The sequence below is a fragment of the Dermochelys coriacea genome, chromosome 27, assembly GCF_009764565.3.
Source record: "Dermochelys coriacea isolate rDerCor1 chromosome 27, rDerCor1.pri.v4, whole genome shotgun sequence".
NCBI lineage: Eukaryota > Metazoa > Chordata > Testudines > Dermochelyidae > Dermochelys > Dermochelys coriacea.
Genome location: NC_050094.1, coordinates 14,632,131 through 14,767,533, shown reverse-complemented (window position 1 = coordinate 14,767,533; position 135,403 = coordinate 14,632,131). Strand labels below are relative to the sequence as shown.

The window sequence follows — 135,403 nt, the reverse complement described above, 5'->3', positions numbered from 1 at the left end:
ATTAATACCTGGCATGTGGGCTGCTGGCCCCTGCCCACGTCTCCTTTGTCGAGCACCGCGTTGTCTTGGCAAAGGGAGCGTTCGCGGTCCTCATAACGTGCGTACAGGGCGATTACAGTGCGATTGTTCCCTGTTCTCCAGGCAGCTGAGCAGCCTCATTGTGTTCCCGGGGCCCTTCGGGACGGGGGTGGGAAGGTGGGCACATGAAATGGCCCGGGAGCCGCTCCCCGAACACTGTGCTGGCCAAGGTTCCCAGCGGTGCCCGCAGCACGACTGCAGCCAGAACCCTTCACAGCTCTGCCCTCGTTCTCCACCCGACCGGGAGCTTGCTGAGCTGATTTCCCTGGTTCTGGGAGACGTAGCAGGGTTCTGCTGGCCCATGGTCCATCTCATGGACTTTAAAGCCAGACGGGACCCCCGTGATCATCTCGTCTGACCTCCTGCCTGTCGCAGGCCCCACCCCTCCTGCAATAGACCCCTCACCTCTGGCTGAGTCACTGACGTCCTCAGATCAGAGATTCCACCGTTGATGCCAGGGTAAACCTGCCAGGGACCCGTGCCCCTGTTAGCCTGCAGCCAAAGACTGGAGAGCAAAAATGCCCACAGAGTATCTTACTGGTGGCCCGAGAGTCTCCCCTGGAGAGGCCCTTGGGCCATAGAGGCAATGGGGGGCATATTGCTATGGGATGGTGCCCTGTCTGCAGCCAGCGATCGTCTCTGCGGCTGGGGGTGCAGGGACTGGGCGCGTCTCATCTGAGCTAGCGGCGCTGCAGGAGCTGGCTCGATCTACATGAGGGTCTTACGGACAAGAGGCAGGAATTTGCTGCCTGTGCCCCGAAGGACACGCTGAGGAGCATAACTGTCCCCTCTGGCCTTCATATAGACAAATCGAATCCCTTCTCTGAGTCCCACTGAGTGACTGGGCACCCCAGTCCCCTTACCTTGACGATCTCCTGCCGCTGTGAGTTCCACGGGTTAGTTCAACGCTGGGTTTGTCTCTACCCTGATCCCGAGTGTGCTCTCCTCTGGATGGTGGGATGGGGAAAGGAGGAGTCCGGTCACTATGTGACATGGCTCCTCGCTGCTTGCTCTGGAGGAGGGGCTGGCTGTCAGCATGGGAAGGGCAGTTCTAGGAGGGGTGGGCAGCTGGTTGGAAGAAAGGCCGAGCACTCGGACCAGGCCTGTCAGGTTCTGCCTTGGGCCAGCGCCCAGCACAGGCCTCGTGGGGCAGCAGTAAACCTCTACAGCGCTTGAGTGCCCCGGGGCAGGAACCCCCCTAGACCTGACCACCCCTCCCCGGGGGCTGTGGGGGCGGGTATCTCACAGGCTGGGCACGTGTCAGCCCCTCGCGGCGGGCAGTAGCTGGTGCTGCTGGGGAGCATGTGTGTCGCTTTCTCTTTTCTTGGCAGGAAACAAGCTCCTCTAGAAAAGCCCTGGCTGAGCCCAGCCGCCTGGAGGGGGGGCGCTGCCCACCTGGGCTTCCCGTGGCCATGGGAGGATGAGGGGCTCCTGGCTGGGGCCGAGGGGCAGCCACCTGCTTTCGAGTAACGTGCCACGGCCCCCACTGCCCTGGAGCTGAACTCAGCATAGGGCCTTGGCGTCTCTCCAGCATCCAGTGGGCCAGGGCAGCTTGGAACCTGGTTTCTGTTCCCAATTCTGCCTGTGGGTGAGGGCCCCGCCTGCCTGCTTGCATCACCTCCTCTGTGACCGTATTAGCTGAGCTTCCCGGGGTGGTTCTGGGGCCAGCTGCTGAGGGTTGGCAGACGAGCAGTGGGGTGGGGGTCTGGCCCAGGAAGAGGCAGGGCATTCGGTTACTGTAGCCGTGGGGGCCCGCTGCAGTGGCTGTTAGTGCTAAAACGTTAACCCCAAGGCTGGGATCTTGTGAATGTCCCTCTCGGACTCTTCTGCGCCGTGGGATGGCGGGGGGGGCACCTCTTGCCGTGAGCCAGGGGCCCAAGTGGTGATGAAGAAGCCTCTCTGATACCTGTGTGTCTCCCCAGCAGCATGGCCTGCAGTCTGAGCTCTGGGCTGCTGATGCAGACCTGCCCCAAGCCAGCCATGGCTTAACCTAAGCTGCTTTCAGTTCCTCTATCTCTCACGGTTACCAGCAGCCGAACCCAATGGGGTGTGAACGGGATGGGGAAGGGGGGCGGGCAGGGGAGCCGCCAGATCAGTTACTTAAGGGAATGTCCCACAAGATTCCTATGCAAGTTGCACAGAGCTTGATGCCAAATCGGCTCACGGGGATTCGGAGGCTAAACCAGCGAACCTGGCTGGAGCCTGATGTGCGGGAGGTCCCTGGCCATGGAGCTGTGGCAGGTACGGCATCAGGCATGGAGAAAGCCCGGTGTGAGTGGGGAGCTGGTGTTTTGGAAGGGGCCTGGCACTGCCCCAGTGCCTGAGGGAGACCCGGAGGGGACATCCTGGGTTGTTCTGGCCCGTGTGAGTGGCTGAGCTCGGTCCCAGAGTGAGTGGTGTCGGCTTCTGGAACTGGAGTCTCTGTCCGTGCCCTCCTGCAAAAGCCTCTGTCTTGTGCCTGGCCTTGCAGGTGTGACTGGGCTTGCCACTCGCCCTGTGCCCCAGTGCTGCATGGGGCCACGCGCCCCGTACTGCTACTGGCTGCCAGGGATTCTCTTTCCTCTGCAGCATCGACAGCTGCAGCATCCAGACCTGGCCCCTTCTCATCTTAGCAGGAGCCTGGATTCCCTGAGCCGCCTCCCAGGGCTTCCCACGGGCTGGGCTGTGCATCACTCAGGTACCGGCTGGCCTGATGTGAGGCTTCCTCTTCCTGCCCTCCTGCAAGGCTCATGAAACCGCTGGCAGGAGCGACCTCGCTCGGCCAGAATCAGGCAGCATGTGGTTAGCTCCATCCTGTACCGGGAAGCGAGTCTCTGAGCTGTCTGCAAAGCGCTTGGAGGTGCTGGGGCGGAGTGTGCCGCTGCATGTGCCGAGGGGGGGTGTCTGGCGTGGGGAGGCCGAGTCAGGCTGGCATTAATCTGGCTACCCTGAAACCCATCACCTCATGTCCCGGCATCCCCGGGCCATGCTCTGGAGCTGCTCCCCACGAAGGCAGGCAGGACTCCGGGGAAGTCTCCTCTCTGGGAGCAGCCTGTCTGCAGGACACGCAGCTCACCCGACTTCCACCTTCCTGGGTCTGACCTCGGAGCATCCAGCATCCTCTGCCCCTCCGTGCACTTCCCACACCGAGTCCGCCCAGGCGGGGTCCTGGGGGGGCCAGAGGGTCCTGCCCCCCAACTTCGCAGTCAGATGTGACTCTCAGCCAGCCAGTAAAACAGAAGGTTTATTAGACGACAGGAACATGGTCTAACACAGAGCTTGTAGGTACAGAGACCAGGACCCCTCAGCTGGGTCCATTTTGGGGGGCAGTGAGCCAGACAATCCCGTCTGCACTTCACTCCATGTCCACAGCCAGCCCCAAACTGAAACTCTCTCCAGCCCCCCCTCCTCTGGGCTTTGTCCCTTTCCGGGGCCAGGAAGTCACCTAGTTCCTTTGTTCTCTAACCCTTTAGCTCTCACCTTGCAGGGGGGAAGGTCCAGGCCATCAGTGGCCAGGAAACAGGGTGTCGGCCATTCTCTGTGTCCAGACCCCTGCCCACACCTGCCCTCTAGGGCTCTGCAATGATCATACACCCTTATCCCACCACCTAGATACTTAAGAACTGCACGGGGGGAAACTGAGGCACCCCCACAGTATTCAGAAGAAACATTAAGAACAGTCCCGCTTTGTCACACCCCACCCGCAGATTGTGCCCCAGCTAGGCAAGGGTTCCCTGCTGACTGTACTGGGAGGGCGCCCAGGCATTGTGGGGGGTGTCAGCCTGACATGTCCCCCCTGCAGTCGGGTTTCTGTCCAGTCACGTGGACTGTAGGCCTGGTTCCCTCTGGCAGGCGAGGACAGGCTTGCGGGGTCACATCTGGCTTGGAGGCTCCGGCAGCCGTTTGATCAAAGCAGTTCCCCGCCCGGTGGTTCCTTTCCGGGTAGATTTCCTGTTTTCTGTTCTGGGCCAGGGCAGGGTTGTGGGTGTGGGGCGAGCGGGGCGGTGCCTCTGGGACTGGGTGGAGGCTGGGCCGTGACCCCATGTGTGCATCCGACCCTTCTGGGAACACAGCCACCATGCCTGTGCAGGCGGGTGCGGGAGGGGAGAGAGCTCCCTGCCTTGGATGGGGCTCGGAGCTTCGCCCCTGCGCTGAGCGCCCCTTCCAGGCTGCTTGGGGTGCAGTGATGGGCGAGCTGGTCTCTGCTCTCCATGGGACCCATTCTCCCCCCGCCCACGCTCTGAGCTCCCCTGGGTGTTCTGCTCAGGAGAAGTGGGTGCAGGGCGGGCTGGGAGGGGGTTGGAGCATGGGGCCTGCTCAGGGTGAAGGGGAAGCACCCTCTGATTGCCAGCCAGCCCCCCACAAACTGGAGCCAGGATGAGTGTGGGGAACCCTCCAAACGCTTCCTGATTGTTCCCTGAGCTGTGGAGGGAGCCAGGCCACCCCCCCCCCCCCGAGCTTGCCACTCGCCCCATGGGAGCAGGGAGGTCTCCCAGGGGTTTGTCTCGGTGTCCCATAGCTGTGCCTGGCTCTGGCCCGGGGGCCGGTGGATGGCACCAGCAGAGGTGTCACCCCGGGCATAGTAACCATAGTGATGCCGCGTTCTGTACCTCCCCGACCTGACTCGTCCCTCCGAGATCACGCCGGGCTGCTGATGTCCCGCTGGGAGCCCTCCTGGCACCCTGTGGACAGGACCTATGCTGGCCAGTCTGCCACGTGGCCTATTGGCCAGCCTAGTCCAGACTCCCTGCCTCGGGGTGGGGGTGGGGCTGCAGCGCCTGGCCCAATGGGGCCCTGATCCTGGCAGGGGCCGCTAGGTGCCCCCAGAATGGTGTGCAGGCTCCCCTAGTCCTGCACCTCCTGCCCCCGGCTAGGACCTCGCGGTCCAGCTGGTGCAGGCTCGGGACTTTTGCTGCTGGCCCTGGGTGCTCTGCCCGCTTCATGGTGCCTTTAAATACTGTGGCCTCTGGCCCCCAGGCCCTGCAGCATCCGAGGCTGGAGCCTCGACAGGGGGCAGGGTCTCTGCCAGGCGGGAGCCACTGTGGGGCCCTGGTGCCCAGCCCCATAAGTAAAGCAGCTTTGGCTGGGCCAACAGCGGGTGTTTGTCTTGGGGAGGGCGCAAGGGCCCAGTGGCGGCTGGTTAGTTCTGGCCCGGTAGGAGCTGGGAGCCGGTGCCTGGCGCACAAGATGCTGCTCATGCTGGCTCCGTGGCTGAGTCCGGTGCAGCTTGGCAGTGACCAAGAGCCGTGACCTCTCCTGTGGCTGGTTGGGGGCCCCTCGTGGGTTCAGCTTTTTTCCCAGCAGGGCCAGCTCCCTCGTTAACAGCTCTGGCTCCTGGTGCGACGGGCCCCATCTCACGGGCGGACGCCGGGTGGAGTGGAGGCTGCTGTCCCTGGCGCCGGGCTGGCTCTCCAGAGCAATCTGGCAGCGAGGGGGGAACAGAAACCAGGGGATGCAAATGGATTCTGAAGCTGGTAATGGCATGTGTGGGGGGTGCCCGTGCAGTGGGCCCCAGGCCCGTCGACGTCACCACTAGCCGGTAACCGAGAGCAGAGGAGGGCACCAGCTCTCAGCTGGGGTGGCCCCGGGCTCCACCTGCTGTTTTCATGTCCCACCTTACCCTGCGTATATGCTGCTGGGCTCTGGTTTGGAGTATTCCTGGGATCTGTGCAGCCCCCTTTTGGACCCCTGTGGGCTGGGTCGGCCTGCGGGGGGCCGTGCCGCCAGCTGGGGATGCTTGGGCCCAGTGCTCTGGCATCAATAAAGGGATGATGCAGCCTAATTAAATCAACAAGGCGTCTGTGCAGCCAGCGCTAGGGCCAGGTCTGTGTCGTGCTGCCCCGGGCTGCAAGTGTCTGCACAGTGAGGGGGCCCGGCTCCTGCCAGAGTTGGGGACATTGGGGGGGGGGGGATTGTGTTCTGCGGTGTCTGTACCTTTAACATAAAATATCCGCCAGTTCCCCTCACGCCCGACCCGCACCCCTCTGACATCCCAGCCCTGGGCTCCCCCCGACCCCGCTCTGCTGGTGCCCCTCATCCCTGACCCTCTGACATCCCAGCCCTGGGCTCCCCCTGACCCCGCTCTGCCGGTGCCCCTCACCCCCGACCCTCTGACATCCCAGCCCTGTACAGCGGCTCCGTAATCGGAACAGCCCCAGTTTCTGCTGGCTCCAGGGACGACCAAAGGCGGGTTGGGTGCTGGTGCCCTCCCAGCAGGTGCTTTTACTCTTCCACCCGGGAGTGGAGTCCCGGGGCTCTGCAGGCACCTCGGGCTGGTACCCCCTGCCTAGCAGATGCCCCACCCCTTTCCCCTTCCCCCCAGAACTCAGCCCCCCAACCTGGAGATTTTGTCCTTTCCAGGGAGTTTCTATCCCTGCGAGAGCAGCATGTGAGGCTTCCAGCCCAGAGTGCCAGGGCCAATACACAGTATAGAGACTGCCCGTGTGGCCAGGCTGTTTCGGGAAGGGAGGGACCGATGCACTGACCCGGGCCAGGGAAGGGGGCAGCATGTCTGGGAGGCGCCAGCCACGGGGACAGGGCAGCTGGCTGCTTTGCCTGAGGCTTTGGTCACTGCCACTCTGGGTTGCCCCAGGCCTGGCTCCTGAGAGCAGCCCCCGGGGTGTGGGTCAAGCAGGGCCTTCTGAGGGCAGCCGGTGTGTGTTCCCTGTGGGCCTTGGCCTGGGGGTCACAGGGCAGCCCCGTTAGGGCAGCGACTCCCTGGGGTCGCTCCTGCTCCAACACAGCCCTGCCCGGGGCGGGGGCCAGGTCCCAGTGCTGGGCCCTGCTGCCGGGCCAGGCTGAGCGGCAGCCTTCAGCGGGGCCTTGGGGTGGAAGGTGGCCTGGCCTGGGGCGGCCCTGCTGTGCAATGAGCCCGAAGGACCAGCCCCCCTCCCTGTCCCCCAGGGCTGGCTTTGGGGGACACCATGGTGAATGGGCCCCATGCAGGAGGGGCAGGGGCCTCTCCGGGTAGCAAGCTGGGCAGGCCAGGGGTGTCTGCAGTTTTCTTTTCCCTTTGCGGTGCCAGTCGGATGCGGGGTACCTGGGGTCTGGCATGGTGCTGCGGGGGGTGGGGGCAGGACTGAATCATAGCACCAGGGTCGTTAGCGCTGATGGGCTAAGGGGGCTGCAGGCACATCCATCCCTGGGGGGAGACGGGGGCAGGTTCACGGTGGGGGCAGGGGCCCATGTCAGAGCTGGGGCCGAGCTGCTCTAACCCCAGGTCTGCTGGGGCAGCCGTGCTGGGCTGGGCCTCTCCGTGCAGGGCGGAAGCCCAAGTGACCAGGCCACCAGGGGAGGGCAAGCGGCCCCCGGCCTTGAAAGGAAGGAAGGAAGGAAAACGGAGCTAAAACAAGCTGGCCAGGCAGGAACCTCTCCCCACTGGACCATGTGTGGGGGGCTGGTAGAGCCGGGGGCTCCCCTGGGGTGGGGGCTGCTCAGTGCCCAGCACAGAGAGCCCTGACCCTAGTGGGCTGCAGCTGTTCGAGTGGCCGAAGCAACCTCCCGTCCCCCCAGGGCTGAGGGGACCCTCCACTGTCAGGGCATCCTCCTGGCTGAGCGAGCCACGTGCTACTGGCTCCGGGTCTCTCAGCCGCAAGAGTGGGGTGGGCAGCACACACATGGGGGTCCCTTAGCTGATTGTGACAGTGACATCTGGGTACCTAGCAGGGGGGGGGGAGTTCAGGGGGGCCCAAGCAGGAACCTTGGATCAGACCGCGCCAGCTGCTCTTGTTTGGAAAATCCTCTGGATTAAAAGGGCAGCGAGTCCTGCTGCAGGGGATGGCGGGGGGCTCAGCAGAGCCATGTAGGGGAGACACTGGCTCCACGCATTTCTGCTTGACAGAGCTAGGATGGGTCAGGGGGATCAGTGAGGACCAGGGCTGGGCTAGCAGGGGGCTGCAGGTCGGGAGTGAGGGGCACTGGCAGGGCTGGGGAGCCCAGGCTGGGCTAGCAGGGGCTGCGGGTCGGGAGTGAGGGGCACCAATGATTCCTGTCAGCTCCTTTGTGTCTTTGCAGTGTCCCGTTGCTGCTCATTAGCAAAGGCCGCGCAGGGTCCAGCCCTTGAGCTGGGAGCTGCCCTTGGGGCTGGTCCCCCCCACCACCTGCCCCACGCAGCCTCGTTGGACCAGCCTCTGCGGATGGGGCCTGTCTGTGGAACTGGCTGCTGTGTCCTTGGGCTCCCATCCGTCCCCCCCACCCCCGTTCATCGTTTATGGGCAGCAGGCCCTGAGCCTGGGCCTTGATGGGCCTCGCAAAGCCCCCCCCCGAAGGGTCTCCCCCCCCCCCCCCCCCCCCCCCCCCCCCCCCGTGCCTGGTGTGCTGAGGGGTCTGGTTTGCTGAGAACCAGCTGCTCCCTGGCCCCCGCCTCCCTTATCTCCTAGGAGCAGCCCTCGGAGGCTTCCCTTTGAAGAAACCCCAGGCAGGATCTGCTTATCCCAGCCCCAGCTGCTCTCTGCCCCCCTGGGGCCTGCCCAGCCACCAGTGTCCCAGGGGCTCCCTCGAACCCCCCCCCAAGATGAGCCAGGATCTGCCACGCCCCAGAGCCGCTTGGAAAACACCCCTCGGTTTGGCTGGAAAACTCAAAACCCGGTGGTGTTTATCCCTTGAAATCCCCCAAGCTTTCTGCCTGCCTGGGGGCATAGGTGTGTCCGGGGGCCCAGCAGCCCCCTCTCCATGGACCCAGCCAGTGCCAGTACCCCAGAAGGGCTTCCAGCCGCCCCCAGGAGCCACCCCAATGCCACCGCCTTGGCACGGCCCAACCACGTCCCTCTCATTCCTCCCCTTCAGCAGGGGCAGGAAGCATTTGTGCCCTGCCCTTGGTCCCAGGGATGGGGCAGGCTGGGGGAGCACCCCGCTTGGTGGAGCCGAGGAGGGGGTGGGGAAGCAGGCTGGGAGAGCATCCTGCTCGGTGGGGCTGTGGGGGCTGGGCGGGGGGCAGGCTGGGGGAGCACGTCCGGGAGCGTTTCAGGGTCACAGGGCTATTTTGTCTCTCCAAGGCCTGAGCCAGAGAATCACCTTGAGACAGAGCTGTATGGGGGAGGGGAGCTGGAGCCGGGATCCCCCCCTCCGCCCCCCAGCTGCTCAGTGTGGGTGGCTGATCGTCTATGGGATGGTCGGTTCCTTCTACTCCAGTTTCTGCTCGCTGGAATCTGGGTCCTGGTGCCCATTTGGGCATTCATTCTGGGCTGCAGGTCGGGAGTAAGGGGCACCAGCAGAGCTGGGGGGCAGGACTGGTTAGCCCTGGGGTGGGATAGCAGGGGCTGCGGGTCGGGAGTGAGGGGCACTGGCAGAGCTGGGGGGCTCAGGGCTGGGCTGGTAGGGGGCTGTGGGTCGGGAGTGAGGGGTGGGACTGGGGAGCCCTGGGCTGGGCTAGCAGGGGCTGCAGCTCAAAGGAGAAGCAAATCCAGCCAGATGGGGGTCCCGGGGTGCAGGGTCCGTGTGCGGTGGCATCAGGAGCACATGCCGTCCACGGGGAACCGGGAAGGGCCCTCGGGAAGGCGTCTCCTGCCCCCGGGTCCCAGAAGGAAGAGCTCAGCAGCCGGCCGGCAGCGAGAGGAAGGGGGCGGGGGTCCCTGTGTGGCGGCCATGGGAGGATGTGCCCTATATTTAGTTCAAAGGGGCTGTGCTGGCTCCGGCCTTATCAGGCTCCTGCCCCTTGCCAGGCGGAAGGAGGGACAGAGGCTTTGAGGCAGCTGTGGTCGAGCCCCCATCTGGCGGCTGGCTGGGGGGTCACTGCCGGGGCCCTGCAGTGCAGGGGTGTCGGTTCTATCTGGCCACCTCTCAGGAGATGGACCCGCTGCGCTGAACAGAGCTTTCCCTCCGGAGCAAAACCAACCGTGGCAGTAATGCAGGCAAGAAACAGCCCCCCCCCCCCCCCGAAGGCTGCACTGTCCCCTGTGCGGCTGGCAGGCTCCCTGAGGGGCGTCGAGGGTCCTGAGTTTGCCCCCCAGCCAGTTAGGTGCTGGGAGCTCAGGGTTTGCGTGGCCCCGAGGTACAAGGAGAAGGGACGTGCCCAGGGTCACTCAGCAGGGCTGTGCCGGAGCTGGGCCTTCCTCCCAGGTCCCCGGCTTGAGCCGGAATGGCACCATCCTTCCTCCCGTCTGTGCTCTGCTTCGAAGGAGCCTGCCGGCTGCTGGCAGCAGGGGCAGGAGCCCCATGCCAGGCTCTGCTTTCAGCCTGGGTCCCATGAGCAGACGGCGCTCGCCCCAATCCCAGTGTGGGGTGTCGCTCCTTGCCCCTCTGGTCTCCCTCTGTGCAGCCCGACCCATGGCCCAGCCTGTCGGTCCCTGCCCCGGGCCTGACTGCAGTGTTCTCCCCCCACAGGACGGCTCTCGCCAGAGGCTGGTTCAGAAGAAGACGGTGTCCTTCAGCACCATGCCCCACGACCGGAAGATCAACAGCACGGTGGCTTGCATCTCCTTCATGCTGGAGGGCTGCGAGATGAAGAAGGTTCGCTCCAACTCCCGCATGTACAGCCGCTTCTTCCTGCTGGCCCCTGACATGCGCGACCTGCGGTGGGAGCCCTCCAAGAAGGACTCAGAGAAGGCCAAGATCGAGATCGAGTCGGTCAAGGAGGTGCGGGTGGGGAAGAAGACGCCCGTGCTGCGGAGCAATGGCCTCTCCGACCAGTTCCCAGACGAGTGCGCCTTCTCCATCATCCACGGCGACAACTACGAGTCCCTGGACCTGGTGGCCAGCTCGCCCGACATGGTGAACGCCTGGGTGATGGGGCTGAGGTACCTGGTGTCCCACGGGAAGCACACGCCGGAGGCGCCCGAGGCCGGCCACCCCAGCCTCCGGACCTCCTGGATCTCCTCGGTCTTTGAGGTGGCGGACCTGGAGAAAATGGGCCAGATCCCCGTGGCCCGGGCCGTGCAGCTCATCAAGGCGCTCAACCCGGGCATGAAGGCCTCCACCATCGAGCTGAAGTTCAAGGAGCTGCAGAAGGCCGGCGAGCAGCCAGGGAGCGATGTGGCCTGCAACCTGTTCGTGGAGGCCTATTGCGACCTCTGCACCAGGCCCGAGATCTTCTTCCTCCTGGTCCAGTTCTCCAGCGACAAGGAGTCGTTGGGGCTGAAGGACCTGCTGACGTTCTTGGAGGTGGAGCAGGGCATGGAGGGGGTGACCGAGGAGACGTGCCTGGAGATCATTGGCAAATACGAGCCCTCCAGCGAGGGCCGGGAGAAGGGCTACCTGGCCATCGACGGCTTCACCCGCTACCTGCTCTCCCCGGACTGCTCCATCTTCGACCCGCAGCACCTCCGGGTGTGCCAGGACATGACGCAGCCCCTGTCCCACTACTACATCAGCTCAGCCCACAGCGCCTGCCTGCGGGAGGACAGCTCCTGGGGCAGCGCCGGCCTCGGCGGCTACGTTGCAGCCCTGCGTATGGGTTGCCGCAGCCTGGAGCTGGTGGTGTGGGACGGCCCGGAGGGCGAGCCCCTGGTCTCCGGGGGCCGCTCGGCTGCCTCCCGCGTGGCCTGTCGCAGCGTGGTGGGCGTGATTGACCGGTACGCCTTCGAGGCCTCCGAATACCCCCTCGTCCTGTGCCTGGCTGTGCGCTGCTCGCCCGCCCAGCAGAGGCTGTTGGCGCAGTGCCTGCGGAAGACCCTGGGCGCCAAGCTGTACCTGGACCCCCCCGACCCCGAGGAGGCCTACCTGCCCTCCCCAGAGACTCTCAAGGGCAGAGTCCTCATCACGGGCAGGAAGCTGCAGCCCAGCTGCCACGAGAGCGAGGGGGAGGTGACGGACGAGGAGGAGGGCCCGGAGATGGGGCAGTGCCCGGGCGAGGCCGACGGGCAGCCGCCCGCAGGGGGCGGGCGGCGCAGGCTACGGCTGAGCAGGGAGCTGTCGGAGCTCGTGAGCCTGTGCCAGGCGGTGCCCTTCCGGGACTTTGAGGCCTCGCGGCGCGGGCAGCGCTACTGGGAGCTCTGCTCCTTCAGCGAGGTAGAGGCCGGGCGCTTCGCCAGTGAGTGCCCCGCCGAGCTGGTGAGCTACAACAAGCGGTTCCTGTCGCGGGTCCACCCCAGCCCCCTGCGCATCGACGCCAGCAACATGAACCCGCAGGACTTCTGGAAGTGCGGCTGCCAGATGGTAGCCATGAACTTCCAGACGCCGGGGCTCATGATGGACCTGAACGCAGGCTGGTTCCGCCAGAACGGGGCCTGTGGGTACGTGCTGCGTCCCGCCGTCATGCGGGAGGAGGTCTCCTACTTCAGCGCCAATGCCAAGGACTCGCTGCCCGGCGTGCCGGCCCAGCTGCTGCACCTCCGGGTGATCAGCGGGCAGAACCTGCCCAAGCCCCGGGGCTCGGGCGCCAAGGGCGACGTGGTGGAGCCCTACGTCTGCGCCGAGATCCACGGCATCCCGGCCGACTGCGCCGAGCGGCGCACCAAGACGGCGCTGCAGAGCGGGGACAACCCGGTCTTCGAGGAGAGCCTGGAGTTCCAGGTGAACCTGCCCGAGCTGGCTCTGCTGCGCCTGGTGGTGCTGGACGACGACTACATCGGGGACGAGTTCATCGCCCAGTACACCATCCCCTTCGAGTGCCTGCAGAGCGGCTACCGCCACGTGCCCCTGCGGTCCCTGGCCGGAGAGCTGCTGCCCCACGCCACCCTCTTCCTGCACGTGGCCATCGCCGACCGGCCCGGCGGGGGCAAGGGGCAGCGGCGGGGGGCGCTCCAGGTGCAGGGGCCGGTGGCTGCGGGAGTACACCTCCGCCAAGACCACGGGCATCAAGCCCATCGACGAGGTGTTCCGCACGGCTGGCCAGCCGCTGCGTGAGGCCACCGACCTGCGGGAGAACATGCAGGTACCGCGCCGGGCCAGCAGCACAGGGGCTGGGGGCAGGACGCCTGGGTTCTCTCCCCCTTGGGGAGGGGAGTGGGGTCTAGTGGGTTAGAGTGTCTGGGGGAGGGGTGGGGGTCAGGACGCCTGGGTTCTATTTGGAAGGCCCCCCATATAAGGCCTCTGTTAGTGCCCCAGGCTAGGCTGTGCAGGGCTCCTAGCTGGGGGCTGCAGCCCTGCCCTCCCCACGCAGCGTGCCGTGGGGTGTCCGGCTCACTGTTTCTCCATCTCCAGAACGCCCTGGTCTCCTTCAAGGAGCTGTGCGGCCTGACGCCGGCGGCCACCATGAAGCAGTGCATCCTGACCGTGGCCACGTGGCTGCTGCGCAGCGAGAGCGCCCCCAGCGTGACGCTGAACCTGGGCGAGCAGTACCCCCCCCATGGAGGCCCAGGGGCCCGTCCCAGAGCTGCTCCGCAAAGTGCTCACCACCTACGAGACCGTAAGCACCCACAGCCAGCCCCAACCCTGGCTGAGCCGGCTCCCTGCTCGGGCCGTCCTGGCCTGGCCTGGCCCCAGCAGCAGCCTGCGGCACGCTCGGGGGCGCAGGTGGCCAGGCCAGATTGACCAGGAAGTGCCAGCCCCCCTCCAGGACGGGAAAGCGAGGTCCCAGCATGGCCTGGTCCCGCCATCTGCCCTGCTGGCAGCCGGCCAGACGCGAGTCGCTTCTGCAGCCGAGACCCTGCAGCCCCCTTGGGGTCCAATAGCCAGGGCAGCCCCTGGGCCCCTCGTCCTTGCGGGGTCAGACGCCATCCCGGCAGGCGTCCCCCGTTCAGAGCCGGAGCCGGAGCCGTTTCCTTCCTTTGGGCTCCCAGGAGCCCGGGGCACCTGGCCCAGGCATTGCTGGGAGCGGGGAGGCCTGTTCCGGTGGCGAGGCTGGGGGGAGCCTGCGTGGACCGGTGCAGGAAGGGGTCACCCGGGTGCCGGGCTGTCCCCCGTCCTGCTCCCTCACACCCCCGTCCTGCTCCCACAGGCGATCCAGACCAGCCGGACACTGATCGAGTCGGCCGACGCTGTGCACGGGAAACTGATGCAAGCCCAGCAGACGGGTATGTGCTGCCTGGGGAGGCTGGAGGCTGCTGGGCCCAGCTGCAGAGCGGGGTGGGTTTGGGGGCCCCGACTCCGCTCCCCCCAGGGTGCTGGGGGGCTATGGGCACCTGGGGCCACAGGCGGGTGGCCTTTGTGCTGGTCACCAGTGACACCTGCTGGCAGGACGAGGTGCGGCGCTAATGGGGCCTCAGCACCCCCGTGGCTGGAGGTTACCTGGCCCGCCCCGTCCCCCTGCCCTCCCCGGGGCTGGATGGGAGCCGGCACCCCTGGAAGGGAAAGACCCCGGGCCCCAGCCGGCCCGGCCTGGCCGATGGACCTGGTGGCTCCTGCTGGGGCGGTGACCTTGGCGCTGGCCGTGGGGGAGCCAAGGCCTCCTGCTGGGGCTGAACGCTCCACGCCCGGCCCCAAGGGAATCTGCCGGGCTCTGCACTGCCCCTGAGCCCCGCCCGGCCGTGTCTCCTGTTTCCCAGGACAGCAAGCGGAGGAGCTGTGGCTGCAGCTGTGGGCAGGGAATGGGGCTGGGGCGTGTCGGGGGCAGGTGTATTTGGCTCGACACAGGGGTGTGCGTACAGGGCACGGCTCTGTCCCCTCTCCTGGCTGCTCCCAGCTGAGACACCTGATCCGTGGAGCGAGCGCCTCGGCCCCAGAAATAGCTCCCTGCCGCCACGGGGGGGCCAGGGCAGGAGATGGAGCCCACCCTGCACCAGGAGCAGGGCCCCAGCGCCCAGCACTGAGAGGGAGCAGAGGGCCGCCGAGGGGCCGGCGCTGGGCGAGCGGAGCGCTATGGGGGAGGCTGACGAGGAAGGAGAGAGGAGTCGTTAACTGCCAAACCCTGGAATATAATTAGCATCAGAAATAACAGAGTGGGGCTGACGGCGTAAGTGGCAACGGGGTGTTATGGCATAAAAGACACGGGGCTGAACGCACACAGGCATGTGCTGCTCTCAGGCTGTGCCAGTGCATCTCCCTCCTGCCCCCCACTGGGCTCCCCCAGCTCTGCCGGTGCCCCTCACTCCTGACCCGCAGCCCCCTGCTAGCCTGGGCTCCACCCAGCTCTGCCTGTGCCCCTCACTCCCGACCCGCAGCCCTGGGCTTCCCCCCCAGCTCTGCCAGTGCCCCCCACTCCCGACCCGCAGCCCTGGACTCCCCCCCAGCTCTGCCAGTGCCCCTCAGTCGGTGCAGTGCTGGCCATGGGTCATTGCATCCAGGAGGGCCATGGCGGAGGCTATGGCCAGCAGGGCTGGGGGGCAGAGCGCCGCGCCCTGGCTGGCTGGATCCTCGGGGAGCATCAGGAGCGTGGAGCGCTGTAAATAGCCCGGGATTAACGGGGGTGAGGCAGAGCGTGGGTCCCAGGGGGCCGGCCAGCTGGGCTGGTCAATCCCTGTCCCCCCAGCCCAGTGCCCCACAACCTGCCCTGCTCCCCAGCATGAACCCTGACGCACAGTGCTGGGGGCCAAGCTCTGCCCAGATTCCCCCAGTATTAATAACCCCAGTGGGGGGGGGGATGCTTGATGGCAGATGGGCGAGCCGCAGCGTGTGGGCCCATAGCCGGCACTGGATGGTGGGGGACACACGTGCTCGGGGCGCTGTGCAGGGGGTCCGCTTAACCCCTTATGTGCTGGCCTGGAAGCAGGAGAGTCCAGCAGGGCTGGCTCAGCACAGGGGGGAGGTTACTGCGGGGGCTGCACCTCTTCACTTAGTGAAGAGTCACTGGGGGATGGGGTGTCGGTGTGGGGGTGGGGGCCGTAATGGTATCGGTGAGAGATCTCTGAGGGCCATGGTGTCAGGGTTTTTGGAGGGGGGGTAGAGTATCAGTGTGGGGTCTCTGGGGGAATGGGAGTTGTGCTATTTGTGTGGGGATGGGGGCCACGGTATAGGTGGGGGGGACAGGGTGTTGGTGTGGGCGTGGGGGCTGTGATGATGTTGGTGGGGGGTCGCTGTGGGGGATGGGGGCCGTGGTGGTATCGGTGGGAGGTGTCTGAGGGTCATGGTGTAGGGGTATTTTTGGGGGGTATGGTATCGGTGAGGGGTCTCTGGGGAGATGGAGGTTGTGCTATTTGTGTGGGGATGGGAGCCACGGTATTGGTGGGGGGGGCGTGGTGTCAGTGGGGGGTGTCTGGGGGGAGCTGCCTTTGCTGGTTAGTGCCCGTAGCTCGCTGAGCGGCTCGGCAGGTGGCATGGAAGAGGGGCCCCCATGCCCCACGGCCCCTGAGCGATCTCCATCTGCTGCCCCAGGGGCGTGAGGGGGCTACATGCCCATGCATGGTGCTGGCGGCCCCCCCGTCCCAGGACCCATTGCGCCTGGTGATCGCTGGGGCTCCCAGCCCTGCCCCATGGCCCGGGAGGCCGACACGGACGTTTCCCGTCGGTTCCCATTAGCGCCAGCAGAGATAACGAGCCGGAGCCCTGCGCTAATGAAGAGGGATCAGTGCGGGGGACAGGCAGGGCCTTGTGTGAGCTCCCACAGGGTGGGAGGGACTTTGGGGGGTTACAGGGCTCCCCTGGGGAGGGGTCGCTGCCCTCAGCCCGTGGGATCCCCTCCCCCACAGGCAGCTTCATGGCTGGTGGCGGTGCCCGGGCGGGATGCGGGGGGGCGGTTCTGCGGGTGACTCCCTGGCTCCTTGCTCAGCAGAGGTTTGTGGGGGGGGCGGCCTTGGCTGCTCCCTCCCCCGCCAGCTCTCGAGGCCGTTCCCTGGTCCCCGGCACGGAGGGCGCCAGGACGCGGCTGGAAGCTGCTGGCTCGGGCGTGGGAGGCCAGCGAGTCCATGGGAAAGGCCCCTACTGGGGGCGCTGCACCTTGTCCCCTCCCGTGCAGGGGCCCCCCAGCAGCACTGCCCAGCGAAGGGCTCGGATCGGGCATGGTGCTACCCCCCTGGGGCGACTCCTCCCTACGCAGCTCAGCCCTGGAGCCCACCTGCCTGCTCCCAGGGGCACAGACCCCCCAGCCACAGCTCGGCTGCCCCCAGCCACCATCCCACGGTGCTCCCATTGGAGTTCAAGGCACTCAGAGCCCAGGTCTCCCACATACGCCCCATCCATGCCCACAGGGCACTGCCCACCCCCACGTCGGCCCCGGGGCCCTCGCCTGAGACGGAGAACACGGGAACCTGCTGCTGCTCCCTGCAGGGGTGGTGACAGCTGCCACCTGGGCCCTGCCCTGCCGCCGGCTGGGATCACACCTGTCCCAGCCCTCGGACCCGCTGAGCCGGGCATCGGGCATCCTGCATGTCCCCTGGGCTCTGGGGCTGCTCTGACTTGCACCATGACTGCACCCAGGGGCAGCTGAGCGCCTGCATTACTGGGGACCCTCCTTTGTGACGTGGAATTCCCTTGTTTCCAGCTCCGCAGAACTGCCTGAGTGGGGTGCAGTACACAGTCCTGGATCTCTCCTGACCCCAGCCCCACCTGCCAGCGGAGGTCCCCAGCCTGGCATGGGCTGTCTGTGCCCCACTGCTCTCCCCTATCCATGGGCTCTTCTGGGGCAGCTCCGTGTCTCCTTGTGCAGCCGGGGCACCAGCGAGCAGCGCAGGGCGATCTCCGTACGGAGCCAGCTCTGGGCACCCTGACGCTGGCTTTGCTGTGTTCCTGGCTGCCTGGCTGCTGTGGCCCCTCCTGTCGGCGCCAGCAGCTCTCCCCACACAGCTCAGCGTGACGGCTCCCCTCTGCTCTGCTCCCCAGGGATGGATTTCCACAAGGAGCTGCACCGCCTCGAGGCCAAGGAGGGGCTGAAGGGCAGGAAGCTGCAAAAGGCCCTGGAGAGCTTCGCCTGGAACATCACAGTGCTGAAGGTAACACCGGTGCCTGGCCCAGGGCGCTGGCTGATGGGGGTGGGGGATTCCCTCTAGATTTTTGGCTGCGGTGGTTTTCTCTTGACTCAGTTTCCCGAGGACCAGTGGGACCGAGAGCTGGGATTGCTGGTCCCACCTCTGCCACTGGACTCCTGGAGCCCATCCCCTCCCGAGGTCTGTTTCCCCACCTGTGCCTGGGACAGGTGAGGGCTGAGACCAGCTTGATGGGGTGAAGCTCTAGGCCCTGCTCCCGGGGGTGGTGGAAAAGTGATGGCGCTGAGCCGGGACGCTGGAAGAGTGATGCCCATGCTGAGCGTTCGCATCGCCTCCCTACGTAGCAAACCCGGCCAGATTCACATGCCCCTAGGACAGGTGTTATCCCTGCTTTCACGGGGGAAACTGAGGCACAGGGGAGGGAATTCCTTAAGGCCACACTGAGAGTCAGTGGCGGATCCAGGAATGGAACCCAGGACTCCCGCTCCCCTCTTGTGGTGCCAGCACTGGCTATGGCCCTGTGCATCCTGCCGGGATGGTCCCAGCTGCCTGCAGTGGTGTGTGTCTCCCCCCTGCCCATTGATCTTGGGACCTGGGGCAGATTCTCGGCCTGTCCCGACCTTCCAGGCCACTAGCTCCCAGCCCAGCCTTGCCCTGGGCCCTGCTGGGTGCCGGGTCACGTGGCAGCGCTGAGACTCCCAGGGATTGGAGCCAGCAGGGCTGGGCATAGTCCAGGCTGCTCACAGAGGGGTGTGTTGGTGGCCGGGGCTGGTTCCCTCAGCCTGGCTGTTTTGTCCTGGTGTCTGCAGCCTGCCGGCTCCATGCCCCCAGCCCAATAGCCTCTGCTCTCTGGGAGCCCTTCCCAGCCGCTCCAGCACCCACGGGACTGTGTCACCCATTCAGCATGCGCGTGTTGGGCTGAATCCCAGTCCTGTGTGGGGAGTGGGGCTACAGCCCCCCAAGGGCTGGCCTGTGTCACCGAGTCCCGGGCGATGCTCTGGAGCTTCTCCCTACGAAGCCAGTCAGGACTCTGGGGAGTCTCCTCTCTGGGAGCAGCCTGTCTGCAGGACACACAGCTCACCCGGCTCCCCCCTTCCTGGGTCTGACCTCAGAGCATCCAGCATCCTCTGCCCCTCCGTGCGCTTCCCACAGCGAGTCCGCCCAGGCGGGGTCCTGGGGGAGCCAGAGGGTCCTGCCCCCCAACTCCGCAGTCAGACGTGACTCTCAGCCAGCCAGTAAAACAGAGGTTTATTAGACGACAGGAACATGGTCTAAACCAGAGCTTGTAGGTGCAGAGAACAGGACCCCTCAGTCAGGTCCATCTTGGGGGGCAGGGAGGCCAGAGCCCCATCTGAGCCTCCCCCCATTTCCCTAGCCAGCTCCAAACTGAAACTCTCTAACCCCTCCTCTCCTTTGTCTCTTTTCTGGGCTAGCAGGCCACCTGATCTCTTTGTCCAGGCAGCAGGAGCTCAGAGCTGGGCCTGGAGCCATGGGGCAGCGAGGCCCGGGACGTGCCTCAGGGCTCTGGGGGGCCGATGAATGCAGGGAGGGTGCGGTGCCCTGTGATGCTGGCTTGCACTGGGCTCTCCCATGTGCTCGCTCTGGCTGCCTGGGCTGGGAGTGCCGGGGTGCACACTGGTTTCCAGCAGTGGCTCTGGGCTGAGCTCCCAGCCCGCCCTGCCAAGAGACTGTCCAGCAAGGATCCCTTGAGCTGTTCTTGGGGCGTGAGGCAAACCCCGGCATCCTGGCGTCCCCCCCAGGCTTGGCTGCCACAGTTTGGCTCACATGGTCTCTGCTGGGCTGTGCAGGGGGGTCCATGGGGCACACACAGGTGAGGACAGCTTTGTGCCCCCTGGACTGGGCTCTGCCCTGCCTGGGCCCGGACTGGGGCCCCATTGTTCTGGGCGTGGGGTGGGCCCTGGGGAGGCCCGGGCCCTGCTCGCGTGGGACCGTCAAGGGCAGGGTGGATCAAGGTGCTGTACGGTGATCCCGTGCTGCCATCTAGGGGCTCTGTGGGGCACAGGCCGTCTTGGGGAGCGAGCATCCCTTGGAGTTGGGCGATGGCTAAGGGGGCCCTAAGGTGCTGAGCTGGGGAGAGTAGGGGACAGTGCCACACGGGCGTAGGGGCCAGAACTGGGGGGGCTGCTGCACCCCATGGCTCGACGTGGTTTCCATCATGTGCAGGGTTGAGTTTGGTTCAATGGCTCTCAGCCCCCCCCCCCACTGTACGAAGTGTTCCCGTGCCCCTGGCACACGGGTGGGATGCTGGAGGGGCCATGCCTGCGGCGAGTGTGGTGCCTGCAGCTGCCGGCAGAGAGGAGAACAGCCTGCTGCTGCCGCCAGCGAAGGGAGCTGCTCCCCTGGCTCGGGCGCTATGCACCCAGGGTCGCGGGTTCGGCCCCAGCTCACGGCGGGGAGTTCCCAGCACCGTGCCGACAGCTGGGCTCTGCATCCTGGCTGGTTCTCGGGGCTCCCCGTCCCTGCCCGGACAGGGGCTCTGTGAGGACAGGCGCACGCCAGGCTGTTCTGGTGCCACTGCCCGGAACCGCTTCCCACCCCTCCCCCCACGACACCCCACCGCCGCTGGGCGTGTAAACGCTGCCTCCTGCTGGCCGCTGCCTGCTCAGGGAGCCAGCTGGGGCTTGGCCACGGGGGGCGCAGAGTGGACTCCAGGTGGCACCAGAGCAGTAGCCCATAGGGGCTAGTGAGCAGCGAAGGGGGCTGGGTGTGGCTGGGGCCCTGTATATGCCAGGTTGGGCAGGGGACCCCCAGCCCCAGGCTCTGCTGGCGCCTGATAGCAGGGCCCCCCCACATGCCATGTAAATGCACCTCGACCTGGAGCGATGGGGGACGCGGGGATGGCGTCGCCTTAAGGACCATGTCAGGCCAGCCGTAGGGTGTGTCCACTCCCCTCAGGGCCCATGGGAACTGAGCTTGCAGGGCCCACAGCAGGATTGGGCCTGCATAGGTAGATCTCCGCATTTATTGTCCACTCTTGGTGCCACTTGTGGGGTGGAGCCTTGTCCCACCGGGGGGCTGGACTGAGATCCCCCTGCCCCCCGTTCACCCCACAGAGGCCACGGGTGGGTGGGATACCAGCCTGTGCTGACCCGAATGCCTGGAGCTGGCTGTGAGGCGGGTGTGAAGGGGGGGACTTGCTGTCACGTGGCTGACCCATGAGCCAAGGCGTCAGGGACTCAGCCGGGGGTGAGGGTCCGTGCAGGGGGTCAGATGAGAGGATCACACGGCTCCCTTTTGGCCCCCGAGGCCACGGACAGGGCTGGGGCAGGGGGACGCAGCTTATCTCATGTCGGGACAGGGGTTGTGCTTTAGGGGGCAGTGACTCTGCCTGGGGAGGGGAACTGGTTCGGCGGGGTTAGGGTCTCTGCGTGTCGCACGCCGGACCCCCCTCCCCACAGCCCAGGGGCCAGCACCCGCTGGCGGGGGGGAGCCCCTGCCCCTTGCTCTCCAGCCACTGCAGGAGCGATGTGCCCCTGGGTCCAGGCTGCTCCCCCAGAGCACAGAGACCTCAAAGGAGCCAGGCCCCATGCCTGTGCTGGCTCCGGCCCCGTGAGTGGGAGTGCCCATTGGGTGCTGTACTGATGGGGTCCCCCCTGCCCCATACGCCCCCTGACCTGTGGCCTTTCCCCGCTGCAGGGCCAGGCAGATCTCCTGAAGCAGGCCAAGACGGAAGCTCTGGACAACCTGTGGCAGATCCACAACGCAGGGCAGACGTGTGGCATCGGCAGGAATGGCTCTGCCTCCCCCGACCTCGCCCGGGCCCGAACCCCACTGGAGCCCATCTCCGAGGCAGAAGGAGGCAGTGACACCGGGTCCTGCTGACCGGGGGGCAGGGCATGGGGGCCGGGCATGGGGGCCAGGACTGAGCCCGCGGCTCCTCCATCGGCCGGGGCCCCCAGCGCTCCTGCCACGGACCCAGGATTGGACGGGCACCGGCCCTGCCCCAGGCTCCAAAACTCCCAGGCCTTTGACCGTGCACGTGGAAGACAGGAGCCCGGCTGTCGGCGGGGTGGGGGCTGCCCGGGCCATCCCAGGGCGATCCAGACGGGTTGATTCGGGTGGGGGCAGAGTTAGCACTCACACCAACTCCCCATGTGACGGTACCCCCCGGCTGCAGCTGGGCCGCCCTCCCCCCACCAGTGCAGCTGCAGCCGGGGGGTACCGTCATGTGGGGAGTTGGTGTTCGCCCCACGATGGAACCTCCCTTTGGATGGCATCTGCACTGCAGGGTTATGCCAGCACATTACAGAGCGTCGCTGGACCCCCCTGGGCACCCAGCTTGCGGACATGGGGGTCTCAGAGAGGGGCTCTCTGGGCACAGAGCGGGGCTCACGCCTTCTCTGTCTCACCACCGGCCTGCAAAACTCCCGCCGCCCCCGAGGGTCCTGGCTGAGGGCTGGGCTCTTTGCCTGCTCTGGGCTCAGCCTTGAGCCTCCTTCCTTGGCCCAAGGCCGCTGAGCTGCCATGGGGCTGGGAGGGGTCATGAAAGTTCCTGCTTTTCCCAGCCCCCCGCCCTCCTCTGGCCCATCTGTCCCAGAGAACGTTCCTGGATGGGGCTCAGGGGCCAGGCAGCCGACAACCGTGCCCTGGCTCATGGGCTGCCTCCCCAGCCCCACCTGGGGGTCAGGGCCCAGGGCTCAGCTGATGAGCTCAGCCTGGAGCAGGGCCTGGCCATGGGGCTGGGCAGGGAACTGCGCCAGGGGGTCAGGCGTGATTACAGGGGTTCCTGCTGGGGTGAATCGGGCGGCAGGGTGGAGTCCCCGAGCGATAGGGGGCTGCCCAGCCCAGCGGGAACCCGAGAAACCAGCACTGAGCCGGGTGGGGTTTCCAGACAGGCAGCAGAAGCTGGGAGCAGCCCCCCTCCGGGCATTCAGAGCAGGGTCAGAGTTATAAAGAGCAAACCCCAAGCTGGTGCCGTGCCTGCTGTTTCTGTCTGTGGGGCTGGGAGGCGGGGAGGGCTGCAGGCAGGGTGGGGTCAGCCATGTGTGGGTCTGGGGGAGCTCAGCTCCAATGGGTCACGGGGCAGCCAGGAGCCATGCTGGGCCCAGCATGGGGCAGGCCTGGGACCCAGGCTGTACGTGCCCCCCGCCTCCCAGGATTGCAGTGGCCCCAGCCCGAGGGGTTTTCCTGCTGCAGGGGGGACACTCGCTGCTTGCATGGTGACCGCGATGTCCTGAAGGGGCCCAGGAAGGAGGCAGCGGCTGGGTCAGGACACCTGGCCCAGGGAAGGAGCAGCCGGAGGTGCAGCCATTCGCTGCTGTGACTCTGGGCCGGCCTGGGCTCCCGGCCCCGCTCTCCGGCCAGGTCAAAGTAGCCGCAGGGCCAGGTGCCCCCTCCCCGCCCCCAGCGCCGCCCGTGGATGGGACTCCTGCCAGCTGGGCTGCTTTGCTGGCCACAAATCCTGGCCCGATGCCTTGGCGATTTGCCCAGTCGTCACCTGCCCTTGGTGCCATGGGGCTGAGACCCACAGGGGATGTCTTTGCCCCCTGCCCAATCCTCTGCAGGGCACGGTCCGTCAGGGCTCATTTCTCACCATGCCAGCCTCAAGCTAGGGCCCCTGTGTGCTGCATGGACAGCCGTGCCCCCCCACTCAGACACACCCCACCACTGCGACAGCCCCATCTTAGCCCCATCTTAGCCGGACGCCTCCAGGCACAGCCCCCTGCAGCCCCCACCTGTGCAGGCCAGCTCAGGGCTAGCGTTTCGCCCCTGAGCTGTGGCCACAGGGCCGATCTGCAAGCGGTGGGTGCAGAGGGGGCCTCATGTCAGAGGGGGCCTGTGGGGAGCCCCCACCCTGCCATGGTCTGTCTGGATGCAGCGGGGGCTCCTGGAGCGGGGGGATAGTGGGTTTGCCCTGTGCCATGGGACTGAGCAGCCTGTCCCTGGGGGCACCCCCCACTGCTCCCCAAGTGCGATCCAGTTTGTGGCAAGGTGCCCATGACTGGGCACAGATGCCGGCCTGGGGGTTGCCGCATAGTGGTTCTTGTGCTGAGCTGTGGTTGTCCAAATCCAGCTGAGGGAGTCTGATGGACCCCAGATACCCTCTCCCAAGCCACGGGGTCTGACCCACAGGCAGGGTGACGACTGACAGGGCCCCAGGGCTGAGCAGGGGCCTCCTTTGGGGCTGGAAATGGGGGGGTGGGCAGTGGTGCTGGCAATGGCGGTGCTGCCCCTGACTTGGCGAAGTAATAACCCAAATCTGGGGTTTCCATCACCAGCGCCCCCTCGACAACACATGTTCCAGTGTCCCCCCACGGTCTCTGCCTGGAGGGCCTGGCGCTCCGGGGGCTCGGAGGTGCACCGTGCCACGGACATGTGCGGCCACGCCAGCGCCTCTGACTCGTCAGGGACGGACGCGGCTCGGCTGCTGGGCGCCCTTTGTTGGGGCAAGGTAATTAGTCTAATGGGCCCCGTCCCCACCTCCCCTCCCTGCCGCTGACCTTCCGGCAGCTTTGTGCCGCGTGGGCTGGCGGATTCCTTAGGAAGTTACCGGCTCATTAGCACCGGGCTACACGACCTGTCTCCATCCAGCGTGACCACCAGCCACTCGGCTCTGGTCGCTGCATAATGGGGAGCCACAAATGAGGGAACGGGCCTCGCCCGTCTCCAAGCAACGGGGAACAATGGGCGCGTGTCTCCCAGAGCCTGGCCCGTCCTGCAGCCCCGGCCCCGCAGCTGCCAGGGGCTATTTCTGGCAACACCATTGTGCAGGGACTGGGGAGGGCAGGGAATGAGCTGTGGGGCAGCCCGGCCCTATAAAAGCCTGGGCTACCACGGAGAGCAACTCAGGGCGTCGCGGTGCCTCATCGGGTCATGCCATAGCTTCGCGAAGGCCCTCACAGACACCTCGGACCCATGGGGATGCCCAACGGCAAGGTACGGCGCCAGGGCCGGGCCCCCAGGGCTGGGCTGGGCAGAAGAGCGGCCATAGTGCGGGGAGGGCTCGCCCCAGGAAGGCCACGGTTGGGGAAGGGGCAGGTGTGCAGCACAAGGGGAGCATGGTGACCAAGGGATGGCGCGATGGGGGCCTTGAACCCAGGAGGTTCACACTTCCCTGCCACATTCGCTAGGGAAACCCTGCGAGCCGCAGCTGCAAGGGCTGGCATGTCTCCATGGCTCCCCGCCCCATGCGCCGCCTTGGTGGCAGCTCTGGGGAGGAGCCCAGCCCGTCCTGCCCTTGGGGGATGCAGGCTGGGGTGCAAATGGTATCTGCTGCATCCATTCCCAGTGTCTCTCCTGATCCCAGACGGGTCCCAGCACCCCCTGGGATGCCCCCTCCCCTGCCACACAAGTCCTGGAGCCAGCCTTCTGGGCCATGTAGGACGTTGGGGAGGCAAAGACCTGCTTGGGCAAGCTGAGGTGAAACCCCCTCCTAGGGCTACACAATGGGCCTTGGTCTGCCCTGCCTGGCACCTGTGGCCCAAGCCACCCTGGCCTTTCAACCGTGGCCTTGCGTCCGCTGTGTGAGCTGCTCCCCACTCAGCCCCACAGTGCGTTGCACGGGTGTTGCACGGGGACACTGTGACCTCGCTGAGCGCTGGGTGTTGCAGAACCGAGCCCCACTCAGCGTTAAAGGGAGACCTGGCAGCTGAGCTTAACCCCTTCCCGACCCTGCTCAGAGCCTGCAGCAGCTGGGGCCTGACCCCGGTGGCCATGCACGAAATGGGGTGAGCTTCCCACCTGCACAAGTCCCTGCCTCACCCCGGAGGGCTCCCTAGGGGAAGCTTGGTCTCCATGACGCAGTCTCTGCCAGCCAGGGGGCCAATTAGCACTAATTGCAGCCATGGCTGCTTCTCCTGCACGGAAAGGGGCGGGGGCTGCAGTGTTGCCATGGGGTGAGGGGCAGGGGACAGTGTGGGTCTGGTTCCTTTGTCTTGGATTTTGGAGTAGGTTGCTAGGGCCTGTGCAAAGGGCATGGGACAGGCAGGACTCCTGGGTTCTAGTCCTGGCTTTGGGAGGGCAGTGGGGGCTAGTGGTTAGAGGCAGGGGCTCAGGACTCCTGGGTTCTAGTCCTGCCATGGGAGGGTCGTGCAGCCCAGCTAGTGCAGCTGAGAAGCCAGGGGGATGGCTATGGGAGAGTGGGGCATGCTGGGTCTTTTAGGGGAAGCGTTTGCTGGGGGTTCCCAGTGGGGCAGGGGAGCAAGGTGGTGCCCACGTGGGGTTTGCTGGGAGAGGGGGTGGGGTGTGGACTGGGACAGCTTGTTGGGGGCCCCCCACAGGCTGGGACACGCTGGTCGCTGGGCACCAACCAACCTGTCGATAGTGGGGTCAGGGGCAGGTTTCCCAGAGCTGGGCAGCCCGGCACTGCAGGGCGTCTTGCTGGGGCTGTCAGAGCCAGGATGCCAGGTTAGATGGGCCCCTGGGCTGAGCCCACCTAGTGGCTCCTTTTTGGGGGGAACCAACTTCTTTGCAGCTTTGGCTCTGAGATCTGCAGCCTGGGGCAGAGGGGTGCTGGGGTGTCTCTGGGTTTAACCCCATCAATGCCAGCCTGTCCCTGCACTAATGCCTGCCTCTTGTACCTGCAGCTCCACAGGGCCTCCTGCCGCCTGCTCCTGGCACTGCTCTGCTCGCTGGCTGCGGCCCGGCAGAGCGAGCCCCTGTGCTGCCACCAGAAGACCTGCCCATGCCGTGTCTACGACCTGCTGCACGGTCCGGGCAAGCACGCTGCCGGCATCCTCACCATGGGCAAGAGGAAGAGCGGCTCGCGGGCCTTCCAGAGCCAGCTCTACGACCTGCTGCACGGCCCGAGCAAGCACGCTGCAGGCATCCTCACCATGGGCAAGAGGAAGAGCGGCTCGCGGGCCTTCCAGAGCCAGCTCTACGACCTGCTGCACGGCCCGGGCAAGCACGCTGCAGGCATCCTCACCATGGGCAAGAGGAAGAGTGGCTCGCGGGCCTTCCAGAGCCAGCTCTACGACCTGCTGCACGGCCCGGGCAAGCACGCTGCAGGCATCCTCACCATGGGCAAGAGGAAGAGCGGCTCGCGGGCCTTCCAGAGCCAGCTCTACGACCTGCTGCACGGCCCGGGCAAGCACGCTGCCGGCATCCTCACCATGGGCAAGAGGAAGAGCGGCTCGCGGGCCTTCCAGAGCCAGCTCTACGACCTGCTGCACGGCCCGAGCAAGCACGCTGCAGGCATCCTCACCATGGGCAAGAGGAAGAGCGGCTCGCGGGCCTTCCAGAGCCAGCTCTACGACCTGCTGCACGGCCCGGGCAAGCACGCTGCAGGCATCCTCACCATGGGCAAGAGGAAGAGTGGCTCGCGGGCCTTCCAGAGCCAGCTCTACGACCTGCTGCACGGCCCGGGCAAGCACGCTGCAGGCATCCTCACCATGGGCAAGAGGAAGAGCGGCTCGCGGGCCTTCCAGAGCCAGCTCTACGACCTGCTGCACGGCCCGGGCAAGCACGCTGCCGGCATCCTCACCATGGGCAAGAGGAAGAGCGGCTCGCGGGCCTTCCAGAGCCAGCTCTACGACCTGCTGCACGGCCCGGGCAAGCACGCTGCCGGCATCCTCACCATGGGCAAGCGGGCAGAGCTGGTGCCAGAGCAGCCAGCCCCGGCCTGCCGGGCTGCCTTCCCCGGCCCCTCCGGCACTGGCACCCTGCTGCCTCCAGCCACGTGTGCCACCAAGGCTGACCCCACCAACACCTGGGAGTGCCTGAGCCAGCTGGGCAAGGACTCGGCCAAGGGCCAGCACAGGGGGGCTGCAACGAGCTTTTCCTGAAGTGGCCAGGGAAGCCGCAGCCCGGGGGCGGGGGAGCGGGGGAGGAACCGCAGCAACTCTTTTAATGACTGTGGGCACCACGGGCCATTTACAAATAAACCCAGCCTGAGGCTCACAGCTGTCTGCCTGGCATGTTGTCTTCCAGGAACATCGCGGCTAGGGGGGAGAGATGGGGTGCCCGGGGGACCGGCCAGAGGCTCCAGCAGCCTGCTGCCGTTATGTGGGTGTGAAGGGCCTGGTGGCCCTGGGCTGGAGCAGAAGGGAGGAGGTGCTGGGGCCACGCTGAGTGGGGTGAGGAACACGGCAGCTCCCCCAGCCGCCTTCCCTGCCCTGGGAGCCCGTGGCTAAGGGGAGGGTCTCTCGAGAAAGACCAAAGGAGCCCAGGTTTGCCAACGAGCTGCGCACCTAGGAACTGCCCCCTTGGCCCGCAGGCCGAATGCTGGGTAAGGCCAGGCTGGCCTGGGGGCGGGTGAGCTGGCTGCACAGGCCTGGATGGGATGGCTTAAGCCTGAGCCCAGAGGAGTACCCCGCGGTCGTGCTGCAGGCACCCCAGGGGGCTGTCCTCCCGCTAGCCGGCAGCAAGGCTTGTGGCTGGGGGAGGTTCCCAGGCTGGTGGTCCGCGGCTCGCAGCATCCGATTTATGCAGCAGATGCTCCGATCTATTGCTCGGTGTGTGAACAGCTCCCTCCCTGCCCCCAGCGCGGGGGCTGGGCAGCGCTGGCAGCCAGAGGGCAGTGTTGGAAAATAAACTGGCCTCGCTGCGCTGGGTTGCTGCTGCCCGTAGACTCACAGCCAGGAGTCAGCCCCAGGCCTGCCCGGAGGGTGGGGGCAAGAGCAGCCCCCAGCTCTAGAACCTGGGGAAGCAACCATCCCTTACAGTTAGCGAGACCCTAGGTTCCTAGCCCGCCTCGTTACAGTGATGCTGAGCCAGCCCCAGCCCTGCCGGAGCTGAGCCCTGCCCCATCCACCCGCTGCAGCCCCACGGCGCAGGGCAGGACTCAGGCTCCCTTGCACGGCTGGGAGCTGAGGAACAGGGCTGCGGCTGACTGGCCCCAGCGCCCACGGGAGTGTGGCAGAGCAAGAACTCAAACCCGGGTCTCCCGGGCTCCTGCCCTGCCCACTGGGCCAGCCTTCCTCTAGGACATCCCACTGCAGCCAGACTCCGATTCCCACACCCACCCCGGCACCCTTCGCTCTGCCCCCTTCCTGGGCCATGGCACCGCTGGCCCCTGCCCTCGCTGGGTTCAAGGTTTGATGGGAAACCCTACGCTCCTCCCCTGGCCACCTCCCAGTCTTTGGGTCACAGGGCAAAATTCCTCAGTGGGGCTGGGGGGGCTGCCTGTGAGGGTCACCCCGTGCTGCAGAGGATTACACTCATGGAGCTGGGCAGGGGAGGAGACACGGGCATTGCAGGGGGGCAAGAGGAGTCTGCGCTGGGATCCTTTGGGAGCCCCTTTATTGCTCCCCCTGGAACTCTCTGTGGAGATGCCAGGCCAGGGCGGGAGGCCAGTGAGTTCTCCAAGGACCAGGCTGTACCCAGCCACCCGCTCCACCTAAGGCCGGCGTGGCCAGTCTCTGCTTGGCAGGCCAAGCTGAGCCGCCCTGCGCGTCCCCACAGGGCTGCACTGCTGGAACCGCTCTCTGAAGGTCAATTAAAGCAGTGCAAGCCCTGGGCCTCCCCACGGCCTCCCTGCCCAGGCTGTGGCACCTGGTGCTGGCAGGGAGCCTGGCACGGAGCTGAGATTTCAGCACCACCAGCCAAGGTGCTGCAGTGTCAGCCCCTGGGGATGTACCGAGGGGCAGGGCGCTCAGCCCCTCTTGGGCCCCACTCTACTCCAAACTGATGTGAGCTCAGCCAGGGCAGTGGGAAGGGAAACCTGCTGCTGGCTGGGGAAGCGACCCCAGAGCCTCCCCCCACGGTCCCTGGGTGCAGAGCCCTTCCCCCCTCGCACTGTCAGGGTCCCCCCTCCCAAGTGCACAGTCCCTGGGTGCAGAGCCCTTCCCCCCTCGCACTGTCCACGGGTGCGGGGTCCCCCCCCCGGCAGGTCCCTGGGCTCAGGTCCCCCCCCGCACGGCTGCCGCCTGCAGGGTCCCCCGGGGCGGGGCCGCGCCGAGAGCCCGGCCGGGATTAGCGGGGGGCGGAGCGGGGCGGCGCAGGGGCTGCACCTGCCGCCGGAGCCCGCTGCCCGAGCTGGCAGCCCGCGGGCCGGGCCGGGGAGCGGGCGGGCGGCGGCGGGGCCATGCCGGTGATGAAGGGGTTGCTGGCCCCGCAGAACACCTTCCTGGACACCATCGCCACCCGCTTCGATGGCACCCGTGAGTCTCGCCGCGCAGCCGGGGGGCCCTGGGCAGGGCTGGGGGGCCCCCTCTGCGCCCCGGGGCCGGGCAGGAGCTGCGGGGGGGCGGACAGGACTGGGGGGGCCCCCTCTGCGCCGCGGGGCCGGGCAGGAGCTGCGGGGGGGCGGACAGGACTGGGGGGTCCCCCTCTGCGCCCCGGGGCCGGGCAGGAGCTGCGGGGGGGCGGACAGGACTGGGGGGTCCCCCTCTGCGCCCCGGGGCCGGGCAGGAGCTGCGGGGGGGCGGACAGGACTGGGGGGGCCCCCTCTGCGCCGCGGGGCCGGGCAGGAGCTGCGGGGGGGCGGACAGGACTGGGGGGGCCCCCTCTGCGCCGCGGGGCCGGGCAGGAGCTGCGGGGGGGCGGACAGGACTGGGGGGTCCCCCTCTGCGCCCCGGGGCCGGGCAGGAGCTGCGGGGGGGCGGACAGGACTGGGGGGGCCCCCTCTGCGCCGCGGGGCCGGGCAGGAGCTGCGGGGGGGCGGACAGGACTGGGGGGGCCCCCTCTGCGCCGCGGGGCCGGGCAGGAGCTGCGGGGGGGCGGACAGGACTGGGGGGTCCCCCTCTGCGCCCCGGGGCCGGGCAGGAGCTGCGGGGGGGCGGACAGGACTGGGGGGGCCCCCTCTGCGCCGCGGGGCCGGGCAGGAGCTGCGGGGGGGCGGACAGGACTGGGGGGTCCCCCTCTGCGCCCCGGGGCCGGGCAGGAGCTGCGGGGGGGCGGACAGGACTGGGGGGGCCCCCTCTGCGCCGCGGGGCCGGGCAGGAGCTGCGGGGGGGCGGACAGGACTGGGGGGTCCCCCTCTGCGCCCCGGGGCCGGGCAGGAGCTGCGGGGGGGCGGACAGGACTGGGGGGGCCCCCTCTGCGCCCCGGGGCCGGGCAGGAGCTGCGGGGGGGCGGACAGGACTGGGGGGGCCCCCTCTGCGCCCCGGGGCCGGGCAGGAGCTGCGGGGGGGCGGACAGGACTGGGGGGGCCCCCTCTGCGCCGCGGGGCCGGGCAGGAGCTGCGGGGGGGCGGACAGGACTGGGGGGTCCCCCTCTGCGCCCCGGGGCCGGGCAGGGGCTGCGGGGGGGCGGCCAGGACGGGGGGGGCCCCCTCTGCGCCGCGGGGCCGGGCAGGAGCTGCGGGGGGGCGGACAGGACTGGGGGGGCCCCCTCTGCGCCCCGGGGCCGGGCAGGAGCTGCGGGGGGGGCGGACAGGACTGGGGGGGCCCCCTCTGCGCCCCGGGGCCGGGCAGGAGCTGCGGGGGGGCGGACAGGACTGGGGGGGCCCCCTCTGCGCCCCGGGGCCGGGCAGGAGCTGCGGGGGGGCGGACAGGACTGGGGGGGCCCCCTCTGCGCCCCGGGGCCGGGCAGGAGCTGCGGGGGGGCGGACAGGACTGGGGGGTCCCCCTCTGCGCCGCGGGGCCGGGCAGGAGCTGCGGGGGGGCGGACAGGACTGGGGGGGCCCCCTCTGCGCCCCGGGGCCGGGCAGGAGCTGCGGGGGGGCGGACAGGACTGGGGGGGCCCCCTCTGCGCCGCGGGGCCGGGCAGGAGCTGCGGGGGGGCGGACAGGACTGGGGGGTCCCCCTCTGCGCCCCGGGGCCGGGCAGGGCTGGTGGGGACCCCGCCTGCGCTCCAGGCCTGGTCAGGAGCTGCGGGGGGGGGCGGACAGGACTGGGGGGGCCCCCTCTGCACTCCGGGGCCGGGCAGGGTGGGGTCCTACTGGACAATAGGGTTAGACTCTCCGGGCCGGGCTTAGAGGGGACCCCCCCCGGGGCTGGGTTCCCTCGGAAGCAAGCTGCCATCTCCCTCCGCCCCCACAGCTTTCTCTCCCCGCCCGTTCTGGGTAGTAGCAAAAGTGTGGCGGGGGAGGTATCAAGACCAGGGATCCGTGACCTCAGCTCCAGGCCAGCTGCCCTGTGTGACCCCCTTCTGCAGCTGGGGGGTGGGGTCAGTAGCAGGGATCCCTGGTCACACAGACCACAGAGCCCCCCCACAACCCTCGGGCTGGGGATTGGTCTTCTATTGTTGAGCCAAGTGCAATAACCCCCCTGCCCCCGCCCCTGGGACCTGCAAAAGGGGGGCCCTGCGTTTGCCTGCACTGGGTCTTCGCAGACCAGGGAACTGCCGGGCATGTCCCCTTCCTGCTGCTTCTGGGAGACTGCTCAAGGATCCCCAGCTCATGGGGACTGCCCCCCCAGCCCAGCCATGCCCCCTGCATTACCCCCAGCCTATCCCAGCACCCCCTCTGGCCCCCATTCTAAAGATGACTGGTCATTTCCAAATAACACTGCTCCCCATTGCCACTGTGGGAGATGGGCTGTGTCCAAGGGGCACCTGGGGTGTGAGAAGGCTTGGTGTGTCTGGCCAGCACTTGGGCTATTTTATGTCACCCCACGGCGCCCCAGGGGAGCAGAGATGGTGACCAGAAACGCTCTCCCTGGGCAGGATGGGCCCGGAAGGCTCCGATTTTGGCATAGGTATTTTTATGAAAAGTCACGGACGGGATGCAGGCAATAAACGAGAAATCACCGGTTTATTTTTGCCCAAGCCCAAGCTCCGTCGCCAGGGGCTGAAACCCAAGCCCCACATCTGGGGCTGAATTATTGGCATTTTTGAGGGGTCATGGAGGTCTCTTAAAATCATAGACTCCATGACAGATTCGTTGCCTGAGGTCTAAGGTGGGGACACTGGTGTAACGGCCCCCGGCGCAGGCAGGGGCTGGGATCTCTCTCCAAGCGCACCGCTCACTCCTACCCACGTTGTGCACAATCTGTGTGTGGCCCAGAGGAGGGAAAAGTATCTTTACATCTTCCTGCTGACCTCTCAGTTGGTGGAAAGTGTCAAAAAACCTTCCGCAGACCTCGTCTGCTCCTGCTCGAAGAGAGCTCAGCCTGTTCGGAGCCCTCCGCTTGGATTAACCCCCCCACTGGAAGTCACAATACAGCCTGTTTAAAGCGCTTCCCCCCCAGGGGGAGGGTGTAGTAAGCGTGGCTTTTTGTAAATAAAATGCCATATTGCAGACGCGGGGATTTTCCCCCTAAAAGGATTGCGATTGAAATGCTTCCAGAAAGATCAATGAAAACTAATTTAGCATTTCCTGGGCTGCCCTGACAGCTTTCCTAATGAAACCACCCTAACCCCTTTTTCCGGCGCAGGGAGCAAGCCACTGGCCTCTCCCTGAGGGAGCCTGGGTCACTGGGGAGACAACAAGGGAGGCTTAGAGCACTGAGCCCCCCACTCCAGAGCCATAGCTGGGTCCCGAAGTATATAAGTGTGGATTAAACTGAATATCGTTTGTGTAAGCTCGGAGAGGAGCCTGGCCCGGATCTCAGGAATACACTGGAACGTATTGTATTAGCGCAAACAGAGTCTTTTGTTGTCTTGATGGACGGGCGGAGGGGGGGAGGATTTTGTGCCTCTCCTCTGCCTTGCCAGGTTGTCCCAGACTCAGCACCAGGGACAGTTACCATTGGTCTCCAAGTGCACAGCTCAGCGCTGGCCCGGGCCCACATGGGACGGGGAACGGGGCTTTGTCAAGGGTCCATTTGGAACAAAGTCAAGCCCAGCCCGGCCCTGCTGCAGCTCACCCCAGGCACGTGCCTTAGGGCAGGGTCAGAGCACAGACACCGTAGGCCCAGCTGACTCGGGCTGGCTAGCAGTGTAGATGGTGAGGCAGGCACTGCTCAGGCGAGCAGCATATCCTACATGCCTGAACCCCCAGGGTAGGGCTCCCCCCACCCCAGTGCCTCCCCCCTCCAGGGCCGTTCTCTGCTGTGTGTAGCCACACCCCAGAGTGAGCGTGGACACGGCCCGCCTGTTGCTGCGGTGAGTAGCTACATGTAAGGTCTTAGAGGAAGGAAAACCCAAGGAGCAGCCAGATGCCAACTGAGGGGAGGGGGGATCATTGCCCAAGGCTCCGAAAAGGAGCAGCCCCCAGCTCGCAATATAGACGTGCCGCACCATGGCCCAGCTCTGGCTCATTGTCAATGCTGGAGTCCGGGTGCCCTGACTCCACCCAGCTGCACTCGGGCCACCTTGCCATGCAGGCGTTTGGGACGGTTTATCCCAGAGGGTCTCTGGGCGTGGTTTCCCGATAGCCACACGTGGCTTGTTAGCCCATCTCGGCCTGGCGGCTGGCATAGGGGGCTGTCTGGTTTGGCTTGTGCTGCGGTTTGTGTTAGCATGTCCCATGCCAGTCACAGGGGGAGGAATGTACCAGGGAGCAGCCAGGAGGGAAGCAAACAGCCCAGGGCTGCGTATGGTGCTGGCATGTTTGGGGAAGGGCATGTGCAGAAAGCGCCCCCAGGGTTCACGTGCAAGGTGGCTGCTGCTCACCCCAGAGCCCCAGGGAGCAGCTGCTGGCAAATGTTGAATTTTCCCCAGCGGAAAATTGAGTTGAAAACAGGGTGGTTTTTTTTTGTTTTTGTGGAAATTTTTTTTTTTGTCAAAAGAACCCCCTGAAGTTTTCCAGCTGCCAAAAGCTGGGACTTCTTCAAGGTTCAGGGTTTCCTTTTTTTTTAATAAATCTGCCCAGTTTTTTTGGATTAAGTGGATATTTTTTGGTGAAAATGCCCATTTTGTCAAAGATCCCTTTTCTGCTGGCTGTGCAAGGCTGGGCTCCTCTGCCAGTCGCTTGTCCGACTGCTGGATCCGTGGGCCAGGTGATGGCAGAGCCGTCCGAAGGAGCCCCCCTCAACCTGCTCCGATCCCAGCCCCGGCGCTCGGGGAACCCCTTGCTCACATGGGGAGATGATGCCCGTTTGGAATGGCGCCATCCCTGGTTGGAACCGCAGTTAATAACCTGAGACAGGGCATGTTCTTAGGTACCCATGAGAGATGGGGAGATTCACTGAGCTGCAGAAGAGTCTCCCAAGAGAGGGAGCAGATGCTTAAAACTGGCCTGGGCAGAGCCCCGGGAGTCTGCCAGGGCTGATCCTCCCCAGGGGCTGGGGCCTGACCCCTAATATCTGTGATTCTGTTGGAGGAAGGGCAGCCCGATCCCTGGTCTGTGAGCTGCTGGCACTGCATGTGGCAATGGCAGACAGCCGCTCTCTGAGTACTGAGCACCACGCTAACCCACCCCAGCTCCAGTGAGAGAGCTGTGCTGGCGAGGACGGGCTGTGGGCATGGCGTGGGCCCTGAGACCTGGCCGGCCGGGGGCTGAGAGCGAGCAGTCAGCTCTGCCCAGTGTGCAGAGACAATACAGATCAAGGCACATGCAATTAACGCCCCGCTGGGCGCCCGGGCTCCCCTGCAGCCGCCAGTCCCAGCAGCCCAGATGTTTCAAACAATGACACGGCTCCTGCCCACCCCCCTTGGCTCCCACAGGGCTTTGTTCCCCCAGCACAGCCACACGCACCAGATGTTTGCATCATGATCTGAACTCCCAGCAGCGCTGGGGGGAGGCTGCAACAGGGGTTAAGAAAAAGGAGCCAGGACTCCTGGGTTCTATTCCTGGCTCTGGAGGGGGCTGGAATCAGGACTCCGGGGCTCTATTCTAGGGAGTGAAGTTACCTGCAGGGTCCAGGAAAGGGTTAACCCTCTCTGGAGAGGAAGATTTGCCTCCAAGGGCTGCCAGGGCTGGTGGGAAGCGCTGACAGGCTTTGCTCCTTGAGCCCTGGCAGAGGGTCTCGTTCCCCTTCAGCCGGCTGAGGGCAGGGCCAGCCCTGGCTCGTGTCCCAGCCAGATGGGTGGGACACCACCCGCTCACCAGTCACTGCACTGCCTGCCACCGATGGGGGGGTGGCGCTTGGTTTGCCAGCCAGCTGGGGGCACCTCGCTGGGCTCAGACATTAGAAACCACCAGAGCCTCACTCCAGGGCCACCCCGCAGCATCTCCCCTGCTGTACGCGAACAGCTCCATGCGCTGTCCCAGGCCGCGGCACCGGGGGAACCGCCGGGAGAAGGAGCCCCATGCCGGTGCTGTGTGTGGGTCAGTCTGCAGGAGGCAGCACCGCGAAGGGAGGGGCAGCGGGAATGGGGATGCACGTGAGGCATGAGTGTGGGGCCATTGCCCCCAGAGCAACAGCGGAGCTGGCCCGTGCCCAGGGAGGAGCAGGGAGCCCAGGGTGCGCACTGGGAGAGGCTCGCTGGGACGCTGTGTTTGCATTTCCAGGGCGATGCGATGCTGGCTAGGCTCTTTGAAAGACTCTCGGCTTCAGGCCTCAGAGTGTCCTCGATGGGCTTAATGAGGCCTGAAAGGGGGCTCGTCCCAACAATGCCTGGCGCTAAATGAACCCCAGCTCGCCCATGCAGCAGGCCCAGGCCTACGGCATGATGCCACCCCCTGATGCTGGGCACCACAGCCCGGGGGCAGCTAGGCATGGGGTAGGAGCCCCGGCTGTGTTGTTGGTGGGGACCCTGCGTTGCCGAGAGCAGAGTCTGTACTAATTCCCCACCCCGGCCAAGCCAGCAGCTACAGCTCCGGGAGCCAAGAACTTAGCCATGGCCACTGGGTTTTGATTCCCCAATGCCTCCGGCTCGGAGCTGTAGCAGTGAGGCCCCGGGGCCTCCCCTGGCGGGGGCGGGGGGCTCCAGAGCTGGGGCTTTCTGGCCATGGCCTCAGCTGTCCTTGCTCCTGCCCCCGGGCCGCTGACCCACACTGGTGCCATTGCTGCCTGTGGCATGGAAACAAGTGCTGTCAAATGGGGCGGTGCTGTGCCATGGCCGCTGCGGGGGGCACGTGGCTGGGTTTACAGCCCCTGGGCCGCAGGGCACGCAGTGCTACCGCCAAGGCACTGCTGGGCTGGCGGCAGCCTGCGAGCCACATGCTCGCTGCCCGTGGGGCGAAAGGGGCCACCGCTCTGCCCCAGGCCGGCTGGCCCCGCGGGCTGCTCTTCGGTGGCCTGTGCACTTGAAGCCATCTGTCTGCGCTAGCAGGGAGCCCGCCAGCAAGGTGCCATTCCTGGCCCTGCTGGGCAGCGCTTCCAGCCAGTCACGAGCAGCCCGTCGCATGGGGCAGGCTGGCAGCAGTCAGGCCAGGGGATCAGTAGTGCTGGCTCATGCCCCCTTGAGCCCAGGAGCAAGGCTCTTCCGGCCTCGCGCTAATTACGCATTGCAAGGGCTTGTTCTCGGTGGTGCCAGGGGTAAACACTAATGATCCGACCTTGCCGCCCTATAGCATCCTCTGGGACCATGCAAGGCCCGCTGTGTTTAGGATACTGGTGTCTCCTCAGGCTTCCCCTGCTGCAGGCGGATGCCCGACATGGCAGGGATAGGCACTCGGAGCTGGGCTCATCTCCCCGCAGCTTGGCCTGTGCCCGCGGCAAACCCCCGGGCTGCCATGCCTGCGGGGAGCCCTGGCACAGCCCCCGGCTGGGTTTGTTGTTGTTGCTGTTAAGCTGCCTTAGCCCTGCCAGTGGAGGGGTGGAGGCACCAGCTGGCGAGGGGGAGGTGCGGCTCGCTTGGCACCAAATCTCTGAGAAGATGGAAGCCAGGGGCTCTATCTGGGCTCCCGCGCTCGCCTTCCCACTGAATGGCGAGGGGCAGGGCTTAGCCAGCTCATGCAGCCAGGAGGAGGGGCTGCAGCCCGGGTTGGCCACCATCACGGCCTGGGGGGCGGGGAGGGGGGGCAAAGCAAGGAGGGGCCCTCAGGAATAGCAGCCGGACGTGGCTGCACAGGGTGACTCCGGGGTCTTTCCGTGGGGTCTTTCCCAGGGTTGGTGATGTGGCTCTGCTTGGCATGGGGGGCTCCGGAGGCTGTAGGGGAGCGGGGCCAGTGTTGGTGATGTCCTACACATCACTGGCCCTTCCTCGCCCCAACTGCCCCCTCTGCATCAGAGGCTCATAGATCCCAAGGCTGGAAGGGACCGTTGTCCTCAGCTGGTCTGAGCTGCTCTCCGACCCAGGCCAGGGACCTGCCCCACACTAATCCTAGAGCAGATCAACAGACAACTTTGATTTTTAAATGATCAGTGCTGGAGATTCCACCACGACCCCTGGTGAATTGTTCCAAGGGTTAATTACTCTCTGTAATGAAGTGGGACTGTTCTTAATGTTTCCTCTGAATACTGTAGGGGTGCCTCAGTTTCCCCTAGGCATTTCTTAAGTCTCTAGGTGGTGGGATAAGGGGGTGTAATTATTGCAGAGCAAAGGGCCAGGGTACATAAATGGCCGACACTGTCTCCTGACAACTGATGGCCTGGGCCCTTCCTCCCTGCAAGGTGAGAGCTAATGGGTTGGAGAACAAAGGAACCAGGTAACCTCCTGGCCCGGGAAAGGGACAAAGCTCAGAGGAGGAGGGGCTGGAGGGGGAGTCAGTTTGGGGCTGGCTGGGGACATGGAGTGAAGTGCAGACGTGGTTGTTTTAATATGGCCAAATGTAAACGTATCCATCTAGGAAAAAAGAAAGCAGGCCACACTTACAGGATGGGGACTTTACCTTGAGAAGCAGAGACTCAAGATTTGTGGGGGGGTTAGATAATCAGCTGAACATGAGTTCCCAGTGTGATGCTGTGGCAAAAGAGCTAACAGGACTGCTGCTGGAATCCTGTGTCCAGTTCTGATACCCATAGTTCAGGAAGGAGGTTGATAAATCGGAGAGGGGTCAGAGAAGAGCCATGAAAATGATTAAAGGGTTAGAAAACCTGCCTGACAGTGAGACTCAAGGAGTTGGATCTATTTCTCTGACCAACGAGCAGGTTAAGGGGTGATCTGATCACAGTCTGCAAGAACCTTCATGGAGAACAAATTTTTAATCATGGGCTCCTCAATCTAGCAGAGAAAGGTATAAAGGATCCAGTAGCTAGAAGTGGAAGCTAGACAAATTCAGACTGGAAATAAGGGGTAAATTTTTAATGATGAGAGTGTCATGGAGTCCCCGGGCGATGCTCTGGAGCTGCTCCCTACGAAGCCAGGCAGGACTCTGGGGGAGTCTCCTCTCTGGGAGCAGCCTGTCTGCAGGGCACACAGCTCCCCCTTCCTGGGTCTGACCTCAGACCACTCAGCATCCTCTGCCCCTCCCACAGCCAGTCTGCCCAGGCAGGGTCCTGGGGAAGCCAGAGGGTCCTGCCCCCCAACTCCACAGTCAGATGTGACTCTCAGCCAGCTGTAAAACAGAAGGTTTATTAGACAACAGGAACATGGTCTAACACAGAGCTTGTAGGTACAGAGAACAGGACCCCTCAGCCGGGTCCATTTTGGGGGGCAGTGAGCCAGACAACCCCGTCTGCACTTCACACCTCATCCCCAGCCAGCCCCAACTGCCTCCCCCTCCAGCCCCTCCTCCTCTGGGCTTTGTCCTTTTCCCAGGCCAGGAGGTCACCTAGTTCCTTTGTTCTCCAACCCTTTAGCTCTCACCTTGCAGGGGGGAAGGGCCAGGACATCAGTGGCCAGGAAACAGGGTGTCGGCCATTCTCTGAGTCCAGACCCCTGGACACACCTGCTCTCGAGGGCTCTGCAAGGATCATACACCCTTATCCCACCACCTAGACACTTAAGAACTGCATCGGGGAAACTGAGGCACTCCCACAATATTCAGAGGAAACGTTAAGAACAGTCCCGCTTCGTCACAGGGTCTAGTGGGTTTGAGCGACTGAGGCTGGGAGCCAGGACTCAGACAATGTTCCCTCTAATTTTTCCCATGTATGTGCGGAATGAATTTTGTTATGTGCACCAATATGGAGGTGATGTGTAGTGGGGGTAGGGCCGAGGGGTTCAGAGTGCCGGAGGGGGCGCAGGGCTGGGGCAGAGGGTTAGGGTACAGACTCTGGCTGGGTGTGGGGTGAGGCCAGAGATGAGGGGTTTGGGGTGCAGGCTGTCCCGGGGCCATGGAGGGAAGAGAGGACTCCCTCCAGCTCTCTCTCCCCGCAACAGCTCTGGGGCTAGGGCCAGGGGAGAGGTGCCTCTCCCTGCCACAGCCCTGAGTGCCTGCATGGCCCTTGATAGGCTGCTGCACAGCCGCGCAGCTTAGAGGGAGCTTAGCTCAGGGGTTCTATCCCTGGCTCTGGCAGGGGAGTGGGGAGTAGTGGGTTTGAGTGGGGGTGGGGCTGGGAGCCAGGACTCCTGGGTTCTATCCCTGGCTCTGGCAGGGGAGTGGGGAGTAGTGGGTTTGAGTGGGGGTGGGGCTGGGAGCCAGGACTCCTGGGTTCTACCCCTGGCTCTGGCAGGGGAGTGGGGAGTAGTGGGTTTGAGTGGGGGTGGGGCTGGGAGCCAGGACTCCTGGGTTCTACCCCTGGCTCTGGCAGGGGAGTGGGGAGTAGTGGGTTTGAGTGGGGGTGGGGCTGGGAGCCAGGACTCCTGGGTTCTATCCCTGGCTCTGGCAGGGGAGTGGGGAGTAGTGGGTTTGAATGGGGGCAGGGCAGGGAGCCAGGACTCCTGGGTTCTATCCCTGGCTCTGGGAGGGGAGTGGGGAGTAGTGGGTTTGAATGGGGGCAGGGCAGGGAGCCAGGACTCCTGGGTTCTATCCCTAGCTCTGAGAGGGGAGGCTCAGAATGGAAATGCTTCCCAGGACCCCTCCAGGGTGCTAACCTGGCCCTGGGGGTTGGGGTCTGTTTGCTTCTTTCCAGACAGCAACTTCATTCTGGCCAATGCTCAGGTTCACCGTGGCTTCCCCATCGTCTACTGCTCTGACGGCTTCTGCGACCTCACCGGCTTCGCCCGCACCGAGGTCATGCAGAAGAACTGCAGCTGTCGCTTCCTGTACGGGGCCGAGACCAGCGAGTCCATCCTGCAGTGCATCGAGAAGGTGCTGGATGGGAGGCAGGAGTACCAGACTGATGTCTGCTTCTACAAGAAGAGCGGTGAGTGGAGCAGCAGGCGCGCGACTCGCTGCACTCACCGAGTCTGGCCCCGGCCCACGCACCACGTGGCTCCCCCGTCTAGGGGAGCCGGCTCCAGGCCCTTAGCTTAACAGCATGGCTGATCCTGGCCAGGCAACTGCTCCCAGTGCCCCAGGCCTTCCCCATAACCCCATGAATTCAGTGTGTGTCCTGTGGCCCCCTCTAGTAGCCGGCTGATGTGGGGATAACAGCCTGCTACTGCTACCAGGTCCTAGAGTTACTCCCGTAACTAACTTCTTAGAGCCTTCTGCTTTTGGGGCTGAAGGTACAGAGTTGGGTCCCTGCTGGCTGGGGGGTTGTGAGCCAACCTGGTCTCGTAACAGGAGTGTTGATGACTAGCCCTGCACAGCGGCGGTGCAGGGTACTGGCGTTGGGGCAGTGCAGGGCGGCCAAGGGCATTTCCTGGCTCAGCTCCTTCCCCTCCTCCCCGCAGGAGCTGCCTTCTGGTGCCTGCTGGACATCGTGCCCATCAAGAATGAGAAGGGGGAGGTGGTTCTCTTCCTCGTCTCCTTCAAGGACATCACCGAGAACCGGGGCAAGAGCCACCCAGGCGACAGGAGAGATGGTGCGCCCTGGCTGGGGGAGGTGGGGGCAGGAAGCAAGTGGGGCTGGGGGGAGAAGCCAGGGGGTTGGGAGGGGCATGGAGCAGGCTGGGAGGGGGACAAGCCAGCATGGTCCTGGTGGCATCTGCTTGGAGCCAGGCTGGGTCCCCGTGGCCCTGGCTCCCAAAGGCCAGGCCATTTCCCGAGGGACCCACCAGCCCGGATGCTCCCTGGGTGGCCTTTGCTCGCTTGGCTGGTGCGCAGTGTGAATTAGAAGGGGGAGGGGGCCTTCCTAGGACAGCCACTGTGTCCACCCAAGGGGCACGCACGGGAGCAGCTGGGATGGGGCCCAGTCCCAGCATACATGGCGCCTGCCCCCTGTCCCAGCTCTGAGTTGGCCCTGGCTCACCCGCCTGAGCCGCTCTCCATCTGTTTCAGAGAAGCACCGGAGCAAGAAGGCGGGGAGCTCCCACCCGCGGGCAGCGCGCAAGCAGGGCCGCACGGTGCTGCACCAGCTCACCCGCCAGTTCACCGGCAAGGAGCGGGGCGAGATGAAGATCAACAGCGTAAGAACCCACCCTCTGCTCCCATATGGCTCCGAACCACCCTGGCCTGTGCTCCCGGTGGGGCATCGTCCCCTGCCTCTGTGCTGGGCTCCTAGGTCACCCGCGGGACTGCAGTGAGCTGGCTTCTGCTTCCCGCTGCCTTTCCACAGGCCCCCTGCGGGTGCCAGGGGCAAGGACAGCCCAGGAGCTGCAGGGACCCCCTACCCAAGGAGCCCCCCTGAGCCCTGCAGGTCAGCTGCTCACCAGGCGGAGGGAGGCGTTTACCCAGCGTTATTCTCCAGTGCTTTGTGCTTTAGCCCTTGGGATGGGAAGGTGAGAGCGGCACCAGAGAGCAGCCCTGTTCCCAGGGACTTATCCTCATCTGGGGCCTGGATTAGCTGCCCGCAGAGGAGCTGTTAGCCAGGCGTTGTGCAAGTGGACCCTTGACTGCCAAAGCCACGAAAATTTGCACCTTTAACTGTTTTGGGCAACAGCAGGCAGCGCCGGTGGATTATTATTAATAGCATTAGTGTGAAATGAATTCAGAGGCTATAATCGGGCTTTCGGCACCTGGCACATCATAATGCCGCTGCCGGGGTCACCTTACACCAGCCTGCACTTCATTGTGCTGCCCCGCGCTGAGCTGCAGCTCATGGACGTGTGCCAGCCCTGCGTGGTGGCGTCTGGGCCTGGGTCCCCCAGCAGCATTCGGCAACGGGAGCACTGAGTCCTGCAGGGAGTCCTGGTGGGGCCTCTCCGCCATCGCCCTTCCCGTTCCTCCTCCGCTCGCTGCTCTGAGTGAGCAGCCCCAGCTCGGACCCCCAGCCAGCCAGGGCTTCTTCTGTGGTCGGGCATGTGCTGGCTTGTCTCGGGAGGGCGGCTTGGGTGCCCTGGCCTGGTTTGTTGTCGTAGGGTTGCTGGGGTAGGGCTGGGGGCCAGCACACTGGTTTGCTTTCCCCACTCTGCCCCTGGCCTACCCCATTCCCCACCCGATCCAGCCCATGCCAGGACCCCCAGACCTGGCTGCCTCCAGAGAGGGATTGGGGCAGAGGCTGTCTCGAGCAGATGTTGCTCCAAGCAAATGCCCTACGTGCCGTTGGGTGCGGGGGGAGGATGGAAACACCCTTGTTCCTACAACTGGCAAATCACCTCTGAGCCTGCTTAGGGCAAGTGGCTGATGGCGGGTGTCCACTCACGGCCCGCGGGACCCTCGCCAAGCCAGGAGCCGCTCGATAGCCTGGATTCGCTCTCCCTCTGGGGCCATGAGACTAAGGAGCTTTCGGGAAGTGCAGGTGCTGAGTGGTTAGTGCAGTGGCTGCTGTGGTTGGGATTATCCCTGGCCTGATGGGGATGACAGAGAGATCACCCCCCCCCAGCACTCCCTGCACTACCCCAATCTCCCTGGGTCAGGCCATGCCTGCAGCTGGCTGGCTTTCCTGAGCAGTGGGTAGAGGGGTGCTGGGGGCACCTACCGGGATGTTGTATTGGGCTCAGAATGGGTGAGGATGTTGGTGGGTGTTGGGGTGTCTCGGTGTCCCTCCACGGGGACTCCCGTCCCGTTTGTCAGAGCAGCTCTTTAGGGCACGGGCCTGGTGCTATTTGTAGCAATCTCTACTGTTGGCCCCTCACCCTGGTACTGGGCCTTGTGCATCATGCTGATAGCCATGGGGAGCTGTCCCTCCCCTCCTTGTGACTCTGTGCCTGACCCTCACTGGATGCGAGTCTGCTCCCACCCCCTGCGGAGGGCACCTGTGCTGGCTCCACAGGTCCTCGGCTGGATCCCAGCTGGTGCCAGCCTCTGTGCCATCTTCCTTCCCCAGAGCGTCTTTGGGAGCAAGCCGTCCATTCCCGAGTACAAAGTGGCCTCAGTGCAGAAATCCCGCTTCATCTTGCTGCACTACAGCGTCTTCAAGGCCCTGTGGGACTGGCTCATCCTGCTGGCCACCTTCTACGTGGCCGTCACTGTCCCCTACAACGTCTGCTTCACCAGCACCGAGGACAGTCTGGCCACCGCCCGCAGCACCATCGTCAGCGACATTGCCGTGGAGATGCTCTTCATCCTGGGTAGGGCCGATGCTGGGCCGGGCCATGGGGGCTTGGCGCCCAAGCCTGGCTCAGGGGAGTTCACTCAGCGTGTAGCTGGGGGGTCACTGGACTCTTCTCGGCTGGGGAAGGGGAGCCTGCTTTCTCAGCAAGCAGCTGAGACGAGTCGGGGCTGGAGCTTAGCTCTGTGCCAGGGGCACATATCTGAGGGTGCTCAGAGCGCTCCTTGCAGCTCTCCCGGATCACACCTCGCACCCCATCCCCGCTCTGGGCTGGGTCTGAGCGCCCAGGTTCCAGGCTGGCGTCTGCCCCGGGGAGCAGGGCTCTGCAGCGCGGGGTGCGGCCGGGGCCAAGGCTAGGCGGCCGTGATCAGGGTTTTGGCCACTCCTGCTGGCAGCAGTGCAGGGCCGTGACCAGGTTGGCCCTTCTCTGCAGACATTGTCCTGAACTTCCGCACCACTTACGTCAGCCAGTCGGGGCAGGTGGTGTATGACACTCGCTCCATCTGCATCCACTACGTGGCCACCTGGTTCTTTGTGGACCTGATCGCGGCCTTGCCCTTCGACCTCCTCTACGCATTCAATGTGACCGTGGTGAGTGCAAACCTGGGGGGGATGGAAGGGGGGCTGGGGTCTCCTCTGTCCCGTCTCCGGAGGGGCCATCGGGGTGAGGGGAGTGCAGTGATCTCAGTGACAGCGGGAAGCCACCCACCCAGCCCAATTGAACCCGAGAGCCGCAAACCGTCCGCAGCTGTGAAATCTCTGCCAGCTGAGTGCTGGCTCCCACAGCTGAACCCTCTCCCTGCAAAGTAGCTGGACACGCATGCACTGACACACATGTGCAAACACACCTGTGCACTTGCAAATGGACACAGCAAGGCCTCTGTGCTCTGAGACACACACACACGTACAAATGCATTCTCCTGCACACCCAGCTTCGTTTGCACCTGCAGAGATGTATGTATAATTACAGACACATGCGCTGCCACACACATAGTGTTCAGATAATGCTGAGAGACCAGACAGCGGCTGGGGTGGGCAGCGGAGGGCCCGGGCCCCAGCCCCTCCACAGAGGCCCTGGGCAGGAGCAATTAGGAGCGCCTTATTCACCCCAGCATCAGCCATCAGGGACAGGGGGCGTGGGCCCAGGCCAGGAGCGGGGCCTGTGCCTTGCACGGTGCTGCGGCTCATACTCCCTGGGCCCCACGTGCTGTGGGAGTGGATCCAAGTGCAGAGGCTGCCAGCAGCAGAGCGTGACCCAAAGCAGCCCACTGAAAGGGGAGCATCCAGGCAACAGGCTGCTGGAGCCCGAGGTCGCGCCCCCCTTGTGGTGTCGAGCCCTTTCCCAGCAGGAGACCTCGGGCTGCAGCGGGACGTCAGCCAGTGGGGGGAGGGCAGTGGTGCCGAGGCTTGCGGGGCGCTGGGCGGGAGCAAGGCCCCATGCTGGGCTGCGCCCAGGGCTGAATTTCCCCCGGTGACTCTAGTTCTTTAAGCTCGTTCCCCACCTGGCCCTGGGCAGAGGCTGGCCTGGCGCCCGCGGCCAGTGACGACTGCCTCTGCTCTCCCCGCCCGCCAACCCAGACCTCGCTGGTGCACCTGCTGAAGACCGTGCGTCTCCTGAGGCTGCTGCACCTGCTGCAGAAGTTGGACCGCTACTCCCAGTACAGCGCCATGGTGCTCACCCTGCTCACGTCCATGTTCGCCCTGCTCGCCCACTGGCTGGCCTGCATCTGGTACGTCATCGGCCGGAAGGAGATGGAAAGTAACGACCCTCTGACCTGGGGCATTGGTGAGTCAGGCGGGGTGCACGGGGCCTGAGCCAGGCAGATCCTAGCGGGTGGGCACAGGACTCCTGGGTTCTGTTGCTAGCTCTGGGAGGGGCGTGGGGTCTAGTGGTTAGAGCAGGTGGGGCTGGGAGTCAGGGCGCCTAGGTTCTATTCGAGCTTCCCCATGGACTGCTTGTGTGATCTAGGCAAGTTACTCACCCCGTGCCTCAATTTCCCCACCTGTACTGAGGCTGGCCCTCCTCCCAGGGCCCCGTGCTGAGGGTCCAGGCATGGATTTGGTTGGCGGGCAGCTAACGACACTGCAGCCACTCAGCAGGAGCCTTCAAAGGAAGCGGATGCTGGGTCGGGCAAGGGCCAGCGGGGCCCGGCACTAGACTGGTCTGTGTGGTCCGGGGTTGCACGCAAAGGCCCAGCACAAGATGGGGGCCTGGCTGCAGCCAGGAGGCAATCCCCAGCCCTCATGCTGTCTCCGTGCAGCGCTGGTGGCGCCGTGGCGGAGGGCCAGCCTGGCTGGGCAAGGGCAGCCTGCCCCCTCCACAGGGGGAGTCCAGCTGCCTGCAGCAGCTGGGGTAAGCCAGCCCCCCCCCGGTGCAGGCAGGGAGAGCTCTCCGAGCAGTGGGGGTGGCTAGGCAGTTGTGGGGCTCGGGGGCAGTGGTGCGAAGGGCCATTGGATGCACTGGGGAGGCCAGGATGGGCGGGGGGAAAGGAAGGGCACTGGGGGAGTTGCTCTCCAAGCAGGGATCCAATCCCCTCTTGCCCTAGGACCCGCTGGGTGTGAGCTCCCTGGTCTGGCAGAGCGACGGGGCTAATGCAGCTGCGGCAGCCAGGAAGGCACAGCCGGGGGCTTACGGAAGCGCATCTCCTGGCCCTGGCAGACAGCATGCCAGGCTGCGCCAACCCCACCCATCGTTCATCCCTGCCTTAGTTAGGGGATCGAGCCCTGAGCGCCTGTGCCAGCGGCAAAGACTGTAGCGCTTGGCACGCCCGAGCACTCGGCCCCCAGTGATGCAGGGGGAGTGAGACGTGCCCCACTCCGGCCGAAGCCCGGGACCACAGAGTGGGCTCTGGCTGCAGAGCTGAAGGCTCTGGGGTGGGAATGACCCCTCCCAGTGCCAGGCTGGCGCCGAGGTGCAGCGATGCTCAACATCTCTGCCCTCTGCAGGGGGCTGCTCTGGGCTCTACCGTGGGCGGGTTGCCGGGGTGCTAGACCGGCCCCCCACTCCGAGCGCCAGCCGATTTTAACTCCACGCTGTGCTTGGCAGGCTGGCTCCACGAGCTGGGCAAGAGGCTGGAGGCACCCTACGTCAACAGCTCCATGGGGGGCCCATCCGTCCGCAGCACCTACATTGCCTCCCTCTACTTCACCCTCAGCAGCCTCACCAGCGTGGGCTTCGGCAACGTCTGCGCCAACACCGACGCGGAGAAGATCTTCTCCATCTGCACCATGCTGATCGGGGGTGAGACAGGCAGAGCCAGGCAAGGGGGCATGCGCCCTGTGCTGCGGGGGAGCAGAGTAGGGCCAGGCAAGGGGGCATGTGCCCTGTGCTGAGGGGGAGCAGGGTAGGGTCAGGCAAGAGGAAATGCACCCTGTATTGGGGAGGAGCAGGGTAGGACCAGGCAAGGAGGCATGCGCCCTGTGCTGGGGGGTGAACCAGGCAGGGACTGGCAAGGGGACACACACTCTGTGCTGGGGGGAGCCAGGTAGGGCCAGGCAAGGAGACATGTTCCCTGTACTGGCGCGGAGCCGGGTAGACACGCCCTGCACGTCTGGTGCGGGGGGACTCAGATGCACGCCCTGGGAGTGAGTGGGGGGTGGCAGGATCACATACTCCCTGGCGTGCCAACTCCCCAAGTGTCTGGCTGCTGAAGGGAAAGTTAACGGGAGCCCTGTGTCCAGGGGAGAGTGTTAGAGGTGAACATGATCCCCCGCCCCCAAAAGCTGACCTTGAGCTGCCAGGGCTGGCAGGAAAGGCCCCTCGCGGGTAGGTTCTCCGAGCACTGCAGGGCAGCTGGCAGAGAGGAGACTCAGTCCTGGGCTGGTGCAGCTGGGGGCCAGGCTCCCTGCTCCTGTCCACCCGTGGTGCTGACATGGCGCTGGGCTCTCCCCGCAGCCCTGATGCACGCCGTGGTGTTCGGGAACGTCACGGCCATCATCCAGCGCATGTACTCCCGCCGCTCCCTCTACCACACCCGCATGAAGGACCTCAAGGACTTCATCCGCGTGCACCGCCTCCCTCAGCAGCTCAAGCAGAGGATGCTGGAGTACTTCCAGACCACCTGGTCGGTGAACAACGGCATCGACGCCAATGAGGTAGGAGGTGCCCCCGGGCCCATGCCAGGGGCTAGATCCCTGCCACTGGGGCCGCCCACTGAACACAGAGCTTGGAGGGACGGAGCCAGAGCAGCTGGTTCTCTGGGTGCATGTGCTCGCTGCGGGATCACAGGATCAGAGCTCTGGGCCGGGGGGGCCAGGGCCGGGGTCCAGGTCCCATCCCTGCTGCTGCCGAGTGCCCGATGCCGGGATGGTAACGTCTGGGTGGGCGGGCGGGGCTGGGAGCATGCTGGGGACAGTACGTCTGTATCTCCCATGGCCGGGGCAGCTCCTGCAGGAGGGCAGGTGCTCTGCTGTTCCCCTCCAGCACCCTGGGGAGCCGGGCCAACCCTCCCCCCGCCAGCGCGCCTGACTCCCTCCCACTGCCCCCGCAGCTGCTGCGCGACTTCCCCGACGAGCTGCGGGCCGACATTGCCATGCACCTCAACAAAGACATCCTGCAGCTGCCGCTCTTCAAGACGGCCAGCCGGGGCTGCCTGCGTGCCCTCTCCCTTCACATCAAGACCTCCTTCTGCGCCCCCGGCGAGTATCTGCTGCGCCAGGGCGATGCCCTGCAGGCTAACTACTTCGTCTGCTCCGGCTCCCTCGAGGTCCTGAAGGACAACATGGTGCTGGCCATCCTGGGTAAGGGGGTGCCCGGCATGTGCCAGTCCCGCCCCTGGTCTCATGGGCAGCAGGGGGCACTAGGCCTTGGCGAAGGGCTGACAGCCAAAGGGGTGGGGGCCAGTGGGGCTTCTTTCCCCAGAGCCTGTGGCTGGCCTGTCAAGCCCTGTGCCTTTCTGTCCGTCCACCTGTCCAGCTGTTTCCTGGCTGCGTTGGGGGGATTCCCCCGGCAGCAAGTTTCTGAGGTGCTGGGGCCTCGCGGGGCAGCGAGCGGTGGTTGCTCCGAGGCGCCTGCCCCCCCCCCTTGGCGGAGCGACCTTCTGAGAGCAGGGCCTGGCACCCTGATCACACTGCAGCAGTGGAGATGGGCATTTCCCTTGGATCCCAGATGGTGCCCGCGCCGGGAAGGGAGCTGGCAAAGCCCCACCCTTGGGTTCAGGGTCTCAGATACACCATGTGAGGGGCCAGACAGGGCCCTGTTGGTGATCCAGATCACTGCTGGTCTGGTGGCAACCCCCAGCATAGCCACAGGCTTCTCTTGGGGCCAGTCCAGCTTGTCATTCCCCACAAAGGGCCCTCCCTGGCCAGCAAGATGCCCAGCTCCCCTGTAAGATGAGCAGCAGGTCCCTGGTGCCCCCCAGCTGGGCCGGAGCAGCGAAAGCTGGGTCTCCTCCAAGGGAGGAGGCTAAGGAAGGGGACTGGAGTCAGGACTCCTGGGTTCCATTCCTGGCTAGAAGGAGGCCAGGCCCTACCCCCCCAGCTCTGTGCCTCAGGTTCCCATCCCTACAATGGGCCTCCCAAGAGACGTGTGACCCCTCTGAGGCCTGGGCTATATTGGGGCCTGGCCAGGGAACCCCTTGTCCTGTTCACCCCCCTTTCCTGATGCCCATAGGCAAAGGGGACCTGATCGGGGCCGACCTGCCCGACAAGGACCAGGTGATCAAAACCAACGCGGACGTCAAGGCGCTGACCTACTGCGACCTGCAGTACATCACCCTGCGCGGCCTGGTGGAGGTGCTGGAGCTCTACCCCGAGTACTCCAGCAAGTTCATGGCCGACATTCACCAGGACCTCACCTTCAACCTGCGGGAGGGCAGCGAGATCGAGGTGGGTGCACGCCTGTCCCAGAGCCGCCTCTGCCCCCCCCCCCCAGTCCAAGCCCCGGCACTGGGGGATGCTGGCTGAGCCTGCAGAGCCATCAAGTCTCCTTGGCCCCAAGGGGTGGGCTGGAAGGGGGAGATTAGGCGAGACAGTGGCTCCCTGAGTCGCTCCTGCAGCCGGGAGGCTAGAGAAGACCTAGCGCAGGCTGGGCTCGACGTCCTGACCCCAGGCTGTCCAGCCCTGCTGCGGGGCGGGAACTCTGGCGACTGCTCTGTGCCAGTGCGAACACCAGCGGGTCTCATGTGTGGGGCAGAGAGCATGAAGCGCTAGTGGAGATACACGCAGACGCCCCACTGCCCCGTCTCGCCTCCCTGCCACACCGCTCAAAGATGAGCTCCGGGCCCTGGGGCTCACAGAGGGTTTCTGTAGCGGAAGTGGAGCCTGCTCCATGCCCACAGGCCCATGGGCTCCCCTCTTTCTGCTGAGTGTGCCCCACTGGGAAACGCCCTGAGTCACCGCGTTACCCCTGCTCCCCCCAATGCCCAAGTCTGAGTGTAAAACACGCCCTGGTTTAACCGGAACTGCAGACACCAGGGCTGGCCAGAGCCCAACAGCTTTATCTGGGCTCCCCATTTCTGCCTGCGCATCGCAGGGTCTCCAGGAGGAGGTGAGCAAATCTGCTGTAGTGCGACGTGTCAGTAGCGTGCCCTGTTGCCCCGGCGTGCTAGTGAGGTCAGTGAAACAGAGCATTGCAGGTACATTCACCCGCCCCGGCGGAGCCGTCGGCCTGGGCACTGCGGCGATATGTGGCAGCACAGCTGCTGTGCAATGCTCAGGAGTGCCACACCCAGCCTCGGGGCAGCCTGTTCGGAAGCGGGGCACCAGCCCCGGATCGGCTGAGCGCCATGCTTCGATCTCCCCAGCCTGCTATCCTGCGTGAGCTCCTCCGGCGCCATTGCAGCCTTAATGCGGTGTTGCAGACAGTCCCTGGGTACATTCCTCGCTGGCCAAGGAGCTACAGTGCCAGGCAAGGGGCTTCGCGTCCTCCGCCCGATGAACCGTCCTTGTGGAAGGCCGAGGCAAACAGAAAATTGATGAGTCTGCACATCTCTGTTGGGGGTAGGGGGGAGAGACATTTGTTGGTGCCAAACTGTGAGATCAGAGCATGGAACTCAGCCAATCTAGGAACTCTGCTGTTCCTGCCGGGGGCACCCAGAGATTGAATTGTGCCCAGGGGGCATCTCGCTGCAGCCCAGTGCAGAGCCCGGGGGCCGGGCTGGCAGGTTTAGTCATTCCGCTGACTCCCACAGTCAGGCGGGAACGTTCTGCCTCAGAAATAGCAGCTCGTTGCTCATCCGCCCCGGAATAGTTGCCTACTTTGTATCAGCTGAAATAAAGAGCTTGGGATTTTTTACAGCTGTCTCTCCATGTAGGTCCCAGATGTGCCCTGCAGAGAATACCCACCAGACCCTGAAGAGACCCCTGTGGGAAATTTCCCTCTGGGTTCTAAATACCTGTTAAAAAATCCACCACCAAGGCATTTATAAATTAATATATAGGTAAAAAACAATGGCCGTGTTTGCACAGGACCTACAAAAATGAAGTGTTGTGTGCACGCTCTGCTGGTTAGCTGTCCAACCTCAGTCTCAGAGCTGTGCAGACCTTCCCTTGATAACTGCAGCACATCAAACAAAGACATTAATATGCAACAGATGGGTCAAGTAGACAAGAGTGGGGTCTGGAGGAAGCTTAGCGGAGAGTCCTGTGTGGGGCCTGCCAGGGTTTGTTTCTGGTTCAGCAGCGCTGACCCCTCCTGAGCTGCTACTCTAGAGGGTTCAGCCTGAAATGGCAGATATCTTGCAAGATCAGATCTTTCCATGAGGTTTCGGCTAACCAGGACCAGAAAATAGCTTCCTTCCTGCTTTGGACCTGACCCAGAAGCAGGTTCCACTCGGGAGCACTTGGTTATGAGGTTCCGATTCTGAGCCAGAATAAGAATAGGGAGAAAATAGGGACTCAGGCTGTGTCTGTGTTTTCAAACCTTTTAGGAAGTAAAACCCGGTTGAGATTGACAGAGAAATGCCATGAAGGACCTGCCCCACCCGAGGTTCCTCCCATGGCTGTGCCACTTGGTGAGGCCACAGTCCGGCACTTATGACATCACCATCACCTCTGTGGTGATGCCTTGTGTTGTCACTTGCTCTGGATTGTGACATCAGCAAACTGGAAGCTGGATGCGCCGATCCTCCCCCCCCCCGAGCAGCATCTTCCAAGCCAGCTGGGACCCAGTGGCAGGTGCTGAGTGCAGGAGCAGCTTTGCTGATCGGCTGAAAGGTGCTGGCTCAACACCCCCGGAGCTGGACCCCGCTGAGCAAGGAGAGGCTGGGCTGCGCCGATACCAACTTTCTCCCGCTGCTCCCTGCCAGCGCTCTCCTCCTCTGCTCTGCCGGCTGCGGGGCGGTGCCAATTGTGATGGGTGGTTTTTGTCCACTAGGACCTGGAGCAAGACCAGCCTGTAATTTCACATAGGCCACTGAACAGCCAGCGGATGGTAACGTGCTTCGGTCGCTACCGACCCAGGCTGCATTGGAAGCAATGACCTCGAGGTGAAAGGCCATGTGTCCCATTCCTGACCCCTGAGCTGTTCCTCCACCCATCCCGCCGCTGTGGTCCTTTGAGTCCTCCCTGCCAGCCCCTGCTCCCCGCTCGCCCCCCCAGCCTCGCCATAGGTCTAGTCAAGAACCACCCCAAAATCTCTGTGTTTCCAGAGTCCTCGCCAAACTACTGCTCTGTGGGCATGAGGTGCTAGGAGCTGGGCGATCCAGCCCACTCACAGCGGGACCCCGTAGGGCTAGCCAGGGAATGGGAGGGTGGGGGGGGAGAGCTGGAGCCTGGAGACAGGTCCGGAAAACCAAGGCGGTAAAGGCACCTGCTGGGTATAGTTCATCCTGACACAAAGCCAGCGTCAGGCCTAGGCACCACTAGGACTTGAAGCAGGGCTTGAGCGGCGTTGGGCCTTGTGGTTCTGGAGTGAGGGATAAGCGGTGCCTGGCCCTTGTGCCAGGCTCCCTGCATGGGGCGGCTTCCCCCCCCGAAGTGACCTATTTCCACTCTCAAGGGCAGGCTCCCTCTCCCCTGGCTTTTTTTTGTCCCCCCACCCTCGCTCCCATCCAGCCTCCAGCCCCCCTCATGGCCCCGTGGAATCTGGCATCGAGGAGCTGGTAAAATATACCCTGGTGGTAAAATCCACAAGCCTGAGGCCTCAACTTGGGCATGGCTCCGTCTCTTCCAGCCTCACTCTGCTGCTCCCAGCCTCCAGCTGACCTCCTGCTGGGGGCATCTTTTGGGCAATGCTGCCTTCTCAGAAGACACTCGTTTGGATGCTGGCTCAAGCCCCCGATGCCCCTGGGAAGTGGAGGGCCATTCCCAATCTGGAGTGAAGATGCAGGAAACAGGGCAGCCATTCTCTGCGATGGGAGCAGAGCAGCCCTTGGTCTGAAGCCCTGGTACTCACTGTGGGAGTGAATGATTTTCCCTGGACACCAAGCGGGATGGTTGGAGATGGCACGTATTTCCGAGGGGCCCATCCGTGGCAGCACCCGAATGCCGGGAGATCTGGAGCTGTATGGCATGAGAGAAGAACCTTCCCCGTTTGCTGCAACACTGGCCCAAGGCTGAGCATCAGGTGGTTGCTGGTCCCTACGTCCAGCTTGAATCACGGAGATCCCCTCGTCACCTCCTTTGAAAAGCCACGTGCCATCAGGCCAGGGCTCCCTCTCCTCAGGCTCTGCCAGGGACCCAGGCCACGTGCTGTTTGCGGTCGTGCCCACCATGTGCCAGCTGCCTTCCAGACCCTTAGGGACTGTCCCTGCCGACAGCAGCCAGGGCAGGAGATCACAGGCAGCGGTGTACATACAGGTCAGACACAGAGCAGCGAGATTCCATACAGGCGACAGGGCAGAGGTGGGCGTTGACACAGAGACGCGGTACCTCGAGGGCTGGGCTACGCTCTCCCGGTACTGGTGGGGAAACCTCTTCCTGCCTCTCCTGTCCGGAGCCAGGAGGATCCCTAGCGCTGTGTCCCCATGTGCGCGTTTGCTCAGGGTCCTCCTCTGCCAACCCAGCAGCAGGTTGCTAATCGGAGCTGGCCATGGCTGGCTGGTACCCAGTGGGTGGTTGGTCTGAATGGAGTTTGCTGGGTGGCATTAACCAGCCTGTCTCTGCTTCGTTTTCAGGGGCTCCTACGGTTTCCGAGATCCCCTCGGTTATCTCAGGTAGGTTGGGTTTGTGCCAGGCTGGGTTGGCAGCTGCTCGTACCCCCTGAGTTCTCTATTAGTGCCAGGGGCTCATTTGAACCCAAACGCAACACGCGGGCAAAGTGGCCGCTCACCAGAGTGACTCCCCCGCTCTCAGGGTCTTTCTGAGCAGGACGCCCCGTGTCCCTGGGCTGGGTAGTGGTGGGGACGGAGACGTGGCAGCTCCTCCTGGCTCAGCCTGCAGGCGGATTGAGCTGAGCCACTGAGCTCAGGGCTCAGCGCCAACTTCGGGAGCTGAGTGCAGAGGGGCTAGCTGCGGTCACACCGCGACGCCAAGTCGCTGAGGGGCCCTTCCTCTCCCTGCCCCACTGGCCTGGCTGAGCGATGCCAGGAGGGCATTTCACCAGGGGATTGTCCTGCCCTTCGAGCCAGTGCCAGGTGCAGCAGCCCTGGGGCGAGTCTGCTTGCCTCGTCACCCAGCTCCCTCCCTCTGCCCGCAGCCTCGCCCGGAGAGCGGCACCAGCCCCGAAAAGCCTCTCCACTCCATCCTGGAGGACGAGGAGGAGCCCGACGATGTCTTCCACCCTTCGCCCACCAGCCTGACCCACCTCAAGCTGCTGCTGCCCACCCTGCAGAGCCCCATGCGGTGTGGCTCCCTCAGCAGCCTGCTGGGTGACGAGCTGCGCCAGTTCTCGGCTCTGCGCCGCACCTGCCGCTCCCCCGCCCGCTGCAGCCAGGGCAGGAGCCCCTCGCCACGGTGTCTGAGAGATGGCGAGAGCAGCAATGGCCGCAAGCCAGCCAAGCTCCTCATCCCCTCCCTGCACATCACTGGCCCCCCGGAACTGAGCCCCAGGTAAGGACCAGCAGCACTGGCAGCACCACCTGCTTGGGACCCTGCAGCCGTGTGGCAACCCACCAAACCGGTGTGTGAAGGTTTGCACACCTGCCTCAGCTGCACACATCTGAATGCATCGCTGTGTGCTTGCACGCCTGTGGACGTAGGCAGGGGTGAACTCATTAGTACGCCCCACGTCCCTGGGACCATTCTCTCCCCCCATGCCATGCCATGCGCTCACACCCCTCCCCTTGAGCCGGCCCCACCTGTCCTGGCCTCTCCTGGTGCTGCCAGCATGGGGGGTGGGCGGTTAGTGCCACAGAGTGGGGACAGGATGGGCCCATGGAGTCATCTACCTGGTTCAGGGCTGAGACCCACTTGCTCATTTCACCTCAGGCACCCGGTGGCAACAGCTGCCATGCTCAGCTGGCCACGATGAAATCATTGGGAGTTGCCCCATATGAGCCAGCGAGCCCAGGGTAAGAGGGTCTGTTGCCCAGACTCAGTCCCTCCAGCCGCCCAGACCCCATGCCCCAGTCGGGTTCTGCCTGGTAGTGCTTGAATTTCCACCCATGCCCAAGAGGCTTTAGGGAGGCAAAGGGGCCGGTTAGCGATGCCCAGCGGTGCTGTGCCAGCCGATCATGTCAGTAGGATGAACGCCCCCCCCCCCAGGGTCGTTGACGGGATCGAGGATGATGGCAGGACGTCGGAGATGCAAACTTTCCATTTCAACGTGGAGCCACCTCTGCAGAGCTCGGTCGCAGGCTCGCTGACATCCGGTAACTGCCTGCTGCCCCGGGGCTGTCTCAGCTCCGGGCCAGACGGCGCTGGGGATCGGAGGCGCGCTCTGTCCCAGGGAGAATGGCTTGACATGAATAAGCGGCTGTTTCCTCTGGGCCTGGGGGAGTGCTTATCCCAGGGTTTGGAGGGGAGCGGGTTTGCAGGGCTGAAGCACAGTGCAGGCGGTCAGGACTCCTGAGTCCTATCCCTAGCTCTGACTCACCGTGTGGCCTTGGGTACGTTACTCATCCTGGCCAGCCCCTGGGGGGATGGGGCAGGTGAAGCCACTTATGCTGGTTTGGTCCCTGGAGCCCCCTGGCTGGCAGATGCTCTGGAGGCAAAGCCAAGCGCGCGGCATTGGGATGAGCAGCGGCTAGTTCAGATGCTGGCGGAAAAGCTCCAACTCCTGCCGGCCTGGCCTGAACGGCTTGGGGGGGCAGGGGGCTGCGCAGCAGGGGCTGGAGCAGCTGGTGCCCCCCCCCCACTCCACCCAGCCAGAAGCTCCCCCATCTCTGAGTGTTCAGGGCTTGGGCCCAGAATAAGGCCTGGCGGGGGCAGGGTTGTATCTGAAGGGGTCGGCCGGTCCCAATGCTGGGACAGGTGAATGGATGCGCGGCTCACTCGGGGAGGCTTTGCCCCTGGCCTGTTGTCCTGGCACAGGTGCAAGTCACAGCGGGCTGGGGTCAAAGGCCCATGGGGGCGCGATGAGATCCGTCTGTGGTTCCTTGCAGGGACGTATGAGGCCAGCCCAGCCTTAGGTGCAGAAGTGGAGGAGATAAAGCAGAACGTCAGCAGACTGAACCAAGAGGTACAGCCTGGAGCCCCTGCGGCCGGGGCCACGGGGGAGAGGTGGGCGCTGCAGGGCTGGCTCTCCCAGGGTTCGCATCCACCTGGACCCATCGGCACCGACTGACCCAGTTTGCCCCCTCCTGAGCGGGGCTCATTGCATGCTGCTGCCTGGGGCATTCTGCAGGAGGTGAAGTGACCCCAGCTGGAGCTCGCTCCAGATCGGGCTGCACTCGCCACTTGGCGGCTCTGCCCTGACTCAGGCAATCGGGTTTAAAATGAGCACAGGCTGGCTTTGTAACGATTTCATAGCAACAAACGCAGCTCCAGGAGCAGCCCCTCCTCCTCTGTGCCCTGCTCCCACCTCCCCCTGGGCTGCATGCTTGAGGGTAGGGTATGCTACTTTTGAGGGCAACCCCTCAGGGGCAGCAGGCAGGGTCTCTGTAGCCTTCTGCCCCCGATACTGGGGGCAGCTCCTGCGCGAGGCAGCTTGCTTGGTGCAGCCTGGGGGAGCAGCATGCTGGCTTTGCCCTGTCCAAGCTGCTGCAGGGACAGAAATGTTTCCTGGCGTAAGCTAGAGCAGCCTCAGGGTGGCTTAATGTCAGGGTCGTGCTAGGGCTCGAGAATGCCCGTAACCAGCCATGATGTCGGCATCAGATCCTGTGCTCTGCATCCCCGAGGGAGGTCCTTGCATTACGTTCCCCCATGGCCCATGGCCAAGGCGCTCAGTGACCACGTGTGGAAGCTCACAGACTAGCCCAGTAAAACCAGCGGGGCCGGGTTGCAGGAGAGCGCGTCCCCTCTGAGGCTGAGCCGCGTGCTGGGGCTGCTGCTGGGCCCTGGTCTCTGGGCTTTCCTCTGCTTTGCAGCCAGTGCTCATGGTAAACAGCGGCCCCCAGGAGACCCAGGGCTGGTACACTGGGCTGCTGGGTGAGCACCGAGCATCCCGGATCCAGCAGGAGGTTAAACCGGCCAGCCCGGCAGGGAAGTAACAGCAGTGGCCACTAGCCATTTGTTTTCTATAAGACCTACAATAACAAAAGGTCTCCTGCTTGCTCTGCTTATTTTTCCTTTCAAACAGCAGCCGCAGGAAACAAGCCACTTCCCTGGGGTGCGTTGCCAATGGGGCTGGTGAACAAAACACAGGGTAATAGGCCCAGTGGGCAGGTCGGGGCACGTGTCCCGCGCTGTCCGAGGTCAGGGTACATGGATGCATGCTGTCAAAGAGCCCCAAGAGGCTGTGCTTGGGCCACAGGCAGGCGCTAAATAGGCTGCTATCTCTGGGTGTGCGTCATAGCAGCAGTGAGACACCCCCCCCCCCCCCCAGTCACACACCGCCAGCCCCGTCCTGATCCACACTCTGCTGGCTGCAGATCCCGGAGCAGCCGGATCCAAAGGGGCATCCCTGCCCCATGCTCCCAGAACCCTTTGCTTCTCCTTTGGAAGTGGGGTGACAGCCAGCATGAAGTGCTGTCTGGCCATGCTTGGTACCAGTGCGGGGTGCTGCTGAGCTGGGGGCAGGGGGAGTGGTGGGGAGGGCGCAGGGCGCTGTCCCCTCGCTCAGCATGGTTTTTGTCTCTTTCCAGATCAACAACCTCAACCAGGAAGTTTCCCACCTCAGCCGGGAGCTGCAGCGCATGATGTACCTGCTCCAGAGCCCGCTGCCATGCGCCCCAGCCTTGGCCTGCCCCTACGGCCTCCCCGTGCTCTCCTCCCAGCCCCCGAAACCCAGCAGCGGGAGCGAGCCGCCACTCAGACTACCCCCGGGGGCGGTGCCACCCCTTTTGCCTTTGGCTCACGCCTCCATCTCAGGGCTGCCGTCACCACTGCCAGGGGACGCTGGAGTTTCTCCCAGCGCCACCTCCGCCAAGGTCCCTGGCTCCCGGAGCATGCCCCCAGCCAGCCCGTGGGAGCCAGAGGGGCTCCACGCTCCCAGAGACTCATCCCGCGCGCCTTCCAACCGTTACCGCCTGCCCCGGGCAGACATGGACGGGGCCCACCTCCCACCGACACAAGCTGCCCCACTCAGTGGTCAGACTCCCAGTCTTCCCCACTCGCTCGCAGGCTCCCGGGTCCTGTGCCCTCTGCCCTCGCCCCCTGCCGGCCCCAGCCCGGCCTTCCCCAACTGCTCTGCTCAGAGCCACCCCCCGCCACACCTCCGCTGCTGATCAGACTTGGAAAGCTTCCACTGACGTCCCCCCCGCCGCTGGTCCCACATGCCCTCCATGCATGGCTCAGCCTGGGAGCTGCGGCGAGCCGCATGGATGGAGCACACTGGGGGGGCCTCACGAGCGGCGTCTGGTGATGTTGTTGGGATGATGGCCCCAATTCTGCCAGCGTCAATTTCCCTTCTATCTGCAGGTGTAATTGCAAGAGTTGGGGGCTGGGCGGGGGATGGACGAGAGCCCCGCTTCCCCCGGCTCTTCCAGGGCACTTTCCGCTCCAGCTGTGACCCCCACCTGCTCACGGCACTGCGGAGCTGGTGCGTTTTCTACAAAATGATGGTTTTTGTTTGTGACGAGGAATTTATTCTGAAAGCCTTAGAACTCCTAGGAGGACCCTAAGCACAAGCCTGTCCTCTGACCACAGGACCAGCCCCCCGGGTGCCCTGCAGGTCTGGGGCACCCCACCAAGCCAGGTACCTCTCTGCTCCCCCTCTCTGCTCAATACGCTGCTCTCTCCGCAGCCTTCTGCTCCCATCTTCAGTATGTATTTGCCTGAATTGAACAGGGTCAGGGTCCTGCTGAGGGAGTGGGGGCTGCGCTGGTTTGGATGTAATTTACAGAGGGAACAATCTGCGTGAAATGCACAATGCTGGAGAACAGCTGGGCTGCTTCCAGGGCCACTTGGAAACCAGGCCCAGCAGGGCCGGACCAGCTCTTGCTGACCCCGCCGGGGCAGTAGTTTGCAGGACTGGACTGTGCAACCCCGGGGCCAGTCCTGACATCTCTCCCCCACGGGCCGATTCCGGGCTGCTTTGTGTTCCAGCGGCTCAGGGCTCAGTTTTGAGGCGTTGCCAGGTGTGGGTTCAGACTGTGTATGGGACTCTCCTTATGGATGTAGCTGGGGGATGGGCAGGTTCTGCCCATTTGGGGAGTGTGGCAGCAATTCCCCTGGAGCTGGGGGTCACATCCACCTGCCACACAACCCTCTTCCTCCACCCAGGCTGCGGCTCCCCACAACTGCATGTCCCCGCGATGGCATGTCCCGGCCTGCTCCCCACTCACAGGACCTCACTGCAACAAACGGCCAATGTCTCCTGCTCCTCTGTGCGAAGGAGTGGCAGGGGGAGGCTGGATGAGCCCAGCTCCGGGGGGGGGGGGTGCGCGGAGGCCTTAGTGCTCAGGTTTAGGATGGCAGGGGAAGCCCCTTTGCCCAGGTGGGAATTCCCCATAAAGCCCCAGAGGGAGGCACCGACGTGGGGTTAACAGTGCCTGGGCCCCTGGCATGAATGGGATAAAGTCAGGCCCGGTTGGAGGCCAGTTTCTGCATCACTCCTTGGGGGCTCCGGCCAGGGAAAGGGAGCGAGGGTGGGTGGAAGGGAGCAACAAAAGCATAGGATATGGGGGTGCAGCGAAACATTGGGTGGTGCCTTGGCCACCTCTGCAGCGTGGCGCTACCCCCAAAGCTGCCCCTCCCCACCAGGAATCCCGGGGCAGGCACGGCTGACCTGCCCGCAGGGCACACAGGACTGGGTGGCTCCAGCCCTGCCCAGGCACCGGTCTGGGAGCCCATGCAGCATGGTCGTGGCTGAGCTGGGCACGAAGGGGGCCATGGCCGGAGAGGCACTTTGCCATTGCCCTGCTGGAAGCAGGAGATCAGACAGGCAGATCAGACCCAGCCTGCGTGGCCCCGACCCTGGCCCCTTGCTGCCCAGACGTCATTTGGCCACATCTGTCTCCAGCTGCCTGTTCCCACTGCCCCGGGCGCAGGGCCTGGCGGGGTCACTGTGCAGCCTTTTTGGGTGGGGGTCTCCTCTGGGTCGGCAGCCCCAGCTCTGCAAACGAGCGGGGGGCGGGTTAAAGACTTTGGATACTTTTTTTCCCCAAAGATTTTTTAACTTTTTTATTGCCTGGTGGGATTTTTCTCCCCACCCGGATGACACGGATGGGCAGCTCTGGGCCAGCATCAGGGAAGTTGGCCCCAGCTCCGGGCAGGCAGGCAGGGCTGGTGCTGCCGTTTATGTGGCTGGGGGCCGGCGGTGACTCAGCCCCGTGTGTTAAGTTTGGGGCGTCTCAGGCCCGTTCTCAGTGGGCCAAGGTGGTCACACACTGAAGCACCAGCCCCTCCGCCCCAGGCTCCTCTCCCCCTGACCCAGACTCTCCCCTCCCCAGACTCCTCTTCCCCCCTCCCGCTCCCCGAGGCTCCCCCCCCGGCCTGTCTGCCACCAGCATGCGCCACCGCTGCGTACCCACTGCCCAGCCACCACCTCCATGGTGCTGCAAAGACAACCTGTAATAAAAGCTCTATTTTTCCAGCGCTGGCTCTGGATAGTCGTGTCCCTGCTGCGGGGGGCAGGGTTGTGGTACAGTCCAGAGCTGGAGCAGAAGGGGTTGGTGAGAAATGGGGGGGGGGGCCTCCATTGCTCAATTTGGTTCCCTGGAGCCCCTTGCTGCAAGGCCCCGTATGTTCCAGCTCCCAGACTCCTGAATGCCCCTGTCCCCAGAACAGAACAGGCTGGCTCCATCTGCTCAGAGCCCTCCAATGGCCCTAGCTGGGATCCCCAGGGACCAGTTCAGGGCTCGCCACCCCCAAACCCGCTAGCTGGGATGGGCTGCCAAAGGAGGGGTCCCAGGCCTTACCCCAGACCCTTTGGAGCTGCAGCTGGGCCCCATGGGCAGACATTAGCACTTGAAGGCGTTGGTTGAGCTGTTTTGCATTTGCAAAGTGCTCTCACGTGGGCAGCTGTTCCTGTAAGCTGCCCTCCTCCACACACCTCCCCCCAGCACCAGCTGCCCAAGAAGAATATTTAAAATTAAATACTAAATAATGCAGAGATTAAAGGAAACAATGGAGTGGCAAAGGGCTTCACGCTGCCGCTGCCAGGGGAGCGCATGGGTGTGGTGCCCCGAGGGCGCAGCCGGCAGCTTCTCCAGCCAGATGTGGGGGAGGCTGTCTTCTGTGGGAGCTGGCTGCTCTGAAGCAGGAGAGGGGCCAAGGTCGTTCCGGGGCTGGGGAATTGGCTTTTCTCCTCCACATCCCACGTGGCTTGGATTCAGAGGAAGCTGTGCAGTGGCCTCCCGTCCACCATCCCTGCTGGCCCTTTGGCTGCCAGGACCCAGACGGGCCAGCTGAACTCTCCCCTATCTGTGCTGCTGCCTGGGGTGGGGTGTGTGCAAACAGTGGGTCTTGCACAACTGCTGCTTGTATTGCCCTGCTCCAGGCTCCAGGCCACACAGCTTCAGCACCCTATCTCTGCCTGAATCCCACTCTCACCGGCTTGCCTGAGCGCCAGGACCAACCAAAGCCCCCTGCGCTCAGTGGTGCCGCGCCATCCTGCTGCCCAGGCTAGCCAGGCAGGGGGACCACCCTGCCTGGGAAGGGGGCAGTTAACTGTTGGCTCCTTTTCCTGGCAGGCCTGCCCAGCTCTTGGGAACCAGGACCCACCGGTCCTTGCCCGCTGGGCCTGGGGCTGCTAGCGCTCAGCCATTGACAGATGGGCCAGATCCAGTTTGCTGGCCTGGAGGGGAGCGCGCCCCCGCTGAGCAGCTCACCCTGCTCTCTAGCGCTGTGTGGGGGCAGCAGTTTTAATGCTGACCTGCAGCACCCCCTGCTGACTAGCCCACCCCACCCCCTGCAGCTCTCTACGTGCTCCGTGGAGCTCGCCCAGCCCTGCTCAGTGATTGGGGGTCCTGTACTGAGCTCCATGGCACTGCCTTGGCTCTGGCAGCTTGGTTCGTCGCGGGTTCTCCTGCCCCAGCCAGACTCTCGGGCCCCAGAGAGGAGGGCAGGGCTATGCAAATCTCCCCTAGGCCCAGAGCTGGTGCCAGCAGGTCCCAGGTCTCTGCTAGCAACAAACACACGCAGCGTCACTGCTGGCAACGCGGCGCCTGCCCTCGAGTCAGCAGGGGCTGGCAGAGGGGCCGCCATGTGGCTGCAGGCTGCCTGGCCAAGCCAAAGGGAAGGGGCAGGTCACTGAGCCCATCCTCCGACCCAGCCAGTCCCTGTGGCCCACTACCCCTGTGCATCCATTGCTCCTTGTGCTTTCTGAGCTGCGGGCTGGACCCTGCACTGGGCTGAGCCACAGAAATGCCACAACAGCTCCCCAGAGCCCCCAGGACCCGTCGCCCAGCCCGGAGCACTCACACGGACCCTGCAGCCAGGTGGGCTGTTAAATTCTCTCTTCCTGTAATGCCAGGCCCCTGCCCTAGCAACCTTTCGGGCCCTGGGTACCTCCAGCTGCCGGTTCCACCCTTCCCTGGGAGGTGTGTTGAGCCCCAGAGCCTGCACAAGGCTGCACTCTGCTCTCCCAGCCACGAGGCACTGCTGCAGAAGAGATGGAGAGAGAAGAGAGAAAAGCTGTTCTCCGTGATAGCGCCCCCGTTCCTGGGGCTGTGGGGAGTTCCCCTCCTCCAGGGATGTTCACCTCGCATTTCTCCAGCCCCTTTCTCTCCAGTGTTCATTGGCTGCTCTCTGCACACAGGATCCCCTTCACTCACTGCTGAAATGCAGCCACCTCTGGGGAGGCTGCATTATGTGCCCTGTATGCATCAGCAGCAGCGTCTGAATCCGGGACCTTCAGCTGCACTGCACAGCCCTCTCGTGGGAGCCAAGCTCCAGAGGGAGACAGCCCTGCCAGCACCCAGCCGGGGTGGATGGGGCAGAACTATCTCCTAAGCATGGAGCAGTAGCCTGGGTTTGCAGTGGGGCAGGGCTGCGTCCTGCCAGCACCCTGGGGCTGAATCATGTGTTGCTGGGTCGCCTGGCACTGCTTGGGTTGGCGGCGGGACTTGGGCAGAGTTTGCCTCCTTCCATGGCCGGGTAAGGGGAGATGGGGACACCAGGGCTGTCTGGAAACAACATCCCCGTCCTGTTGCCCTCGCGGCCAGCTCCAGCCTTGTGCACAGGGCTGCCTGTGTGCACACAGCATGGCAGGCCGTGCCCCAAAGCACACCCGTCTCCAACGCCCCCACCTCCTTGTCCCTCCACACACCCGCCCCAGCCCGCAGGCCCAGGACCCCTCCCTGTCACGGCCAACTCTGGGGTGGCACAGCCCGAGTGCTTTCAAAGCCGCTAAGGCGGATCCAGGCTGTTCAAGGGAGCTCACTGCTGCCACCAGGGCAAATGACAGCCCTGCTCGGCTTCCCCCCAGTTCCTCTCCCCATTCCCCCCCAGCTCCTCTGCCCCTCCCCCCCGCCCCAGGCTTCCTCCCCAGCTCCTCTCCCCGTTGCCCCCCAGCTCCTATGCCCCTGCCCCCCGCCCCAGGCTTCCCCCCCGGTTCCTCTCCCCGTCCCCCCCCAGCTCCTCTGCCCCCGCCCCAGGCTTCCCCCCCAGTTCCTCTCCCCGTTCCCCCCCAGCTCCTCTGCCCCTGCCCCCCCGGCTTCCCCCCCGGTTCCTCTCCCCGTTCCCCCCCAGCTCCTCTGCCCCTGCCCCCCCGCCCCCGGCTTCCCCCCCAGTTCCTCTCCCCATTCCCCCCCAGGCTCCTCTGCCCCTGCCCCCCCGCCCCAGGCTTCCCCCAGCTCCTCTCCCCGTTCCCCCCCAGCTCCTCTGCCCTGCCCCCCCGCCCCCGGCTTCCCCCCCAGTTCCTCTCCCCATTCCCCCCCAGCTCCTCTGCCCCTCCCCCCCGCCCCAGGCTTCCTCCCCAGCTCCTCTCCCCGTTCCCCCCCAGCTCCTCTGCCCCCGCCCCAGGCTTCCCCCCCGGTTCCTCTCCCCATTCCCCCCCAGCTCCTCTGCCCCTGCCCCCCCCGCCCCAGGCTTCCCCCCCCAGCTCCTCTGCCCCCACCCCTCCGTCCCAGGCTCCTCTCCCCGCTCCCCCCCCCACGGGCTCCTCTGCTCCCGCCCCAGGCTTCCCCCCACCCCGGCTCCTCTCCCTCTGCCCCCGGCTCCCATCAAACTCCTCTCCCCGCTCCTCCCCCTCCGGCTCCTCCCCCGGCACCAGGCAGCACCAGGGGCAGCGACTCAACTTGGGAATTTCCCACGCCGCTTCCCCGGCCCCGCCCCCCGTGGACTACAACTCCCATCGGTCCCCGCGGCTGCGTCACGTGCCTCCGCCCCGCCGTCCTGCGCCTCACGTCCGGCCGCGCGGAGAGGGGCGGGCCTCAAGATGGGCAGGGCTTCGATGATTGGCGGAGGCCGCTGCCTCTCACCCCTCCCGGCCGGAGCGGAAGGGGTGGGCGGATCCGGAAACGGAGCAGCAGAAAGGCGGAAGTGGAGGCCGCAGCCTGAGACCCAGCTGGGGTGGGGGAGAGAGGAGACCCCCTGAGCCGTGAGTGGGGCCGGGCGGGGCTTGGTCCCGCTGGGAGGGGCTCTGAGCTGGGCGCCCCCCCCACGGGAGCCAGGGAGAGGCGGGCCCTGCGGGGGGGCGCTCTGAGCTGGGTTTCCTGCCCATTGGAGCTGGTGGGGAGGGTGTGCTCTGAGCTCAGGAGGCTCTATCTGGCATGCTGTCCTTCTTATTCTCTGCCCCACGTGTAAGGTCGTACCCATGGGGTGTGATTCCAGGGAGCTTTGGCCAGCCCTCCCTGGCAGGGGTCACCAGAGATTAGCCCAGGCCCAATGCCGACTGGGGAGTTACTCCCTCTGTACTGTGACTGGGTTCCTAGCTAGCTGGCATGGGTGTGTAAATGGGGCTGGGGAGCAGCTGAGAGCCTGGGCTATTTACACAAGTAACCTCAGCTTCCCTGGTCACTTGAGCCCAGTTTAGGTGAATGTGGAGAGAAGTGGGGTTAGGGCAGTAGGTTATTTTGGGTGAGGCTGACTCCATAATCTTGCTCTCTCTCACCCCACCTTGTACCCAGGATGGCAGCTGCTGGTAATTGACTTATGTGAGGGGAAAAGAGAAGCAAACTCAACTCCCCCTGCCCCCATTCATTCTAAGGCCTCCCTGGCTATGAACAGTCAGTAACTTCCCCTTGCTCTGGCTTGTATTTTCACTTGGTAAATTTGTTATGACTCATGATTCACTTTGCCCCTGCAAACAGACCTCTGTGACCTGCCCATCATTAGAGATCTCCCGGATAACTGGATTGGTTGACTGGGTAATGCCATCTCTCTAGCTTTCTGGGTACTGGATCAGGTCTGGTCTGGCATAGTGTTCCCGAGAGCTAGACTTTCTGGTGTCACATGTATGTGTAGAAGTTGACTGTAATGTTACAGGTTTATGGCAGTTGCTGCTGATTTACTATCCAGCAGAAATGTCAAGGCAGAAAATTGTCAAAACCAGGGCCTTGAGGAGCCACTTGGTCTGGAGCAAGCACTGCCTTGTGACGTGGAGATTTTCACTTCCAATCACGCCTTGGACATAAACTTGTAATGTGGCCTTGGAGGAAGGTGATGTCTTAATCTCTGATGTGGGCATGATACTTGGCTCAAAAGACTAGGGGTTGTCGCCTAATGTGAATCCCTGAAAGTGCAAGGAATACCGGGATTTCACTTGGGTTTTACACCAGCATGTGTATGACTGACTTTCACAGACCCTTCTTGGTAGGGGATCCTGTGTTATAGCATACTCACACAGTAAGTGTGCAAGATATTTTTCTGTAGCACAGAACAATGTGTTGTCCCTGAGGATCATAAATCTTGGTTAGATAATAGTGTAGTGTACTTGCAAGCTGACTAGATAATTTCCCAATTAGAGCATGACAGTCTGGCTCTTTCTTCAGACTTGACTCTAACCATAAGTGCTGCTTGAGTTCCTAGTTAATGGGCTTTTCACATGGGTCAGGGGGAATGCTATGCTATGGCAGGCTTATTGAATGACAACCACAACATCTAGCTGTAACTATTCTGGTTATTTGAGTAAGTGTCATTGTACTGCATATTTCTCTACATCCCTTCTACACTGTGTCTTTTGTATAGACATACTCTATAGAAATTAGAAATCAATGACTTGTGGCAGATGTGCTATAACCTTTACTTTTTGAAAGCTTAGATGTCTTAGAAAATTCTCTTGCATGGGAGACTCGAAGGAGGAAAAACTGCCCAGGAATTTCAAAAATAGGAGCTTAAAGTTAAGTGCCAAAAAAGGCACAAATATCAGGTCCCTTATTTCAAGTGTTAAGAACCCAGCAGCTTCCAATGGATTTAGGACCCTAACTTCAGTCTCCTATTTCAGAAAGTCTTGCCCTCCATGTATTTTAAGTGAAGAAAGTAGTTGGTGCTGGAGTTCACAATTGAATATGTATCAAGTTGAGGGTGTACTTAACACCTTTAGAGGAGAGGTAATACCACATTTAAATTGTGTGACAGTAGGATCAGACACAGACCTCACTAATACACTAAACTGTAACCAGTACAAAGGTGAACTGAGTAAAAATGTGGTATTACTAACACTTAAAGGGTACAGGAGCAGTGTTCCTGACCACTCTTCTGGGCATTAGTGATATTAACTGTCAATGACGGGACAGGACTCTGAATTCCTGTCTTGGTAGGTAAGTGAAACAGCAACTAACTCTTCCATACTTTTCATCACTTGTAAATGAAATCAGTAGGTTTAAAGTCAACACTGTCTGGTTTGGGATCTTATAGGCAACATTAATACATTTTGATTCACCTTTAACATCTAGTGCTTCTGTAAATGGCTGTTTATAACTTTGACCTTGACTTAAGAATGTATAAGGAAAGGGCAGGAAAAGAGATCACATTGGGACACTTATGTTTTAAGGCTGTTGCGTGTGAAACAATATACTTCTTCTATTCTTGGCTTTCTGTTTACAGAAGAGCTCAAAATAATTGAGATGCACTGCTTGTACTAGATCAAACTGGCAGAAGAGACAATGTATCAGAACCTTGGTGCCAAGCTAATAGTCAGATAACTTGTGAGCTCTTCCTGCTTGAGGTAATTGTATTCCAAACTATTAATCTCCAAAGCCAGGAGTGCTGAGGGGCCTGTTAGTCTGGAATACAATAGGCCATGGACTAACAGGGACTGCTTGAGTTAATGTGCCTATGACCCTGCACTCTGGCTCATGTCTTTGGAACTTCCTTAATATCCCCATGATATACTTGATTGCTTCTCTTCTAAACAAACTCTAGATTGTTCTTTTAAACTTGTAGCTGATAACCGGTGCTTTGGGTGGCCAGAAATGGAAGCAGCTATGATTGTTGTGGACCTGAATGTGGAATTCTGAGAGCAGTGCATGTAGTTGGCTGCCCTGCACCAGGGATCTGCTATGCACAGTGACTGAGTGACCCAGAACTGCCGTGTTAAGAAATCACTCTACATTTATGGGTCACTGAGTAGCTTGTTCTGTTCTGACTGGCTGAAATAATCCTGTTTTGGAATTTTGCCCTAAACCTTCAAATGTTATCTTTCAGAGTCATGTGTCCAAGTATCTAGATGATATTAATCTCTGTTTAACAAAGTCACCCTTCCAAAGAATGAGCCAATGGCCTACACACTTTTATAGGCTACTCAAAGTTACTTTCTGTGTGCTCCAGAAAATGAGCCAGATGAGTGTGTGTGTTCCCTCATACACCCTGTGAGTTTCTGAAGACATTCTGGTTAGCCTTCAGACAAGGCAAAACTTAAGCAACTTAAAATGACACTTGGGTACTTTAAATTGCTAAATTCAAGAGCAATAAAAGGGGCAGTCAGTTTGATGTAGGCCTGTAATTTTTTTGAGGCGGTGCAGTCCAAAGGCTTCCTAATCTTCCCTGTGCTGCTGTGAACCCAACCCATCAGTGATGGGCTAGGCTAATTGAGAAATAAAGCAAAGCTGTCTGGAAGTGAAAGTGCAATTCAAGTATCTCAACAGAGGATGAAAAGGAGTACTTGTGGCACCTTAGAGACTAACAAATTTATTAGAGCATAAGCTTTCGTGAGCTACAGCTCACTTCATCGGAAATGCAACCGATGAAGTGAGCTGTAGCTCACGAAAGCTTATGCTCTAAATTTGTTAGTCTCTAAGGTGCCACAAGTCCTCCTTTTCTTTTTGCGAATACAGACTAACACGGCTGCTACTCTGAAACAGAGGATGAGTAACCCGATTTTAAGCATTGCTTGAGCTTTAGTAAGAGAAGTAAAAGATCCATCTTCTGTCAGTACATAATTGTGCCCTCTGGATTTAAAAAAACCTCATTATAAAGTCCTTTCACCTGCAGGAATTAAAACTAGCCTCTTTTTTTCCTGTAATATTGGATGTTAACTTGTAACAATAGGAGTTTACATAATCCTTTAAGACTTCCCCGTGTTTCTAAGAATTATTCAAATGTGTGTCTGCTGTCGTCTTGGTCAGTGTGTTAGAAGACAGTGTAGTGGTGCAGTAGCGATGTCAGTTTCTTGCTGCCCTCCCTCAGGTATGAAGTTTAGTCACTCTTAGGCAAGCAAGGCCTGTTTCTGGTTTTCAGAGCAACTCCATAAAAATTCCGAGCAGTTGCCAGGAAAGTTCATATTGTCTTTAACTACTATTGACAATATCTCTGGGAGCAATCAGGTTTATTTTAAATCCTAAAATAGGTGCTGTTTCCTGTTAGTGAGCTGCATGAATCCATAAATTCTGATTGGCATCTCATGTTTATTTTACATTGTAGTGCTGCTCCCTGCAGCGAGTTGTTGAGGGTGTGATGATGTCGTCACAACACACCTTTTCAAGACTGTATATAGGATGCCAACACTTGAGCATGCTGCTATCTTGCAGTGCTATTCTGCATCACCCATGCAACCCCTCTGTCCAACTAAGGGGTGGGGAAGTCTCCAGTCCTGGTTCAGAAGTATGTGGAGTGATCCTCTGGCTGGCAGAGTTCTTGTTACAAGTGGGTTGGGCTCCTCTGTTACTCTGAGCTAAGCGTTATCTTCCCCCACCACACTTGCAAATGTACACAGCACTGTACAGACACGGTGAGAGCAGCAAGTTGAAGGTCCTTGTGGGGAAAGGAATTGGACTGGGATGTGGATTCCTGGGTTCAAGTGCTAGCTGCTGCAAACTTCCTGTTCATCTCGAGCAAGCCATTTTGTCTAGCTGTGCCTTCATTCCCATCTGTAAAATGGCAATGATACGCCCTGACATCGCAGATGGGGGATCATATTAGACTGAGTGATTCTGCCTTGAGGAGCTTACACTGTGGTAAAGTCCTGCTCTTGGACAAGAGTTATCTCTATGCTCCCAGAACCATGCTAGGTGCTCTATGTATGCTCAGAGAGAGAGAGAGACACCCATTTCCCAAAGGGTTTTACCCTCTACCCAGATAACAGGATTGTGCAGTGTCTTCTTCCCTTGTGACACCACTTTTACCATATTCTTGTAGCACTTAAATGGGGAAGTGCCATCCCCTTACACTTGGGATCTTATTAGTGAGGGTGTTAGAGCATTGCCCCTGGAGGTGACAGATGACCCAAGTACAGGACTTAGCTGAAGCAATACTACAAAGCTTGCTTCTGTGGCTGCCTTCCATCGTTTTGATCTAGTCTGCCATCCTGGTTTGCATTGCTTAGTAGCATAAAGAAAAATGCTACTCTTAGGTGCCATTAGTGAGAATGCAACTTCTAATAATATCCTTGTCACCTTCCTCATGTGCTAGTAATGCACACAAACGCAATACCTCAGCCTGTTCTAATTGTATGTTTCTCAGTTCAGCCATAGTGATCTAACAGGGCACTACCAGCTGTTTCTAAAGCATTAGTCATATTATTCAGCTAAATTAAAGTCCCAACCAGAGCAGCCATGCAACTTCCTCTGAATCTTGTAGAGCTGGCATGACCCCATCTTGGTCACTTTCGTAGTTGGATTAAAATCTTACTCCTGACAAAGCAGAATAGTTGAGTAAGATGATGCATTTAATAGTACTTGATTCTAGCAGAAACTTTTCAATTTCCTTTTCCCTTTCTTATGTCAAGTCTGTGCTTGTGATGTGGGGTGGCTGATTAAACCCTGCAAGCCTTATCTGTGGTCTAATAAGATAAAGAACTTTTCCTTTCATGAATCAAAAGAATTCATGTGCATAGTTCTTTGTACTTCATTTTCACCTTTATTGCTCCCACTACGTGGGTGCTTTACAAGCACCCTTCTTACCATAGTGAGGGGAGTGTTTTCCCCAACTTGCCTGAATTTTAAGGTGAAGGACTGAGGTTAAATGATGTACCCAGCCAGTGGAACAGAAATTGTCCAGCTGACTTAACAGATAGCACTGCATCAGTTACAGCTGGTTCACATTTTAAAGATCTGTTTTCACAACCATGAGTGCTAGAAATACTAGCCGTGAGGGCTCTAATCTGTGGCAATGGTTGGATTCCATAGCTACAGAACATGGAGTCTTAACTTAAACATGCCACATTGGCTATCACCACTATAACATCACAATCTCTAGATGCCTCTGGACATAACAAATAGCGATCATTTTCTATATCTGCTTGGCATTTTAGTGAGCTTACCACACCCATGAGCCCCATTAAAGAGCATGCCTCCAGTTACTGAAACCGGTAGCTTACTTTGCTATTACCTGTGGAGAATTAACGTTAATAGCAGTGAGCCAACTAACAGAGTACTCAAAATAGCTAACTAGTTTGAATCTGAGTTTAAGGACTTTCTCCATTAACTCTTCCTGAGACCCAGGTAAAGATCTGAGGTGGTGATTGCTATGTAACTAAATAGTGGGTGTCTGACAAGAAGGTACCCAAAGATCTTTGAGATGATTACAGTATGTGGCAGTGTTTGAGTTGATATCCTTGAATATCCTGAATTCCCCTGTCTTACTGCAAACTTAACTTGTGTAATTACCTTCCAAAGTATCAACTTGTCAGCATGGGGTAGTGGAGGTTCTGGCCTCTTCACCTTCCGTTCATTGGGTTTAAATACTTTTTTTTGTGTGGAGACATTAACATAAGACCTGCCACTGACAATTCCAAGCAGATACACACCTGTCTTGGAGCTCTGGTTACAATAACCTAGCACCATAGGAGTTAAGTTTCTGTGAATTGTTTAAGCTGAAGTTAATACTACAGCTTCCTATCTTCACATCAACACTCTTAGCTTTTGCATCTGATGAAGTGAGCTGTAGCTCACAAAAGCTTATGCTCTAATAAATTTGTTAGTCTCTAAGGTGCCACAAGTACTCCTTTTCTTTTTACTCTTAGCATTGACTATTTAAATCCATTTTCGCCACAAGAAGTTGATACAAGTGACTCAAACACCCGCCTTCCTTGTTAGATGAGAAATTTGTGTTAGCACCAGTGGCATGATTTTTTTTTTCTTCCCCCTATTTAAGAGTCTTTGTGGCCAGGAAAAGAGACTTGCTACATACAAAAGTAATGTCAGTCATAGAAATGTTAAGTATTACTTGTAACACTAGTAAGCAGAACACTTTCAGACAGTGATTCTGTTCCTGGTGTCCCTTGATCAGTCCAATGCCCTGTTCTAGCTACAGAGTCTCTTTCCAGAAGCTCTCCAAGGGTGTCACAGACAAGCCATATCGTATCCCTCCAGTCAGGATTTATACCCAGAAGTGAAATGACTCATCCAGAACAACTCAGTGACTGGCAGAGCTGGGAACAAAACCACTCTGGCCATAGGGTTGGAAGAAAATCCAGCAGAAGGCTCACCCAGAGCCATAGCAGCAGCACTCCTCGGGGCACAGTCACTCTGATCACCGCTTGTTGCTGATTAAAGTCCTGTACCTGTTTTTTACTTGACTTCAGTTATGCAAGTTCTGATAATTCCCTTGCCACGTAAAGATATCACAGAGCTAAATTGGCACACTCAGACTGTACTAGACTTGAATTACCTGACACTTCCCTGAGCCCTATTTTTATAATGGACTGACTTGGGCCCTGCCTGCCGGCTCTGCCAACTGGTGGTAAAGCAGGAAGATATCTTGATTAGCAGATGAAGTTTTGCTTTACTGGGCAGTTAATGGCTGGCTTGAGACTATCAAGCAAGGAAAAATGCAAGAGTTGGTACTAGTCAGTGAGTTCTGGATCTTGGGAAGCTGAAGTCTCAGGCTGAAGCCTGTACAGCTGTAACAGTTATAACTTTCAATTACTAGACTTTCTTTCTGACCTAGTCATTCTTAAAAAAACCTGAATTCTAGGGTCTCTAGCCTTGTCTCACTAGCATTGCCCTGTTCAAGTATTAGCAACTTAATTCTCAACTGAATTCCCTCTTTGTGGGTTTGCCTTGCAGTCAGAAGATTCTGTTTAATGAAGCTGATTGACTGAAGGAGACAACGGCTCCATTAGCTTGAATGCTGCTGGGCATATTTAAGGCTAGCTGCTTAAATGTTTGCCTCAATTGAATCACTTTAGTAAAGCTTCCCCTGGGAGACACTCCCTGGAGTCTGGCGGGAATTCTTATCCTGCTGCACACTGAAACACTCTTCTTTTGGCAGCACAGATGGGCTTGTTACATGTGTGAATGTCCCATGTGCAAACTGGGAGGCGGATAGCATGCTCTGCATTGGTGAGAGGCAAAAGCTGCATGTCCTGCAGGTTATTCATGTAACTTCGGAAGGAACAGATCTAGACTTTCTCGATGGCCTTTCAAAGGCAAACTTGTTTCCCTTCAGAGAACAGCCAGGTGTTGAGTTCTGGGGTAGCCATGCCTCTGATAATCAGTCTTTCAACAGGAATACAAACTCTCCATTATTAGAATGGAAGCACTATTAAAATCCAGTTGGCAGTTCCAGTTCTCCTGGGTAAGGTGGATTGACTTTGAAACTCTAGCATGCCTTGTGCCAGCACAGTAGCAATGTGCTACCACTTGACTTGTGATTTGAGCACCTGAATTAGAACAGTGACAGTGGCACTTAACTCCTGTTCAGCTGCTAGCTCGGTGACATGGAGCCTGCTCATTGGCTACAGAAGTGTCCCTCCCCAGAAGTGTTCCTTCCCTTAGCTTGCGGAGGGAAGTGCAGGTTGTGGCTGTAGAAATTGTGAAGTGTAAAGTCATTCGGGAAGAGATGTGGGCTTGGGATAGGGCATCTGGGAGAGGAAAGTTCTAAGCTTGCCCATGTAGTACATGTCACACTGTTAGCTGGATCAGCTCTCGTATGGTAAGGTGACAGTTATGGCTTTCCTCTTGCAAGGCTAGCTTACTGGGTTTTTGGCAGGGGGAGTGTTCAATCGAATGGATTCTGTCTCTCCAAGTTAGGTAGCTAAGCATGTTACAGTACTCCATGAAGTGTGTACTTCAGTACCATGAAAACAACAAGGAGTCTGGTGGCACCTTAAAGCTAACAGGTTTATTTGGGCATAAGCTTTTGTGGGTAAAACACCACTTTAGATGCAAGAATCATGATTCAGTACCATGGTAACCAAGCCCCTTGGGGTTCTGAGAAAAGCTTGTGGTAGGTCAGAACATGTCTAACCAGTGATCTTTAAATAACCCTTAGACAGGAACCTGTTTTTATACAAAGGATTTAGTCTCTCCCTGACACAGCACTCTGCTTGTCTAGGGCCTGCTTGTGAATGCTGACATCTTTATTATAGGGGAAGAAAATGGTGGTTAAATGCCTAATACACAGACTTTGCAAACGTAAAGGAGTTTCGGGGGTTATAAGAGGGGTCAAATGTACTAACCTTGAGAGAGGGCAAGTGTGCTTTTAATGATATTTGGTGAAGCAAAACCTACTCATGTCACTGTAATGATGCTGGTTCTGGTGGGACCCAACTGAGAGTGCCAATTCAGGACAAATTGCTTAAAGCAGGGCAGTTACAGCCCAAGACTAGGGTTTTTCCACCTCTAAGGCAAACCAAACCAGCCAGAGAGGACTATGGTTTTACCCCACTGACTAACCACAAGTCATACAAGCCATTCCCTTAGACACTCCAGTTTCCCAGTATCCCCACCAGTGCCACTTGTTAGGGGGATTAATGGTTATGAAAACCAATACCCCAGTAAAAGAAAAAAGTTCTCTCCGTCCCAAAGGACCAAGCCCCAGACCTAGGTCCATATACAAATCAGATTTTACCCACAAATAATACTGTTGCCAACCCTTTAGAATCTAAAGGCTTATTCATAAAATGAAAGATCTAGATGAGCTAGAACTTGGTTAAATGGAATCAATGACGTACAATAATGGCAAAGTTCTTGGTTCAGGCTTGTAGCAGTGATGGAATAAACTGCAAGTTCAAATAAAGTCTCTGGAGAACATCCACAGCTGGGATGGGTCATCTGTCCTTTTGTTTAGAGCTTCTTTTTGTAGCAAAGTCTCTCCAGAGGTATGAAGCAGGATTGAAGACCAGATGGAGAGGAGGCATCAGCCCTTTACAGTCTCTTGCCATGTGGTCTTTGCTTTCTTTTGTCCCAAGGACACGCTATCCAGCACATGGCATAGAAAAACCTCAGAGTTCTGTCCATAGGCAGGTCCCTGCGTACCTTGCTGAGTCCCAAGGTGTGTCTGCCTTCTCTCAATGGGTCAGTTGTATAGCTGATGGCCCTTAATGGGTCATCAAGCAGGCTAGGCAGAGCTGCCACCAACTTGTCTAGGGTGTCATCCAGAAGCACAGCATAAGTTTGAAATACAGTCCATATAGAACCAATGTTCATAACCTCAACTGCAAAAATGATACACATATACAGATAGCATAATTATAACCAGTCAGTCATAACCTTCCCATAGACACCTCACACAACGACCTTTGTACAACATTTTCTGCAAATATATAACAGTGGTTGCACAGTGATCTATACGGTTACAGATTCGGTCAATAACGTTAGTCACTAACTCCAAGAAGAAAAGGAGTACTTGTGGCACCTTAGAGACTAACAAATTTATTAGAGCATAAGCTTTCGTGAGCTACAGCTCACTTCATCGGATGCATCCGATGAAGTGAGCTGTAGCTCACGAAAGCTTATGCTCTAATAAATTTGTTAGTCTCTAAGGTGCCACAAGTACTCCTTTTCTTTTTGCGAATACAGACTAACACGGCTACTAACTCCAAGGTGTCCCTGCCAAGGAATTCAGGCAGCATCTTAAGTAGTTGACAGTCTAAGTACTTCATTGGGGGCTTTTTCTTGAGTAGTGGTAACCCGAGCAAAGTGAGGCTATTCGCATAGCTTGTTGCAGGTGCAGTCCTCAGTCTCTGTGCACAGTTTCTGCCATTCGGTATACCCTCCTCCACTGATGGGTACTGGGCCCACTGCAGCAAAGAAGTTAATGCAGTGAGTGTATCATGCAAAGCTGTTCTGCCAAGTTATTCCTCAGAATAAATTAATGCAAGCAGAATTGGTGGCAGAAATTAAGCCACTAACTTGGTTGTCAAAGGATCCTATAAAGCCTTAGGATTCATATGAGCTTGCAGGGGAACCTGGCTATAGGAGGGTATGTCTCCATTGCAATTAAAGCACAGCTGGGCAGTGACCGCTGACTCAGGCTCATCACTCTTGGATGAAGAGGCTGTTTAATTGGAGTGTAGATGTCTGGGTTCTGGGACCCTCCCATCTCACAGGATCTTAGAGCTTGGGCTGCAACCCAGGTAAGATGTCTACACTGCAATTAACATCCCGTAGCTGGAGCTGGAGTCAGCTGGAACAGGCAAGATGCAGGTGTCTAACTGCATTGTAGACATACCTGTAGTGTACTTCTGCCAGTGCTTTGAGCTGCTCTCAGATGTCCCATATTAAGGCTGATGGCCTTGAGTGTAGCAGAAGTGGCTTGTTCAGACCCTGATCTAGGAAGTAACCTAAATTACTTGGTGGGTGTTATCAGCAAATCACACCTCACCCTCTTCTTTGGATGTGAAATTGGAAAGCCTTTTCAGGGAGGGGAATCTGTGGTGCTCTGATCTGAGCTGGTTGCTGTGGGTTACTGGTTAATTTTTAAGATGTAGTTGTTAGATGTAGTTGTCAGGCCTCTGTTCTGTCTGCTTGAAACCACCTTTCCCCATTCCATATGTCCTCAACTGAGGTTACAGCAGATGCTCAATCTGGAATTCCCCAGATTCAGACCTGGCTCAGTGGAAAGGGCTATTGGCTTTGGAACTTCTCCCTTGGTCTGGACTAGCCCAGTGTGTCAACTTTCAGAGCATGTTGCAAGGCTCCTCTTGCGGTTTCTTTTGGGGGGGGGATGTTGATGGGGAAAGGGTATTGCTGCTGGCTGTGCTTTTAAACGATTGTCAGGATGCCTAGGTACTAGGATAGTACCTTATTTGCTAAATCTCTAAAATCAGTATGACCTGCCTTGCACTGTGGCTTGGCAGTATTTTTTTTTCTTCTAAACTGAAATTGCCCAAGAGCTTAGGTACCTTAAATAGGACAGAATAAAGGAACCCTGCATCCCAGTGTCCTGTCCAGATGCTTCCAGCAGAAATATAGCCTGGTTACCAACCCTGACGCCCAATATCTCTGAATTTCTCCTTGCTTGACGTTTTCTGTCCTACGTTGCTCACCTCAATTCAAAGGAGCAGTGAAGGAAACTGCAGAATTGTCCAAAGCTGAGTGTTCTCTGAGCTGGCAAACATTATACAAATCTTTGGCAAACACCAGATAGAACTAGTTTCTTAGCCTATAGCTTCCATAATTAATAGGCTGTAATCAGTTTGTCTCAAACACTCCATTGGTCAATTATCATTTCATGGCCATTGAAACTTTGTCCAGCAATACCCTTCTAGGGCTTGCAGCATGCAGCTAGCAATAGGGCTAATTGGGCCCCTAACAAGCCCTTTGTAGCAAATGTAAAGCTGAAAGCTTATTTTCAGTGCTCTTCTTCTGCTTATTTCTCTGTGTATTGGTCCAGCTGCCCACACTGAGCCTACGCAGTGACAGTGTGACACAGAAGGTACCGAGAGCTGCATGAAGTCGTCTTTAAGGTGTTGTCAGATTGGCCAGCTAAGGCACTGGTTTAAATTCAAATGCCAGCTACAAACTGGTGCTGCAGTAATTAACATCTGCAAAACCATTTTGAGTAAGCTGGTGATCTTGTAAGTGAAATTCGCTTCTAAAGGCTGAGTGGCAAGATGCCATCTGAAGCTCTTTGTTACTATTCACTCTAATGCAGGGTGGCAGACAGCAGCTGTGGCAGGCAAGGTTGAGGAACATGAACAGAGCTGGATGCGACAGAAGTGTCAGTGATGGGCTGAATCATTATAAACTGCTAGGCAGGGTCTTTGGTAATAAACCTCTATCACTTGCCTCAAAGCCGACAGGGCTGCTGGGGGGATGTCTGTATCACAAACACTAGTTTGTAGTTATGTAAGAGCTGTGAATCGTCCAGCAGGAGCACACGCCTCGCCCAATGGGGAGCTCCACAGCAAAGCAAGACAACACAAAGGTATGAGGTTGTGCCTGAACCTCCTGTGACCTCTGAGTTCTCTAACTCATGTCCGGCAGCTGTATGATATGAACCCAACTCGGGCCAAAAAAAAGTTTGCCCACCCCTGAGGGCCACATCGGGGGGTGAAACTATATGGAGGGCCAGGTAAGGAAGGCTGTGCCCCCCAAACAGCCTGGCCCCTGCCCCCACCCACTTCCCACCCCCTGGCTCCCCCTTCAAACCCCCAACCTATCTAACACACACCCCCGCTCCCTGTCCCCAGGACCCCCTAGTCATCCCCACCGCCCCCTTACCATGCCGCTCAGAGCAGCAGGAGCTCACAGCCCAGCTGTCTGGACTGAGCTAGCTGCGCTACCTGCACAGTGGCATAACTGCAGGGGAGGGGGGACAGTTGGGGAGGGGCTGGGGGCTAGCATCCCCGGCCTGGAGCTCAGGGGCCAGGTAGGAGGGTCACCTGGGCCAGATGTGGCCCACCTCTGACCTAACTGCATATTCATCAGTTCTGAGTGTTTTTGAGCAACTTATTTAGGGTAGTTGCAGTTGGATGCTATTCTTGCTCTCCCAAAGTCCTGGACTGTAGCACCGGCTTTCATCAGAGTATCTGGTCTTCCTCTACCCTCAAACAAAACTGGTCTTAAATCAAGAAGAAGTGTTTCTGAAGAGGACTTGGTGCTCCCTGCAGCTCTTGGTAGAAGTCTGCTAAATATCTTTGCCTCAGGCTTGATTCTTGGCACTTGTGTTTTAGGGTTCAATCCTTGAATCTTCTGGCAAAACTTACTGGAGGCTGCTATCACCACAAACTGTGGGCAGGTACATGGACAACCTCTTTAATAAAAAGAAAAGGAGTACTTGTGGCACCTTAGACTAACAAATTTATTTGAGCATAAGCTTTTGTGAGCTACAGCTCACTTCATCGGATGCATTTGAGCGGTAGCTCACGAAAGCTTATGCTCAAATTTGTTGGTCTCTAAGGTGCCACAAGTACTCCTTTTCTTTTTGCGACTACAGACTAACACGGCTGCTACTCTGAAACCTGTTTAATGTATGTTCTCTCTTGCTTCACTTAAATCTGACCCCTTCCTGCTTATTGAAAAGGAGTTTACTTCTGTGCATTAGGATCTGATATAAGGAGAGTTATTTTTACACATCAAATCCAAAAGTGTAGCTCCTGTTTTCTGAACCCCACCTTCCCCCGAGTACCCATTGCTAGCTGTCCGTTCCAGAGTGCCACAACAGGGACAAACTGCCTTAGCTCACCCCCTTGCACTGTCCATGGCTTGCCTCTGCCCACTGACAGGATTGGTAGTCTGCAGCTTCATCTTATACTTTCCATTCATTTGTGTCCCAGCTACACTGCTAATGTCTGTGGCTAGACTGTGATCTGCCTCTCCTAGCTGATACACCGATGGTGGTGAGACACATTAATAAACCAGAAACTACCACTGTATGAATTTTGGCTTGTGCTGTAAAAACTGGAAAATAGCTATTAACACTAATAGAACAAATGGCAATGACTTGTAAGGCAAGTTGTTAACTGGTAGATATCCCTGGCTAGGCGGTCTCATTTTCCTCTTAATGCGTTTTTGACCTCTGTCTGCATTCTGAAACTTCGGTAGTTGGAAAAGGCCCATGGCTTACCTTGCATTGTAACCAAGATTGCAGAGGTTCTCTGAACTTCTCCTGGGCCAGCCTTTCTCTGATCAGCTGAATATCAAGCTGTCCCTTCCTGTGAACGGGAGGGAATTATTGAAAGTGAGAAGCTAAAGATCCAGAAACCCTCTGGAAGTGGTAACTTGAGGAAGGGGTGGAGGGTGCAGCAAGTGCTAGGATTCCTCTTCTTAACCAGTCTCTGCGGAGTCCTTATGGAAGGAGGCATCTGCATGCAAACTGGATGGTAGGAGTCTGAACCAGGCATTGACATGCAAGTCTAAGTTCAAACTCATTATGATGCTACTTTCTTTTCAATGGTGAGAAAAACAGACTTCAGAATTACACTTGCTGGAATAGGAGCTTAACGGAGGACTCCAATCTAATGGTATGGGGACATGAGTCCATCAGCTCTCAAGAATGCCTGCTTCACTGGCTGGGAACTTGAACTTCCACAGTAGCTGGAGTAGTGATGGTGGCATCACCACTCGCTATGTGTGGTGTGAACATGCCATTAAAGCTGAGATGAGAATTGGCAGCCTGTCTGTCATGCCTGCCCATGTCCCAGTACACCTACTTAGATTAAAGTTGTCAGTCTTGCAGATGAGAGGTATTGACCCACAGCACCATTGTCCATTCACTTGCAGATGTTCATGCAAAAGGGTTGTAAAATAAAAATGGTTTTGTGACTGGCAGGAGCTGATCTGTAGCAAGGCATAGTGTGTATGGTAGGTGCTGAGCTTCCATACGATTACTGATAGAAGGCCGTGTGTCACAGCACAGCTTGTGAGAGCAGAACTGCACCCATATTTGGCATGTGCACAAACTGAACATTGCTATTTTTAATGTGGCTAATTATATAAACTGTCTGAAATCAGTTAGCTACTTGTTCTGCTTTAGGTCTTTGCCAACTTTGAGTTTAATTCAGAATGTTTTTATACCTAGTTGTAGGCCGGAAGACCTCAAACTTAAAGCCAAGCAAGAAACAGCAAATACTTACTGTACCTTCCCTGCTGCATGGTGTATCTCTCAACGATTGCATCCAGAAGCATGGATGTGAGACACAGTGCTTTTCCAATTGTAAGACTGCACTGTAGCTGGCTGTGAAGGCTAGATAAAGGTCCAAGTTACAACTGCAAGAAACTGCTTACAGCTGGCATCAGGAAGTCAGGGAACTTGTCTCCAAGTACAGTGCTGGGCATGATCCCTTGTGTACTGGTTTCGTGTGTGCTAGCTTTGGGACCAAATCACAGCAGTGCGCTGCACAATTATGTCAAGGGCCTAAAGCATCAGAAATAAATAAGTGATTTCAGATGCCAAAATATGGCCCTGGTGCCTGATTTTGAGCTACTGTGCTTCAAATATTCTTCTGAAGCAGAGAATAGAATGTGTACGTTCATCATCCTTTAACCAGCTCCAGCACTTGTAAAAGATGCTGCATTTACAATCCTGAAGACAAGTTCTTGTTCCCCATGGAACACACAGAAGCAGTGCCAGTTTCCTCCTGGTCCTTGGTTCCACCCTGCCTGAAGGGGCCACCGTTATGGAGGCACAAGGTATCTCAGCTTTGGCCAGTAGTCTAGCCCCAAGAGCAAGATGCTTCAAACCCCTGGGCCATGCAGTCTCCTTATAAACTTTTCTTTGGGAGTGGGTGACTTGGAGCTTGCTGAGAACTGTCGTACAAGCTGTACTTCCTCCAGTGATTCTGCTCTGGCTTACATGATATGACCTGATTGCAGGATCCCAGGTCTTCACTTTACTTGTGAGGCTAGTGAAACAGGAATATGGGTCACATTGAGACTTGATGTTGCCAGCAAACTTGTTTCCTTGTGTTGCCTGCTCTGGGAGTCTCTCAATCTCATTTCAGAGGTTGTTTGGTTTGTTTGGTTGAGGTACAATTTGCATGGTATTCAATGTGCAGAATGTGACTGATCTGAAATAGCAGCCTAGTGTTTGCGTGTTGCTGATAGAATCTGCCCTGTTAAAGCAAGACAAGGTTAAACAAGCAAAAGCTGTTCCCCCCACAAAGAGGGCTACATGATTAGAGGAGAAATTCTGAGGGGTGGAGGAGGCCAAGTGCATCAGCCTGGTATGGTTTGGCCTCAGCCTGGTATGGGGCAGACACTGTAGAGCATGCTGAGTTCCAAACCCTGTGCATTGCTAAGTAATTGCATTAATGTAAGTGTGACAAGGTGCTGAGCAGGAGGGCTGCAGAATCAGCAGTGAGGGAGTGCAGCGGGGGAGAAAGCCCTTCCCTTCCCCCTGGGCTCAGACACGAGGAACCCAGAGCTGTGCATGCTGTATGGTGAGGAGCTGGTGGGAACACAGACTTGTAAATAAAACCACCTGTGGCTTTAGAACCAGAGGGTCTGAATGACTCTCAGCCCAGCAGGGGCAGGAGCCAACAGGGCCCTGCAATGAACTATTACAGTGAGAAATGACAGGTGTATTTTCTGTCTTGTTCTGTGATCAGGGGCTGAAATCTTCATCAATGTAGATGTTTCTATACATGCACATTCCCAAATCCTGTCCTGAGTTGGAGGAGTGGTTTTCCATAGCTGCCTTCACAAACCAGTAATTATTGACGAGGGGTTCTTCAATGTCACATTGCCAAAACTTGTGATGGACGATAGCTCAAGTAGTGCTTATATTGTGGTGCTACTCGGAGATCTCCCCCCAACCTCCCTATATCAGGGCTCCGTTCTGTTTGAGGACACAGCCTCTCGAAAGCTGCTCCTGCTCCAAAGAACTTGCAATATAAAGTGATTTAGTTCTGCAGGAAGTCTCCTAGCTATCTCAACCTGAAAGCAAGATTAATCTCTTCCAAACCGCCTTGCCACCTCCCAGAGTTTCTTTAGGGTCAGAAAGCTCAAGGTTCTGTTCTCTAACTCCTCAGTGTTTCCACAGCGCAGTTAGGTACAATCCTGAACAGAGAGCTTCCAAAGCAAGCTATTTCCTATAAGCCATCTCTGGCAGCACAAGCTGGACTGCTCCTTACGGCATGTCCCGTGACACCTGGACGTGTGTGCATGCACAGAACTGAGCAGCTGGGAATCCTAATGACCAAGTCTGATATGTGGCTGGGTGAAGTGTTTGGCTGAGAAATGATTCTAAGTAGGTCTTTGCAAATGAAGATACTGACATCTGAGCTCTGTGACCTGAGGTCCTTGAAGTCTGCTGATTTGAGAAGACTTGGGCTAGAGTTTCTTTTCAGGAAACTACCAAAAGGGAGTCCCTGCTACATGCTTGGGACTCTAACCCAGGAAGACAACACTGGCTTTTTGGAGCTTCCCCTAAGCTGCTTTTTTGTCAAACTGGAAGCGCATTCACTTATGAAGCTGAAGTGCTGATAAGGGAATAACTGTTTTCCAATCTGATTGGACTAAAAATTCTTCACTCTGGCCAAAATGATTAAAATATGAATTAAAGGGAGCCATTAATAGCTGCAAACTGTGGTAATTATCCTTCTCCCTACAGCGAATAGCACTATGTAGCTGGAGGAAGCACAGTTGTGGGGCTTTCATGTGTGCAGGGCTTTGTCTGTTTTCTGTGATTCAGCGATGAAGTGAGCTGTAGCTCACGAAAGCTTATGCTCTAATAAATTTGTTAGTCTCTAAGGTGCCACAAGTACTCCTTTTCTTTTTGTGAATACAGACTAACACGGCTGCTACTCTGTAGCCCCTTGCCTGTCTCTTGTACTCGTGCCTTTGGCATAATCTATATAAATCTGAAGTATTGGGTTAGTATTGCACCTCTACTGTAAGAGGAACAGAACTGTGGTAAGTGTAAATATACCAGTGCACTAGGGTAAAATGATCTGGATGATATACTGTGGTGTGTATTTGTCATGCTGAGACTAATGCCTTTTAAAAGAGAGGGGAAAAAAAAAACCCCACCAAAAAACCCATGTATTGGGATGGTAAAGAACATGAGTAGCAGCTTGGCATAGGCTGGAATGATGTGATGGACTGAAGTGACAGACTGGAGAGTGATTGAAAGCATACAGTAGAACAGGGGTTCTCAAACTGGGGGTCAGGACCCCTTGGGGTCATGAGGTTATCTGGGGGGGGTTGCAAGCTGTCGGGCTCCACCCTAAACCCCACTTTGCATCCAACATTTATAATGGTGTTAAATATATTAAAAAGAAAAGGAGTACTTGTGGCACCTTAGACTAACAAATTTATTAGAGCATAAGCTTTCGTGGGCTACATGAAATATATTTTATAAGGGGGGGTCCCACTCAGAGGTTTGCTATGTGAAAGGGGTCACTAGCTCAAAAGTTTGAGAACTTCAGTAGAACCTCAGAATTACAACCCCCAGAATTACAAACTGACTTGTCAACCACACACCTCATTTGGAATCAGAATTATGCAATCGGGTAGCAGCAGAGACACAAAGCAAGTTACAGTACTGTTAAATGTAAACTACTAAAAAATAAAGATTTGACAAGGTAAGGAAGCTGTTTCTGTGCTTGTTTCATTTAAATTAAAATGGTTAAGCAGTTTCTTCTGCATAGTAAAGTTTCAAAGCTGTATTAAGTCAATGTTCAGTTGAAAACTTTTGAAAGAATCATAACATTTTTGTTCAAAGTTATGAACAACCTCCATTCCCAAGGTGTTTGTAACTTGGAGGTTCTACTATATAAGTTAATGTAACCTTTGCTTCCCAGACACTGCATATGCTAAAATTGATGATGATTGATTTTGTCATTGTTCCCCCTTCTCTATATTAGCGGTGTTGGAAATCAACAGGCGCTCTAGTGATTTCTACTATGTATGAGACTGGTCACTTCATAGCCTCTGGTGCCTTGTCTACTACAGTGAGGTGGCAAAATTTGTAGATAAAACAAAATTACTCAAGGTAGTTAAATCCAAAGCAGGCTGCAAAGAGTTCAAAGGATCTCACAAAACTGGGTAACAGAACAGCAGACGAAATTCACTGTTTGATAAATGCGAAGTAGTGTACATTGGAGAACATAATCCTAACGATGCATACAAAATCATGGGATCTAAATTAGTTATTACCAGTCAGAGATTTTAGTCCTCATGAATGGTTTTGTGAAAACATCTGCTCAATGTGCAGCAGCAATTAAAGGTTAATGTTAGAAACCATGAGGAAAGAGATAGATGAGACAATTATCCTAATGCCATACGTAAATCCATGGTATGCCCACACCTTCAATGCTGCTTGCAGTCCTGATTACCCCATCTCAAAAAAGATGTATTGGAGTTGGAAAAGGTACCAAAAAGGGCAACAAAAATGATTGAGGGTATGGAACAGCTTCTGTATACTGCAAAATTAAAAAGATGGGGGGGGGGGATCTTGGAAAAGGGATGATGTGGGGGTGAGGGGGGAAAGAGGTCTATAAAAGCGTGACTAGTGTGGAGAAAGTAAAGAAGTTTTTACCTCTTCACATAAAAACACAAACCAGGGATCAGCCAATGAAGCAAATAGGCAGCAGGTTTAAAACAAGTTTTAAAGCAAACTTCACACAATGCACAGTCTATCTGTGGAACTTGTTGAACAGGGGATGTTGTGAAAGCCAAAAGTATAACTGGGCTCAAAAAAGAATGAGAAGTTGATGGAAGGGAGGTCCAGCAACAGCTGGTAGCGAAGGTGGTCAGGTGCACAACCCTGTGCTCTGGGTGTCCCTAAGCCTTTGACTGCCAGTAGCTGGGGATGGATGTCAGCAGATCGCTTGATAAATTGCCCTGTTCTATTCCTCGGAAGCATCTGGTACAGGCCACTACTGGAAGACTGGCTATTGGTCTAGATGGACCATTGGTCTGACACAGTATGGCCATTCTTGTGTGTTTAGTTGGGAGTGTCTCTTCCCATCGAAACAGAATAAATGTTTGACTTTCTTAATGGTGTTTCTAATGTGTCATCATACAGACTACTTTGTAAGATCCTCTGCCTTCAATACCTCATTCCCCATGACTTCCTGTGTTTCAATCTCTGGACCACTAAGTGCTTCAGGAACCCCTGGTTTAACAGACTGCATTTGGCTAAGCTACCGAAGCTCTTACATTTCTAAGCATTCGTGAGCTTGGACCACATTTTCACTTTATGCAGGTGGCTTGATACTTGGTTTGCTCATAAGGGAGTAAAGGGGCTCTGTGTTGTACCGTACATGCCAACGCACTGAAGATGAGTTAATCCTACTCATGTGTAGCTAACGTGACTTGCTAGAGCAAGTACCCTAGTGTGTGTATTGGCTCTAATGATTTCTGCCATAGCACAGCTTAACAAAAAGGTGTCAGGGGGGATCATGCAATTTGGCTGATCTCTGGCCTGTACGAAGCTAGTCTGTTCATTATCCAGTTTTTGGTAGGCAAGTGTCCAAACAACACTTGGCAGGAATCACTCTGGGTTCTCTGCTACCTGTCTTAGCAGTGAGGAGAGCATGGTGCATGGCTAGTGTCCCTTGTGGCAGGCTCCAGAGTCTGGGGCTCACTTCAGACCAGGTACTCAATGAGAGCACTGGCGAGGGCAAGCTGAGGGTGGTTGGTCTTGAGCATTAACAAGCACCTGATCCTTCCTCCAAGGATGGACTGATAATGCACCCTGATTACTTGGAGATTTCTGATTGGGTGGGAGGGGATTCGTTCCTGCTTCTGCAGGAGATGAGCTCGCTTATAGGATATATGATCAGACCAAACTCCTGCTGCAGGGTGTGCCAATAATGCAATCTGTCTTCCTCTTTCAGTTGGAAACCCGCCTTCCCTGAGTTCATCAGCATCCATAACCAGTGCAATCCCCTTGCCCCGAAGTCTGTGCTTTTGACCCTGCTACACTGTAACGGACATGGCGGGTCGAGGTGGAGCTGCTCGACCGAATGGACCAGCTGCTGGAAACAAAATTTGCCAGTTTAAACTTGTCCTCTTGGGGGAGTCTGCAGTGGGGAAATCCAGCCTTGTCCTGCGGTTTGTCAAGGGCCAGTTTCATGAGTACCAGGAAAGCACAATTGGAGGTGAGTGCTCAGGGCTGTGCTGGGGAAGAGGCAGGAGTCCTGGCTCGTGAGCTAGAGGGTTGGTTTCAAAGGAGCAGGCTAGTGGCTAATGCATGGGTTAGGAACTCAGAACTCCCTAGTTGTGCCACTGATGCTGACCTTGGGAGAGTCCCTTCCCCAGGCTGGAGTTCCTGGTTTGTAAAACGAGTGTAATTCTTGCCAGGCTCAGCAGTTCGGGATCTGCTTTAAGTGTTCATTGAAGCACCCTGCAGTTCTTGGGTAAAAGGACCTCTCCGTTTAAAGGCTGGCTTGGATCCCAGTGTAGGTGTGGGGTAGGTAAACTCGGCCTGCTGCCTTTCCAAAGCTGGTGAAGGGAGTTCATAAAATCCTGCTCCGGACTCCTCATGCTTTCATACCCTGATGACATTGCTCCAGTGTCCCTCTCACTGCGATGGGTGAAGTTGTCACAGGGACACTAAGTTGTTGCCTGTGTGGAAAAGTTAACTGAGACCCAACATACTTTATGCTGAGATTAATGTGTTAACAGGGAACCAGGAGAGTCTGCCTGGCACAACCAGCACTCTGCCAGCTGGGAACCCCTGCCCTGAGGGAAGGAGATCTTGAAATGACTTTCTTAGAAAGCTGCTGCTGTGCATGGATGCTAAATAACCCATAGCTCTTTAGAGTATGGGGTTTCCCCAGTGTCCTCGACTCACTTTCCCTTCCCACACAGCTGTGCAGTCTGCGGTCTGGCCAATTGGCTGCCACTCTCCACCCCACAGACAGCTGTGTCAGAGATGCCGTGCACCGAGAGAAGCTGCTATGCTTGAAAACCTCTGAAATGAACCTGGCGGCCTGAGCTAGTCTGGCTTGGCAATCATGCTTCCAGCTGCTGGGTGGGAAGCTCAGGCTGGCAGAAATTCATAAGACTGGGCTGATCTAGTATGGCCAGTGGTCCATCTACCAGTCTTAGGATGCTCATTTCTAACACAGAGAACAGGAGGACTTGTGGCACTTTAGGCTGACACATTTATTTGAGCATAAGCTTTCGTGAGCTACAGCTCACTTTATCGGATGCAGCTCACAAAAGCTTATGCTCACAAATTTTAGTCTCTAAGGTGCCACAAGTCCTCCTGTTCTTTTTGCGGATACAGACTAACACAGCTGCTACTCTGAAACCTGTCATTTCTAACAGTGGCTGGTGCCAGAAGCTTCAGAGGGAGTGAACAGAACAGGGTACAAGTGATCCAGTCCAGGTTCTGGTAGTCGGAGGCTTAGGGACACCCAGAGCATGGGGTTGCGCCCCAACCATCTTCACTACTAGCCATTGCTGGACCTCCCCACCATGAACATGTCTGATTTTCTTTTGAACCCAGTTATACTTTTAACCTTCACAACACCTCTTGGCAACAAGTCCTACAGTAGACTGTGCATTACGTGAAAAAATTCATCCTTATGTTTGCGTTTAAACCTGCTGCCTGTTGATTTCTTTGGGTGACCCCTGGTTCTTGTGTTATCTGAAGAAGTAAAGAACTCCTCCCCTTTCGCTTTCTCCACACCAGGCATGATATTCTAGACCTCTGTCAACCCCCCCTTAGTTGTCTCTCCCAAGCTGAACAGTCCTGGTCTCTTTGTGCTCTCCTCCTATGGAAGTTGTTCCAGACCCCTAGTTATTTTTGTTGCCCTTCTCTGGACCTTTCCCAGTTCTAATGTCTTTTCCCCATCAGCCCGGAAGCTGTAGTGACTGATATCTGTTTTACTTAACTGTTGTCAATTCTCCACTGCTCCCCAGAGTAACCCAATGTGGAAAATAACTTCATAGTTGGCCTCTGTCTGGCATTAAGTCCAGAAAATCTGGTCTAGGAATTCTCTAGATACAGAAATGCAATTCACAAATATTCTCAGGAGTCTGTGGGACTGGTGAACCTTGATGGCCTTTAGTGTGCTCATCTGAGCTGAAGAAAGCATGTTCCATTAGTCAAGCAGGACCTTTAGACCTATCTTATGAATGGTCTCTTCCATTTGAAGCAGGTGAACTGGTGGCAGTGATCTTGCTTCTCCAGACCAGCGTTCTGCCGTTGCTTGCTTTGAGAACTGCACAGATCACCTTAGACATTCAATGGCATGTCTGTATCTGACTGAGGGCCCCGGGCCTAGGAAAGTAGGGTTAACCTAACACCCATCCTACTTGATTTGTTGGTTGTCAAATCTCGCAGCCTTGTATTGATTTTAAATGCCCAGAAAGCAAAACGTCCTTTGCCATTTGTAAAGGAAACTAGTGGCTGAATGTCACGAAGGGCAGCCGAATCGAGCTCCCATGGGAGTTTGGAGGAATGTTAACAAGACAGGAAAGCTTGCTCTGGAACTCAAGAAATGATTCTGCTGTCTGATGGAGTCAATGGGCCACTGGCAGAGCACTCTTTTTGCTGCAGTTACTGACTGAAGAGACTTGCTGGCTGACCATCGGTAGAGTGCGTATTAAAGTGCTCCTGCTGTTGAGAAATTTCCAGGGCCCTCTCGAAAGGGTTACAGCAGAAGGCACTTTCCTGTGCAGAGTAATCTCTTCAGAGTGGGAAACTGGGGGGGAGGACACCCCTTTGCAGGCTTCATGTAAAAAGCTGCCTGCACTTGGCTTTGAGCTTCACTTTCAAGTGTTGGCAAACAGGCTTGTTCTACACATGATGCTGGGAAATAACTTTACATGCGATTTGGAGGTGAAATGGAGGCTTCAGCCTTCCTCCTGGTAGGGCATCACTAGTGCCACAATAGCCACAAGGAGGCTGTCGAATGTCTGAGTCCCACTCATCGCTGCCATGGTGATACAGACTGTCCTGCCTGATAGAGAGCTCCGGGCATGTCCCCGAACCTCAGGAAGGTCTAAACCCAAGCTCTCCGTTAGTGTGCCTGTGATTGCAGCTCTCCCCTTCTACCTCTGCTTCTGGGTGCTGGTTAGGGCATTGATCCTTGCAGCCCCTAGGTGCAGGGGTCATGGAAACATGCTCCGCCAATGCAGGGGGTGTGCACAGCAGGTCTGGGCCCTCCATCGGGAATGGCAGAAAGGGAAATGATGCAGTTAGAGTTTGGCCCTCTGGTTGGAAGGGCAGTGTTACCTTTTACTTTCACTTCGTGGAGGGAACCTTTCCAAGCTCATAAAAACAGGAAGGAACAACAGCCTGGTGCCATGATGTACAGTCAGTGATTTGGGTGAGATGTGCAGGACTAGACAAAAGCATGAGCTAGTCACACCAGCCAAATGGACAGGCTAGTGAATGTATTCGGGATCTTTACTGCTTCAGTGAAGCCACATGGGTGTGCTTGGATCAGCTGTTCTGCTCAGAAAGCCACTTCCAGACTGAAGCCCTCGTGGCACAGAACGCACTGCGATTGCCTGTGTAGCACTTAGTCCTTCATCACCCTGCCCGCATGCCTCGGCTAGTTCTGGCCTGACCCCCACCTGCTGAGGAGAGGGAGTCTCCATTGTCCACAATCTATGACCTCTGAGCCTGGCAAGAGGGCTAGCTGCCATGTGGAGAACTAGGAAGGAATTTGTCAATGTGGCTAGACCACATTTAGGTGACAAGTCCAATCACTCGGACTGGATTTGAACACATCGCCCAGATCAGCATATGCACAACGTGCCAGGTCATTTAACAGCATCGTCAGCTGGCTGACGAGCTGCTAGCCTGCTGTTGAAGTTGGTCAGCAGGTGCTCCTTGAGGATCTGCAAGTCTGTAGCTGGCCTCCGCTTCGTTGTGGGGTGTTTGGAGGAACCCCATTTGAAGAGTGGCTATCCAATGGCCCTGTCCTCGAAACCACTTCAGGGATGACCACTTGGCAGTCCAAACCTGGTGGGGCCAGTGGTTGGGTCAGTGATAGTCCATTAACTGCTATCGTCGCTGATCACTCATTACACCAAGCAGATTCCACCATTGTGTCCGGTGGGGATATAAATGACTGTAATGACCCAGAGGAGAGGCTTAGTCCATTACCAATCCCCTGAACCATCAGTCCCTTGGTCTGTGGTAACTTTAACTTAAAAGCACACTGCATAGCAAGCAAACCTTAAACTGACACTGCCCTAAGAGCTACCTGGACTATAGTGACTGGCTTTCCTGACTGCTGTCTGGGGCTGAATGACACTGTCCCCTAGAGGGAACCTTGGCTGCTTTACACATAACTAACAGCCTCTACTCTTTGTAGCACTTTCCAGTTGTCCCGGTTACTGGTTGAGGATGTAGCTGGCTCTCTCAGTGCAGCACCATGGTCTGAAATGGGATTCAGAGTAAGGGGGCATAAAACCAGGGGGTTAGAACCTGACCACAGGGCAGGAGACAAGGAGCCAGGACAGCTGGGTTCCATTCCTGGCTCTGCTACACTGATCTTGGTAGATCAGGTATCCACTCCTCACCTTGCTTGTAACACAGAGGTGTGATAGGAAATGCTCTGAGATCTCCAAAGGCGCTAGGGGCACAATGTTCTCACATCCCAGGGCTGTAGATCTTCGCACTGGAAGACTCATGCTGAGATCTCACTCTGGGCTTTAGCAACCTGTGAAAAGAGCCTCTAAGCTAGCCTGTCTTCTGTCTGAAGAGCAAGTCCTCTCACGATGTGCTGCAGGAGCTAGGTGTGTAGGGTACTGTAGCATGTGTGCTCAGATGCACCACAGGGTGCCACAAGTACTCCTTTTCTTTTTGCTCAGGTAATGTAACCCTATCTGGGGCTCCCCCCCTCAATTCCTAGCTGTGACATTCCCCAGGGTACAATCTGGACTGCTGTGTCCCTGTAACTCTGTAGCTCAGAGTGCCTGGGCTGTCTGAACTGCCACTCCTGGCCTGCTCTCAGCCTTCAGCCTGCAAAATCCCACCCAGCTGAGTACATGAACACTTTCCCAGCCAGCCATGAATTACCTACAGGGCAGCACTCGCATTTCCCCAGCCTGGATGCCCAGAAATGTCTTGTATTCTTCAGCAGCCTCCTGGACAGTAGATAGTCCATCATTCCAGCACAGGGAGTGATCATGCACCAGCCTTTATCTCCAGTAGAGGTTTCTCAAACACTGGTTTAGCTAAAACATATTTATCTAGAGAGATTTCAACTGGCAAGGGGAAGGGATAGCTCAGTGGTTTGAGCATTGGCATGCTAAACCTAGGGTTGTGAGCTCAATCCTTGAGGAGGCTATCTAGGGATCTGGGGCAAAAATTGGGGATTGGTCCTGCTTTGAGGAAGGGGTTGGACTAGATGACCTCCTGAGGTCCCTTCCACCCTGATAGTCTGATTCTAAGTCAGAATTGGTTACAAATAAAAGGAGAAAACCACAAGCTAATTCTGAAACTTTACCAAGACTAATAGGTTTAAAAGCAGAGACGATTTCTCTCCCCAATAGCTTTTGGCAGTCTGGACTGGCTGGAAAACCTGGCCAGGGCCATGCCCCCAGGTCAATGACGGTTCTCTGTCTTTCACGCAATCTACAGAAGAGGCAAGAGTGCCGGAAGCACCCTAGAAGTGGGGGGGGGGGGGCGCGCACTAGCACCGAACCATGGCCCCACCCCACTCCACCTCTTCCCTGAGGCCTTGCCCCCTGCTCACTCCTTCCCCCATCACTCACCCTTAAGGCAGGTAAAAAGCGATGGGGCCATGGCCCTCTGGTCCCCCCCCCATTCTGGTGCCCTTGGGGAGAGGCTGTTAGGGACACTTCCCCCCCCGCCCCTTCTAGTCCAGCCTCTTCTGCTGGAAAAATCCCGGCTGGGTGAAGAGGGCAGGCAGTTTCCTTGTGTACGGGAACTCCAGACTGTCCTTCAGACGAATTGTGACTGTCTTGCTCACAGCTCCCCCCTGCTGGCGAATGCCCAGCTCAGCAGGTAAGGGCACTTTAGCCCTTTGCTGGCGTGCTAGGGTGTCTGTCTGAGCATTGCCCAGAACAACCGCGTATTAGTGACCAATGTCTAGCCGAATCTCCTCCTTTGACATGCAGTGCTGTTGCACCCATTTCAATGGGATAATATGCAGCAGATTAGGAGTTTTCAAAGGGTACCTCCAAGGCATCCTTGGTACAAATCGAACTGTATAAAGGCAGTGAACATGGTGTACGGGGGGGGGAGAGGCCGCGGGTCACTCTAGTGCAAAGAGAACCAGGCTCTCAGAGGCCAGCTGGCTTAACCAGGGCTGTCCAGCTCCCTTAGAATTGACCAGCTGCTTCTCCCCCAGCCGCCTTCCTAACGCAGACCGTCTGTCTGGATGACACGACGGTGAAGTTTGAGATCTGGGATACAGCAGGACAAGAGAGATACCACAGCTTGGCCCCGATGTATTACAGAGGAGCCCAGGCAGCTATTGTCGTCTACGACATCACCAACCCAGTGAGTATGGAGCTGCTGGCCACAGACCAGCTTGCTGGAGGGGAGAAGGGCCAGTGTCTGGATACCCTGCTCCTTGGGACTCTGCAGGGATGGTGTTGGCTCAGGACTGGGGGCCAGCAGTTTGAGGGGTCGGGGGGGTCATCTAATGCCTACTCTGACACTCCCCTTGGCTCTGTACTAGGCTCTCTAGGGACCTAGCCACTGAGTCTTGACCCACAGTGCTTGGAGGCAAACTGTTCTCCTTGCTGGCTGGGGTAAGCCTCTCCTGCCTCTGTGTCGGGCAGGAGCAGGGAGAGGCTACCCTCCTCACCACTGCCTCCTTCTAGGACACGTTTGTACGAGCCAAGAACTGGGTGAAGGAGCTGCAGAGGCAGGCCAGCCCCAACATTGTAATTGCATTAGCAGGCAACAAGGCCGATCTTGCCAGCAAGAGAGCTGTGGACTTCCAGGTAAGCAGGAATCGGAGCAGACACTGCCCTAGTTCAGAGCCAGGGAAACAGATTTTTTTTTCCTTCCTTGGTCTCCAATGTCCAGCTGAAACCTATCCAAGGGCCTTCATTAAAGCCCTCGGGGAAAGTTGTGTTCCAGGCGACTGCACCATGGTAATCCCCAAGCCCTGCTTGAAGGGAAGTGGTGCCCACCTGTGTCCATCCACTCCTTTCAGAGCCCTTGTCTCCTCTGTGGGGCAGCCCCATCTCTGGGGTGGGGATTGGAACAAGCTGACCCTAAAGAGTAACCACTGGTGTGCTCTACTCACACACGCTATGCTGCTGCCCTTCAGCCAGCTGCCGTCCTTCCCCAAGGCAGATGAGCCACGTCCCGCCAGCAGCCAGACATCTGAGCAATCTTTCCAAGGCAACTCTTTAAACAGATTTCCTGCCAGCTCCCACCCCACCAAGGGAGCTTGGTTAATGCGGAACTCGTGTCCTGAGGCTTTTCCTTGTCACTCGGGCAGCAGGCTCCCCGTTAGCCGCAGCTCTGAGACATGGGTTGGGTCGGGTCGGGTGGCTACCTTAGCAGCCCGGCCCATGTGTCTCCCAGCTAGTGGCCGTAGCACAGAACCCTTGCAAGCAGCACCCGACAGACCTGCCTCGTGCTCCTGCGGCAGGGCAGCTAGCTCAAGCTGGTGGCGCTGTCAGACATGCGGGTGGGGGGGTGGGATGCCAGCCAAGCAGCGCCGTTAACTGCAGCAGCACGAGTCCTCCAGGGCTCGAGGGGACTTGTGGCAAGAAGGGAAAGCAGCAGAACCTAGTATGATGGGGCCTGAGGAGGGGCCCGGGCTGCTGGTCTATCCCTTGCCTGCCTTCCAGCACACCACTCTCTTCTTCCCCCCCACCCCAGTGAAGGAGGCGGCTCTGGGCCTTCCCCAAGCCCCTTGTCTGAGTGTAGGGCCAGCCTTACACTGTTGTGATTGCCTCCAGGAAGCCCAGACATATGCAGACGACAACAGCTTGCTGTTCATGGAGACCTCTGCAAAGACTGCAATGAATGTGAATGAAATCTTTATGGCAATCGGTAAGTGGGGTAGCTGCACAAACTGGCATTGTGCGGAGTGCCACCTGCCCATCCAGTTGAACGGCAGCAATCCCCTGACTATACATCCCAGGGCAGCGAGGGGAAGCAAGACTAAGTCCCTACCCAGGGAGCATGTTGCCCGGCTGGACATGGCCACCCCAGCTGGTTAAAGGCCCTCTTCCCTCCCACCCCCCAGCAGAATCGTGTTGGCAGCCATCACTGCCACAGGGCAGCCAGAGAGAATCTGAGCCTGCCCACTATGGATTAGTGCTGCCAGAGTCCTGTCCAGCCTGTGTGCTGGGCACACCTGGAATTGGCACTTACCTTACCAAGCCCAGCTGGAGGGAAAGACCTGCCTGACGTGGCACGAAGGCCAACCTCCCTGGGGGAGCCAAAGAGTTCAGCATCAGAGCAGAGCTCAGCGGGCTGAGGTCAGGAGTCACCAGCTCCTCTGCATATGAGCTGCCTTGACCCGTTCCTCTCTCTCCAGCCAAGAAGCTGCCAAAAAATGAACCCCAAAATGCTGCTGGCACTCAGGGCAGGAATCGGGGCGTGGACCTGCAAGAGACCAGCCAGCCCAGCAGGAGCCAGTGCTGCAGCAACTGAGCTGCCGTTCCCACCTGACTGAAGCCCTTCCCATGACCCGACTGGAATCCACTCAAACCAATCGCACTTACGGTAGAGCAGCTGGCAATTGCAGCTGCCGTGATTTCTCCATCTCCTTCTGATCATAGGCTGGAGGGAGCTAGTCCACCTGCACCTTTCTGTACAAATACTAATTCCATTTTAAGTCTTAAGTCACTTTTTTAATATATGAACTGCTCTTCCCTCTTCCTGGTGGTGGATACACGTGCTGGCCTCTTCCCGTCTCTGCTAGGCGAGAGCTCAAGCTGAACAGCTCCCACAAACTTCTCATTCACTATTGGAAACAAGGGCCATTTGTCCCTTAGATGGGATCTTGTTTCAGTTATCCACATGAACAAGCGAAGGCTAGTTCAGTGCCACATGCCTAGAACAACCACTAAACAAAATGATAGCATTATAATGACATTCAGCTCTGGTGTTGGAGCTATGTCTTGACCAAATCACACTTATGAGTATTTTGGGATGGGGGGGCAGAGGGGAGCAAAACTGGTTTCTTCTGTATTTTGTATTGTACGTTTCTTCAACATGTAACCAATCAGTATCTTGTCAATATAGTACATACCAACTAGCCTTCTGTCTTCCTCATTTTGGTGTTGGACTTTAGCATGCCAACTCTTTTCTATCTCTTCAGTTCTGGTGTAATGCACTAATAATCCATTGCAATTTTTTTGCAAAAAAAAAATCTTGTATAAACAAAACAAAATTGTCCTTTTTGATGGTGATGTGATGCCACTAATGTTAATAACCTTGCTCGAGTGCAAACTGCTCTGGTTTATTGATGTACAGAGATGGGGGTGGGGAAGACTTGGAGTAACTTGTCTGTGGAAACCATCTATATTAAACTTGTAATTCCACAAAATAAAACCTGGAGGGAGGTATTAAAATTGCTTCTGATGCTGGAGTCTAACTCATGTTGGCTGCTGCCTAGTGCCTGATGCAATGTCTTATACAGATTGGTATTTAAAGAGGAACTGTCAACTTAGTCTTCATCACAAACTTATGTTGTGATTAAAAAAAATTTTTATAAATCAAATGTGACCAGAAACGTTTGAGTTTTATTAAAGCCACATAAATTAAAGTTGGGTTCCAGTGTTCCCCACGCATGATGGTAGTACCTGAAAGTTAAACTGGCCAGTGTAGTTTCATTATGAATTTGTTCTGCTAGTGCCAGCTAGCTCTTAAAGCACAACACAAAAGATCTCAGTCAGTATTGTTACTGCCACTCTACACATAGGGAAACAGGGGCACAAGTGCTTCATCAAGACCCTCCAGCAGGTCAGTGGCAGATCAGGAGTAGGACCTAGGTCTCTTGAATCCATCACTGTTCTAATCACTACTCCTTGTAGATTACCGTGGCAGTGTCTAGATTCCCTGTTGTGCTAGATGTAACTGCCTAACCTGAGTGGAAGTACCAATGGTAAAGGGGAGGCATGGTGGAGAAAACTGAATGGGTTGTCTTGAGAACACAGGGACTCTTTAAAAGGCACAGAACCAGTGCCAGCTTGAACCAGGTTTATGCTCAAATAAATGTGTTAATATCAGGTGCCCCAAGTCCTCCTGTTCTTTTTGCGGATACAGACTAACACGGCTGCTCCTCTGAAACCAGGCCTAGAGGGTGGCAAGATGCACAGGAAACAAGCCTCCCCTAAAATGAAAGTGGCCCATCCGGCTACAGATGACAGCCTGGAGGAAAAGTCTAAGCCCAACATGCCCATCACCTGTCTGATGGCTTGAAGGATTTGATAACTATGCCCACGGCTGCAACAACATTGAGCACTAGCAACAGAGGCAGCTGGAGAGAAATCCTGACTTTCAGAAATTCATGGACCAGACAAGTTGGAGTTTGCCATGTGGAAAATGATGACAGAGCTGTTAAGTGAACTTCCTTTTTCCCAGTCTGAACAGGGTAAAGGTGGTAGCAATAACCAGTTCAGCTGTCTTAATCAGTAACCACATCTCTGCCCCCACATTCGGACAGACAGAAGAACTGCTCTATCTAGTAGCACGTTGCATTAGCCAGTGGCTGGAGCGGGTTGTGAGGTGTCCCTCAGCACAGGGAGCCTGTTGATGAAAGGGGGACAGTCATGCCTGCCATCTGTACCTTAATTTCAGTCTACAGTAAAAGCTAGTTGGCACGGCAGTGTTGCGGTCGGAGGCACCTCGTTCCTGCCACTAGCAGGGCCCCTTATCCAAGGAAAGGTAACACCAATCTCTTCCCTAGCTGATCCTGTGTATACGAGGGGAGCATTTCAGGGGAGATGTGAGCAAAGTGAAGAGAGTCCAGAGAAGAGCAACAAAAATGATGAAAGGTCTAGAAAACATGAGCCAGAGGGAAGCTTAAAAAAAAAAATTTTTTTTCAAGTCTGGAGAAAAGACTGAGAGGGGACATGAGAACAGTTTTCAAGTACATAAAAGGTTATTACAAGGAGGAGGGAGAAGAATCCTCAATGTGCAAGGACAGGCCAAGAAGCAATGGGCTTAAAATGCAGCAAGGGTGGTTTAGGTTGGAAATTAGGAAAATCTTCCTACGTGTCAGGGTGGTTGTGGAATCTCCATCATTGGGGATTTTTAAGAGCAGGGATGGTCTCTAGATAATACTTAGCCCTGCCGTGAGTGCAGGGGCCTTGAGACATCTCGAGGTCCCTTGCAGTCCTACAATTCTGTGATAAATGTGGAGTGAGACCTGCTGCTCTTTGGGCTGCATAGGGTAGAACCAAGCTGTGCAGAGGGAGGAACCCAGGTCAGCAGCACATTGCCCTTAAAGGTGTTGAACAGGCCTGTACAGTATGAAGACTAGCCCACTTCATAATTCCTGTGCACAGTCCTTTCCAATGCAATGGGAAAGCCACTCTGCAACTAGTATCTGTGCCACAGACTGTTCCCATTAGCAGAGGGCAGACACAGCACATGGGCGGTGTGAAGTGTGCAGACTCTAGTGTATTTTCCTCACACAATTGCTCCCGTTTGACTTGTTCCTTTAGCGGGCAACCTGGCCTCTCCCATTTTCCAGCTGGAATCTCGGAGGCAGCTGCTCTTGAGATAGCTGGGTGCTTCCTGCAGCTCCCATTAATATCCCACAGACTAACTCCAGCTTCTCTCTAGAAACTGTTCAAAGCGGTAACCAGGAGCGACACAGCAAGGTGACAAGCTAGCTTGCTCTATGGCTGGAGGCATCTAACCTTCCCAGTGCTTGGCAGAGACCAGCAGGAATGTCTGGGCTTTTGCTTAACTAGGGTGATAAAAGCTGCCATCTATTGCCTGTTCAGCTTAGCCAGCACCTCCCGAGTCTGGTGACTTGCAAATGCTTCCGTCTCCTTTCACTTGCAGCCTCCTGCCCTGAGTTCCCCAGCTGCAGGAAGGGTTTGGGGGGGCTGCTCCTGTGGGCCGAGCTCAGCACCTTTGCAGCAATGAAATAGGGTAGTGAGTTAGGTGCTGCTAGGCAAGGTGGCTAATGCTGGGCTATGGGCTTTCTGCTGCAGCTCAAAGCACCCCCCCCATCCCTGGGTCGGTCTCATGAGCAGCTTCTACCTGATCCCAAGGCTTTAGGAGCCAGCCTCTTCTCACCTTTGTTCTGATGGAAGCCTGGAGCTAGGGAGTGGCTGTCCACCACCTGTGTAGGATGGGTGCTGTGGTGTCAAGCTGCTTGTCCATATAAGGATCTGTGACTGTAATTAACAGTAAAGGGGATGAGCCTGGGACTAGAACCCAGGTGTTCGAGGCTGTCAGCTCTCCTCTCTACGCATTAGATAGCACCCCCTTTCCAGGAACTTGTGAGCTGAATGTCCTGTAACCTCCCCACCTTTTCTTGCAGCTGGGCCTGGCCCTGGTACCTGCACAGGACAATGCAAAGGCCCTGGCAGTGCTAGAGGGGTCCCTGCTCTGGGAGGAAACGCCTCTGCTCAGTGCGAAAGCCATGCTTGCCCCTTCCCTCCCTGTGGGAGGCACCCCCAGGCCTGTTCCTTGAAGCAGGGCTCCCCTGGGCAGTGGGGTGAGCCAAGACCCCCTCCACACTCCTTCCTGCAGGTTCTGCTGAATTCAGTGAGACGCTCAAGGGTGGGCTTGGAAGCTCCAATCTGCAAAACCAGGTTAGTGTGCAGTGTAGACAGACCCTGGGGCTGCTTCTCCTGCTGCTCTGTCCTGCCCCATGGGACCTAATCCTTGTACGTCAGCAGCCAAGACTGACCCACGCCAACGTGCCTGGGAATTGACTCAACCAGCAGGGTCTGATTTCTAGGGAGAGGAATTTATTTGGTACAAAAACTATTTGGAATCACTTTTGCTCTGACCATAGTGACAAAAACGGATGCTCATTTGAAGCCACTTGTTTTAGGCTCCAAAAATCTGTTCTTGGTTGCTCTGCCGGGGCCACTGCCAGCAGCTCAGGGAGTTACCCCTGGGCTCTGCTGACGTCAGCCCGGTCCTCTGAGCCCCCCGCAGGGCTGAGCTGGATGGGCATGTTCCTCGCGGGGATGGCTGGGGGGGCCAGGCACGGGGCTTCAATGCACAGCTGCCCCTCCTTGGAGATGGAGCAGGTCAGGCGGTCGGTGTCCACGGCCTCGGGCACGTCCCACTCCCTCTTGAACACCTCGTACTTGTAGGAGAAGGAGCCTTTGCTGTCCTCGCTTTGCGTCTCCTTCCTGCCCGTCAGCAGCACCTTCCTGCCCACCAGCTTCACCGCCAGCTCCTGTGGCGCGAAGCCCCGGACGTCCTGCCGCACGGCAAAGGGCTCGGCTGTCCCCTGGGCCAGGGCCGCGCTGGAGCTCTGGCCTGGCTCCCCGCCGGGGCTGCCGCTCCCTCCGCCAGCCACGAGCTGCCCCATGCTGCTTGCAAACTCCCTGGCTGTCTCCAGCTCCCGCAGCAGCTCCCGCTCCAGCTCAGCAAAGAGGGCACCCGGGGCCGGCCACAGAGTGCGCAGGGGGCCCAGCCGGGCAGCCACGGGGCCGGGGCCGGGGGCGGGCGGCAGGAGGTGCAGGTGGCATAGCATCGCTGCTGCTGGGGCTGCCGCCGGCTCGGGGCTGAGTCCTCTCCAGTGGGGGCTGGGGGCCGATCTGCTCGGGGCCGGGGGCCGGCAGCTTTTATCCCCTCCCGTAGGGGCCTGGCCCCTTCCAGAACCCTCTGGCCCTGATGTTCTTGGCTGACTGGGACAGCTCATTCCCATTACCCAGCCCCCAGGACATGCAGCTCCCACACCGCATGCCTGGCTCCCGGCTCTGCCCTCCTGCTAGCTTATAATTAGCAGCCTCGTCTCAGCCTCAAAATAGAAACTCCTGGCAGCTCTGCAACCCCCGTCAACGGCCTGTGATCAACCTTCCTTTGCCAGATCGAGTGGAGCCACGGCACGGGCCCTGCCAACCTTGCCCATGGCCCAGCCCTGCCCCAGCCTCCAGCGCTGGTCCCTCCCCTCTAGTGCCAGCTCCTCCCCTCCAGGTTACACACACCGGGCAGCGGGGAATGACTGCCCTTGGCTGAATGCCCAGGGTGCACCTGCCTGGCTCAGAAGTGCCTGCCCCACAGAACTTATGCACGTTGCCAATTCAATGCAGCCAGCAGAGAGGCAATGGGGCGGAGTGGGTCGGCCCATGGGCTGGGACTTGGGGAACCCGGCCTCTATTCCCAGCTCTGCCAATGACCTTGTAATTTCCCCTGTTCTGTGCCTCAGTTTCTCTTCCCTACACCTTGATTAGTTTGTAAATGCCTGAGGCTGGGAATTCTTCACTGTGTGTACTAGGCCCAGCACACAGGGTCTCCCAGCTCAGGGTGCTCCTGACACACAAGCAATAACTCATCACGTGATGGGCTAACGAGGGGACTCAAGCCCCACTCAAGGGCAGTTGTTGATTTCCCAACCAGGGCACTGAAGGGCCTGTCCCACGGCCTGGCCTGAAAGAGCCTAGTGCGGACACCCCCTTCCGCTTGGGGTCCATTTATGGAGGGCTAGAAAGCAGGGACTAGAGGTGACAGACCTGGGCCGGTGCACCAGGGATGTGTGCTGAATGGCTGGCTGGCCTCTGGGACAGGGCAGCGTTCGGGTTTGAAGCGCCAGGTGCTAAAGAACTGTCTCCTTCCCCCAGAGCAAGACCCTCGGTGCCAGGAGGCAGGAGATGTGCGCAGGGGCTGAAGGACACTCCTGGCGTTGTGCTGCTCAGCTGTGAGCCCCTCTCAGCCCTGGGGTTTTCCTGCCCCGCTGCTCCTAGGCCCTTAGATCCCCAGGCCAGAGGGGACCATTGTGATCAGACCTGAGCCCCTGCTCCAGGCTAATCCTCACAGCAGGTAAAAGCAGGCACCACGGGGGTTCCCCTCCCCAGGCCCGGCTGGTAGTGGGGCTGGCGCACATGCCTGTAACCTGAGCCGGTGGCCCTGTCCCACTGCTCTATTTGGAGCAGGGAATCCAGGCCAGGGCTGCCGTCACTGTTATTTTGGCCCATGAGTAACCCCTCACCATCAGCCTCATAAAAATAGGCAATGGGGCCTGGCGGGGGCGTCAGGGCCAGAGGGTTCTGGAAGGGGCCAGGCCCCTACGGGAGGGGATAAAAGCTGCCGGCCCCCGGCCCCGAGCAGATCGGCCCCCAGCCCCCACTGGAGAGGACTCAGCCCCGAGCCGGCGGCAGCCCCAGCAGCAGCGATGCTATGCCACCTGCACCTCCTGCCGCCCGCCCCCGGCCCCGGCCCCGTGGCTGCCCGGCTGGGCCCCCTGCGCACTCTGTGGCCGGCCCCGGGTGCCCTCTTTGCTGAGCTGGAGCGGGAGCTGCTGCGGGAGCTGGAGACAGCCAGGGAGTTTGCAAGCAGCATGGGGCAGCTCGTGGCTGGCGGAGGGAGCGGCAGCCCCGGCGGGGAGCCAGGCCAGAGCTCCAGCGCGGCCCTGGCCCAGGGGACAGCCGAGCCCTTTGCCGTGCGGCAGGACGTCCGGGGCTTCGCGCCACAGGAGCTGGCGGTGAAGCTGGTGGGCAGGAAGGTGCTGCTGACGGGCAGGAAGGAGACGCAAAGCGAGGACAGCAAAGGCTCCTTCTCCTACAAGTACGAGGTGTTCAAGAGGGAGTGGGATGTGCCCGAGGCCGTGGACACCGACCGCCTGACCTGCTCCATCTCCAAGGAGGGGCAGCTGTGCATTGAAGCCCCGTGCCTGGCCCCCCCAGCCATCCCCGCGAGGAACGTGCCCATCCAGCTCAGCCCTGCGGGGGGCTCGGCGGCGCCGGCTGAGCAGGGCTCAGAGGACGGGGCCAACAGCAGAGCCCAGGGGTAACAGCCGAGGAGCAGACTCCAGAGGCCGGGGCTGAGACTTGGCAGGGCCGCGCCCCGGGTGACCCGGCTGGCTGCAAGCCAGATTCACAGCGTGTAACGTATTTTTACATGAAATAAATGTTCCTGATTTTCCCCTGTGCTGGTGCTGCCTCTGCCAGGACTGGCTGGTCCCAGCACTCGCTGCGGGCTCCTCCTCGGGCCATGGCACAGGCTGGCACCGCGGCTCTGCTGCTACACTAGGGGTCTGCGTGAGCTGGGGCTGGCCCCTTCTGGGGAGGTGGGTTTCCCCCCCGACATGCCCAGCTGGCCTCCCTCAGGGGGAACGTCGGGGGCTCCTGGGCTCTACCGGAGGCTGGGGGTGCGGCACAGCCATAAGCAGGGCCTGGTACTGCTGGGTGATCCCAGGCCGGGAGGGAATGGGCTCAGGGCCGGACGCTTGCTCCCCCGGGGCAGCACTGTTGTTGGGGAAGCCGGTTCATTGGCTAGGTGCTATTGACAAACTGACGGAGGGTCACAGAGCGGACACATGCACCGAGGCATGCGGGCACACACGCGCACACACACGCACACTCCATACGGACCACATGTAGGCCCTACGCACATAAGGGACTTCACCCTTTCCAGCCCCTACACCCTGGGAGCTATCGCCAGGCCCCTCCCGCCAGCCTCGGATACAAACAACAGGGGCCAACTTCAGGGAGGCCCCAGAAATTCCCAGAGACTTTGGGGCAGGGAGCGATGCCAGGCCCTGCTCGTGGCTGCCAGAAGCTGCCGGTTCGGCTCTGTGGCCCGGTAGGTCACTCACAAGGCCAGGCTCGTCCCGCCCCCAGCACCGTTTATGGGCAGAGGAGGCCGGCTTGGCCCCTACATGGGCGGAGGAGGAAGGGTCCGGAAGGGCGGGGTGGCTATATAAGGCAGCCCTGCGGCTGCTGCCAGGGCCTGGGTCCCCAACCCAAGAGGCAGAGCGAGTCGAAGGCAGCAGGAGTCTGGGCAGCAGAAACATGACGAGGTGCTCCCGGTACCTGGTGCGGCTGCTCCCGCTCAGACAGTGGCCGTGGCGGGGCTTCGGCCCCATGTGTGTCTGCAGCAGCGAGCCAGGGAGCATCTTCCTGGGACCGGCAGAATTCTGGTACCTGTAACTGTGACGAAGTGGGACTGTTCTTAATGTTTCCTCTGAATAGTGTGGGGGTGCCTCAGTTTCCCTAGGCAGTTCTTAAGTATCTAGGGGGTGGGATAAGGGGGTATGATCATTGCAGAGCCCTAGAGGGCAGGTGTGGGCAGGGGTCTGGACACAGAGAATGGCCGACACCCTGTTTCCTGGCACCTGATGGCCTGGCCCTTCCCCCCTGCAAGGTGAGAGCTAAAGGTGAGAGCTAAAGTTGGAGAACAAAGGAAGCCGGTGACCTCCTGGCCCAGGAAAGGGTTAGGTTTAGGGTTAGGGAAGGAGGGGCTGGAGAGAGTTTCAGTTTGAGGCTGGCTGGGGACATGGAATGAAGTGCAGACGGGGTTGTCTGGCTCATTGCCCCCCAAAATGGACCCAGCTGAGGGATCCTGTTCTCTGCACCTACAAGCTCTGTGTTAGACCATGTTCCTGTCGTCTAATAAACCTTCTGTGTTACTGGCTGGCTGAGAGTCCCGTCTGACTGCGGAGTTGGGGGGCAGGACTCTCTGGCTTCCCCAGGACCCCGCCTGGGCGGACTCGCTGTGGGAAGCGCACGGAGGGCAGAGGATGCTGGATGCTCCGAGGTCAGACCCAGGAAGGGGGGAGCCGGGGGAGCTGTGTGTCCTGCAGACAGGCTGCTCCCAGAGAGGAGACTTCCCCAGAGTCCTGCCTGGCTTCGTAGGGAGCCCCTCCAGAGCATCGCCCGGGACTCCGTGACAACTAATGAATGTGCAACTTTCAAAGTAGCAGCCGTGTTAGTCTGTATTCGCAAAAAGAAAAGGAGGACTTGTGGCACCTTAGAGACTAACAAATTTATTAGAGCATAAGCTTTCGTGAGCTGATGAAGTGAGCTGTAGCTCACGAAAGCTTATGCTCTAATAAATTTGTTAGTCTCTAAGGTGCCACAAGTCCTCCTTTTCTTTTTAATGAATGTGCAAGTGTCACTGTCTCCGTTTCCCCCTGGCTGGGTTGCCAGGTGACGATTCTCTCCGGGTGTCTCTAGTTTGTCTTACTGCTGGAATAAACCTGTGTCAGTGGACTTTGCAGAAACGGTTTTTTCACTGCGATTTCCAAACAGATTCCAAAGGGGGAGACGTGATATTGCTCTGTGCTAGGGACCCTCAATTGCAGGGTCTAGTTCAGTGAAAACTGGACAACTTCAGCAATTGCGAGGTCCTGGGTAATAGTTCCAGACGTTTGGTTTGGGCGGGGATTGGGAATTAAATGTAATTCAGGGCCCTGTACAGTTTCAGGCTGGGAAATATTTGAGCATGCGGTAAAAGTGTAACAAATCGAATTTGGGAAGGGGGACTAAAAAGAGGTGTTTCCCTAATATCCAGCCGGGGGGGGGGGGGCAACCTGTGGTTCTGGAGCCACATACGGCTCTTCAGAAGTTACTATGCGACTCCTTGTCTAGGCACCGACTCCGGGGCTGGAGCTACAGGCACCAACTTTCCAATGTGCCAGGGGGGTGCTCACTGCTGAACCCCTGGCTGTGCCACAGACCCTGCCCCCACTCCACCCCTTCCCGCCCCCTCCCATGAGCCTGCCATGGCCTCGCTCCTCCCCTCCCCCCCCCAGAGCCTCCTGCACACTAGGAAACAGCTGATCAGGAGGTGCTGGAAGGGAAGGAGGGGGCGGGGCTGCCGGGGGGCGGGATGTGCTGGGAGTGGGGTTTGGGGAGTGGATGGGGGGGCTGCTGACCTGTATTACTGGGGCTCTTTGGCAATGTGCGTTGGTAAATTCTGGCTCCTTCTCAGGCTCAGGTTGGCCACCCCGGTCTAACCGATGAACCAAGGAGGTGGTGGAATCCGTCTCATTGTCTAATCTGGTCTTAAACCTCCCCAACACCTCTCAGGGATGGTCTCACTTTATTTGGTCCTGCCTCGGTGTTGGGGGCTGGGCTGGATGACCTCTTGAGACCATTCTGATCCTCCCATTTCTGAGCCTGCCTGGGGGCTGGGGATGGATACAAGACTAGAAAAGTGCTCTGCAGGTGAATGGCTTTTTAAGGTAACTGGGGCAGAGAGAGGTTTTGTACGGGGCGAGTTCTGGCACCCACCCCAACAATGATCCTTTGACAGAAAGACCCTTTCCCAGTGCCTCGGGGCTGGCCCCAGTTATTCACCAGGTTATTGACTCTCGCTGGTTTATCAGGCCTTGCACGAACCCGGGTGTTTCCCCGCCAGGCCCAGCGCCTGCGGGACGGACGCCCCATGGGATCTCAGCTGTCGGCCAGCCTTCTCTTTCTTGCCCATCTGGTTCCCAAGGAAAGCTGGACCCGGGCACCCTAAAGCTGCTCAGGATGGAGGCCCCAGAGAAGACCTGCACTCCTTCCCCAGCCCCTTGGGGATCCTGCCTGCGGGCGTGTGCACCTTTGGGTGGGGGGTGGCTGCACCCTGGGAGGTGGGGCTGGCCTTCGGGCCATGCCATGCTGCTCTGGGCCGAGTCCTGGCGGGGGGCAGGGACGGCCGTGAGGCAGGGCTGGAAGTGAGGGCTCCCTAGACCTGCTGGGAAGTCAGCACCCCACATGGTGAGAGCCCCCTTTTCCTGCATGCATTGAGGGGGTTATTCCACTTGTGGGGATCACATGAAAATGAGGGGGGATTTACCCTGCAGTGTGGGGGGAGGGGAGATGCCCCGTGGAGGGGGTTATTTACCCCACACTTGGGGTGCTGTGTGTGGGGGGGAGGGGTGGTATTTGCTCCCCCCCGCGGGCCGGCCCGCCCCGCATGAATGGTCTCTGGCTGGCTCCGCCCCGCGCAGGCTAAGCCCCGCCCCCGGCTCGGGAACTACATCTCCCAGCAGCCCCCGGCCCCGCGCAGGCGCAGTGCCGGCCTGGCGCGCACGCCGCGGTCCCGGCATGGCGGAGCCGGAGGCCTCGCAGCCCGGCCGGACCCCGCCGCCCCCCCGGCCGCGCCCGGCCCCGGCCCGGCCCCGGGCCCCGGCCCCGCCGCCGGCTCCAGCGACCCGGCCCGGCCCGGGCTGAGCCAGCAGCAGCGCGCGAGTCAGCGCAAGGCCCAGGTGCGGGGCTTCCCGCGGGCCAAGAAGCTGGAGAAGCTGGGGGTGTTCTCGGCCTGCAAGGTGCGGGGGGGCCCGGGGGGGCCCGGGGGGGTGTTCTCGGCCTGCAAGGTGCGGGGGGGCCCGGGGGGCTGTTCTCGGCCTGCAAGGTGCGGGGGGGCCCGGGGGGGCCCGGGGGGGTGTTCTCGGCCTGCAAGGTGCGGGGGGTCCCGGGGGGGCCCGGGGGGGTGTTCTCGGCCTGCAAGGTGCGGGGGGGCCCGGGGGGCTGTTCTCGGCCTGCAAGGTGCGGGGGGGCCCGGGGGGGCCCGGGGGGGGGGTCTCGGCCTGCAAGGTGCGGGGGGGCCCGGGGGGTGTTCTCGGCCTGCAAGGTGCGGGGGGGCCCGGGGGGGCCCGGGGGGCTGTTCTCGGCCTGCAAGGTGCGGGGGGGCCCGGGGGGGTGTTCTCGGCCTGCAAGGTGCGGGGGGGCCCGGGGGGGCCCGGGGGGCTGTTCTCGGCCTGCAAGGTGCGGGGGGGCCCGGGGGGGTGTTCTCGGCCTGCAAGGTGCGGGGGGGCCCGGGGGGGCCCGGGGGGCTGTTCTCGGCCTGCAAGGTGCGGGGGGGCCCGGGGGGCTGTTCTCGGCCTGCAAGGTGCGGGGGGGCCCGGGGGGCTGTTCTCGGCCTGCAAGGTGCGGGGGGGCCCGGGGGGGTGTTCTCGGCCTGCAAGGTGCGGGGGGGGGCCCGGGGGGGTGTTCTCGGCCTGCAAGGTGCGGGGGGGGGCCCGGGGGGCTGTTCTCGGCCTGCAAGGTGCGGGGGGGGGCCCGGGGGGCTGTTCTCGGCCTGCAAGGTGCGGGGGGGGCCCGGGGGGCTGTTCTCGGCCTGCAAGGTGCGGGGGGGGCCCGGGGGGCTGTTCTCGGCCTGCAAGGTGCGGGGGGGCCCGGGGGGCTGTTCTCGGCCTGCAAGGTATGTGGGAGTGGGGGGGGCCAGGCATGGGGAACTGTTTCGTGGTGGGGGGGGAGAAGCTGGGGGAGTTGCCCGGCGCTGAGGCAGAGCTGCGGGAGCTGGGAGCAGAGGGGGATGTGGCCAGTCGGGGTCTCATTGCCCAGTGGGGTGGGGGGGAATTGGGAGCTGCTTTTTCCAGCCTTCAGCAGCGACATCATCCCCTCCCCGCCCCGACCCCCCATGGCCGCAGGTCCCGTCTGGGGTTTCTTGTGCACCCGCTGTCTCCAGTCCTGAGGAGCTGAGTGATCCCAGCCTGTCCCCTTGGGCCGGCAGGGTGCAAGGGACCCCCCCACACACCCTGTGCAGTGGGGTGCTGCCTGTGGCACCTTCCCTGGCTGTTCCACCCCCTGGGGTCACACAGAATTGGGAAGGGAAAGGGCAGGACCTGCCCTTGGGGTGAGGTCCTGGCCCCCACACCGATCGCCTGTCTGTCCCTGGCTTAGGCCAACGATGCCTGCAAGTGCAACGGCTGGAAGAACCCCAACCCGCCCACTGCCCCCCGCATGGACCTGCAGCAGCCCGTGACCAACCTGAGTGAGCTGTGCCGTAGCTGTGGACATGCCCTAGGTAAGGCCTTCTGGGGTCTGCCCCTGGCACGGGGACCCAGGGCGGGGCACGGGCTGGGAGCGCGCCGGGCTCTGCTCTGGTGGGACCGTCAGAACGGGTCGGGGCTGCATTTAGTGCTGCGCATGCCTTTGAGGCCCCCTGGCAATGCTGGGCGATGCCCTGTGGCCGGTGCCAGGGTGTCACCACCTAAGCCTGTCTGTTTTCTTCGCTGCTCCCCTGTCCAGCTGACCATGTGTCCCACCTGGAGAACGTCTCGGAAGAGGAGATCAACCGGCTGCTGGGGATGGTGGTGGACGTGGAAAATCTCTTTATGTCAGTCCACAAAGAGGAGGACACAGACACCAAGCAAGTGTACTTCTACCTGTTCAAGGTACGGTGCGGGAGCAGCGGCTTAGCTCTGCCTTTGAGCTGCAAGCCAGGCCTCCAGGACAGCAGCTGAGCCGATGCCTTAATGTCCTGGCACGGTCGAGTTGGGGGCCCCGGAGGGCAGCAATTCTGACCCTGCCGTGCTGGGACCCTGCTCTTGTATCGCAGGATGGGCTGGCTGTTCCTGCCCACCTGACACTGGTTCCACCTCAGTGTAGCCACTGCAAAGGCTTCCTGTTTCCAGCCTAAAATCTGGCACATCTCTGCTTGCCTCTGGTCTGGTCGCTGTTCTGTGCAGTTACTCCCAGGGCCCGCTTGGTTGAAGTCAGCTCTGAGGCGGGGATTCCGCTTTGTCCCTTGGGCGCCCCAATTCGTTCCTGCCCCATGCCCAGAAGCGTTCACAATCCTTCTCAGCGATAGTATCACCAGGCCATCCTCAAGGCAGGCGTCCTCTTGGCCTCAGGGCTACGTCTTTCTGGAGGGAGTGCTCGTTCTTCCGCCTTTGATAAATGGGATCAGGGTAGCTGGAGAGTTTGTTCCCTTCCTGGGGAAACGGTCTGCACATGTTATCCACTGACAATGCATCTGATTTGTGTAGGACCTAAAGTAACTATCCCGTTTGTATACATCCTGCCTGGCAAGGGATGGAACTCCGAATTCCTGACACCTCCATTGCTATGTGTCCTGGTGGGCTCAGAAGCCCCCGGTGCCCCTGTTCTTGAGCGAGGAATGCTAGTTCATTGTCGTATGAGACTGAAAGAGCCACTCCTCTCGTAACCTGCGTCTTGCCTAAAATTTCTGGAGTCACAGCTGACCTCTGCTCCTTTATCGATGCTGTGAACTGTTCACCAGGCCGAGGTGTGGCTGGCGGGACGTGGGAAGGAGCAGCGGACGGATTACATGAGAAGTGGGGGAGAGTCTGTGCGTGGTCTCCGTTAGGCCTGGGAATAACGAGCCCATGTAGGGATCTAAGTCCAGTGAGCTGCTGATTTATTATGGTGATTCTCAACCAGGGGTACGTACTCCAAGAGTACGCAGAGATCTTCGTACCAGGGGGTCCGTCAACTTACTTAGATATTTGCCTAGTTTTGCAACAGCCTAGACAAAAAGCACTAGCGAAGTCAGTACAAAGTAACACGTCATACAGTGATTTGTTTATACTGCTCTAGATACTGTATGCTAAAATGTAAGCACAATATTTATATTCCAGGTGCTTTATTTTATAATTATATGGTAGAAATGAGAAAATAAGCCATTGTTTGGTAGGAGTGCCCTGTGATGCTTTTGTGGTTTTATGTCTGATTTTGTAAGCAAGTAGTTTTTAAGTGAGATGGAACTTGGGGTACACCAGCCTCCTGAAAGGGGTTCCATTGTCTGGAAAGGCTGAGCGCCAGCGATTTATTATATGTCTGGCAACCCACTTCAGGCAACGCAACTGCAAGACTGGCTTAGAAGCAGACGTTTTGCTGGAAACCAGATGTTGTCCTGCCACCCCCCGTCCCGAGCTGAACCCCCTGGGAGAATACACTTCGAGGGAAGGAGTGGACAGATTCCCAAGTGGTGTAAATCAACACAGCCCATTAAAGGCACCAGCGTGGCACCATTTAAGCCAGCTGGGGATCTGGCCGGCTGCTCCTGGCCTGTCTTGTAATGGTCACAGCTTTCTGTGGCTGCTGTATGCCTCACCTCTTTCCGGTCTCTGGTGTGTGATGTCCCCCTTGCCTCCCCAGCTGCTGAGGAAATGCATCCTGCAGATGAGCCGTCCTGTTGTAGAAGGGTCCCTTGGCAGCCCCCCCTTTGAGAAGCCGAATATTGAGCAGGTAACGCCAGCACTCCATAGCGACCGTCCATTGTCACAGTGACCACAAAGCCCGGTGCACCCTCTGCTGTAACATGCAGCTCTCCCTGAGCTAACGTGTCCGCCTGGACGCCCCCGGCGGGGGGAGAGATGCTGGCGTCTTCCAATGACCCTCTCTCAAACCTGATCTTACGGCTTTTAGCTTCCTGGCGTCTCTTCCCCCTGCCCCAATAATCCTTGTATAACTGGGAGACGTTCCCTGCAACTGGCTGACTTGTTATCCGCTCAGGGTCTGACACGGACATGTCACTGTACGTCTGGGTGCCTTAGTAGCAAACCAAGCTGCGTGTTAGCGCTGGTCCGAGGAAATCCATCCCCGTGGGCCAGTGCTGGGCGCGTTTGTTTCTTGTGGAGGTGACTGGTCTCTCGCCCTGATCCTGGAAGTGGTAGATCTTCGTAAGTCAGAGGGCAAGGGTGGGGAGGGCTCTGGTGGAGCTTGAGGGACAGGGCAGGAATTGCCAGGCGGCGTCTGATCAGGCTCCGTCTTGCCCAGTATCGTGTCTCCAGGCTTTGGCCAGTGCATCTCCGAGCCACAACACTTGGCTCCTCTGGTCTGTACCCTCATGCGCCCCCAATATTCTGGTCTGGGCTCCCTGCTGCTGCCCCTTGGTCCCAGCCCTGAGTTTCTCCGATAGAAGCTGCCAGCTTTAGCAAACCGGTCAGTGAGGATCTTGTAGTGTTGATAAATTACCTGGGAATTCTTGGGGAATCCACCCATACTCATCCCACTACACCTGATCCATAACTGTACCCGGGTCTCGGCTACTCCATTCCACACCTCCTGCAGCTCCTCGGCTGCGTTAACCTCGTCCTCCCCCCAGCCCTGGGTTCATTGCGCAGAGCCAGCTCTGTGTCAGCTGCTGTGCGGCAAAGCCCACCGCAGCTGGGGCCTGCCTTCGCCTCCCCTGACACTCTGTGGGTACTGTGCCCCCACAGGGAGTCTTCAACTTCGTCCAGTACAAGTTCAGCCACCTGCCCCCCAAGGAGCGTCAGACCATGTACGAGCTCTCCAAGATGTTTCTGCTCTGCCTCAACTACTGGAAGCTGGAGACGCCCTCACAGTTCCGGCAGCGCTCGCAGAACGACGACGTGGCTACCTACAAAGTCAACTACACCCGGTGAGCGCTGGGGAGAGGCGCCGGTGGAGACCCCGTCCCAGCTCGGTGCTCCCTGACGGTTCATCGCCTGCTTTGCTAACAGGGCTTTGGCTTGTGCCCAGCCCCCAAGTCTGGGGGAGTCCTGCCTGCGGCTCCCCTCATTTCACATCCCCTTTGACGGGATGTGGACTTGCCCTCCTCTCCTGAGCTGCCACGCGCTCTCTGGTCCTGATCTCTCCCACCGCGCTTCCCACTGTATTCACAGACCTGGAGATCCTGAGCCTGCCGCTCTTAAGCGTGCACAGCACCTGCTACATCCCCGGAGTGCCGCCAGCAACTGCCTCTGCCCCCCGGCAGCTCAGCATGGTGCCCCCTGACATGTGCTGACTGCACATGCCTGTGCCACTGAAGGGCCTGCAGCTCCGCTGGGCAGCTTGTCAATGGGCTAATGCATTTTGCAGCTTGCATCTGGGCCGGGTCGGCGGGTGGGGTTGTGGGTCCTCATGATGGTTCAGAGCCAGGAAGCCAGCGTGCTGTGCCCCTGGCTGGCTTGGAGAGACAGCGTCTCTGTGTGCCCCACGCTCTGCTGGGAAATGTCCCCTATCTTGACTATCCCATTGCCCCTCCGTTCTCGATAAGATGCAGCTGCTGCGATTTGCATCCCAGCCCGTGGCTGCGACCCCAGTCAGAACGCCCAGCGTCCAGGAGTGGGCAGGTCCCTGGGAGTTGCCCCCTTTCTCCCCCCAGCTGGCTGTGTTACTGCCACGTGCCCCAGAGCTGCGACAGCCTCCCCCGCTATGAGACCACCCACGTCTTCGGGCGCAGCCTGCTCAAGTCCATTTTCACCGTCACCCGTCGGCAGCTGCTGGAGAAGTTCCGGGTGGAGAAGGACAAGCTGGTGCCGGAGAAGCGGACGCTCATCCTCACCCATTTCCCCAAGTAGGTGGGCTGGCTCCCTGGGAGTGGGGGCTGGCAGGGGTTAGCTGAGCTCTCACTGGCCCTGGCGAACCCAGAGGTGGCTGTGATGGGTGAGTCACGTTTGGTCTCTGCGTACCTGGTCCCTAGGCCCAGCTCGCTGAGTGAGGCTCCTCCCCATGGGGTACCTGCCCCGTTAATCTGGGTGGCCACATGTGGCGCCCCCCCCCAAGCTGCTCACAGTTGGCAGCTCTGATGTGGCCGTGCCACTAGCCTGCCAGCTGCTGGCTAACATGCCCTGTTGCCCGCCCTGCCCAGGTTTCTGTCCATGCTGGAAGAGGAGATCTATGGGGAGAACTCACCTATCTGGGAATCTGACTTCACTATGCCGGCCACGGAAGGCGCCCAGCTGGTCCCGCGCCCAGGTACTTTGCTGGGGAGATGGCTGGGAGCGATTGAGCTCATGCCATGCCGGCTCCGTTGCAAGCCCGTGCTTTCCTCGGCCTGGTGGCGTGGGCCGCGGAGGGCCAGTGCAAACGCCTCCTGTCCGGGGCCACGTGGGCACCGACCCTGGGGCGGGGGGCTGTGGGCCAGTGGGTTCGGCGCGTGAAAGGCTCCGTTCTCGTTCCCAGCAGCCGTCAGCACCGTTGCCGTGCCCAGCACCCCGATGTTCAGCAAGAAGCTCAGCAGCAGCAGCTCCTTGTCCTCCATGAGCCTGGACTCCAGCACAGCAGAGCCCGTGCCAGGTAACGCCGGCTCCAGCCCTGCACTGTCCCCCCAGTGGGTGCGGGGAGGGGCTGAGACGGCCCCAGGACTCTGCCCAGTGGCACAAGCCTTTATGGCCGCAGCGCCTCTGGGACTGTATGCGCCCCATGCCGGGGGCTCGTGGACACAGCGCCCTGGGAGGGGTCAGCCTCCGGCCAGCGCTACCTACCCTGGAGTGAAAGGGGCAAAGTGCTGCCAGACCAGAGTGGTCCGCAGTTAACCCTTGAGAGTCCATGGGGCTGCTTAGGTCTCAGTGTGGGCTGGGGGAGGGATCTCAGGTTCCAGGGGGTGGAAGGGTCTATGGAGACGGCAGGGTTGGGGGGGGGGCTGCCCTCATAATGCATGTGGATGGTGGATGCCCAAGCAGATTGTCGTCAGCCAGCTCAGGAACAGCCTGCGCCCGCCGTTCCCTGTAGCCCTGGCGCCCGTCAGCCACGAGCCGTTCAGCTCAAAGGTGGGGGAATGAAAGAACAGTCTTTAGACCCCTCGTCTGCCCCCCGCCCCCTGAGCACACATTGCCTGGGATGCGCCGTGCCCAATTCCCTGGCAGGCAGTGCCACCCAGGAAGCCATGGAGCACCTGGTCGGCCTGGCCTGGCCCTGTAGGTGGCCGAGAGGGGAAGCCCCCTGCGGGGTGACGGCAAGGCCTCCCAGCCATGCTCGCCCCCAGCAGCACCGGTTCCCGTGGGCCCCAGCCCTGCCGAGGCCTGGCTGGTGCTGCAGGGTCCGAGTGCGCCGGCTGCCGTCTCCCTTGTGCTGTGGCTCGACGGGAGGTGGTGTCCTGAGCCACGTGGGGTGGGAGATGCAGGGAAGCGAGTGGCCCGTGGCCTGGCCCCGGCGTGACCGTCCTCTGCTGCCCGAGCAGGCGAGAAGCGGAAGCTGCCCGAGAGCCTGACGCTGGAGGACGCCAAGCGGATCCGGGTCATGGGTGACATCCCCATGGAGCTGGTCAACGAGGTGATGCTGACCATCACGGACCCGGCCGCCATGCTGGGCCCGGAGGTACGGGGTAGGGAGCAGGGCAGAGAGCTGCGTTAGTGGGGCCAGGACTGCTGGCGACGGAAGGAGCTGCCAGCCCTTCGGAGCAGCTGTGCCAGACCTTGGCTGGCGCCTGCTCTGACCCAGTGCCGGGGCCTGGCGGGACTCTGTTGTGGGGGAGAGGGGAGGGCTTGCCCTGGGCAGCTTATTCCCCTAGGCTGGCTCCTGGCTGGGCATCAGTGGGCCGGGCAGGGGGTTGGGTAACTGGGCAGGGCTTTGTCCCTTACCCCCCACTCCACCCCCCAGACCAGCCTGCTGTCGGCCAATGCGGCACGGGACGAGACGGCGCGGCTAGAGGAGAGACGCGGCATCATCGAGTTCCACGTCATCGGCAACGCGCTCTCGCAGAAATCCAACAAGCGGATCCTGATGTGGCTGGTGGGGCTGCAGAATGTCTTCTCCCACCAGCTGCCCCGCATGCCCAAGGAGTACATCACCCGCCTCGTCTTCGACCCGTACGTGTGGCGGGGGGGGGGGGGGGCCTCTGGAGAGTCAGGCGTGGGCTCCGGGGGCGGGGGGGGCCTGCTCTGGAGAGCCGGGGGCGGGAGTGGAGGGCCTGCCCTGGAGAGCTGGGTGGGGGCGGGGGGGGTCTGCTCTGGAGAGCCCCGGGGTGGGGGGGGAGGGGGCCCTACTCTGGAGAGCCGGGCTGGGGGGCCCTGCTCTGTATAGCCCCGGTTCAGTCCTGTGTCCTGGCTGCTCTAGAGGCCCAAGCCCAGCGTGACCCCAGCAGCTGTGGGGTGGGGGAACGGTCTGGACCCCCAAGCCAGGCTGACATTGCGCCCCAGATTCCTCCCCAGTCCTGTAATATTAACTCAAACGGGGCCATTGCTGCCTGAGCGGCAAACTCCTCCCCCACCCCTACTGCTGCTGCAGCGACTCGTGGGGGGCAGGATAGTGCATTGAGGCTGCCCCCCACCCTCCTGTAACTCTGGCTGTGCCTTCCCCGGCAGCAAACACAAGACCTTGGCTCTGATCAAGGACGGTCGGGTGATCGGGGGCATCTGCTTCCGGATGTTCCCCACCCAGGGCTTCACGGAGATAGTCTTCTGTGCTGTCACCTCCAATGAGCAAGTGAAGGTGAAGGCAAAACTGCTCTCACGGGGGGGGGGGTGAATGAGAGAGAGCAGTGGGGAGCTGCAGGTTGGGATTGAGGAGCCCAGGGCAGGGATAGCAGGGGGCTGTGGGTCGGGAGGGAGGGGCACTGGCAGGGCTGGGGGAGCCCAGGGCAGGGATAGCGGGGGGCTGTGAGTTGGGAGGGAGGGGCTCTGGAAGGGCTTGGGGGGGCAGGGCTGGGATAGCAGGGGCTGCGGGTCGGGAGTGAGGGGCATCGGCAGGGCTTGCGGGAGCCCAGGGCAGGGATAACAGGGGCCAGCAGGTTGGGATTGGGGGGTGCTGCAGAAGGGTTTGGGTGGGGAGCCCAGGAGTAAATAGCAGGGGGGAGGCTGCAAGCCATGGCTCTGAGGCTAGCTGCGAGGGAGGCAGGAGCTGATGCTTTGCCCTGGCCGTGGTGAGCGCAGCCTTGTGGACAGCGGGATGTGCCCTGAGGCTGGGCCGGGGACCATGTTTAATGCTGGCTGTTCCTGCGGCCGAGCAATTGTTCTGCTGGGGTCTGTTCCCCAAACACGTCCCGGGGCAGGGCCAGCCTGGGGCATCTCCCCACAAGCCCTCTCGGAGACGCTGAGACCCGCCTGCCCTGGTGCCCCGGGGTCTCTGCCTGATGGGCGTCTGTCTGTCTGCCTGCCAGGGGTACGGGACGCACCTGATGAACCACCTGAAGGAGTATCACATCAAGCACAACATCCTCTACTTCCTGACCTACGCCGACGAGTACGCCATCGGCTACTTCAAGAAGCAGGTCCGGGCCCCTGGTGCCGCCGGCCCTCGCCCACCTGGGGGAGTGTCCTAATCTCTCTTCCCCCCCTCCCCCAGTGTCACTCGCTCTCTCTCACAACCCCCCTTCCTTTCCAGGGCTTCTCCAAGGACATCAAAGTGCCCAAGGGCCGCTATCTGGGCTACATCAAGGACTATGAAGGGGCGACGCTGATGGAGTGTGAGCTCAACCCCCGTATTCCCTACACCGAGCTCTCGCACATCATCAAGAAGCAGAAGGAGGTATCTCCTGGGTGGGGGGCAGGGGACCTGGCTCCTTGACCCCGCCATGCCCAAAACACCTTGAATGCTCTTGACGCTAGTGCAGCGAAAGGGCAGGGCTGCTGGCCCAGGAGGCCGCTGTCCCACGAGCGCCCCTCTCGGGCAGTGTCTCCATGGCCCACGCGGCTCCCAGCAGGGCTTTGCCATGTGTGTGCTAGTCACAGGCCAGTTCCTCCAGGCCAGTGTCTGGCCGTGACGCAGCACCCGTCTCGGGCAGACCCAAACCCGCCACCCGGAGCTGCTGCCTGCCTCCGGCTCGCCCTGGGCAAGCCCCGCTTCCAGCCCTGCTGGCCTGTGCCCTTGGGCACTAGGCAGCCTTGAGGGAAGTGGCTGCCCCGTCCTGCGGGCACAGCCCTGTGCCCGGCTCACCGCAAAGGCCCGAGGGTGAGGGAGCAGGCCTGGACCAGCCAGACTCTGCCCTCGCCAGGCCTTCCCCCGCTCGCTCCCAGCTGACAGGCCTCCGCCTCTCCCACTGCAGATCATCAAGAAGCTGATCGAGAGGAAGCAGGCGCAGATCCGCAAGGTCTACCCAGGCCTGACCTGCTTCAAGGAGGGCGTGCGGCAAATCCCTGTCGAGAGCATCCCTGGAATCCGTAAGTTCGGGCCACAAACCTCTGCAGCCCTGGCTTTGCCTTCTCTGGCAGCAGGGAAGGGCTCTGACGGCTACCCCCGGCCACGGCTGTAGCTACCCACCTAGCGCCTGTGCTCGCAGCACCTGTAGGCACAGCCGGTGTCACCTTGCAAATGGTCTCAGGTGTGGGCAGTGCTGCTGCCACCTTGTGGCCAGGCTGTGCCACTGCACGGTCCTCTCTGCAGTGTGCCGCATCCGAATGGCCCCTGTACTGGGGGGCAAGGCTGGGCAGTGGCTGGCTCCTTCCTCAATACAGTAACGAAAACAGGAGCATCAGGAAAGAGCAGAGGGGTTGAATGGCTCTGCAGCCGGCTGCCTGGCAGTGGCTCTGATCTGTGCACTTGGACAGGAGCACAGCTGGCATCCCAGCCTCGGCTCTGCAGGACTGTACAGCTCCCGGCATGTCTCGGTGGAGCAATGCATTCCAGGGGCAGCGGAGGGGTGGTCGTGCCCCTCACAGCCAGGTTTTGGAGGGCTGGGTCAGGCAGTTTTGGGGGTCACGGAGGCAGAGTGCTACCCAGGGACAGTGCTTGGGGAGGGGATTGGAACGCGGTCGATGGCGTGTGAGCGAACGCCTCTTCCTGCCTTCCAGGAGACACGGGATGGCGGCCACTGGGGAAGGAGAAAGGGTAAGTGCTGTTCCCAGCCCCGCGTCTGTCACCACTGGCCTGGGGACCTCACCAGGGGTACTGAGTGGGGGGGAGCAGCGGTGCCGGTGTGATATCTTACCCCTGTCAGCAGCCCGGGCCAAAAGAGGCGATTGCCGGAGGGCCCTGGTGCTGTCTCCCTGGCCTGGCAGACAATGCTGGGATGGCACATTGCTGCAATCCTTTCTCACCAGCCCAGCAGGGGACCCCAGGCTGTCAGATCTCGGGGCAGCAGCAGCATCTTTGGGGTGTCTGGGCCGTAGCTGTGTGGGAGCAGCCGTGACACACGTGGTATGAGTCTGGTCACGTTGCCTCAGGGATCCCTTGTGGCTCAAGTCCCTGGCAGGCTGCTCCCCTCTGCACAGAGGCAGCGTGTCCTGCTGCAGCAGAGTGCCCTAAAGCAGGCTGCCCAGGAGGGAGGCCACAAGTCTCCCCCTAGTGGGAGGGCCAGGGGCTCGCCGGGCCAGGAGAGCTTGGTGCCCACTCACCTGCAGGTGCTGGGAGGGGACAAACGCGGTAGATGCTGACCTCATCTGACTTCTCTTCCTGCAGGAAGGAGCTCAAGGACCCAGACCAGCTGTACAACACCCTGAAAAACCTCCTGGCCCAAATCAAGGTGACGGCACGTGGGGGGCATCTCCCCTGGGGTCTCGCTCTGGGCACCGAGAGATGCTGGAGGCAAAGACTTTGTTGGGTATCGAGAGCTTCCATGGGTCCATTAGAGCCTCAATGCCTGGGCACCTGCCAGTTGCCAACTGAGGGCTCCGGGCGGGTTCTCCCCGCACCATGGGGTTTCTGGCACCTTCCCTTGCCACAGCTGGGGCCAGCAGCCGGGGGAGAGGCGCCTGGGCTGATTCTGATCCATGGTCCCGGAGTCCAGGGCATCTCGCTCTGTCTGAGCTCCCCATGCTCAGGGTGGGGGTCGGGAGCCAGGCACCTCCCAGGCCTGATTCTGGAAGGGGACGGTAGCGGGCTGGTTGTGCAGCGGGAGGGGTGTTCAATCTGTCCCCCATACGTGAGGCTCTGACTGCCCCTCGCCCTCCACAGACCCACCCCAGCGCCTGGCCCTTCATGGAGCCTGTGAAGAAGTCAGAGGCCCCTGACTACTACGAGATCATTCGCTTCCCCATTGGTAGGTGGCCGATCTGCCCAAGGCCTACGCTGCACCAGGAGCGCCGCACGCCGTGCGGGGTGGGGCGAGGCGAGCATGAGCTGCGTGGGGTATACAGTGGCAGTGGGGAGCAGGACTCCTGGGTCCTCTTTCACCTCTGGTAGTGAAGTGAAATCTAGTGGCTGGAGTGAGGCTGGGTTCTGCCCTTTCCTGTGGCAGGGGTACGTGAGGTTCTAGTGGCCAAGGTGGAGGTGGGGAGCCCTGACTCCTGGATTCTGTTCCTGGCTCTGTCATTGATTCACTGCGTCGCCGTTTCCCCTCTGTGGGGCTGAGGGTGCTGGGATCTGATGAGAGGGAAGCGCGGTGGGAGTAACCCAGCCAGCCACACGGTGATCGCTGCCCCTGTTTCCCCTCTGTGGGGCGAGGGTGCTGGGATCTGATGGGGGGGGGGGAAGCACGGGGGGGTGTAACTCAGCCAGCCGCACGCTGACCGCTGCCCCCCGCAGACCTAAAGACCATGACTGAGCGCCTGAAGAATCGCTATTACATCACCAAGAAGCTCTTCATTGCTGACCTGCAGCGCATCATCACCAACTGCCGGGAGTATAACCCCCCCGACAGCGACTACTGCAAGTGCGCCAACACCCTCGAGAAGTTCTTCTACTTCAAGCTCAAGGAGGCCGGGCTCATAGACAAGTAGGGACTTGGGGGGCCCCTGGCCCTTCAGCGTCTCCTCCTGGCCTCACCCTTCCCTTGTGCCCGGAGCTCCTGGTTGGGACATCGCTTCCTGTGTAACTCTCCCAGGAGGGTCTCCTGGGCTTCTCTGAGCCTGGCTCAGGTGGGGCAAGCCACGGGGCACGCATAGCTGCTGAACGGCCAGAGTATGGGGCCAGCTCCCCTCCTGCTGCTGGGGGACGCCCCTGGGACTCTGGCTTCTCTGTTAGCACTTGCTGGCTCACCACTGGCATCTCCCCTTGGTGCCAGGGCTGCGTTAGTCACCAGGCCAGGAGCGGCCCAGGGCCCCTCTGCACCAGTCCAGGCGGCACTTGGCATGTGGGTGTCACCGCACAAAGTTGGAGCCTCACCCTGGAGGCAGGAGCCACGGGGTGCTCTTGGCTCTGCAGTGGATTCAGCTGGGGCATGGACCTGCTGGCCTTGAAATTCCAGCAGGGAAGCACTGGCTCCAGTGCTGGGCAGCCCCACCCTGGGCGAGCCGCACCCTGTGTTTCCACCCTGGGGGTGCCCCAAGCCCCTGCCCTACGCATATGGTATGTCTTTGCTTTATGTGGCCAAGGCCCTGCCCCCACTCTCCTCCCCCCCCCCCCATCTCCCATACCAACACTGCTCCTGCCACAGCCTGGTGTGTTCCCTTGGGCTCCTGTTCCCGCCCGCCCCTTTGCTCCCCGTGGAGCATCCCTCCCTGCCACTCACTGCATGAATGTAAAATGGGGGTTGACGTTCTCCTCCCCGCCTGGCCAGAGGGCTGTGGGGACAGGAGATGCCCCACTCTGGCCTTGCCTGGGTTCAGGGTCTCGGCTGCAGGCTGTGTGAGGTGGTCCGAGGGCTCTGCATCAGCTCTCAGCCATTCCTCCCCCAGCAGCTCGGCCTGTGGCCGATGTTCTGTCCTCTCCTGCTCCCTGTCCTGCCCCTGGCGCTGCACGCTCCCCTGGGGCTGGGCCCTTGCCTGTGAGTCCTGCCCCAGCCCTGCTTCCCTGGGGTGAGCCATTCAGCTAGCGTGTTAGCCCCTGCTGCGGGCCGTCTGAGCTGCACCAGGTTCTGCCCCCATCTCCCCTGCTCTGTGCTCCAGGGCTTCTCCCGCCTCCAGCTCACTGAGCGCTGCACTCCTGAGCCATAGTCAGGGCTACCTGGGGGAATGCTTCCCACCATGGGGTTGACTCTACATTTCAGTGGCGCTTGGGCTGCAGGCCCTGGGGCAGGGGAGGGTTCTCCAGTGTGGTGCATTCCAAAGGGGTGCAGTGGGGTGACGGCTCAGGGGAAATGGGTTCCAGGCTGGAGCCTTGTTGTGCAGGGGTGAACAGAGTGGTTAGGGCGGTGAGCGGCTAAGCCAGGACCCCTCCCTGCTCCTTCCTCTGCGGCCTGAACGGAGTCCTCTGGGCAAGGGAATTATGGGCCCTGGGTCTGCTTCTCCCTGCCTTGCAGCTGGGTTACTGAGGTGTCCTGCAGCCCCTCAGGGAACAGGAGCCTTCTGCCTCCCCTCCATGGCAGGGGCCCCTGAGTCCTGGCAGAGCGACAGGCCCCCGTGAAGTAAAGAGTTGTTGCCCTCTGGCTCATTGGTCACCTCCCTGTGGTACCAGCCCCTGTTGCTCTCTGGCTCCTGGCGACCTGGCTGAAGTCACTAGTGATGCAGGCAGCGAAGCTTTCTCCCCACCGAGGAACGGCTGGAAGAGCTGCCAGGCTGGGAAAGCATTTTGCTCTCATGTTCCCCCAGACTGGTCACTGTTGCCTTATTCCCCCCGCGCACTGGCCTGTCTCTTGTGCGCTGCCATGGGGCAACTGGTCCTGCTGCCAGGGCCCCTTCCCATCTCCCCATTTCATTTTTATTTTCCTTTATTTTATTTTTTGTAAATAAATGTACGTGGCCCCAGTGAAGCACGTGTCTGTCTCCTGGTGTCCCGGGACCCCCTCAGCAGCAAGGCACTGTGGGTGGGTCACCTCTCCCCAGTCCCCTCCTGACATGAGCATGGGGCTGTTCTGCCCCAGACTGTCGGCTGACAGCCGTTGCCACCACCTCTGCCCAGCTGCAGCAGGAAGCGGCGAGCACCAGCCTGGGAATGAGATGGTCAGACAGCCTGCACCACGATCCCTTCTCGCAGCCCCTGCCAAAGGCACCCCCCCGCCCTGACTCAGCTGGGAGCCCAGGGCAGACAGCAAATCCTCCCACCACGTGCTCTGCGGTGCCCCTGGGCTGAGCTCTGTGTCACTCAGAGTTAATTGTGCACAGTGGGGCCCTGGTTGGGGCAGGTGAGCTGGGACACGGGCCTGGGAGCGTGTGTAACGGTACCACCGGCTGCAGCTGCCCCGGGCTGCACTCAGCGCCTGCTGTGTGGAAGCCAGCGGGGTGAAGGTACACCAGAGCCCTGCCCTGCTCTCCCTGGCACACCTCCCTGCTGCGTAGTGTCACCCGCCAGCTGGAGCTAGAGCCTTGGGCCTCTCTAATAATTGTACCATGAGGCCGGCCCCAGCTGAGCTCGGGGCCCTGTTGTGCCAGGGGCCATGAACCAGCCAGAGTCTCTGCCCCAGAGCTCCCAGTCTTGAGCAGAGCCAGGGGGACGGGACTTGCCTAAGGTCACACGTGAGGGCCAAAGCAGAGCTAGGAATTGAACGCTGTCCAGCGCTCTGCCCGCTGGCCCCTGTGTGTTGTGAGTGGCTAAGTGCAGCAGCATAAGGACAAGGGTGACGGCTGGTGACTGCCCAGAGATCTCTGTGCTGACCGGTGCCGCTAACCAGCAGCCGGGTCAATATGGCTGGGCTGAGGCATCCTTCATTCAGGCTCAGTGGGAGGAGCAATTAAATATCCCAACATCTAGCGATAGCTGGAAACAATAGGAGACCACCACCCATGTCACTGGGCCACAGGCTGGAGTGAAGCAGTGGGATCTGAGAGGTTTCCCCAGGCCTGATTGCAGATGCAGGGGTTAGGGCTGGTTGGTTGCAGCTGTGTGTGAGAGAGAGCAGAATACCGGGAGAACGGTGGGAGAAGCAGTGAAGAGCGTGGCCCTGAGTAGGAGCCAAGACAGCTGCTTGGTGTACAAGACTGGCTGGAGGGCTGGCTGGGAAATGGAGCCAAATTGCCCCTATTTGTTTCTTTGCGACTCAAGGGCATTCTGGGTCAGACCAAAAGTCCATCTAGCCCAGTGTCCTGTCTTCCGCCTGTGGCCAGTGCCAGGTGCCCCAGAGGGAATGAACAGAACAGGGAATCATCACGTGATCCATCCCCTGTCGGCCATTCCCCGCTCCTGGCAAACAGAGGCTAGGGACACCATCCCTGCCCAGCCTGGCTAAGAGCCATTGATGGATCTATGCTCCATGAATTTATCTAGTTCTTTTTTGATCCCTGTTATGGTTTTGGCCTTCACAATATCCTCTGGCAAGGAGTTTCACAGATAGACTGTGCGTTGTGTGAAGAAATACTTCCTTTTATGTGTTTTAAACCTGCTGCCTATTAATTTCATTGGGTGACCCCTAGTTCTTGTGTAAAGAGGAGGAGTAAACACCACTCCCTTATCTACTTTCTCTACACCAGTCATGATTTTACAGACCTCCATCATCTCTCTCCTTAGCCGTCTCTTTTCCAAGCCAAAAAGTCCCAGTCTTATTAATCTCTCTTCATACGGAAGCCGTTCCGTACCCCTCATCATTTTTGTTGCCCCTTTTCGAACCTTTCCCAATTGCAATTGATCTTTTTTTGCGAGGGGGTGACCACAGCTGCACGCAGTATTCAAGGTGTGGGTGTACCCTGGATTTATATAGAGGCATATGATATTTTCTGTCTTATTATCGATCCCTTTCCTAATGAGTCCCAACATTCAATTTGCTTTTTTGACTGCTGGGCCCCCAAGAAATTGCTGGAACTTCTGCTACTGGGAATAACTGGGTCAGGCCCTGGCTGGAGGCTGAGCTCAGGGTGGGGCTGCCCTCCCCAGGAGCCTGGTTTCTGCGTCTAGCACTGGATTCAGTTTCGATTTCTGTCTGTGACAGCTTGGCTGGGGGATCCCCGAGGGGGACTCCAGGGCAGTGCAAGCAGCTGGTGCAGCGACCTGCAGATTCACTGTGATGTAGCCAAGCCTTGCGCTGGGTTTGTGACTTCGGCTCCCGGATCCAGGTCAGTGTGACCCGGGTTAAGCATGCCCGGCGCAGGGAGGCTGGAATAATGTGTATGGGGGGGCGGGGTGCTGAGAGCCATTGAACCAAACTGTAAACCCTGGGTATAATGGAAACCCCTTTCAAGCCAGGGGGGTGCTGCAGCCCCTCCCAGCACCCCTAGTTCCAGCACCCCTGGGCGGGAGCCGCAGGTGGCAGGAGGTGGGCGGCCAGGCTCAGCGAGGGAGCGGAGCTGCTGTGAGACCCCCCCGGCTGGGGCTCCCGGAAGGGTTTTGCGCAGCTCCTAGTCAGAGCCCCTGGTAGAGTTGGCAGCTGCCAGGCCAGTGGGGAGCAGGCAACTCGCTCGGGTCCGTTTGCCAGCGGGGTGATTCTGGGCGGAGAGGGGCGCTGCTGGGCGAGAGGTGCCCATCTGCTCCTGCCGCCTGCCCCGCCCTCGCCCTCCGGCTGCGGGTGCCCCCTGGGGCCAGGGGCCGCTGGCTGGCACAGGCATCCTGCCCAGGCTCACGGACCCTGGGGGGTCAGACGAGCTGCCCTTGTACCTTCTAAGCCTGTGGGTCCACGGTCCTAAGGTGCAGGGCTGGAGGCAGCGGTGGGTGACTCAGTGGCCCAGGCTCCTGTCGGACCGGACCATTCTCTGCCTGCCGGGAGCTTGGGCTGCAAGGTGGGGTGGAGGGGGTAAATTGGAGGAGGCCAGGAGAGGGGATGGAAGGTGTAGGGGGGATGATGGATTGGGGGCTGGGCAGGGGGTAGAGAGAGGTGTAGGCTGGAAGCCCAGTAAGAAGTTGGGAAATGGGGGACGGGGGCTGATCAGGGGCTGGAGAGAGGGAGGGGTTGGAAGGCAGGGCAGGAGGCTAGCCCCTCTTGCTTTGTTCATGCTAATACCCGCTTTGCCCCCTTCACACTGGCCCTGCGCTTCCTGCAGGTGCCCAGCGCCCGCCCACATGGAGCTGCGTAACTATCAGCGGGAAGTTATCCTGCCCGCCTTGGAGGGCGAGAACATCATCATCTGGCTGCCCACGGGTTCAGGGAAGACCCGGGCAGCCGCCTACGTGTGCAAGAGGCACCTGGAGACTCGGGAGCGGGCCAAGGTGGCCGTGCTGGTGAACAGGGTGAGACTGGCTTTGCACTGGTCGGGGGGCATGGTTCATGCTGGGGTGGGGCTGATTCTCCCAGCCTGGCCTGCCCCGGCCAGACATGATGGGGAGGCAGGATGTGTTGGGGCTGCAGCCGGAAAGGGGACCAGCCAGAGTGAGGAGCCGCCCCCGCCCCAGGCCTTCAGCTCTTTGCACAACAAACATGCTACATGCTACTGAGGAACCGTGTGGGCTGAGTCCCCACGTTCGCTGGATGGCCACCATGTGCCAGGCGTGGCTGTGGGGGCAGAGGGTCTTCGGGCTAATTACCCACATCAGGCTAGCCTCACGGTCTCAAGGGGGTGGACTTTATGCTAGGTGGGGAGCTGTGTTCATGCAGCGGGTGGGAAAGCAAGCAGACAAAACATGCCTGCTTTCCCCTCTGCCCAGGTAGCCGAGAGCTGGCTCAGTCCCTTTGGCCAGACATCTCTGGAGGCTGCAGCCTTTCAGCATGCACAGCGGCCAGGTCTTGTGGCCGCCCATCCTCCCTCACGGCCAAGCATGGCACCCCAGCACTGTGTGCTGTGCTCTCTGCATAGCTGGTCCACGTGAGAGGATAACAGCCTACTACTGCTGCTAGCTAATGGCATTACCCTGTTAGCTCCGGCGATGGAGAGGGCTGTGCTGAAGGTCCTGGGTTCAAAACTTGCCGATGACCCAAATGCTAAGGAGGGAGGGTCCCCAAACACCTGCTCCTACGCTGGAGACCCCTAGACAGGCCGGGTGTGGCTGGCTCGGGGTGGGCAGGGGCTGCTCCGTTTGGCCTCTGTTGTCCATGGGAGGTCGCTCAGCTCAGCAGCCAGGGCTCTCTCCAGACCCTGCTCTCCGCCCCACCCTGAGCTCGAGGAAGGTTCTGGGCTGATGCTGTTCAGCACACAAGCCTCACCGGGCATCTCTTGTGTGTTGGCTCACCAGGTGCACCTGGTGGAGCAGCTCTTCAGGCAGGAATTCCACGTGCTGCAGGATCGCTTCCAGGTCACGCCCATCAGCAGCAACAGCGACCGGAAATTCTTCTTCTCCCAGGAGGTGAAGCTGAGCGACCTGGTGATCTGCACGGCGAAGATCCTGCAGAATGCTCTGACCAGCCAGGACCAGGACATGCACGTGGAGCTGACAGGTAGGAGCCCGTCCCACGTTGGGCTGGGATCTCAGGGCCGGATCCCCAGCTCAGGTCAGTCGGCTGTGCCTATGTCAGTGCTGATTGACACCAGCTGAGGATCCGGCCTTTAGTTACTGCTGACCATGCACAAGCCAGCGAGAAAACCCAGCTTGACTCTCAGATCCTGGAAGATGGAGATGGTGGGAGTGAGAGAAAAGGGCTGGTCCCTGGGCTGGGAGCCAGGCCCCAACGTGACGGTGGCAGATTCATTCCCTGTTGATATAGTGGGGACATTGAGCCTGTCCTGCCTCGGAGATCAAAGGGCTGGAGAAGGGCTAGTGCCAGTGTTTTGTAATTTGCCCACATTTGATCTGGAGTCCATGGGAGGCAGAAAAGACAGTGTCATTCTCCTGCCCCTGGCAGTTGTTGGTCACCTCGCAGAGCAGACCCCAGCTCTGTCCACCTGCCCACAGGGTCCCCTTGCTGAAGCATCTAAGCCTTGAAATCCTCCAGACCTGTTATCTCCATTTGGCAACTGGGGACTGCAGCCCAGAAAGGCTAAGTGACATGCCCAAGGCGCCCCAGGGAGTCTGTGGCAGAGCTGGGAACTGACCCCGGGTCCCTAGCTAGCACCCTAGTCATTCCCGCTCCTTCCGGAGCCTCTCCCTGCCCCCCAGTCCCATCAGCCTCTCTCCAGGCCCTTCAGCTTGGCTCAGCCTCGTCTCCCTGGGCAGATTTCTCCTTGCTGGTGATTGACGAATGCCACCACACCCACAAGGACGGCGTCTACAACCAGATCATGGAGGATTACCTGGAGCGCAAGCTGGGAGGCCAGCGGAAGCTGCCGCAGATCCTGGGCCTCACTGCCTCACCCGGCACCGGGGGGGCCACCAACTTCCAGGGGGCCAGGCAGCACATCCTGCAGGTGAGTGGAGTGTTCCTCGTGCCCCCATCCCAGCTAAGAGGGGGACGTGGCTGGCTGCCACCCCAGTGGCCCAGGAACTGCGGCACCTTCCTGAGATTGCGCTAGGCTTGTCTTTTGGCTGCTGGAAAAGGCCCTTGGAGCCGAAATTGGGGCCGTGCAAATTCTCTGCCAAGGGAGCCCATCTCCTGGGTGTCTGGTCTCCTGACACACCTGAGATTCTAGCCATGGCAGCCACGTGGGTCATGAGCTGCAGTGCTGTTCCCTCTGGCATCTGTCAGGGGATGTCCCTAGGGTGTGGGGGTGTGAGTGGCTGCTGGTGCCACGCTGGGATGCTGATGGTACCCCTGCCTAAGTACATCTGGGATATCCCCCACCCCCACCTCCTTCATTGCGCTGGGACCTTCCCAGCTCAGTGCGTCCAGGCATGTGCCCTTTGGCTCCAGACTGGTGCCTGTGGCTCAGAGCAGGATGCCAGAGGGGCTGGCATGTGGCTCATACGGCTCTCGGGGGGGCGGCGGGGGTGCGTTTAACCCTTTTAGATCTGCGCCAACCTGGACACCGCCAAAATCATGTCATCCCAGAAGCACCGTGTCCACCTGGAGGCTCAGGTCCCACAGCCCAGGAAGCAGTACGATGTGTCCCATGAGAGGCCGCAGGTAAAGGGCTCTCAGAGCCGCCAGGGGCTGCACATGGGCGCTGATCCCAGGGGAGAAGAGAGAGACCCCACTGCAGGGGAGGCCAGTGACAGTCCTTGGGGGTTTAAACCCCTCAGTCAGCTCAGTTTAGGTCAGAGCCTGGGAGGTGGGCAGGGGTGGCCGAGCCTGGGCCCTTCACAGCCCATCCCATAATCAGTTAGGTCCCCTGTGGTCCCAGCCTGCGATCCAGCTTGCACCGTGCCCTCAGGGCACGCCGCGGGCAGCAGCCTTCCCCTGGAGACACTGAGCCCCTCTGAGCTCCCCCACCACACTCTGCTCTCCAGGATCCCTTGGGCAGGAAGCTGAAGGAGACCATGGTCCACATCCACCAGTACCTGGACGTTTGCGGCATGCCGCAGGACTTCGGCACACAGACCTACGAGCAGCGCATTGTCAAGCTGGAGAAGGAAGGTGAGGGGCTGTGTACCAGCGCATGAGGGTTGGGAGGATCCATAGAAATCTAGAGCTAATCATGGGGAGGAAGGTTGGGCTTGTGGCTCAGGCATTGGACTGGGACTCGGGAGCTCTGGATTCAATTCCCAGCTCCGCCTGGCCTTGGGCATGTCAGTTCACTGCTCTGTGCCTCAATTTCCCCACTTGTAAAATGGCGATAACGATCCTCCCTTTGTGTTGCTTCTTTCGACTGAAGGGGCAGGGCTAGTCTCTTATTATGTGTCCACGTGGCACCTAGCACAATGGGATCCCTCCAGGCATTACTGTGTCTACACACAAATGGCAAGAGGGCAGAATCCTGCCTTCAGCATGTCCCTTAGCTGTGGAACTCCCTGCTGCAGGGTGGGAAGGAAGCTAATAGTCCTGCAGGGTTTTTGCACGGAACTGTGCTTGCAGTGACCCAAGCCATGCATCCAATCCCAAGGATTGTGCAGCCTCACCGCCAAGGTGCAAAGTGATCCGGGGAAGGAATTACCCCACCCCTCCCGGGGGATAGTCTAGGCCTCTGATCCCGCGCCCCAGCTGCTGTGGGGGGCTGAGTCAGGTTCTACTGCTCGGTAAGCACAGCCACCAGTGTGCCATTTTCTGTTACTGCCTTTTCCTCCTCACTGTGTAATGGGCCTTTGAAACATGCTTTCTTCCTGGAGCCGGGAACAGAACCCAGGAGTCCTGGCTCCCAGCCTCCCCTGCTCTAACACTAGCTACACTCCCCTCCTGGAGCCGGGAACAGAACCCAGGAGTTCTGGTCCCAGCCTCCCCTGCTCTAACACTAGCTACACTCCCCTCCTGGAGCCAGGAGTCCTGAGCCTGGTCCCCGCACTGGCCCCGCTATCAGTGATGGCCCAAGGCACCGTGCCGGGGGATCGGCCCTCAGCAGTTGCTACAGCGGCTTGGTTCCTACGTCTCCAGGAGCTGTCTCGTTATGCCATAAGACGCGCATGTGCGCCATTCACCTGCGGAAGTACAACAACGCGCTGCTGATCAATGACACGGTGCGCATGATCGACGCCTTCAACGCCCTGGACAACTTCTACCAGCTGGAAAAGACCACTAAGGATCTGCAGGACCCCACGAAGCTCTTCCTCGTCAGCACCTTTGAGAGTGAGGGCTGGAAGCGGGATACAGGGGGGACCTGGAGAGCCCATAACAAAGCAAGGGGAGGGGTCAGCAAGAACCAATGTGCTCATCTAGGCAGGCCTCCTGCATAGGGGAGGCCAGAGAACCGTCCCCAGGAAGTGGGGGCAGGTACCTGCCCAGACAGGCAAGTGGCAGAACTGGGACTAGAACCCATGTGTCCTGACTCCCAGTCCAGTGTCCTAACTACTAGGCCACGCTGCCCCTCGCAGTGCTAGACGCATGGGACCTCTCTCTGGGAGGACTCGCTGCCAGATGTCTCTTACATGTGAAGAGTGTTAGGATTAATGTAACCCATGGCGGGGAGTGGGGCCAGTCCCCAGGAGCGGATAAGAGCCTACTGCAGCTGCCAGCTAACAGTCGCTCCTTTCACTTTAGCGGTAGAAGTCTGTGTTCTTAGCATTGCAGGCCCTGGGCTGAATCCTGGGCCAGGGTGCGTGTGCTGTAAATGAGCCCAGGGGCTCGCTGGCTCAGAGCTGCAGCTCTCATTTGCCTGCACATCCCCTTGCAGAGAACAGGACAGCCCTGCTGGCTCTGGCCAGCGACCCGCGCTACGAGAACCCCAAGCTGAGCAAGCTGGAGGAGATCCTCCAGTATCAGTTCAAGACCCTGGGCAGCTCCCGCGGCATCATCTTCACCAAGACGCGCCAGAGTGCCCACGCCCTGCACAAGTGGATCCAGGAGAACATGAAGTTGGCAAGGCTGGGCGTTAAGGCAGCTGTCCTAACTGGAGCCGGCTATAGCAACCAGACCAAGCACATGACCCAGGTGGGTGGGTGTGTGCGAGGGAGGGGGCAGATGGGGTGAAGGCAGCAGTGCCCAGCATGGCTCTTCTCAGCCCAGGAGCTCCAGGAGCTTTGCACACAAACAGCCTCTTGAGAGAGGCCATGGGGAAGAGCGAGAAACTGAGGCACAAAGAAGCAAGTGCTGTGTTCCCCAGGCTGGTGACAGAGCTGGGAAGAGAACCCAGGTGTCCTGACCCCCAAGCTCTAACCCACTAGGACCCAGTCTCCTCTCGCAGCTGGGAGAAGAGAACCCTGGAGTCCCAGCCCCTCCAAAAGCTGGGAAAAGAACCCAGGATCCTGACTCCCACCCCCTCCTCTGTTCTAACCACAAGGGCCTCCCCATGGAGCCTCTCCTTCCCCACCCCACACCACTGGGTGAGCGGAAGGAAGCGTGGGGGACCTGTCCCCTCGCACTTGGGAGGGAAGGGACGAGTCAGTAGCTTTAATCTGTGTGATTGTCACCCTGTTGTGGCGCGGGGGGCCCTGGGGCCATGTCCTGGGGAGTCCCCATGCAGAGCTGCAGCTTTGGACTCTGTGCCCCAGGTCCCATCTTTCCAAGGTTCCCTGTTGTCCTTTAGCCCGGCGGCTGGGCGATTGCAGACGGGCCTGCCTGGGATCCCTGCAGCACCTGGGGCCAGGCCTGTGGTGGGCGGGAACGACAGCTCCGTCCCTTCTCTCTTCCCAGAACGAGCAGCAAGACGTGATCAAGTTGTTCCGCAAGGGAGACTTCAACCTTCTCTTCTCCACCAGCGTGGCCGAGGAGGGCCTGGACATCCCAGAATGCAACATTGTGGTTCGCTATGGACTGATGACCAACGAGATTGCCATGGTGCAGGTAGCCGGCCGCTCCTGGGACCTGGCCAGGCTCTTCCCCTGTTCCCCGGATCCCTCCCTCCTGGCTCTGAGGGACCGAGCACTAGGCTGGGCTGCGCGTCTCGGCTCCATGGGGTGGGGCTAGCCGCTGCCTTCCTCGGCGCAGGGGGAAGCCGCCTGTCCCAGTCCCAACCGGCTGAGTCTGTCTGACATGCCTGGCCCCCGGTTCCCCGGAGTCCTGCTGGGCGCCACTCGCAGCTGGGTCCCTCTCGATGGAGAAGGTGCAGAGCTCAGGAGCGGCAGCTGTGCAGCAAGGCCAGGACCACATGGGGCACGGAGACCAGACTCCCCACTCCTCTCTGGGGGGCTCCCTGCAGGCCAGGGTCTAGGCATGCTGATGGGGGGGCTGCGCCCATGAGGTCTTCTATCCCCAGTGCCATCTGCCAGCACCAGGGGATGGCGAAGCCACCCACACCCAGTGGGCTCAGTGTTCCCCCAAGCCCCTTGCTAGGGGGCGTTGCAGACCTCCCATCCCCCTACTCCTGGGTATGGTGCGGGGAGGGGCACTGCCGGCGCTTTCCCTGGGGCTCCTTCCTGAGCTGACCTCAGGCGTGACCCGACTGCGCATCCCTGTTTGCACAGGCCAGGGGCCGCGCCCGTGCCGAGAACAGTCTGTACTCCGTCCTCGCCAAGGCCCACAGCAAGGAGGTGTTGCGGGAGCGGCTGAATGAAACCCTGGAGGAGCTCACACAAAGAGTCATTGAAGAGGTGCAGGCCATGCCGGAGAAGGAGTACCGGGACACGGTGAGGGGGCCGGCACTCTGCCATGGCGCGGGGGGGTCCCTGTACACTGGGCCCACTGGAGCCTCAGGCCCCGTTCTCCACCCCAGCCACGCTGCTCAGACAGCCTATTTGGTGCTCGGGCCCCCACGTGCTCGCCCCACGGGGTGGTGGATGGCATCCGCTCCCAGGCCGGAGGTGGAGACAGTGCTGGGGAGGGGACAGAGCGGGGCTGGGGGTGCCTCTTGCCGCATGTCTGTGGCTGTCTCGCTTGCGGCGGTGTTCCCGTCATACCTCCATCGAGCTGCCCTGCCCTTCCCACAGATCACAGACCTGCAGCAAAGGGCCATCATTAGCCGGAAGGTGAAGAAGGCTGAAGGCAACCAGAAGCGGCAGCTGCACAACCCAGACGCCGTCCGTCTCCACTGCATAAACTGCAACATGGCCGTGTGCCACGGCAGCGACCTGCGCACCGTGGAGAAGATGCACCACGTCAACGTCAACCCGGACTTCAAGTGAGGGCGGACTGGGGGGATGGGGACCTGGGGGGGACCTGCGCGAGCAGAGCCCTGCCCTCAGCCCGAGCCTCAGGCAACGGCCCCCAGGGGCACCCAGCCATTTGCTCTGTGTGACGCGGGCTGCCAGAGCTGGTAGGGGAGGTGGGCAGATGCCTGCCAGCACCCACTGGAACAAGGGAATCTGGGGACAGTTGCTAGATGTTCCCCGACCCCCTGCCCTCAGACCTTTCTCATTCTGCGCTGAGGCCCCCTGCCTGGCATCCCTGCTGGCCCCTCACTCAACGCTGGGACTCCCTGCGGGGCTAGGGCTCCCTAGAAAGATCCTGGAGAGACCCGTCTTTCAGCCCCATCAGGCCTGGGTCATTCCCGTCTGCTCCAGGGAGCAGCTTGGCCGTACTTGGGGCTGGGATTGTCCCTCTTCCGGGGCGGTGGGAGGGCAGCTCCCCTCCCCAGGTGGCTGCGTGCTGGCTCCAATTGAGAGCGCTGCACTCTTGGCTCACAAGCACCCTCTTCTTAGCTCCTTATGGCAACGGCTCTTGGTGCATTTCCTGCAGGATTTACTACAGCGCCATGTCCGCCAAAGTGGAGATTTCCCGGAACTTCAAGGACTGGAAGCCAGGGGGCAGCATCAGCTGTGCCAGCTGCGGCCAGGTGGGTATGCGGCTGGGGAACCCGCTGGGGCTGGGCAACGCTGTTAGCTGCTTTCACAGGTGACTCTCCCCTACTGGGTAAGCAGGCCCTGGGGTCAAATTGGAAATACTCCCAGTTTGCATGGACAGAGCCCAAGTGATGGAGAATCCACACATCCTTTGGGGATCCCAGGCTGCCAACCCCAAACGTTCAAAAATCATGAGGTTTTTAAAAAGAGGGCTTCTGAGCCTTTAGGAGTCACAGCTCCCCTCCTCCCAGCTTTTCTGCACAGCCATGTGGGCAAGAAACTTCCTTTTTATTTAAGGGAAAGCTGAGATTTTCCCCCCATATCACATCTCCAGGAGCTGGGGCTTTAAAGAAAGCATCAAATATTAAATCCTGGCAATTGGCAATAGTGGGGTCTGCGCCAATGGCTAATTATCCACATTTCAGAATAGGCGCCATATTTCCAGTGTGAGTTTTTCTGCATTAAACTTCCAGCCATTGGATCTTGGGTGTATGTGGGAGTGAGTGTGAGCATCTGTCTGTGTGCTGTGTCGGTCTGTGTGTGACTGGGCATTTGTGGTTCAGGTATATACACTCACCTGTCTATGACTTGGAGCCATTTGTACAATTCAGCTCGGGGATCAGATTTGAAGCCCTGTTGCCCAGATGTGTGACCGTTTTGGTCCCGGCGATTTGTGGTGGGTCCTGACTGTCTGTCCAGCTGATGTGTCCCTCATCTGTCCATGCAGGCCTGGGGCATGGAGATGATCTACCGCAGCGTGACGCTGCCCATCCTCTCCATCAAAAACTTCGTGGTGGCGACGCCGGATGGGAACCAACAGCCCAAGCAGTGGAGCCGGGTGACTTTCGCCATCGAGGAGTTTGACTACGTGGAGTACTGCAGCAGCAACCTGGGCATGTAGCACCTGGCAAGCTCAGGAGACTGTACGAACCCCAAGCACCCTCCCATGGCGATAGGGAGCCTTAGCCCAGTCCTTGGCACTGGGCAGAGGCAGACCAATGGAGGAGTAAAGACCCCCTAGAGATGGGGCCCCCCTGTGCTCCTGCCTCTCTCTGCTCTGCTGGGCCCTTCTGGGCCCGCATAGAATCAGGTGCAGGATTGGGACCTAGGGGGGCAGCCTCCCCGAGTGAACAGACTCTGGGCTGAGAGGTGGTCTAGGGATGGGACTGAAGTGTTCTGGCCAAACAAGGCAAGGGACCATAGAACCATAGGGTTAGAAGGGACCGTAGGGATCATGCAGTGTGACCCCCTGCCAAGATCTGTACTATTCAGCCCAGGATTGGCCATAAAACCCCTCCTGCCCTCTCCAGGCATCTAATGCACTCCCCCATCCACCCTTCTCTCCACCCTGCCCTACCCTCTCCCTCAACACTCACTGCTAAGGGGCTGAGTGTTGTGACCAAAGCACAGCCCTGGGATGCAAGACTCCTGAGTCCTGTTCCCAGCTCTGCCGCTGACTCACTGGCTGATCTCACACAAATCTCGTCCCTCCTCTGTGCCTCAGTTTCCCTACCTGGCAGCCAAGGATAATGCCGCACCCCTTCTAAGGGAAATCTGAGGGTAAATGTCTTTTTACATTCTGTGAAGGATGGTACACATCTCTCCCCCTGCCCCTGCCCCTGTCCGGGAGCCCTCCCCGTGTCTCGGTCACAGTTTGCAGTGATTCTGCGCAATGCACACAAGCCATGTTTTTTCCTGCTCGGCTGCACGAACCCGAGTGCGTGTCGATTGCAGCAGCGAGTGATCAGTTTGCAGAACTGCCACCAGCCCCTCTGCTGTCTGAACCACTCGCCCTTGCAACGGCTCGTGCTTAGCCACGGGGGAGAAGCCAGTATGAAAACAGGCAAGTTCTTATGAAAATAATAAGAATAAAGCCAATAGGGGGCCTCCTTGAGTCTCTCAGGGCCCCACACAATTGCTTAGCCTGTGTATGCCTAGCACCAGCTCTGGGTGGGTAGGAAGGACAAGCCCCACGGAGTCACTAGACACCACACAATACGGTCGGGAGTGGCTGGCAAGTTGCTTTGGACGCTGATCTCCAAGCAGCCTGCTGCCACTTGGGGGTTTGAGGCTGTGACGTTGGCAGGCCAGGTGCCAGCTCATGCTGCAGTCCCCAGACCTCAACTGACCACTGACAAATACACAGCAGGCACCAGTCTGGCTCCCCGGGGGTTAGTAGTGATAAACCAGGTAGTAGAATTATCAGCATGTGCTTAGTGTTTAGACTTCAGCAAATTGCTGTGAGTTGCTATGTGCGTTAATCTCAGTCAAACTCTGTATCCCACCCTGTAAGGTAATAGCTGAGCATTTGCGCTGTCAGCCTCTGTAACTGTGTAAAGCACCGGACTGGAGCAAGAGCGATTAGTGTGAAATGCTGGCACCCGACGGCAGGTGTTACCGCCAGCCCACAAAGAAGGCCCAGCCACACCAGACGGACTAGAGCAGAACATTAATGTGGACAAAAGACTTGGTTGTTTATGCTCCCTCACCCTAGTAAGATGAGTCTCGTCCGTGAATTCCTCCCATGTCCCATCAGCTGAGTTTCAACTCCGAGCAGAAGAGGAGAAGGGAATAAAAACCCCTCACAAAGAGGAACCGGATCTTTCTGCTGCTTTGCATGGGACAAGACTCGCTAGGCATAAGCAAAAGATCCCCAGCTGCTCAGCCCGGGTTAGCCCTGCAGGACACACACAGCTTGCATAGCATAGAAGCGTCTGTGACTTTTTCAAACTGAAGATTAGAACTCATTTGTGTGCATCTGTTTACCTGCTTTAACTGTATAAATAGCTGATTTCTTTTTCTATAGAATAAATCTTTAGATAGGTTAGTATAGGATTGGCTACACGTGTCATCTTTGGTGTGCGATCTGAGGTGCACTTAACCTGAGGTAAGTGACGGCCCTTTGGGACTGGGAGTAACCTGAATATTGCTGTGATTCTTGGTGTAAGGGACCATCTCTCTCGGAGGCAGGCTCACCTGGGTGGCAAGACAGATCAGAGTATCCCAGGGGACTGTCTGTGATTCCGTGGCTAGGTTGTTATGGTGCCTGAGGAGTTCACACGCAATAATTGGCTAGTGAGATCTAAGCATGGCACTCACAGCCAGGTTGGGGTTCATGCCCTGCTTCCTAACAGGTGGCCACTCATGCTCTTGAGCTGCTGCAGGACAGCTTGGCAGAGGCATGTGGTCTCAGACCATGTCTGTATTTGCCGAGTTTCTCTTAGATGGAAGAGTGCAGACTACAGGCCTGAGGAAAGGCAGAGTCCATGAGCCATCTCGCATATCACGCCCGCCAGCCCACTCAATACGCTCATGTCCCACGAAACATGGCTCCAGCGTTCACAGCCCCTCAGAACAGTTGATCTACAGA

General features: G+C 59.4%; 8 protein-coding genes across 20 annotated transcripts in view; 7 read left to right on the top strand and 1 right to left on the bottom strand.

Annotated features, from left to right (window-relative positions):
- The window catches only part of LOC122457634 (inactive phospholipase C-like protein 2), a 24,568-nt gene extending 1,906 nt beyond the window's left edge, over positions 1 to 22,662 (top strand). The window contains 7 exon segments of the mRNA XM_043503395.1: positions 10,378 to 12,743; positions 12,745 to 12,865; positions 13,135 to 13,272; positions 13,274 to 13,339; positions 13,871 to 13,946; positions 17,626 to 17,735; positions 21,387 to 22,662. Of these exon segments, the coding sequence (XP_043359330.1) occupies positions 10,378 to 12,743; positions 12,745 to 12,865; positions 13,135 to 13,272; positions 13,274 to 13,339; positions 13,871 to 13,946; positions 17,626 to 17,735; positions 21,387 to 21,572 (3,063 nt within the window). The 3' untranslated portion in view covers positions 21,573 to 22,662.
- A 150-nt stretch (positions 22,663 to 22,812) lies between these two features.
- HCRT (hypocretin neuropeptide precursor) lies at positions 22,813 to 27,591 on the top strand. 3 transcript variants are annotated; one of them, XM_043503396.1, is made up of 3 exons: positions 22,813 to 24,141; positions 26,276 to 26,420; positions 26,514 to 27,566. In XM_043503396.1, the coding sequence occupies exons 1-3, from the start codon at positions 23,881 to 23,883 to the stop codon at positions 27,473 to 27,475; spliced, it is 1,368 nt and encodes a 455-aa protein (XP_043359331.1). In that variant the 5' UTR covers positions 22,813 to 23,880; the 3' UTR covers positions 27,476 to 27,566. The 3 variants fall into 3 exon arrangements, with proteins under 3 accessions (XP_043359331.1, XP_038241747.1, XP_038241748.1); XM_038385819.2 differs by having other exon boundaries at positions 26,276 to 27,591; XM_038385820.2 differs by lacking the exon at positions 22,813 to 24,141 and adding an exon at positions 24,148 to 24,626 and having other exon boundaries at positions 26,276 to 27,591.
- A 2,085-nt stretch (positions 27,592 to 29,676) lies between these two features.
- KCNH4 (potassium voltage-gated channel subfamily H member 4) lies at positions 29,677 to 60,592 on the top strand. Its single transcript, XM_038385541.2, has 16 exons — positions 29,677 to 29,791; positions 40,298 to 40,531; positions 41,004 to 41,135; positions 41,551 to 41,678; positions 43,478 to 43,721; positions 44,136 to 44,293; positions 45,281 to 45,488; positions 46,749 to 46,943; positions 47,598 to 47,797; positions 48,193 to 48,442; positions 49,314 to 49,528; positions 53,758 to 53,796; positions 54,279 to 54,631; positions 55,286 to 55,392; positions 56,125 to 56,201; positions 57,766 to 60,592. Exons 1-16 carry the CDS (start codon positions 29,716 to 29,718, stop codon positions 58,345 to 58,347), a joined length of 3,198 nt encoding a protein of 1,065 aa, XP_038241469.1. The 5' UTR covers positions 29,677 to 29,715; the 3' UTR covers positions 58,348 to 60,592.
- Positions 60,593 to 64,428: 3,836 nt separating this feature from the next.
- Positions 64,429 to 95,687, top strand: RAB5C (RAB5C, member RAS oncogene family). 2 transcript variants are annotated; one of them, XM_038385693.2, is made up of 7 exons: positions 64,547 to 64,604; positions 65,317 to 65,373; positions 85,896 to 86,159; positions 92,343 to 92,494; positions 92,821 to 92,943; positions 93,916 to 94,009; positions 94,500 to 95,687. In XM_038385693.2, exons 3-7 carry the CDS (start codon positions 85,994 to 85,996, stop codon positions 94,613 to 94,615), a joined length of 651 nt encoding a protein of 216 aa, XP_038241621.1. In that variant the 5' UTR covers positions 64,547 to 64,604; positions 65,317 to 65,373; positions 85,896 to 85,993; the 3' UTR covers positions 94,616 to 95,687. The 2 variants fall into 2 exon arrangements, with proteins under 2 accessions (XP_038241620.1, XP_038241621.1); XM_038385692.2 differs by lacking the exon at positions 65,317 to 65,373 and having other exon boundaries at positions 64,429 to 64,604.
- A 3,251-nt stretch (positions 95,688 to 98,938) lies between these two features.
- Positions 98,939 to 100,018, bottom strand: LOC119848855 (heat shock protein beta-11-like). The gene has a single exon (XM_038385155.2). It carries the CDS (start codon positions 99,810 to 99,812, stop codon positions 99,042 to 99,044), a length of 771 nt encoding a protein of 256 aa, XP_038241083.2. The 5' UTR covers positions 99,813 to 100,018; the 3' UTR covers positions 98,939 to 99,041.
- Positions 100,019 to 101,146: 1,128 nt separating this feature from the next.
- Positions 101,147 to 103,158, top strand: LOC119849102 (heat shock protein 30C-like). Its single transcript, XM_038385777.2, has one exon. The coding sequence runs from the start codon at positions 101,277 to 101,279 to the stop codon at positions 101,892 to 101,894; it is 618 nt and encodes a 205-aa protein (XP_038241705.1). The 5' UTR covers positions 101,147 to 101,276; the 3' UTR covers positions 101,895 to 103,158.
- Positions 103,159 to 105,918: 2,760 nt separating this feature from the next.
- Positions 105,919 to 120,808, top strand: KAT2A (lysine acetyltransferase 2A). Its single transcript, XM_038385776.2, is given in 19 exon segments — positions 105,919 to 105,964; positions 105,967 to 106,139; positions 107,497 to 107,620; positions 107,845 to 107,990; positions 109,717 to 109,806; positions 110,781 to 110,962; positions 111,689 to 111,880; positions 112,175 to 112,281; positions 112,489 to 112,602; positions 113,486 to 113,622; positions 113,905 to 114,113; positions 114,609 to 114,735; positions 115,403 to 115,513; positions 115,627 to 115,770; positions 116,288 to 116,402; positions 117,033 to 117,069; positions 117,640 to 117,703; positions 118,135 to 118,219; positions 118,705 to 120,808. Coding segments are annotated over 19 exon segments (2,397 nt in total). The 3' UTR covers positions 118,899 to 120,808.
- Positions 120,809 to 122,907: 2,099 nt separating this feature from the next.
- Positions 122,908 to 134,865, top strand: DHX58 (DExH-box helicase 58). Of its 10 annotated transcripts, none has more exons than XM_038385721.2 (13): positions 122,913 to 123,041; positions 123,963 to 124,149; positions 125,089 to 125,290; positions 126,007 to 126,197; positions 126,737 to 126,853; positions 127,177 to 127,303; positions 128,255 to 128,446; positions 128,991 to 129,247; positions 129,950 to 130,099; positions 130,720 to 130,881; positions 131,182 to 131,372; positions 131,930 to 132,026; positions 132,761 to 134,865. In XM_038385721.2, exons 2-13 carry the CDS (start codon positions 123,982 to 123,984, stop codon positions 132,932 to 132,934), a joined length of 2,028 nt encoding a protein of 675 aa, XP_038241649.1. In that variant the 5' UTR covers positions 122,913 to 123,041; positions 123,963 to 123,981; the 3' UTR covers positions 132,935 to 134,865. The 10 variants fall into 10 exon arrangements, with proteins under 10 accessions (XP_043359466.1, XP_038241649.1, XP_038241644.1 ...); XM_038385716.2 differs by lacking the exon at positions 122,913 to 123,041 and adding an exon at positions 123,217 to 123,609; XM_038385717.2 differs by lacking the exon at positions 122,913 to 123,041 and adding an exon at positions 123,245 to 123,387.
- Positions 134,866 to 135,403: the final 538 nt, after the last annotated feature.

Excerpts from the sequence above, each read along its gene's own strand:
- KCNH4 (XM_038385541.2), top strand. The coding sequence starts at position 29,716 with ATGCCGGTGATGAAGGGGTTGCTGGCCCCGCAGAACACCTTCCTGGAC. Across the intron at positions 45,489-46,748 it reads CCCTCTGACCTGGGGCATTG|GCTGGCTCCACGAGCTGGGC; the intron begins GTGAGTCAGGCG and ends TGTGCTTGGCAG. Across the intron at positions 49,529-53,757 it reads GGGAGGGCAGCGAGATCGAG|GGGCTCCTACGGTTTCCGAG; the intron begins GTGGGTGCACGC and ends CTTCGTTTTCAG.
- LOC119849102 (XM_038385777.2), top strand. The coding sequence starts at position 101,277 with ATGCTATGCCACCTGCACCTCCTGCCGCCCGCCCCCGGCCCCGGCCCC.
- RAB5C (XM_038385692.2), top strand. The coding sequence starts at position 85,994 with ATGGCGGGTCGAGGTGGAGCTGCTCGACCGAATGGACCAGCTGCTGGA. Across the intron at positions 92,944-93,915 it reads AGAGAGCTGTGGACTTCCAG|GAAGCCCAGACATATGCAGA; the intron begins GTAAGCAGGAAT and ends GATTGCCTCCAG. Across the intron at positions 94,010-94,499 it reads TGAAATCTTTATGGCAATCG|CCAAGAAGCTGCCAAAAAAT; the intron begins GTAAGTGGGGTA and ends CTCTCTCTCCAG.
- DHX58 (XM_043503531.1), top strand. The coding sequence starts at position 123,982 with ATGGAGCTGCGTAACTATCAGCGGGAAGTTATCCTGCCCGCCTTGGAG. Across the intron at positions 129,248-129,949 it reads AGACCAAGCACATGACCCAG|AACGAGCAGCAAGACGTGAT; the intron begins GTGGGTGGGTGT and ends CTCTCTTCCCAG. Across the intron at positions 132,027-132,760 it reads GCTGTGCCAGCTGCGGCCAG|GCCTGGGGCATGGAGATGAT; the intron begins GTGGGTATGCGG and ends CTGTCCATGCAG.
- LOC119848855 (XM_038385155.2), bottom strand. The coding sequence starts at position 99,812 with ATGGGAATGAGCTGTCCCAGTCAGCCAAGAACATCAGGGCCAGAGGGT.
- HCRT (XM_038385819.2), top strand. The coding sequence starts at position 23,881 with ATGGGGGGGTGGGCAGTGGTGCTGGCAATGGCGGTGCTGCCCCTGACT. Across the intron at positions 24,142-26,275 it reads GCGCCCTTTGTTGGGGCAAG|CTCCACAGGGCCTCCTGCCG; the intron begins GTAATTAGTCTA and ends TTGTACCTGCAG.